This window comes from Haemaphysalis longicornis, unplaced genomic scaffold, assembly GCF_048455015.1.
Source record: "Haemaphysalis longicornis isolate Haplotype H1 unplaced genomic scaffold, Haemaphysalis longicornis Haplotype H1 scaffold_12, whole genome shotgun sequence".
Lineage (NCBI taxonomy): Eukaryota > Metazoa > Arthropoda > Arachnida > Ixodida > Ixodidae > Haemaphysalis > Haemaphysalis longicornis.
In genome coordinates, this window is record NW_027526225.1 from 89,943,542 (window position 1) to 90,070,798 (window position 127,257).

At 48.1% G+C, this 127,257-nt stretch overlaps 4 protein-coding genes and 3 pseudogenes across 5 annotated transcripts; 6 read left to right on the plus strand and 1 right to left on the minus strand.

Annotated features, from left to right (window-relative positions):
* The first annotated feature begins 4,888 nt into the window (after positions 1-4,888).
* Positions 4,889-8,234, plus strand: LOC144162979 (isocitrate dehydrogenase [NAD] subunit gamma, mitochondrial-like). Its single transcript, XM_077693737.1, has 2 exons — positions 4,889-5,425; positions 7,510-8,234. Exons 1-2 carry the CDS (start codon positions 5,071-5,073, stop codon positions 8,196-8,198), a joined length of 1,044 nt encoding a protein of 347 aa, XP_077549863.1. The 5' UTR covers positions 4,889-5,070; the 3' UTR covers positions 8,199-8,234.
* Positions 8,235-15,362: 7,128 nt separating this feature from the next.
* Positions 15,363-21,502, plus strand: Gip (hydroxypyruvate isomerase-like protein Gip). 2 transcript variants are annotated; one of them, XM_077693739.1, is made up of 9 exons: positions 15,363-15,776; positions 15,861-16,064; positions 16,125-16,236; positions 16,325-16,424; positions 16,495-16,570; positions 16,638-16,687; positions 16,751-16,820; positions 16,957-17,091; positions 19,689-21,502. In XM_077693739.1, exons 2-9 carry the CDS (start codon positions 15,872-15,874, stop codon positions 19,739-19,741), a joined length of 789 nt encoding a protein of 262 aa, XP_077549865.1. In that variant the 5' UTR covers positions 15,363-15,776; positions 15,861-15,871; the 3' UTR covers positions 19,742-21,502. The 2 variants fall into 2 exon arrangements, with proteins under 2 accessions (XP_077549865.1, XP_077549864.1); XM_077693738.1 differs by having other exon boundaries at positions 15,368-15,776; positions 15,847-16,064.
* A 3,392-nt stretch (positions 21,503-24,894) lies between these two features.
* On the plus strand, positions 24,895-44,348 carry Pif1 (Pif1 DNA helicase). The gene is made up of 6 exons (XM_077693740.1): positions 24,895-25,596; positions 27,909-28,134; positions 29,384-29,655; positions 33,426-33,591; positions 36,216-36,482; positions 40,760-44,348. The coding sequence occupies exons 1-6, from the start codon at positions 25,066-25,068 to the stop codon at positions 41,080-41,082; spliced, it is 1,785 nt and encodes a 594-aa protein (XP_077549866.1). The 5' UTR covers positions 24,895-25,065; the 3' UTR covers positions 41,083-44,348.
* Positions 44,349-53,591: 9,243 nt separating this feature from the next.
* On the plus strand, positions 53,592-54,875 carry LOC144162062 (septin-7 pseudogene; annotated as a pseudogene).
* Positions 54,876-69,110: 14,235 nt separating this feature from the next.
* LOC144162063 (uncharacterized) lies at positions 69,111-93,771 on the plus strand. The gene is made up of 3 exons (XM_077692573.1): positions 69,111-69,541; positions 80,080-80,255; positions 93,528-93,771. The coding sequence occupies exons 1-3, from the start codon at positions 69,445-69,447 to the stop codon at positions 93,669-93,671; spliced, it is 417 nt and encodes a 138-aa protein (XP_077548699.1). The 5' UTR covers positions 69,111-69,444; the 3' UTR covers positions 93,672-93,771.
* A 2,412-nt stretch (positions 93,772-96,183) lies between these two features.
* Positions 96,184-108,041, plus strand: LOC144161721 (septin-7-like; annotated as a pseudogene).
* A 417-nt stretch (positions 108,042-108,458) lies between these two features.
* LOC144161722 (septin-7 pseudogene) lies at positions 108,459-110,129 on the minus strand (annotated as a pseudogene).
* Positions 110,130-127,257: the final 17,128 nt, after the last annotated feature.

Below are 127,257 nucleotides of genomic sequence, written 5' to 3' on the forward strand. Positions count from 1 at the left end.
GGAGCGCAGCCGATTCAGCGGATGCTGCTGGCTTGACAACCTCTTGAAAATGAGGGGCAATTTTGTTTTGTATTTTCGCAAACTAAATTATTCTTGCTTCACATTTTACGCCACACGGTTTACGAACGGCAGCAATACCGTCAAATAAACAAACTGAGTGCAATTAAAGGACGCGAATCAAGCAGCGAATCGCAAGTCCGTTGCCTGCTTAAACGTGTAACATAACGCAGCCGCATACACAGTGCACGGCCCAAATATTTTCTTAAGATCGTCACTGATTGTGTTGGTTATCTTCTAGTGCAGGGGTCGTCGCTAACAATATGAACGCCGACACGCCAGGTTTATCCTCAAAATGGGGCTAGACGGCGAGACACACTTAGCCAGATTATTGTCAGTTGTCAGATATTCTTGGCGATTCTCTGAATTTTTTCTCTTTGCCTTCAGAGCCACCCCCTCCCCCTCCCACCCGATTCGCCGTCCAGCCCTCCGCCATGTCGGCTTCATGCAACTGGGCCCTTCACCTGAAAACGTTGCTGACCCTTATTCTAGTCTATAAAGTGCTAAATTGGAATATATAATGCAAGAGCGTGATTAAAGAAAGTGAGAGCACCAAGAAAACGCAACGGCCACTGCAGTTCGCCCAATTAGTTTGTTTTACAGCCACTACTTTCGGAATCACAAACATATTTTACGCATCTGACGCTCGCTGCATTTTGGGAATGAGCCACGGAAAAAACGGCAAGCTAGCGCTGCAATATGTATTCGTAACGATGACGCAATGTTTATTGAAAATGCACGCATAAGTCCGCAGGTGCGCAGAAGTACGGCTCACCGGAGCGGACGAGCCTGCGGTCCGTGAGAATCGCTGGCTTTACGCGCGATCATCGCCGATTGGGTTACTCTTCTTGTTTGATAGGCTGTAGTTGAAAAGTCCTTGTCACTAAGCGTATTAGTATAAACAAGAAGCTTTCACTTCAAATTTCACTTCATACGACCATCGATCGGTAAGAGTGGCAGAGCGCCGTCACCGTCCCAGCACTTTCGTCGACGCTGTAAACGTATTTAGCGCTGCAAAGCTTTTTCCCCTAAAGCCAAGTTGATCGCCTGACGAGATCGGACGCTTCGGGGTTGGGCTGGAGACCATGTAGCAAAACGTTTAATCGGGAGTATCGAGCTCATTTTGCTTTTGTCAACACGGGATCCTATGGGACCCCCGCAGCCTTGTCTACCCGGAAGTACTGACCGGAAGCCGGTTTCGCAGCGCCCCCTGGGCAGTGCAGGAGCCCTATTATGCGGCCCCAGCAGGTCGTCAGAATCCCCACGACGTCATAATACAGCCCTACGATTGTCACTAACAATCCGAACGCCGACACGGCGGTTTTGACTTCAAATGGGGTTAGACGGCGAGACAAGGACAGAGAATTGATCGCTTCCAGTCGCATTGTCTCACACTCAGCCAGATTATGGTCAAATATTATTGGCAATGCGCGGAATTTTTTCTCTTTGCCTTCAAAGATCCCTTTCCCTCCCACCCGATTTGCCGTCCAGCCCTCCCCACTGTCGACTTCATACAACTCGGCACTGTTGCCGGTGAGATCTTTGAGTGGCGCGCCCTGGCTCGCGCCGCTGTCGTCGGCTACACTCGCCCCACTGTCGTCCTGTTGTGAGGAGCAGCAGTGTCATTGCTAGAAATCGCACGATTTGATACTTTGGTGCATTAAAAAGCGTATTTCCAGCAATTCGGTTATTTTGCCAGCTTATGACACATCTGAATGATTTCAAGCTGTATCCCACACAAGTTTTGCAAAACACGAGGAGAAAGAAGACAACTTCCTGAGAGCATCGCTCAGAAGATTGTGTGTAACTCATCCTTTCTAGCTTATTTGCGAGGTTCAGTGCTCATAGTTCCTCGATAAGTATTTAAAATTAGAAGGCTTCCATAAAGTATTTTGAGCTGCTCTTATGAAGACTACATGTGCACAGTCTAATGCCACGCACCAAGCAGCGGGCCCCTACACGCGCATCGCACAGCAGGAAATAAAACGACTATTTCTTTCATTATTGTTGACTTGTATCAGATGAATGTTTTTTTGTTTTTTTCTGCGTCCAACGCATTATTTTTCTGCACCGTCACGAACGTCTTATTACGAGGTTTGGGGAGGTTTGAGAGGCTCAGAAAGTTCGTGTGGATATTTTCTCCGGGCTACGTTCTTCAGAAACTGGCTTTCGTTGTGGCTGCGTACAAGAAGGTGCATATCCGCAGCGTGCGTTGTTTATTCACATGCAAATGCAAGGAAAAGGTTTATGCTACGCAACCGCGAAATGGCTGGGGCAACGTTGTCCAGAGTACTCGAAGGCGGTTTTTGTGCCCCAAATTTCTATCGTAACCATCGTTGTCGTGACGAACTGAACCTAACCCTAAACAGTATGACATGATTACGGTGTTTAAGGCTTGATATACTCGCTACCGAACGCAAGAAGTAGTACACGCACCGGTTTGCAGTATAACAGAATCGAACCCGATGGATATGTCCAAGCAGCTCTTTACTGTTTTCCAACCCCTCCAGGCATAAAGAATATCTGGCCTACTCGGGATGACGTTCGATGAATTGAAGAAAATTACTCTTACTCTCTTGTCCTGGACTGAGAATCCCGCCCACTAACCAGCTCGATTTTACTTTTAAATAAAGTTTTCTCCTCCTCTTCTTGAGTGCGCTTTTACTATAACACATATCTGAATATTCGGAAGATATGACAGTAGGAAAGCCAACAAAATAATCCTCCAGGTCTGAACAAACTTAGTGTTACTGTAGTTTTACCATATATACACGTGACTCGCTTTGCTCAAGAAGCCTCCAGACTGGTTAGAAGCTTGGTATAAAACCAGAACGCGCCTATACACAGGGTAGGTTATTTGGAACTCAACAAACATTTTTTTGCGGTCCATAGTGCCTGTCGGCATACCTTCATGCCATGACAACGTAAAGCTATGTGATGCAATAGTTTGGCGTGTTCGGTAAGGTTGCAAAGATTACTGGTAATCGTTATGCCTTTTGCCAAACCCTACAGCACCGAAGGCCTGGAATTTGTCTTGTTCTTGCATTTTTCGCTGTTTTCGGTTAAACTCTGGTGGTTCCATTCGTTAAAAAGATTGCTGGATACAGAAGCTGGCGTCTAGCTCCGACTCTTCGCGCTCCGCACAGGACCGGATTCGCAGGAAGGGGGTGATGCCAGCAATGTCGTTTCTTCCGGAGCGGTATCAAAAACTATACTTTAAATCATGCGTTGAGCTAGTGTATACGATTTAAGTATTTTATTGTGATAAAATGTGGCGCATACGCAATATCTGGTGCGAACAAGCATCAAAAGTCAACCACGCGCAAAGAAACAGTAGGGAGGGCGAGCCCGAGTGAAGCAGACGACAAATGCGAGAATCCCTAAGCCGACGTCACGGAAGCACGCTTCGCAGCGCCGCCCGTGGTCGCGCTCACCGCCAATACCTCAAAACGTTGCCGTCTTTAATTTTAGCCTATTAAGTGTGAACTGGGAATATATGATGGAAGAGCGTAATTAAAGTGAGAGCAAACAAGAAAACACAACGGCCACTCAGTTCGCCCGACCACTTCGTTTTACGGTCACTACTTTCGGAATCACAAAACAGATGTTTCACGCTTCTGACGCTCGGTGCATTGTGTAACTGAGCCACACAATAAAACGGCAAGCTAGCGCTGCACCATGTATTCGTAACGGCGGCGCTAACCAGCGGTGTTTAATGAAAGTGCGCGCATAGTACGCAGGTATACGCATAAGCGCGGCGCACCGCAGCAGACGAGCCTGCGGTCCGTCGGACTCGCTGTCTTTTACACATGATCATCCCCGATAGCGTTACTTTTTTTTTTTTTTTTTGATCGGCTGTTGTTGAAAAGTTCTTGTCACCAAGTGTATTAGTTTAAACTAGAAGCTTTCACGCGAAATTTCACTTTATGCGACCATCGGTCGGTGAACCTGCGAGTAACAGAGCGCCGCCACCGTCCCAGCACTGTTGTCGACGCTGTAAACGTATTTAGCGTTGCAAAGCTTTTTCCCGTAATGCCAAGTTGATCGCCGGAAGAGATCGAACGCGTCGGAGATGGGCTGGAGACCATGTCGCAAAACAATCGAGAGTATCGAGCTCATTTTGCTTCTGTCAACACGGGATTTTATGGGGCCCCCGCAACTTTGTACTACACGGAAGTACTAACCGGAAGTCGGTTGCGCGGCGCGCTCTGGGCAGCGCAGGAGCCCTATAAACATCACGGGCCAAAAATGTTCTTTTTCAGGCCGCGCTGTCTCCTCAGTCGACGCTGTGCATCTACCGCCGCCCTCGTTGCACGGAACCCCCGTTTCAACAGCGGGCGGATTTAAGGGACAGCACTATGGTGTCTGTTTTAGCCAGGAACATTTGGTATACGTCAGCGCCAACAGCAGGGCCGCAAATCGAGCAGAAGCAATAAAATCTTGACTTGTTTTATTGTTTAAGCATCGTATGGCTAACCACTCAAGGCAACAAGCTAGCACTCTTACTTCCCATATCTTATAAATTTCTCACAGCGGCTGTTTCCGCACAACTCAAATTTTCTGCGGTAGCGGTAACTAGAAAGAAGGCATCGCACTCGCAGCGATTGCATCCGCTCCTGTCAAGCGGAAGGCGAGGGGGCGTCCGCACGGATTCCACCGCTCGCACCTGAGTCATGCGCGATACGCAGAAGTGCGTAAGGGCGAAGCAGACAACCGGCGGAGACAATACAAAAATAGAAAAAAAGTGGGGCAGTGGGAGAGTGAACGGCCTGCTCCCTTATCACAAATGCCGCGACGCGGCGGTAGCTGGCCAAGGCTGCCTCTCGCTAGCACGCCGCGTCGTGAAACACGCAGCTGCGTTGGCAACGCGCCGTACTCGCCGCGTAGTTATCCGCTCTTTTCCGCGCTTCTTCCATCATGGCCGGCTGCCGTCTGCTCCCGTCCGCGTGCGGTCGTCTGCTGCTGGCGTCGTCCAAGGCGGCGGAGGAGTCATAGCGGCGGGGCCTCAAGTCGATGTACGGCGGCCGCTACCTGGTCACGCTGCTGCCCGGCCACGGGATCGGGCCCGAGATGATGTCGCACGTGGAGGACGTCTTCCGCAAGGCCAAGGTTCCGGTCGACTTCGAGAAGGTCGAGGTCGACGACACGCCGGAGACGCTGGCCAACGCGCTGCTCTCCATACGGCGCAACGGCGTCGCCATCAAGGGAAACGTGGAGACGCAGAACCCGCTCACCGTGGAACCGCGCAACCTGGCTCTGCGCAACGGACTGCAGCTAGACGTGAACTTGGTGCACTGCCGAAACCACCCGGGAATTCGCACCCGGCACAAGGACGTTGACATCGTGGTCATCCGCCAGAACACGGAAGGTGCGTGCTGCCTGCCGTGGAGCCTGCCTTGCCGCGGCGAGCTCCGTTTTCGACGGTTGCTATGTTGCATGAACAGCTAGGGTTGGGGGTCAAGGGCCGTGGCCGGCGCCCGGAACCCCGATATTTTGAGTGGAGGGAGGGGAAAGGGAGAGGGGAGGGGGATGGATGTGGCGTCTTACTCAGCCTGTCATCAAATAACGCCAGTAATTCTATTTTGTCGCAAGCGATGCGCCGATCTTGTGTGGCTTGGACGTCCGCTTTCACTACGACGATCTGCCGCTTTGCACTACCTCTGTATACAGTTTTAAAAATTGGAAGGTTATGCAGAGTGTGCCTGTTGTACCCCCGAAGTGTTTTTATTTTTAATTTTCCTAGCTTTGTAATAGGTATATTATAAACTTTAAAGGTTTATAAACAATTTATAAGCCCCTATAACATTTTTTGCTTTCCTTTCTCATTGGTAGTTTCGCTCCTTTTTTTTTTTCAAAGCAAGTTATTGTCACAAAAGAAATACGTGGGCATTCCGAGGAACCTCGCTCGATGTGTCTTGGGGGTTAATTCTCTAAAGCGAGAGGCCGTCGTTTTGAAACGACGTGGTAGCGCCATACAAATGCATGTGTTATTATTAAGTTGGTGCGCCACTTTGAGAAATTGGGGAGCAAAAATGGCCCTGCAGAAAAGCACTGTGGCAAGGGCTATTCTGTACCCCCAGCACCTCACAGCGGCGCACCAACGCAAGGTACGTGCCTTTGCATCCCGTCGTTTCGAAACGGCGGCCAGGAGACTAAAAAAATCACGGTGGTAGCGTTAGGGCACAGAAAAGGTAACCATGGGCGCGATGTCCGCAAAATTCAGGCTGCAAACGCTGAAGAGAAGGACACGATAACGGTTTGCTGGACCTTTGCCTGGTCATTCTTGTAGGACCACTCACCGAGTCTTTAGACTTAGGACAGACGTATTTCCGTTTGCCACGTTTCCCCAACGTTTACGCCGAGGAGGCGGTCATATTTGTTCAGGAAATAAGCATGTTCCGCCCGACGAAAAACGCGGGAAACATTAATCAGTTCGAATCTTAAAGTGGCTAGCTGGGCAAGCTATTGGTACAGAGTTAAACGCAGCTAGAGGGGGGGGGGAATGAAGCAGCGCTCGTTCTGTGTTTTCGTCGTCTTGTATTTATTGCATGCACTTACACAGCGAGATCGAATCTTGCTCGCACCGAATGACGCTCCTCGTATACGATCTGCTATTGCAACTAAAGTTTAGAGATTATCTGTAGTTTCTTGTAGCGAACGCATATGATACTCCTTATCAGGTGTCACGTTTCGACCCACGCTATTTTCTGTGGCAAGTGTATGGTCCATCATTAATATTCAACTTCAAAAACCCGCCGCGGTGGCTCAGTGGCTAAGGTGAAGTTGTGGTGCTGAGCACGTGGACGCGGGTTCGATTCCCGGCCGCGGCGACCGCTTTCCTAATGGAGGCGAAAAGCAAAAACGGCCGTGTGTACGGGATTTCGGCGCACGTTAAAGATCCCCAGGTGGCCAAAACTAATTCGGAGACCTCCACTACGGCGCGCCTCATCGCCTGCGTTGTGTCGGCGCGCTAAACCCTGCAATCAATCAATATTCAACGTCAAGTGTCTCCTTTTTTTTTTTCACATTGTGGGTGGAAACTTGCGAACTTAACTATTTTTGCGAAGATTAGCTCCCCCCTTCCAACCCTGAAAGTAGGGCGGAGGAAGCAAAGTTAAAGGAAAAGCTACAACCCCGTGGATGGAGTCTGTATAGTACGCCTGCTGCGGCAGCGCCGAGATCTCCCTTTTTCCGGCATTTTCAGCGACTTGAACGTTTCGATTTTGGCGAGCAAAAATCGCTTTGACCCCAGCATTTTCTTTACTCCTTTTTTGAGTGTAAAACCAGGCAAAAGCACGGGTGCTCGTTTTTATAGAGCCCCGGTGCCATTTTCGAGTCTAGCTTCACATCGTACCACGCTTGAGGAGGTGTCGTTTCATATGTGCACTGGACGCGGCCATTCTCGCCGCCACGCGCTTTGATTAACAGTATACCCCGTCCCGCCGTCCGCAGGCGAGTACAGCCGGCTGGAGCACGAGAGCGCCCCGGGCGTCGTGGAAAGCCTGAAGATCATCACCCGGCAGAAGTCGACCGAGATCGCGCGGTACGCCTTCAGCTACGCGCGCTCGCACAAGCGCAAGAAGGTGACCGTGGTGCACAAGGCGAACATCATGAAGCTCTCGGACGGCCTCTTCCTGCAGACGTGCCGGGACGTGGCGCAGGAGTACCCGGACATCGTCCTCGACGACATGATCATCGACAACTGCTGCATGCAGCTTGTGCGCAGGCCGTCGCAGTTCGACGTCGTGGTCGTGCCCAACCTGTACGGCAACATTCTGGTGAACATGGCGTGCGGCCTGATCGGCGGCCCGGGCATCACCTCGGGGAGGAACTACGGCCGAGAGTACGCAGTCTTCGAGACGGCCACCCGCAACACGGGCAGCCACCTGGTCGGCAAGAACCTGGCCAACCCGGCCGCCACGCTGTTCGCCTCCGTGGACATGCTCAAGCACCTGGGCCTCCGCGACCACGCCTACCTGATCAAGGACGCCGTGGAGAAGACGCTCAACGAGGACCGGGTGCACACGCAGGACCTGGGAGGCATGGCCACCACCAGGGACTTTGTGGACAACGTGCTACGGGAGGTGGAGCGGCACACCACGGTGCCGCTCGACAACAGGCCGCACTTTGAGGAGTCCTAGCGCATTTTGCTAATAAATTTAGAAATATGCGACGAACGACGTCGATCGGGTCGCGTCCAGCCTTCGGCGTCGTGGACAGCTTTTGAAGCTGGATGCTTCTCAGCGTGGGCTTTGTGTGTGGTTGCCGGCAGGGCGTACCCAGAGGGGAGGTTTGGGGGTTCGAACCCCTCCCGAAATCTTTTCCAGGTAGCACGTAAGCAATACTACCCCATTACCAAAATTCATACCCCCCCCCCCCCCCGAAAAAAATTTCTGGGTACGGCCCTGGTTGCCGGTATACAGCAAACGTACCTGATGAAAATTGGCGGTGATGCCAAAACGCACCTCCTTCCCTTCTAGATGGGGGTCCATTAGACAGCTTACAATCCTTTTTTTTTTTTTGGGGGGGGGGGGGGGGGGCGATTTACGGGCATGTTCTGTTACCAGTTCTGCTGAGTTCGGCGGATGATAAAACTATTCGTGATAAATCCGGACCTTTATAATTAGCTTTTAAAGCAACGCGTTCTACCTCTACGAGCCAACAGTTCTTTCGTGGCGTGCAGGACAAGAAACTCCCACCGCGGATGGGGATTCGGAGGGCGCTTTTCACTCACGGAGCACAGTGTAGATGGCGCGGCGATAGGGCGCTATTACCCACCGTTACCCGTGTTCACATGGCGGGACCCTTCCGTCAGTTGTGTCGTCTGCTTTTGCGACGGTGTTGGGCCTGTTTTGGCGCATCTTCGCGTCTTACTTCGCACGGCTTGATTAACTTGTTAGACAGCACCTCCTGGGTAACCTGGACCCGACGGAATCAAGTGGTCGTACGGAAAAGATACGTTAAGGACAGGTTTGCAGGGCGGGGAAACAAAATGTAGAGACCACTTACAGACATCGGGCCGCTAGAGAAACGCCACCTTCTGCGCACTGGTTGTCACGAATGGGACTGCGTTTTCTAAATTGGTGGATACCAATTCGGTGGTGTTTTAATAGGTATTACAAAAGACGAATAGCGCAACTGGTTCTGATAAATAGCGATTATAAAAGTTCCGTCAGCTTTCGCGCAATTCTCAAACTTACGAAACTAACTAGTTTAAATCGGTATAAATGGGAATCATTAAGCTCACATGCCGAATTGTTTAGGTGTCTGCGCTTGTGTCGCGCGGTAGTGTAGCCCCGAGCTAGCACATCAGGATGGCTAGGAGTCCGCTGTCTCACCCTTCGAAACACGGTCCTCTCCGTTTTTCTTCCGACGCACGGCCGGGCTACAGCGGCGGCGTGCGCCGCTCGAGCCCGGTCGTGGCCGACGCTGCTGCGTTCGGGACGGCGCCCCCGCGAATCCCAGGTAACGGCTGGCAGAATCTCTGGTTTTATTCTTTCTAAAGCCAGGTGTGTGAATTTAAGAGACGTCGCATGTGGAATTGTCGTGGGGGTCGTTCACAGCTTTGCTTTCCAACCACCTTCACAGCGTGGATTGGAGCCAATTTTTGTTAAAGGGGCACTGACACAAAAATTTTGCATCTTGTTTTTTTTTTGTTGCGATAAGTAGCTAGTGACCTACTTATAACCTGTAGAAACCTCATTTGCTTCAGCGTGCGACGGTTGTTTAATTAGAGGCATTTTCAATGCGGCCAGTCGCAGTTTCGGTTTCAGCGAGTGCCGCGAAACGATGGATTTTGTGGATTTTGTGTGAACAAAGCTGACCACGTGACCGTCGGAGGGATATCACAGAGCAGAGCCGCCGTAGCACTATCGAATCCGCATCGACGGCAGTTTCTGCGAATGCCCCCACGTACTGATCTCGTGAGGCGCTTAATTAAAAAATCAAAACATCCCCCTCGCGAGGGGCACGATCAAATGCAGAGCATTTCCGCGGGGGGCGTGCCTGCAAGTCTTATGGATTACTTATTGGTTGTTGTTGTTGTAATTGTTGTCTTCCAGCGCAGACATTGTCGATGAAGTCGATGGTGAAACGTGAAACGTGCCGTGAACCCCCTGCCGCGGCTATTACGCAACGTGGAGAGGCTACGACGCAACGTGGCGCGGCTATGACGCAACACAATCCAACACAATCCACTTTAATCCAACCCAATCCAAATCCAAGCCAATCCAATCCAATCCAATGCCCTTCGCGAGAGAGTGTTATAGCGCCGTAATCGCGCCACAACATGAACGCGAACCGAACGCGGCGAGAGAGGGTGTTGCGAGCGGAGAGAAGGCGAGGAGGACGCGGGGGAGAGGGCGCACCTGTGGCCGACGGTTGAATGAGTCAAGGATATAAGGCGCGTGCGTAACCTTCCATTCTGTGTCGGCTCCGTGGAGCAGTCGGTAAAGTGCCGTGTACCTTGCGTTCCGCCCGCAGAGTCGTGGGATCGAAACCTGGCGCCGGAAGGTAATTATCTCTTTATATAGTGTAGGGTGCGGACTACGTAGTGATGCGGACTACGGACGCCAACGCGGGTGACATCGTGAGTTACTAAAATGCTCTGCATTTAAAAGCGACCGTGGATGTGACGCAGGCGCTGCGAGTGCAAATGCTACCGCGGCTAAAGAACGACGTGCGACGCTCGAGACGGTGGGTGGCAAGACGCGCGCTGGGAGCAGCCGGCCGGGCTAAGGTGGCTAGAATGAGACACCTTAGCCGGGCCGTCTGCCTACAGGTCCGCCTACAGATGTGTTCGGCTTAGCACTGCGGCGGATATTCGAGTGCCGCTCTCGTAAGCGGTGCAGATGACAATTTTTAATGCAACCCGCCATCGCATCATTAACTCCTTTCTCATGTAAGCCACCATGGTCGGGACTTGGGGACAATTTCGTGCAGCGGTAACAAGCTATCACTCGAGCTACCTGCGCCGGCCTGGGCCACTTCGCGGCCGTGGCCGCCGCCTGCACAGCGACCGTGCGGCTAGCTCAGTGGGCTTTTCGTGCCTCCGGCGCGTCTTCGCATCCAGTGGTAATAAACAGTAATAGAAACAGAGTGCCTGGAATCGCTGTAGAACTTTGGTCGCGGCCAGCTGCCCGATGAGCTGACGAAATCACGGCGCCTCCGCCACCGCCGCCAACGATCGGGTCGTTCGTTCTCGAGAGCAGAAGCTCCGCCCTCCGGCCCTCCGATTGGAGCGGCGAGCCGGGTGAGCCGGCAAAAAACGCTGGCAGTGCGGAAGCGGCAAACACAAACTCGTGACGTGTTTGGACGTTGTTTATTTACACAATATCCTCGGGATGTCGATTGCGCGTGGTCCTCTGCTGTCTGCTCGGTTGCGTTTCGCACACTTTAAAATTGATTTTAAATATGCTGTAGGCTGTATTCGCCGCTGATATTTTGCAGATGATGTATATGTGTTCCCACCAATCTATCTCCGAAGTTATCTCGCCTTCAAAATTTTGTGTCAGTGCCCCTTTAATGGCTTCGGGAAGCGTGGTCCAGTCCCGCAAAGCACTGGCAAAGTGCCAGGGGCAAGCTGTGGACGTGGTCAGGCTGGCCAGGCCGCCGCGACACGGAAAAACGCGCGTCCAAGTGGCAGGGAACCTGCAGGCAATGCATGGTGCGAGGGTGGAATTAAGTACTGTCTTGATCACAGTTAGGGTGAACACGGGAGCGCGTGTCATTCCGTGCCGGGAGCCACCTGTCGGCGCTCCGGGTAACTTCGCGCGCATGCGCAGTTCGTTTGCAACGAGGCTATGTGATGCGCGTGCAAAGTTACCCGGAACGCCGACAGGCGACAAGAAAAGTAGGGAAGAGAGTGGGCCGTAGGATGAAATTCACCGAAATCGAATCAGAAGAGGGGGGGTGGAGGGGGATAACCCATTAAGTTAGGGAAGGGAAGGGAAAACAAGTAGAATAACACAGGCAAGTCGGTTGGTGGCAACTGACGTCCCGATACAAAGAGAGGGCCTCTAATCACCATCATCAACACGCGCTCACGTGTCCACCCTAACTGTACGCGTCCCGCCATACGCGGAGTTACTTGTCAACTAAAGTGGCGGCTATTCTTTGTTATGGCTTTTTGTAGAGTCCGGCGTGCTCACGTACTATCGCATAATCATACGAAGAGACGATAAGGTAGTACCCACTAGACATATCATCCTGACACTTATTAGCTGGTCAGCTGGTTTTTGGCGAAATTCCTAACTGGGCGTTGCTCCGCACCCAGCTGGGAATTTGGCCATAAATTAACCAGCTGCCTTTTACACTCTAAACAGCATGTGCATCTGTGACAGTGAAAAAGTGAACGAGTTGGCAGTTCCAACATGAGAGTAGGAAACAACGAAATGACAAAACTAGCGCGCTTCTCTTAGCAGAGTGTTCGCTGCAGCTCTAGCGTACATTTAAAAATGCAACATGTCGCGTGTGCAGAGTATCTTCTTGCGCATATTTTTGGGCAGTGCGCCGTTCCTTTTCATGCACTGAATAGAGCCCTGGCTGGAACTCGAAGCAACACAGTTGGCACCAACGTTTAGATTAGGTCAGTTTGCAAACTGCGCCTCGAGAGGCGGTACCATTTTGTCGCCATTCCGACAGGTGGCGCTGGCGTTGCGTTGAGATCTAGTTTGAGGAGCGAGGCTCGCCCCGCCCATGTGTTTTCGCTGTGCTGTTGGCGCTCGCCTGCTCGTCACGTCTGTATTAACGTATTAGCTCTGTGCTGTTGGCAGGCGTGCAGACGCAGAAACTATCGCAACAAAAATCTGCACTTAAATAAACAGGAAGTAACTTAGGAAAGTACTGTCATCGTGCATACATATTTTAGTGGATCTCTGAAGTGTCGGTGCGGTTTGTTGACGTCCTGCGCGCCAGGCTGCCGTTCGGGGTATGCTTCGGAAGCGGCCAAGTCCGTGCAGCGGCATTTCTTCAAAGCGCCCAAGGGTCCTGACGGATTGAAGGCGTGGGAAATCGCGATTCCGCGGAAAAACTTCAAGGTTACGCCATAAACATACGTTTGTGACATTCATTGTGAGCCTTCAGACGTCGTCAACTGTTACGAACACGTCGTGAACCGTCAAACTGTAAGGATACCGTAAGGCAGGTGGACTCTGAGAGACCGCGCGGCGCCCCGTATTTTCCCTGACATACCTGAGCATCTTTCGCCACCAAAGACGTCAAAGTGATGCCGAAAACCATCCAAATGGATGACAGTTGTTCCCACCTATGTTGCGTCCTGCCAAAATGATGGGCTTTTGCGCGAGGAAACTGGCGTAAGTGGCGCGAGTGGTGTAGAAAGCTCCGATGTCAGCACGTACGTTGGGAACTGCATGAGTTGAGGTTCGCAGTTATGCAGGAATTCAGCAAATGTCCGACATTTCAATCGTAGAATGTGAAGGCTTCGTTTAGCCAGGTTATCTTCTACAAGCTCGAACATTCTGGGTGCAATTGTGCTGATTGAGAAGGGTGCAGTAGTCGGGCAAAACTTGTCGGATGAAGTTAATTCAAGAGGTTTACTTGTACCGCCGTGTAGCTACAGCGATAAAAATGGGAATATTCACCCTCAGCTGTCAAGGCAGGAGAATGTAGCAACATTTATTCGCTACATTGTTGCCTTAAAGATCAGCCCTTGGAACAAATGTTACCTGTTTCCAGACGTTTCATCCGCAACAACTGCCGTGAAAGGGCATGCAGTGTGTGTGGCACAACATATTCACGGTGCTGTCAGATCAGATCCCTACCCGGCGCGGTGGCTAAGGCGCCGTGCTGCTGGGCGCAAGGACTCGGGTTCGATTCCCGGCCACGGCGGCCGCTATTCTGATAGAGGCGGAAAGGGAAAACACCCGTGCGTTCGAGATTTCAGCGCATGTTAAAGATCCCCTACGTAGTCAAAATTAATCCGGAGCCTTCCACTATGGCACGCCTCATCACCTGTGAAGCGTCGGCGCGTTAAACCTCTTATAAATAAATTAATCTGACTAGTCAAGACTGAGAAGTGTTGCCTATCTGTAGATTGCAAAAAGAAACGAGCAGGAAAAATCAACGCAGAAGACAGCATAAGCGATGGCTCAGCGGAAAAACTACCAGGCTAAACGCTTTAAAAAATCGGCATAAGCAGGGCCACAAGAAGATAAGTGAAGGCTAACGCTTTAAAATATCGGCATATCAGGACTACAAGAAGATAAATGAAAGTGTCTGTGACCCTAACAGATAGTCCATCAGATTTACGAACCAACAAAAAAGAATAGCAGTACGACAAACATTCTCATCCGAGAAAAAACGTTTATTTCTTTTAAGAAACCACATTTATACCTGTCAGGGAAATAAAAAAAAAACATTGGTTTAATAATTGGTTCAGTTTTCATTGTTAACAGCGAAGCTGTTTAACAAATCATAATTTTTCGTGTCCGCAGTTAAAATACCAAGAATTTGCTGAGCGCGTGCACGTGAGCGCGCACGTCAGCACTTGGTTTCCAATCGGCTCACTTGATCAGTTTTGTTGGGGTTGTAAATATGTTCTTGTGAAAACGTACCTACTGCATTTGCTTCCACAGCATAAATAAAAATGTCGAGGCGCCTTTTCTTGATTCCAAGTAGATGGCTGACTATTGTAGGCTTTCCCGCAGTTTCAGAAGTGTAAGACGTGTTCGGGTGTGCTTTAAACATTATTGACCTATAAGGGATCCCGTACTGGGGAGAAATAAATGAAAAAATAAATAAATGGGACGGGAAGCAGCCGAAGACAAGCGGACTGTGCAGTGTTTGCCTTGTCTTTTTTTTTTTCTTAAGTACAGCTTGTTTCTCGTTATAATGTCGGTAAAATTGTAAACCCTCAGTCACTTAAGCGTTCGAGTAGAGCGAATTTTTATTTCGCATGTCAAAGAAGAACATTAACGGTGTGCGGTGGTCGTTCACCGGCGCCTTTCCAAGCAAGGAGTAGCAGACGACGCGCCGAGACCGATCTCAACTAGTGACGCTAATCTCAACGCTACCGCAGCGCCACCGCCTGGTCGGCGACAGCATAGAGTTTCTCATTAACTATTGAGAAACTCTATGGGCGACAGCACCGGCCCGCGCCGCGGTGCTTGGAAGGCCGCGCTCTTTGCCAACTGACCTAATCTAAAAACGTTGGTACCTAACCTAATCTAAAAACGTTGGTTGACACACAGAACAGGAAGGATGGGCTGTCACTGTTCCCTCTCCTAGTGAGAATAATGAAATTGTTCGCACACGTAGTAAAAATCAAGTTTGTGATTGTTCGCACTCCTAGTAAGAATAGCGTTAACAATTATTCGCACACCGCAAGCTATCGTTGAGTTTAGCGCCCAGTTGCTGTCGGACATTTAGAACCATAAAGCTAATTTTAGTCAAAATTTGCACGCTTTAGAGAAAGAATGCGTGGTTAGACCGAGACATCAATCGAAGAACCGCAGTATTGCTGTTGCAGTGGTGCCAGGTTGCACCGGTTGTGGTTGCACCGATGAAAATTTGTCCGCACTCTTCCTCCATGTGGGGCTGCGCCAGCCGCGCGAAAGTGAAGTGTTTCGTCGGTGTCGTTTCGTCTCTGACAGAAGCTGCCTACACAGGTATATTATGCGATTAAGCTGCATTTTCCCTTGGAAGCGTTATCTTTTATCTGCTGAGCCGTCCGGAGTGCGCGGGAGTCTGCGCTATACAAGGTGAGAGCTGATAATCATTAGGAATCTTCCGTTACTGCTTCTGTCGAATACGTATCGTCTGAATTCGCAGGTGTTTGTCTACAGACACGTCCAAGATGCCTCTTAAATTCGCCGCCAACATTTCGACGATGTTCACTAACACCCCGCTGCCGACGCGCTATCGCCTAGCCCAGTCGTGCGGCTTCAAAGCCGTCGAATGCCAGTTCCCCTACGATGTCGGCGTCGACGCCATTCGCAACGAGAAAGTGTCGAGTGGGCTCGAGCAAGTGCTCATAAACACGTTCCCAGGTAATATGGAGCGAATCGAGTTTATGCGCGTTGATCACTGCTGCGAATTCTGGCTCGTAGGTGACCTGCCCAAGGGTGAACTTGGTTTCGCAGCCAAGGCCGGCTGTGAGTTGCAATTCCTCCGAAGTTTGGAGACCACGATAAGATATGCCAAGGCTCTAGACTGCAGAAAGTGCGTATCCGCGTCGCATATGCCTACTAGCCCCCAGATTTCCTTTGTTTTGTAGTAACAAATGCGCATGCATTTTTTTCCTCCTTAGAGTACATGTTATGGCTGGAGTGACAGGACCCGAGCGTGATCATATCATGGAAGAGACCTACCTCACGAACTTGATGAAAGCGGCTGATCGGCTCGCAGAGGTGCTTGACAATTGTACCCTCCGCATTGCGCCTTTCGTTTTCGTTGAGTGACTTCATTGCTGCTTTTCAGGAAGGAATTGTAGGCGTCATAGAGCCCCTCTGCAAAGAGGCCAAGCCAGGGTACTTTCTCAATAGTTACGAACAAGGTAATCGGCAACGAATATTTGCTGTTGCGTCGTCCATCATAATTAATGGATGTCATGGCTTTTTCAGCGGCACGCTATGTCACCCAGCTAAACCACAAGAACATGAGGCTGCTCTTGGTAATACAGCGGAAATTCTGCCCTGTGGTAAAAGGAGTTGTCTAAAGGATTAATTTTTTTTAGGATGTCTTCCACCTTCAAATGACCTCGGGAAACCTGTCCAACACGATAAAAAACGTCTACCCTCTCATTGGTATGCCGTCATTTTATGCCCTCGGTGTATTTTACATCATAATATGAAAGCATGTCGTACATGACATGGCAGATGGAACTCTCAGTGCGCCCACAGAAGCCTGAATGTGCCCGAAACCTTTGCCTTCCTGTCCCAGGTCACGTGCAAATCTCCCAGGCACCACACCGAGATGAACCAAGCGCTCCAGGGGAAATAAACTACCGATATATTCTTCAGCTCATTGAGGAACTTGGTTACACTGACTGGATTGGCCTCGAGTACACACCAAGCGGTAAGGAGTCACTTGTTCTTTATGCACTGTAACTTGTATTTTGTAAGTGCAGAGCGCTGTAGGGGCTCGCCTTGTCGTCGTAGCTCGCTCGCTGGACCCAAGTAGAGCCACACGGCATTCCGTTGGAGCGGCTGTCGTCGCGGCGTAACCCAGAGGCTTCGAAAACCAAGCGGTTTGTATAGTCACAAGCGTTCGAATTTCGTGAACTGCTGCCGCTTGTCATACATCTCCCCGTTATTTAGCGCAAAGAAAACTGCAGGTACATTTGAGGCAAAATATACGTAATTAACCGACAGCGCCCGTGTTCGTTTAGCTAGGAACACTCGTTTGGTTGGTTTTTACGGTAGTAAGCGAAAAAAAAAAGTGGCAGTGCAATGCCGGCACGTGCGGGAGGAAAAGCAGGCACAAAAAGAACAGAACTCCCGTTGGCGCAGTTTCAGACGGGGCGCGCGAGCACTGTGAACGCAGGAAATTAAAATTGCATTGGGTCGTAGCAGTGAGTGGATAACGGCGCTGCAGTTCATTATGGCGAATCACTGCTCTACACTTCCGACAGCTTTCACATTGAGTGGAGCGGCTTTAATTTTTTTAACCAAGAACACTCGGGGATTTCTGAAATAATTTCTAAGCTGAAGGGAATAGACTAAAATTGGCATCGAAGCCATTCTCCCTCCTCCGTCTAGGAATATTTGCAAACAAATGTTGGGGTGAAATAGAAAAGGAAAGAGCATAACAGATAATTTCATGTTATAGTAGCTCCTGAGTCTTTGGTGTACTCTGTGAACAACTCACTAGGTTTATTTTGGCTTTCTGTTAGTCCATTGCTTGTGGCACATAGTACATACATTGTATGTAGAAACACGTATCGAAACCAACTGTTGAAATTTTTTTTTTGTGTGCACGTATGTCTTTCATGCCTTGCATGACATATAGTTTTCAACTGGTGGCAGAAGACTTGCCGGTAGCTGTTAGGCAGCAAGCAAGTGCTTGCCAGAATTGCCAGCTGGCCATCCTTTTAAATGATTGAGGAGTTTTTTTTTTTTTTTTGCAGCAGTTTCTTTGGTTACTGCGGCAGAGTGATTGGTTTTTCATCTGCGAAAATTGCTGCTTTGCAATTAAACACTTGAGGCCGTTAACAAACTTGCACGGGTTGCAGTTGCTTTACACCCCCCTGCAATAATTCCAGTTATTGAGTTCTGAGACTGGCACATCTCTAGGCTCTTGCACTAGCTGTATGGCCTTGCAAACTTTTGTTGTAGCGCCGCCTCTTGCACTTGTGTCTGGTTTCTTATGGTAACATTGGAATGTGGGCTCGTCATTGCATCAAGCTGCTGCTTTTCTGCTTTTGAAAGCGCAAAATGTAGTCGTCAAAGAGCCCCTGTGGCTGCGAGTGTGCAGTTGGCAGTGGTTATCCTGCCTTGTAATCCCTTCGGGGCCATTCCAGATTACATCCTGCGATATCAAGAAGGTCAACAAGTGCCGTAGCTAACCTTGAGGTGACTTGGTGCATTCTTGTGCTTTGGGGCAGGTGTGTGCCGTCGCAGGCTCTGTCAGCATGCTCAGAGCAATCGTCTAGTTCTGGGACCGAGGTAGCCCGGAATTTTCTTTCCCTTTCCCTTAGAAGGATCAGGGAGTGTCCAGTGTGAGGAATTATAAAGCTTGTCATGTTACAAATAGTTGATATGCACCTTGGGCGGGATTAACTGCTAATCAGAGTGCACTGAGTGGACAGAGCATGGTTTTGTGGCGATCTTGTGTCATTCGTGATTATCCGGGGTGTTTCGTTAAAAGGGCCGTGAAGACAAAATACAAGTTTGGTTCGTTAAAAAGGCTGTTTTGTCCTGATAACAACGATACCAATTTCACCGCCAACTCCTGAGAAATAATCAAGATGTTAAAGAAAGTGACAACTCCACGGCCACTTTCCAGTGTTTTTTCTGCGACGTTACAGGATCTTATTTGTGCGATTGGGGGCTGCCAACCTAAGCCACCGCCAATAAACTTGTCTGAGAGATTGTAGTGGGGCCTCTAGTTCTACCTGAATGCTAACGTGTAGTTAACAAACCGATAAAAATCTTTTTGGTGCCAGCCCATGACATGTTACTCTCGCTCGTTTTATGCCACCGTGGCGCGAAATTGGACAACTGTTTATTATTTCCTGGGTTTCTTTTTTTAAAGAACGTCTTTTGTGGCCAAAATGGATCTGAGTGAGCTACTAAAATCTAGTTTTATTGAACAGAACAAAAGTTAACTATTGTGTCGTCGTGGCCCCTTTAACCAACTTATTCAGTTGGATGCCGTACTGTGGCATGAACTGTCTTTTGTTGCACAGCACAAGAGTGCCTGGCTCTGAGCGAAAATTTCTCATTAACTCAAGGAATGAAAGCATGGTCAGTGATCCTCATAGGAGACGGGATAGGGATGAGTGGAACACCACTGATTCCTCTCACCACAAGCTGAACAGTGGCATGTAACTTGCCCCTAACAATTTTCAAGATTGTGTTGTAAAAGTTGCACCTGTGTGTACAGACACACCTGCCGTTATATGCACATTCCTTTGATGGAGTAACTAACCCCAAACTTTATTTTTCTTTCAGGACCAGGGGGAGATGGTATTTCCTGGATAAAGGACTATGGCTACACACTATGAGCCATTCTAGGAACATGATAGTTACTAAGCTCAGCTATTCATTTTATGTTGGTTTGTTCCGTGTTTCTCTAAACGAGAATGAGAAACACCTCTGCGTGATTTTTGTCTTTCTTATAGTTAGATGATTAACATACGCCTTGTAATGCACGGATATAAGCCAGATGATCTGCTCGCATAACAAGTGCTAGGCTGGGTAGCATGTTACATAAGAAGCTTCTTTTTTGTCTTGGCTTTGACTGGCATGATGAAAAATGAATGACCCTCATTTGATGCATTATCGCCTTCTTGCTCGTTCAGTTAACTGTTGCCAAGCTACTCAGTTATGATAATTTGTAGTAATTTTTTTTTTCAAAATTGTTTGGCCAGTCATTCAGTGTACAACGCTTATTCAGTGTAAAAATTTTCCATGACAGCTGCAAGTTTTTTCTTCAAGCTGTTTTGCATTTAACTTAGCGTTCTATGTTAAAAAAGAACATTATTTTGTTTAGTGATATTCAGATGAACACTATTCAATTAAAATTAGCAAAAGTGGCACAGTCTTCCTTGGTTTTGATTACTTCAAATGGGTTCCAGCCCTTGGCTGTGAATGCCTTGGTGCTTAGGAGTGAGGTACCGCATGCACTTAGAAAGTAAAAAATCAACCAGCTTGTGATACCCGTGCCACACGTACACGAAAAATGACATTAAGTGTTTAAGGCCTTAAGATGCCGAATTACATCATTTGGGCGGATCGTGCTAGATGCGAAAACGCGATGGCATTAAAAGTATGTTTGGCATGATGGTGATAATGACCGAAAAGAGAAATGCACTCATATTTTAGAAGTTTTTGACGCAGAGAAAAACGCCTTACAAGGGTTACAAATGTTTTTTTGTGAAATAAAACGTTATGACAAATAGTTTTTTCAAAAATGGTGCGAGCCATTTGCAAAAGTGGCTTCAGCTGCATGCCGTCGCCTGCCAGCAGTAGCTAAATCTGAAAAATTATAAACGAGTAACAGGATGTCTTGCCTTTTTCCGCTGTTTTAGTGAACTTCATCTTCTTCAGAACTTTGCCACCAAAAGTACACAAAAAATAGTTTATTTCGAAGGTCAGCTACATTTCCGCGTCGACACTCTGGTGCTGAGAATTTGGTTGGTTTAATTTGGTGCTCATCGTGTTGGAGAGTAGGCAGATTTATATGGCGTTCGTGAAGGCGAATGAGTTGTGTGGAACTCCTTAAACCAAAAATGACATTAGAGAGAATGGCATTGGATTTTTACTCGTAGCAGTGAATTAATGGCATTACAACCTAAGGCATTAAGCTCTTAATGTATTTTTAGTGTATGTGTGGCGCCAGCATAACTTGTGCCAGTGCTTTTGTTGGGGCAGAGCTTATTTTTTTGTGGCACGGAAAGTGTAAGCTGCGAGTCCTGTTGCTGCAGTTTGGGAAACCATCGCAGTGGAGGGCATGCTTTCTCATGGTAGCCGAAACTGCTGAATAAACAAAAAATTCAGCCACAATTCCTCTTCCCAGAAAGTCTTTATAAAATACGGGATGAGTGATGATTGGTTTTGTTCAAATAAGAATGCACATGCATACATATATAAGCATGCATGTTGTCACGGACAAGTGAAACGCAAACACGGAAATATGAACCAGAAGGCGCAAAATTGAAAAATACTGTTCGTGCAGGTCCGATAAAGTTGCGCTACCGGTATATACGGAAAGCCACATTTCCAAACTTTGTTACGGTAACTAAGCCACAAGTCACTTTGACTTGCATGGGAAGAAGTCGTGCTATTTGCGTGTTCTGGTTCATATTTTCGTGTTCGCATTCTCACTTGTCAATGACTGTACATATTATTATATTAGGGGCTTAGTGGTGATTGAGTCTAAACTGGAATAATTGTCAGGATTTAATGGGCTAGTTAATCAGTTGCAATATTGAAAACTAAGCTTAATGTTAGTTCACAATTTGGAAAAATTGAAGCCAACTAAAATGGCTTGGGCACAGCAGCGGAGTAGATGGAACAATGCTGAACAACGGCTCACTCTATTGCTGAATATGACCTTTCCCCACATGCAAGTCTCCTACCTCTCCCGACTACACAAACTTTTCCCAACCCAATACCTGAAGCCGCGCTTCAAGTGCAATCAACTAACCGCTTGTCCCGTGCTGCTGCTTCTGTGTCATTGTGTTTATCATGCTCTAATTTTTAAAACAAGTGTGCACCAACTTGTCCATTAATGTCTTCAACTAACCAGCCTCTACCGTAGAATATGGCAGCAGTGCGTGAAAAAATTCACGAACGCTTCCTAACAGAGGAGCAGTGGAGTGGGGCGCTGTTTAGTGCCGGCTACTATGCCGAACAATCACTAGAAAAGCCAACGATGCCCTAGGGACTGGAGCCCTGGACTACGGGCACCCACCGTGTCTAACAATCAATGAATAATGGAGGTATTTCTGTCTCTCTCCCAGGGAAGGAAAACGCTTTCCTACATGGCGCCTCAGTCTTGAAGCCCATTGATGATCAGATCTGGTAAAGAAAGGCAGAAAATTAACCTTGAACCTCTTGTCCAGAAACACGAAATGTGACCACTATCTGTAAGGTAGTAAAAGAACCCCCTGTTGATGTGAGAGGATGGTGTTTATCTGAGGTCATCAATGTGCTCGGGAACTTGCGATGGCTGCAGCCATTGCGACTTATTTCTTAGATCACAACCTAAGCCTGCCACAGCCCGACAAAGACGGTGGCATTGTTGTATTGCCACGAGGAAACTTCAATGAAAAGGTGAGCTGGGCTATGGACCAAAGACTTCAAATCTACTTTCGTGAAACCAAGAAAAAGTTGGTTGCCCTGAAGCTACATAAGGTTCAAGCACTCTCTCACCTGTTTTTTTGGCCAAGCGGTTGAACCAAGTTGCAGGCAGACTGACTGACAAAATTCTCGCAGCAGCCCAAGACAGACCATTGTCCTTAAAAAATTGCAGTACACTCATTTTTGACATGAATGGTCAGTATTTTTAATTTGATTGTAATGAACATGTGAATAACATCTTATTGTGTGCGTGTTCATATATGTTTATTAAACAAAGTTTCAAAATGAAAATGTAGTTTCGTTGGTCATTCATGTCATATCAAAGAGTTGGTGAACGGCAATTCATGTCATATCAAAGAGTTGGTGAACGGCAATATTTTTTCTTTGAATAAACACCAGTTATTAAACAAATTTTCAAAATGAAGATGTAGTTTCGTTGGTCATTCATGTCATATCAAAGAGTTGGTGAACGGCAATATTTTTCTTTGAATAAACACCAGTTTGACCTGAAATTTTTTATGAAGGTGCCAGCTTGTTGATAAGCTTGGTTAACAGAAACTTGTGAGCTAATTCCTGGTGTAAAAAAAAATTGTTTTCCCTTCGCACGCTGAAAAGGCACTTCTGGCAGACCAAGGAGAGGTTTCTGTTATTCAGAATCCTTCAAAGCACTAAATGACACTTTGTACTTATAAAGGAGGCCCAGCATCATGACTCGGATCAGCGCTCTAAGTGCTACTGGACACTGCCACATAATTTTTTTTAAATGCCTGTTTCTAACGTATGATATGTCACACTTTTGCAATATACGTAAACGCTAGCAATAAAAGGCCTTAAGTACATTGATATCGGACATCATTACATTTACCCTAGAAAAATGTTTTCCCGGCAGAACACCTGTGCATAAAAAGAGCTCGGTGCACTTGAAGAAATATTGAATAAAGGCTTCTAGATCTTGCAATTTTGTGTATCAGTACATTATTAAAAAAAAAAAGTCTTCCCAGCAATGCGTGCGTGTGCAGTAGTGAAGCCGACTTTAAAAGGCAATGCTTGCTGTTTCTGCGTTCCCCTTGCTCTCTACCTTGCGTACTTGTTTAGATAAAAAATTGATTTCCGAAGCCCCTGCTTCGTGTGCCCCTGCTTTGACGTTTAAACGAAGCTTCCACATGCAAGGCTAAAATGAGACGATGATCGGCCAGAAAGCATTCCGAGCACTACTGAAACGTGCGCGCTTACACAAACCGTCACTGTCACGGAGGTGACATTGTAGGCAAACGTATACTTCCCATAACCAGGGTTACTCTGATCATAACAACAACAATAATATACAGGGTGTTGCGACGATAATTGGAACACTTTAAAAATTTTTCCTGAGCGATCCGCCGCTCTGTTCGCGCTCAAACTTCACACAAAGGTCGCATTTTGTGGTCTATTTTGTTTGACACCGGGAACAACAACGGTACTTACCTGTTTATTCCTGTTTACCTGTTTAATAAAAACGATTTTCGCCTATGGGCAAATGGCCGCTGATTTGGACGTGCGAGCCAGCGCAAGTTGATGTTGGAACGACGGAACCACCTGCAGAGCGAAACGCATGTTTGGGATTCACGTACGGAGCCAAATGGTGCAGCAGACGATCAGAAAATGCACCTAGAAATGAGCTAACAGACTGTCAGAAAACCCGGTTTTCGGGCTCGTACGTCCAAATCGCCGCCATTTTCCCATAGGCGAAAATCGTTTTTATTTATTTTCAGAATAAACAGGTAAGTACCGTTGTTGTTCCCGGTGTCAAACAAAATAGACCACAAAATGCGACCTTTGTGTGAAGTTTGAGCGTGAACAGAGCGGCGGATCGCTCAGGAAAATTTTTTAAAGTGTTCCAGTTATCGTCGCAACACACTGTATACTAGCTAACGTGTTTACGAGCAAAATGCTCATTGAGGAACGCACGCAGCAAGTCGCGCTAGCAAACCGGGCAAACCGATTCGCACAACACGTGCGAAAAGTTCGCGCGCCGCGTGCAAGCAAACAACAACAAAAAATGTCGCACGTAAAGTAAACAAAAAATCTTGTTCACGTTACGCGCGACAAAAATTCACAAGCAAAGTGTTGTTCGCACGCCGCATGCATTTCACGTTAAAAATTGGTCGCACGTCGCGTACAAACAAAAACGCTAATTCGTACAAAATCGTGCAAAACGCGTGCTTAAGAAATGTTTGTTTGCCCAAGGCGTGCAAATAACTCTGCACCATACCTTTATGATGACTAAAAAAATGGTCAACTAGGGGCAAAACATTTATGCATAAAATTTAATTTAGGAACCTCTAGAGATCATGCATAAGAAACGAAATGGTTGAGCTAAGATTATACTGTGGCTGAACCAATGGTGTCATCATCATCACCGCAAACTGCGTGCTTTCAAATTTCTGGCGGTGGGTAGGCGCTGTGAAGCGTTGTGAATGACATTTCTTGTTCTTGTTGTTTTCTAGTTACGACTCGCTACTAAAGCTTTCGACATAGACGTCTAATGGAAAACCCTTGCGTGCGAATCTCTCCCGTCACAATTACCGGCACTGTGACGGTGGAGTACCTCTTGACCAACGGTGCTCCGTCCCGGAAGGTGACCCACCAAAACGCCGAGGCAGCGTTGTACCGCAACGAGTTCCGGGATATTTTGCTTCGGGCACATTTGGGACCTCGCGTTGTCGTTTACCCTTTGCAGAACGCCGTTGTGCACAAGAAATTCGCGAGAGAAGGCAAGATATCCATCGCACTCAAGGATGAGAAAATGCACCTCTACTTCTCCAACTGCCCCCCAAACAAGCTGTGCACGTTTGTCAGGTTTCTCGCCGCCAAAAAAGAAGTTCAGCAAGCGCCCGTGACAGTTCGGGAACGCTTGAAATCGGACAAGCCCAGAAAAATTGAAGAGATCAGTCCGTTGATGCTTCGGGATGCGAACGCAGCCCAATCGCAAGGTACGAAGAGACCGCTTCAGAGCGACCGCGACACGACGCCGAAAGGCAAGAGGAACAGGCCGATGGGCGTCAGCAACGTGCAGGTAGTACTGTAAATACGTTTGCTTTCTCTTCGTAGTCACCGTGCAGTAACCCTTAGATGGTGCGACGATGCAAGGAAACAACGAAAAACCCTCATCCTACAGTTTGTTACTTTGTAGTCCAGGGTTTGACGGCATACCGTCAAACCCTAGACGACACATCAAGTTACGCCAGAGTGTAAACAAGAGAGCAGAGGTGCTCCCGAAACGTCACTTGCATTTTTTTTACTTTAGTCAGTAACCAGTACACGACTTCAATTTATTCCTTTGATTGTCACTTGCACATTGGATGCTATTTCCGTAACTGCCTGCCTGTCGCTTACGCCGTAAGAGTAGCAAGAATAAATCTGCCCCAAAGAGTGTTTCTACACGTTTTGACAGCTACCTACCCCAGAACAGATCCTCCCAGCTCTTAGAAAATGGCCCCAGTATCGCTGGTGAAAGGAGCTTCCCACTGCGGAGGTTTGCGGCGGCCAGTGGCCAATCAGCCTAGAGTTCCATTAAACGATGCTCTGGTTATGTTGTTTTAAAACCAAATAAAGGGCAAAGCGAAATGCAAAGCTGTTTTACTGCTTGTTAGGCAAGCATTCTTTATTTAAGCACGATGTCTGAAAGTAGTTACACTAAAAAACATTTACAACCCATTATTTAGATGAATGTCATTGGCATGCTCTTACACTGACTGCTCTTAAATGTTTTTTCATGAAATTTGTACTTGAGCCATTAACTTTGTGTAACAGATGACATATTAATTCATTAATTTGGTTCTTAAGACAGCTTGTCCTTTAAATGCGCTTATTCTAACATTTACTTCAACTTCCAGGTTTAAATAAGTTGAAATCTTTTCTGGGAGGTCACGTTAACAGCTTTTCATGAGACCTCCTGTGCTATCGTATTTGTGCACTTCTAAGGCACACCGTTTTTCGCTGAATGTAGCGTTCAAATTTGCATGAGCATTACAATCGGACTGAAAACTGAAACTGGCTATCAATGTTCCCCGATTTAGTTTTAACACTAGCAAGAGCTGGACAGGCAAGTTTATGCAGCACAACTGATATTTGCTGCCACGGGGTTGGGTGTCAAATAATGTCTTCTGCCAAGTACGTGGTGTTAAGTCGTTTACATCTGTGTGGTGAAAGCGGCGTCAAGTTATTTTTCCCGCATTTTCTAGGTAAACTTACCTGTCAATTACAATCGGGGTTGCATTAGAATCGTGCAAATATGGTAATTCTAATGACTTGCTCCGCACTTAGATTGCTCTGTAGCCTGAAGCAGCCACCTGGTTCTTAGTGCTTCTGTGTCCCACTCTTGCATTGCATTCAACTTAGCACCCTGCCAGAGATGGGTCGAGGGAGCCTTGCGAACGCGATTTATTTTCCTGCTTTCTGAGTTGGCCTTTAAATACACGGCGGGGGATTAACACGGCTCTGGAAGCTTCGAAGTTAGAATTGCTATGCGGCGGGGCCAATGGCCCACTAAGAAAGAGTCCAATGGCTGTCGCCACTGCTGCCCTGTTTTGTTCTTGACGAAAATTTAATTTTAGAGTTACAGTGGCAAAAAAAGCAATTATTAGTGATCATGTTGATAACAATGTACAAGCACGCACAAAACATACACAAAACAGCCAATTTTTATTTCTTCTTCGCACCACCGGTGTTGAGGGTACCAAATTACGTTCTAATCGTAGAATGAGTGATAGAGAGCAAAATAACTGAAAAAGTATGAAGATTGTGCACTTTAAACACCTAGTTCTACTCATAAATAATTGTTTTTGTAATTACGGCATGCAGAAACTGCACCCGAGAGTACAAGCATTCACGTTTCAAAGATCCTTGAGAACCTCTAAGGTCGTTAGTAATGCGCCTCTGACTCAAAAGGCATTTCATCCAAAGGCATTTGAAAAGCGTCGTGTAGCAGCTCAAAGGTGTCATTTGAGTCAAATGAAATGCCTTCTAAACGCTCGTGTAGCATGGGTACACTCCAACCGGCAAGTTGAGAAGCGGGGAAACGTTGAGGGCAAGTTGAGAAGCGGGGATGGGGAAACGTGAGACTCCCTCCCTTGTAGCGATGGGATGATAGGCTGCTGCTAATTGGCAGTAGTGGGTGAATAAGTATGGCACTAGATAACAGAAGCACAGCCCTGGAAGCACAGCTTCAGCACGTAAAACCCAAAGAATTTTTATTTGAAATGTAAGAAATTCATGATTTTGCTATCAGATGTTTGAATGAATTCGGCCCCGCTTTGGGGGACGTCCAGAAGAGAGCAAGTGGCCTTCACTGAAGTGACTGTGCCTGTTCCGTTGCACTGCCCACAGCCTGGAAGGGCGCTCAACCCAGTGCAGCTGACCTTGGAGCAGAAGGCTGTCCTCAGCGCCGTCCTGGCTGGCCGCAGCATCTTTTTTACTGGAGGAGCGGGCACGGGGAAGTCGTACCTCTTGAGGCACATTCTGTCGTCACTGCCCCCTCAGGACGCATTTGCCACAGCAACGACAGGCATCGCAGCCGCCCACATTGGTGGAACTACTCTGCACGCCTTTGCAGGTGACTCGCTTAATGCAAAGAATATTGTTTATCTCCTTTTTGCAAAGCGGGGGATGGTGAGATGGGTGTACCAAAAGAAGCTTTTTACTCCTTTTGCGGTAATTTAGCATTTAGGAGTAATTTAGCAGTTGTCTACGTCATTCCTTGTGCAGATTGCCATTACGTGTATATTGGCGAATCATCAGAAAACTTTGCGAAGCGCCTGCAGCAACATCGAAATGATGTAAACAAGAACCACGTGTCGACAAGCGCCCTTGCTGAGCCCCGCAATACCACATCGCACACTATCAACTGGTCTGCTGCACGCGTCCTCGCAAAAGAAAGGAATGCTACCTCACGCCTGCTACTGGAATCACTTCACATACAGACGACGGAACACACGCTGGATACGAACACCGGAAATCTGCCGCCAGTCTACGCAAGTTGCCTGCGCAGCGTTGTGGAACGTACTTAAGGCGGTTATTTCCCTTCAAGATTTTATTGTGACCCAGGCTTCCGCGTGGAAGCCGAAACGTTAATTTCTTCTAAACTTGAAATAACTTGTGGTCGGCGTTCTGGCCTTTCTTCTTCAAAATGCATCCCGATCAGACGGGTTTCCGTCATACCCTTGACTTCAAGCTACAGAAAACGGCTGGTTATTTCAGCAGCAGCTGGCGAGCAGAAAAAGTCTGTTGGGATAACCACAATATGCATACTGTATTTTCGTGCATATAACCTGCCCCTGCATATTATGATCCACACCCCCACTTTCAGCCCGCCTAAAAAGAAAAAACATCCTCGCGTATTGCCCGCACATTTGATGCAAAAAAGGTTGCACCACAGCTATTCTCAAGTAACACGTCTCATACTATGTAGACACAAAAAGCGTATGTTTAGCAAGTAGACTACACTGACTGCAAGGCGAAAGTCACAATTCACTAATAAAATTCAATTGTTAGAGTGCGCTCGTCCTTGTTTTTTCTTCCTTGTCCTTGCATGTTTTGCGCAGTCGCTGCCATGGAAGGCTAGTCAGTGTTACTGCGTAGGAGCTTCACGGCACTACGCGCATTGGCGTGAAGCTTCACTAAAAAAAAAGCCCCGCGTGTTATTCGCACCCATACTTTGCCACTAAAATTTTCACCTTTTTGGTGCAGGTTATATGCGTAAAAATATGGTATTCATAATGTGCTGCCAGTGAAAGAGTGCTGGAGAGGTGGCACTTCTCACAATGTACGCACTCTCCCCCCTCCTCCCCACTCGTTTGCTGCAGGGGTGGGCACAGGCAAGGCCCCGGTGGAGGTGATGGTGGAGCGTGCGCAGCGGCAGCCCTGGCTGGGCCACTGGCGCCGCTGCAAGGTGCTCGTGGTGGATGAGGTGTCCATGCTGGATGGCCACCTCTTCCGCAAGCTGGAGCGGGTGGCCCGCCTGGTGCGCCGCTCCGACCGGCCCTTCGGCGGCATCCAGCTGGTCCTGTGTGGTGACTTCCTACAGCTGCCCCCCATCTCACGCAGGGACGAGCCAGCGGCCGTCTACTGCTTCCAGGTGGGGCCTTGTCTCATCTGCGTTTAACCAATTGTCGCCTCTCCAGTTGTCACCTACGCATTTGTTGCCTCTCAAATTGTCGGCACCAACCATCATCACACATCGGAGGCTGACATGTGGGACGGGGCAGTGTCTTCTGGGTTGTGCGTTCATCCTTGCAGATGGCACTGGAAGCAATTGACGTGGGGTGGAACTCTAAGTTTGTCAGTTTGAAAAATGTCCATTTCATGCCTATTTCAGCTGTGACGTAACTGCACTTGCGAGGCATCTGACTAATGACACGCACAGAAACCGACGCCTCGCCTAACTTGCGCTGTGTCGCACCTAATCACTACTTTCAGCCTATCCAGGCGCACTCAAAATGGGCGCTCTGAAACGAAGATGAAATGAACGAAACTGAGAGTTGTGCCCCTAGACACCCAAAAAGATGGCTCAGCAACAAGAGTGGAAACACAGCCTTTGGAGAAATAACGCGACACAAACATACAAAGGCAAGGGAGAGATAATACCACAGTGGTGGCATGTCTGGAGCTGGGGCAAGCGCTTATATTCAATGAATGCAACAGCTGTTACAAGTGGCCTTGCTCACACACCGTAAACTTTGCTTCATTATATGGTGGTACACATACTTATCTTATGTCGCGTCATGCACTAATCAAAGAACACTTTGTGAGATTTTTGCCAAGACTGAGCACCATTTCATGCAGGCCTTTTGCTTCGAGGGGGGATGGTTAGTATTTGTCGATAATGTTCCCCACTCTTAACCCTTTTTGGCCCGTTGTCAGGCCCTGCCTGAAAACGCAACACGGCCCTGGCGGTCCGCTGTCGCATTCCACCCGACTTGGGTTGTTGTTCAAGGTTAAATTTCCCGGTTTTTCTCACTGCGATGCGCTAACATTCTTTGTATACATGATGCGCCATCTTTTGAGGTATAAGTGAAGTTTGTTTGCTGAAGTTTACTCCTTTTTGCGCAAGAGTACAGCACAATGTTCGTCTGGGCCATCTGGAACCCAGAACGTTTTCAAGCGCGCGCGGTGTTCTCTGAGAAGCATGGTCGCTTTCTCATCGCGTGCGTTTTACGGTGGTGCACTTAGCGAAAGCAATGATGACTTCTTGGAGGAAGAGAATTGCATGCGTCTATCAGATGTGCTGTTTGTAGTGATAGAAGATCAAGAGGAGGCAGGAGGGAAACTGTTTTTCTGCAAAACCTGCCGTAACAACCCTGGCCTGCACCCAGGAAAATGCTTCGAGTGGTTTGTTACCCTGCTCAAATGCAGTTAACCTCGTTCCAACAGATCATGATAGTGATCATGATTTCAGCCTGCTATAAAATAAGTAGGAATAATCCAAATACTGTTACTGCAGACTTTGATGGAATCATTGATAAATTCTGTTACAAAAAGAGTTGGGACTTTTTAACTTTTTTAAAAACAAATCAAACACAAAAGTATGCTGGTCATTTCTCAAGATTCAGTTACAACTGAATCAGGTTGGTGTTTAAGGCCAACAAACCTTCAGGATGACTTGGGTTTTTCAATGTTTTCATCCTCTTGCAACGCTTTAAAGCACGTCACAAAATCACGCGCATAAGTTTTCTTACGTTTGCTGGGCTCCTGTTGTATCTTTTTATTCGCTCACACTGTTTTTACTGTTTCACGTCTTTAGTCTACACTTGCATTTCAATTGTCTCAACATGAATACAAGGAAAGTTCAAGTAAAGGTCTCCTTTTTGACCTACACTTGCATTTCCATTGTCTCCACATGAATATAAACAACGTGCAAGTAAAGTCTCGTTGCTGAGCTTAGAGATTTAGCCATCTATATATTGTATGGGGGCATACATCTTTTTGTTTTAATAATGGTAACTTTCTTGTATAAACGTTTGATCTGTTGCTCTATAACATAGCTGAATTTTAAGTCCTATTACTTGACTGCCAGAACATGACACTTATGCATACTGCAAGTGGACGTCAAAAGTTTCACTTCTGCTAATTCACAATTATCTTTAATTGTTTCAAATTGCTTTCGTTTGATCACTACTGTAAATTAGAAACACAATATGAAATGAGAGGTTGTCTGCACTCGAAAAGTTCAGTGTAGAGGTGCAAAGATGGACTTGCTAACCTTTTAAACTGGTCTGTTATATCCTAATGTATGTTTTAATAGAACCTGCAGTAAACAAAGTTTAACCAATGGCACAGATAGGAAGACCAACTGGACATCGCAAATCGGTATGTTGTATCCGAATATCTGTTGTAAGCATATCTGTTATAACGAGGTTACGCTGTGTCAGTAAAGGAGTTGCAAGCAGAATGCAAGTGGAAAAATAATTATCTCGGGAGTTCTTTTTGTCACAGTTTGTGTTTTCCTTCGCAGCGCCAGAAACTGGCAAAATATTTTCGGACCGAAGTGGCCAGAAAGCGGGTGAAGTTTCGAACCGTTAAGGGTTAGCAAAGCACTGTTGCTTTCCTGTTCTCCGATTGTGTTGTGTGTATACAGTTGAACCTCATTATAAGAGACACTGATGTAAGAGACAAATGGTTATAAGAGACACTATTCACCCACATGGTTGGCTGCCCTATCTTTCCCATTAAATCGACCTCTTTTATAACAGACATTGGATGTAGAAGATTGGTTATAAGGGACAAGTCATCCTTGAAGTTTAATCAATAATCTCGCTTGTAACAGACATTTTAACTTCAGATGCAGTGCCACCAGTCTCTAATTGCAGTTGCTTCCATTGTGAAACACAGGTGGACAACAGACACCTGCAGTCGCTATTTATGATAATTTCAGCAAACACAAAGTGGTTCAGCCAGCTATGAAATGACGATGAGAAGCCCTGCCAATGGAAATACAACTGACAGTAGTGGTTGAAGCTTACTGCCATCCATTGGATGCAGCGCGATCGCACGTGCGGGCTCTCCCACTCGCGTAGCTCCCAATCAAGAAGCACTGCAGATGTTGAGTCCTGCAAGCGTAATGAATGGCCTGAGCACACAGCGGAAGAAGCTGTGCGCTCTGGCTATTCATCAGGCTTGTGAACTCAACATCTACGATTCATCTTCCACAAACAAAGGAAAGTAAAAAAAAGCCTGCAGAATCGGTTGTAAAAAAACAGTGTAAATACAGTCATGAAGCAAACAAAGTTTCATAAATTCTGGGGCCAAATGTAAATTAGAATGAATCTTTTGCAACATGCTGTAGCGTCCTTTTGAGCTTATTTTAGTCATACGGTGTCCACATTGAACTAGGGTCAGATTAGTAAGTGAAAACATGGTTCCCTGCTTATAAGAGACATCTCGTATAAGAGACAGAAACTGCTCCCCGGTACATGTCTCTTATAAAGGGGTTCAACTGTATACGCAATCTGATATCTTATAGTCAGCCAGTGGAGATATCTGCCTAGCACTTACCGTAGGTCTAATGACAGGTTTGTTCCAACTTTCACAGCTCAGTATGTACAATGTCCGATAGCCGTCGCTGTTACTCATCGTCCTCTTCTACTAACAAGCACACTCGCTTCTTTCTCCTCTAGGGAATAACGCTTCAAACAGGTGCTTTAAATTATGGCTTGGCGTACACGTGTAACTAGGGTATGATTTCTTGCAGGTGTATGCAAAAGACAGATTACCTTTGCACCACAAGGCCGCACTTGCTGTTGCCACTGTCTTTTTATCCGTGTGACGTGACGTGTTGTCGGTTGCAAGGGCTGACAGTGGGGCCTGAGGCAGAGTAGTCAATGCCGTGTGCTTCGACACCTGTTGCAGACGTCGGCCTGGCGTCAGTGCGTGCACGCCACCTTGGAGCTGAAGCAGGTGCACAGGCAGAAGGACCCCCGCTTCATCACCCTATTGCAGCAGGTCAGGCTGGGCTCCTGCCCGGACTGGGTGGAGGAGGTGCTCAAGAAGACGGCCACCCGCCGCCTCGACACCGGTAGGTGCCGCAGCTACAGAGTGGAGCAGGGAAGCAGGGGTCATTTCCTCCCTGGGAGGAGTTTGGGTGGACACATGACTGGTGGTGGGCGTGCATACTCAGGCACACGTATGCAAACGCACGCACGCATGCACACCTCGCTAAGCTCCTCAGTGATATGAGGGACTCTCGATCCCTCCGCAGTAGGCATGGCTACCTGCATGACCACCTGCATTCTACCTGCATATCCTTTGCTGTCTCTCACTAAAAGCAAACTCACAATCGCACTCCTCATGTCCCTCCTCATATTGGTGATGAGAGCGGTCTGAGTTTGCCACTGTTGCTTACCACAAGGTGCATCACCATCCGCCCGCCGTGGGGGCCCAGTAATTAAAGGGGCCATGCAGACAAAACACAAGCGTGGTTCATTTGAAAGATTGCCTCGTTAGAATCATACTGACGCCACTTTTAATGTACACTTTGCTCAAATAAGCTATATAATGAGGAAAAAAGGAGTGGCCGTGCGACCCACTAGTTCAGTTCCCACAACAGAAGCTATAATGTCATATGTGCCCAGCTCTGCGATTGGCTGAGTCCGGCAAAAGCAAGTTAGTCAGGGCTTATAAGCTTGCAGAACGAGCTGTTTTCACTTAAAAGTAATGCATATTCGTTTTATAGCAGTGAAAACAGTGGGGTAAACAATGGAAGTTACGAAAGTACATGTAAGCATATAAGTACACTAGTGTATACTGTTGTTGGTACTGCATACCTGCCAACTCTTCCGAACTTTCCGTAAAATGTACGAATTTCGACCAGTCTTACGATTTTACGAATCTTGCCCGAAATTTTACGGAAAATATTTTGATTTACGAAAAAAAAGGAATATCCATTAAAACGACACTGTGCCACCTTGCGCCGCCACAAAAGGGCAATAGTACGTACTCTTGTTATCATCATCAGCAGAAGCTGCGACTTTGTCACCTTCTCGGGGTGGGCTACGCATCCATGTCCGGAATTCGCTTCCACCTCGAACAGCCTGTTTAGAGCGCATCGTTCGGGGGCCGGTTAGGACCTCCGTGTTCGCGTCGCTCTTCGTATGACTGCCGCGACCAAAGCACTACGACCTGTGGTATGACCGCAGTAGGTGCTTCGCAGTGCAATGACGTGAAGCCGCGACAATACTGTACCGAGCGTTTGTAAAATCTTACGCGACAGAATTTTCTCCTCCTGCCTTGTTGCTCATTACTCTTCAAGACTTGCGAATTTCACTTATGGTTGCGAAAACGTGAGAACGCTTGGCACAGAACGTTAATCCTTTTAAACTTGTAAAAAATTAGTGCACTGCCCCCCCCCCCCCCCCTTCCCCCCCGGACCGCTGGTTTTACGAATTTCCAAGTCACCAGGTTGGCAGGTATGTGGTACTGCACACTCGAGGCTTTTAATAACTGCACAGCAGTCCGGTGCTTTGCGGTTGTCTCACATGACAAATATTGGCGTAAGTGATATTGTCTTATGTGACCCTGTTTGTGTAGCATACCCCATGTTTCACGAAATGATTACTATTTACTGTAACAAAAACAAGCCAGGTGCAAATAACATCAAAAATAAAGCAAAGGTGGACAGTGGTCCTACGCAGTATGGTGGCACCATCTAGGAGGATGGATGGTAAACAAGGGGTTCCACTGTTTGCTGCGGACTAAGGAGTGCAACTGACGTTCATTTGAAGACGTGTCCTGGTTACATCATGGCAGACGTCACAAAACAAATGGTTTGGCGGGAGAGTCAAAATTTTGGCTTAAAATTGTTTAATTTCTTAGTGAATACGGCATCGTGCTGCCGGACAAGCACCAAATCTTTCGAATAAAACAAACTTGTATGTATTTTGTTTGCATGGCCTTTATAAGGCATTGTGCTGCTGAGCCTAAGGGTGCGGGTTCAATTCCCAGCCACATCGGCCACTTTTCAGATGGAGGCGAAACGCAAAACGCCCGTGTGTTTGAGATTCCGGTGCACGTTAAAGATCCCCAGTTGGTCAAAATTAATTCAGAGCCCTCTACTATGGCGTGTCTCTAAGCTCAGGTGTAGCTTCAACTGCGTTAAACCCCCGAATTTTAACAAAATCAGCATCCCAGTCATTCTCGGGGAAGTGAGGACTTAAAAACACGCAGTAGCATATCAACGTACAAGTTTCTTGAGAAGTGTGCAATTTGGCTGCTCTGCAGAGTGTGAAAACAATTGAGACAAAGTGGACTTGCACCCCAGATTACCAGAGCAAGTTAACAAGGTCGTTCAATATTCACCAGGTGTTTATGACCAGCTCTTGACTCGGTGGTTCGCTGCTACTGCCCTAAAAGGGATGCATGCCACCCCTAGTCTGCAATGTGCTAGGTGCCAGCTTTTCACTTTTGTCCTCTTGCATTGGGGCTCATGCAGTCGGCTGTCGTAAAGCATGTCAATGCACGGGCCATTCCCTTCTCTATCCTGTTTGGTTTTCTTTCATTCTGAAGAAATTGCTGTTTGAGTACGTAGTTGCTGTTTTCCAATTCAGCAGCGCCACAATGGAAACTTGAAGGGAATTCTGGTTCGGTGTTTTTCTTTTGGCCGTCAGAGTGACACCTGTTCTTTCCTCTGCCCCTGATGACCAGGGGACATTGTGGCGACCCGGCTGAGCACGCACACAGATGACGTCGACTTCATGAACCAGAGGTGCTTTGACGAGCTGCCTGGCTCGCCACGCACCTTCAAGGCGGTCGACGAGGAAGGCTCCTCTTCCGAGCTCCTCGACACCTGCGCCCCCGCTGTCCTCCAGCTCAAGATTGGCACACAGGTCATGCTCACCAAGAACACGCAGCTCAGGGCGGGCCTGGCCAACGGATCTCGCGGGGTCGTCGTGGGATTCGACCCCACTTCTGGTGAGCCACGCTTCAAAGTGTCAACTTAGAGTTTTTGCAAGCTTGCAGGTTTTCAAGTCTTTCAGCCAAGCCAAAAACAAAAATAGGGGAGAATCCCTGTATTCCCTGTGAGATACCTCCCGCATTATCCTTTCGTGCGTTGTGCATTATCCTTTTGTGCCATTTCGGCATAGGGGCATAAAATCCTGGAGGTTTCAGACATCTAATGCTAGTTTGCAGTGTTCATTTTGTGTGTACGGTGCTTGGGTGATAAAATTGAAAGACTACTGTAATTTTTAAGCATGAGACGCATTCGTTGGAGCTCCTCTTACAAATTTTGTACTTGCGTGGGTGCAGCGAGGAATGGGGAGAAAAAATTAAAGCCGTTCCGCTCAATGTGAAAGCTGTCTGAAGTGCAGAGCAGTGATTCGCCTTAATGGGGTGTAGCGCCGTTATCCACTCACTGCTACCACCCATCACGCTCTTTGCCACCCTATCTCCATCCTCTCTTGATGAATTCAACAGAAGTTTGTCCAACGCATTTCAAATTTCTCACCTTCACAGTACTCGCACGCCCCCCTGCCTGAAACTGCACCAGTGGGAGTTTCGTTCTTTTTGTGCTTGCTTTCCCTCCCAAAGGGGTGGTGTTGCACTGCCACTTTTTTTTTTCACTTTTTATCGTAGAAACCAACCCAATGAGCGTTCCTAACTAGATGAACACGGGAGCTGCCAGTTAATTATCCATGTTTTGCCTCAAATGCCCCTGCAGTTTTCTTTGTGCTAAATAATGAGGAGATGTATGACAAGTGCCAGCGGTTCACGAGGTTTGAACGCTTATGACTATATAAACAGCTTGGCTTTCGAACCCTCTGTGGGATGCTGCGATGACAGCCACTACGGCGGAACACCGTGTGGCTCTTCTTGGGTCCAGCGAGCGAGCTACGACGACAAGGCGAGCTCCTAAAGTACTCTGCACTTAAAACGAGATAGGTAAATTTCTGCCAGCAAAGCTTGGCCAAACTATGACAGCAGCGGTGAGGGTGCATAGCCGGGGGTCGCAATTGACACGCCCCACAGGCCCTGCACTTCCACTCGTCCCATCAAGTGGTGGTTTCTCCCTGCATATTGTGCCCGTGAAAACTGTCCAAGGAAAACTGTAACTGTATTGGTTCATCATTGAGAAGAGGACGCAGGCTGCAAGCAACAATTTGTCCGTGCATCATTGTCATCGTGACCAACTTGTCGCAGAGGTGAGAGGAATGACAAGCGCAGTCCCATCCCTCATAAAGGACCATGGGCAATGGAATAAAGCAGAGTGGGCCATCATTGTCTTCCTCCTTGTTTGTGATAGACAGGGGTGCAGGTAGAACGAGCACGACAGTCACTCTCCCTGAAGCGGGATAGTGGATTGGACTGGGGAGAGGGGTGAATCGGCAGCATGGAGCAAGAATATGTACAGGAGGTGAAACGGTCCATTGCAGCAAGCGAGGGCGAACGGCCAGATTATGTTGTGATGAAACAAGGACCACAAGGCTTTGTAGCTGTGACGGCGAAGAAGAGGGCAGCGGCACCTGATGGACAAAATGGTAGCGGCCACAATAAATTCTAAGGCGATGCAGCAAAACGTTGATCGCAGGGGCTGTGCAGTTTCTTCTCTCGTGACAGCTGCCTCTAGCGGCCACTAGCTTTTAGCTGAGTGCTTGTGATGTTATCTGGCCACCCTAGAAAGCACCATTTCCCTTCCTGTTTTGTTGCAGTGCGTAGCACTTAAGTGTCCGCTACTGTGGTTTGCCGGTGTTGCCGGCGTTGTAACCGAGCGAACGAGGGGGACACCAAAGACAGAAGGAAAACAGAGAAGGAAAGTGTGGTGAAAGTGTGAGGGGGAGGACGGTATGCCAAGGTGGTGCGAGGTGCTCCCCACTGGCGACATGCTACGAGATATCCAAGAGAACAAAGAGGCCACTGAACATGAGCCCACAGTAAAGCGGGGAACGAAAGCTTAACGAAAGTGCGAGGTGGAGGGCAGTATTCCGAGGCCGCGCCACAGAAGCTCAGCACGCGCTGCATGTTGCACGTACATCAGTCCTTACCATCACATCATAGAACCAAGAACAAACAGTCATGACTCCGCTGCAATTCTTACTCTGGCCTTAAGCAAAGCATTCGACAATGTCACCCATGGCGCTGTTCTCACAGGCCTACAATCAGTGAATTCAGGGGAATGAATGTATAACTATGTTAACGATTTCCTAACCGACAGAAAGGCCACGCTTCACACCCCCTCGATCGACGTAGGTGGCCGCTGAACGCCCCAGGGAGCAGTCATATCTCCACTTCTGTTTAATCTGGCTATCCTTACAATACCCCAAAAACTCTGCAAAATTCCAGGACTGTGCCACAGCCTATAGGAAGATAATATTACGCTCTGCAGTGACGCGCATATAGAAGAAATCCTCTAGAAAGGCATCCAGATAGTGATAGAAGAAGCTGCCAAAGCAGGACTCTCATGCTCGCCCACTAAATCGGAGTTACTTTCGCTACCACCACAAACCCATAAACCAGACAAGCCAAACATCAAGCTTCATATTCAAGAACACCCTATCCCAGAGGTCTTGTGCATCCGAGTACTTGGGTTACATATTCGAATGATAGAAAAAATGGATAATTCCTAGATCGCATGGAAAGAAACGCAACACAAACTGCCAATTTAATACGGGGAATAACAAACCGTCATAAAGGCTTGAGAGAAGATGAAAAGGTCCGCATTCTGCAGGCTTTTTTTCTCACTCGTTTGCTATACTCGCTGCCTTACCTTCGCTTAACCACACAAGAACTAGAGCAGGTCAATGTACTCATCATGTGAACATACAAACTCGCACTTCGCCTTATCCCCGACACATCCACTGCCTGCTTTGATGGGTTAGGCCTAGATAATACAGTCCGCGAGCTCATAAAGGCCCACCTAACCAGCCAGTATGAAAGACTCGCACGATCAGCCGCAGGGAGACACATACTCCAAAAGCTAGCTATTGGACACCACACCAAGTATACACACCTTACCCTCTATACCAACACACATCCACGCAAGGCTAACTATCAAACCTCTGCCACGCAACATGCACCCTGAACATCACACAGCCAGGAGAAAGAAACGGGCAGAAGCACTCCATAAATTACACAGGAATAACCCAAACACCATCTTCGTGGACGCAGCAGAGTGCAGACACCACGATGCATACACGGTTGCCATGACAGACTTCTACAAAAAAACTTCTAAACTTGGCGACTGTACGAGCCATCCGCCCAGAAATGGTGGAATAGGGGGCCATAGCCTTAGCCATCACACAAAATCCAACCCCCCAGACAATATTCAAAGACTGCAATCCAAAATTTTGCCACAGGCAGATTATCACGAGTGGCACTCAGAATTCTAGAAAAATTTCAATCGGTGTCCCCAAATGAGAAAATTTGCCTAATCTGGGCACCCTTGCACTCCGGCCTCGAGGAGAATGAGACGGCCCACGATCTCGCCCGAGGGCTCACGATCTGGGGAGGGCCTAATCTGTATCCCTATCACGGGGCGCGGTCTGCGAGGGATTGCCTGGTCACATTTCATGACATCACAACACACTACTGCCTCTCCCACCGGATATACCCATCGGCAAACCAGTAATTGGATAACAACAAAGCGCACATTTGGCGTTTACTACAAACAAACCCCTTCCCCAACCCAGCTCACCTGACACACATACACCCAAGTCTCTACCCAACCGCGGCCTGTCGCCTGTGCAGAGATCACGCCACCCTTTCTCGCATCATATGGGCATGCCCACAAAATACGTTCCCACTAATCACCTCTGAGGAGTAATGGGAAGCCGCACTCCCCAGCACTGATCTGGACCTTCAGGTCCGGTTAATTGATAGGGCTGTGGCAGTCGCCGGTGAGTGGTGGATGCCACCGGCTACAAGTGCCACCTGAATGGCATGGACCCAATTAAGTTATATCTCTCTTTCTCTCTCGGTGTCCTCCTCCTTCCATGGCTCATCTAAACCATGTGACATTTGTGCGGGAGGTTCAAACACGATTTACAACAACACGCTTGGCGGCGGTGATGCGCTGAAAGGTAACGGCAGACCAGTGCACGCCGTTGTGCGTTCACTGATCATGTGACCTCCTGAGATGCAGTAGCTATTCGCCGTGACTGAAAAGACTGCAGTTTGCGCGGCGCACAAATTTCGCATTAGGGAGCACAGCCACTTTTTGCTCTGTCACCCAACTTGTGGCTCTGGCCGTGCAGGGGACCCCTTGGTGCAGTTCCTGAACTCGGGCAAACACAGGGTCTCGCGCGAGCGCTGGTCCATCCGAACGGGGGAGGGGGCCCACGTGCGCCGGCAGCTGCCCCTGCGCCAGGCCTGGGCCATGTCCGTCCACAAGTCCCAGGGGCTGACCCTGGACTGCGCCGAGCTGTCGCTGGGGCGTGTCTTCGAGGCGGGTCAGGCGTACGTTGCCCTCTCCCGGGTGGGCACCCTCGACGGCCTCCGGGTGCTTGACTTTCGCCGCGACTGCGTCCGTGCCGACCCCAACGTGCTCGCCTTCTACAAGAACCTGGCCGCCAGCTGAAGAAGGGGACACCTGTTGGCCGTACGGAAGAACACACACGAAGGAACAGTTTCCAGGGCTGGCTGCACATCAGCCTGTGGATGTCCTCTGCTGGACGATGGCCTCTTCCATTGACTTCAATTGCTCCTATCCTACACCATTGCGTCGATATATGTGCAGTAGCCGACCGATTTTTCGGATGTGGAGGGGAACGAAAAATAGTCCGAAAAATCCGTGAGTCATTAGTCCTATAGACGGTATTCGTTGAAAAGTTTAGCGGTCAATTTCTTCGCTTGGCCACACTGGAAACGGCCACAGACATGGCCGATGCGCCACGGACACGGCGCAGCCTGGGCCACTGCGGCCGCACGCCGAAGAAAAAAAATGCACCGGCGTGCATCATTAGCTCTGTTCCAATCCGATTCTAAACTGTTGTGCCAACAGAGATGTTATTAATCGCACTCACAGTGAACTCGACGCAATACTTTGTGTTCGGCGAAGAGTTCGTAACGTGAAACACAGTCATGTGTTTCACAGTCGTGCTTAGCACGGACAAGTGCCACCATCCCGCGGAGCCCGACGTAACGAGTGACGGCGCACTCACACGTTTGCATGGAGGAGAAGAGGGGTGCCTGATCTGCGGGCCGTGCGCACAACGTTGCCTAGCAACAGACGCTTGGCCACAGATATGGCGGCGCACACTTGGTTGCCTGCATGCATTCCACGCCATTGAATACCGAGGTAGGACAACTGGAAGTTCCTCGGGAAAGTCCGAAATATTCAGCGAGTTCAAATTTTCGCAGTCCGAAAAAACTGGTCGGCTACTATATATAGAGACGTTTTCACCTCATCCCACAACCAATTTGTCTTGTCCTCCTTCTCATATTGTCTGTCGCTCCAGCATTGCATTGCCAGTCATTTACCTTGGTGGTCAACCAGTCCAGAGTCTTCCAGATTGCATGGAAGGCTGAATGTCACTTTTTGCCTGTGATTTGAGCCACACGAGTTTATTGCAACTGTCTCAGAACAAATTTATGCATTTTGTAGGCGCAGGGCAGGGGCCTTGACGTTTTCTCTGAGGTGGAGGCCACGGAGATTGCTTGGCTTTACAGCAGCCTCCTCATGTATGCACTTTGTAAAACCCTCAGAGCCGGTGATGGGTGGAGCTTTACAGGAGTGAAAGGGTCACTCAGTATTAAATGAAAAGGATCGGTAAGAAGGAGGGTGTGAGTGAATAGGTAGACTTGCACAAGATTAGGTGCAAAAGGGGGGTCATAATGCTCGGAAATGTTTTTTGCACACGGTGCAGCAGTGTGCCATGGTTGTCACGGCTATGTAAAGTGTATAAGTAGCTAAACAGTCTGGTGTGCTTCCTTACCTCCGTCTTTCATTTTTGTTTTGTATGTTGCCTGTCTCAACTGGTACTTAAACCACCGTGTTTAACTTTTTGTCCACTTGGAAGCTTCAGTTGTGACGTAAGCCTCGACAACATTGTGACGTGATGTAAGCCTGTTGTGACGTAAGCCAGTTGTGACGTAAGCCTCCAGCAGCAAAACAACCAACCCAAGACTTAACACTTGGGTTGGTTGTTTGGTTTGCTGCTGGAGGCTGACTGGTGGGAAAATGGTTTTACAGGAAAGCCCAACGTAACTAGGAGAAATATTTGTGATCAGAGCTGTGAGCAAGCTTCGAGTTTGCTGTCTCTCACTGAGACAGTATTAGGGGAATTGAAAGAGGGCAAGGGGTTGGGCATTGTGTCCGAAGCTGCTGGCTTGTGTACTACAGTGCCTAACGTGTTTCTACATGGGAGAAGGGTCAACCGTCTCGTTTGAAAGAGAATTGATGACCACCAGTACTGGCATGCAAGGTGTGCAAAATGAATGTCGTTCGTGCACCATTGGTCAGAAGTTGCTACAACAAGAAGCAGCACAGAGTCAAAATGCAAAAAGCAGTCAAGCTAGCTAGGGTGAAAAATTTGAGAAAGTTATCTAATCGGTTAGTAACATGTTCTGGTAAAGTTCAGTTTGATTGCGGCCTGTCAATTTGCTCGGATTTTTCATCCAGAGGCAGGAAGCATCCTAGGCTGGGAACTTTTGATGCAGATGGTGCTTGGTCAACTCTGAACAAGCGATATCAATGTTTAGTTTTCCTTCGAAGCTTCTTTGTCTTCCCCGTCTCTTGAGCACTTTTTTTGGTGTTGGAGGTGGATTGTGAAAAAATCTCCCGGTAATAAGCAGAGTCCACCCTGCCCTAGAGCAAACCCCTGCAATTATGGGTGAAAGTTTGTGACTTTCTCCAGGACTTCCCCCTGACAGATAATCAACTCTATGAGAGCCATCCCTTTTTGAATGTCATTATATTCATAGCTATATGGCTTAATGGGTGTGATTAATGGGCCGCTCTATTGCTGAAGTTTCATGTTATTTTTTTTCACTGAATAGTCTGTAGCGCGTTGCAAAAATGGAATTCCTGGCAGCTAAACAAAGCTGCGGAGGGCTGGGGGTATGCTTGAGATTCAATATCATGGACTAAAGTATCTGCATTGATTTATTTCCTTTTCGGAAGAGCATTGGAAAGCTCCAATTACTGAAAGTTAGGGAAGACAAGTTTGTTTTTGTGATTGTGTCTTAGTGGTGTGTGTGTACCGGCTTAAGCTTATTCTTTGGCCTATATTTGGCGTCAACATATGTGTGTTGCTTATTTGTTAATCTGACTCCGAAACAAGGAAGCTCTCTGATTGTTCAATAATGATGCTGATGAGTGTGCAGAGTTTTTATTTGTGCCACATTTCGACCTGGTTTCATTGCGTGATGCAATTTGTCATAGGCTGAGTTACGACAGTTTTTAAAGTGAAATCTCATTAAAACAAAACGGCCTGTAACAAAGCAATGGAGATTAAAAAGTACGTACAAGAGAAATAACGGTTTACTTTTTTCGGTTTACTTTTAATAACGGTTTACGGTTTTTCACCACCGCTTTTTTATAGGCCATTTTGTTTTAAAGAGGTTTCACTTTAAAAACTGTCGTAACTCTGCCTATGAAAAATCACGATAATTTTTAACATATAAACAATGGTTCTAATGAAGCGGTGGCTATAACAAAGTAATTTCTGTTTTCATTTTAATGCATTAAATAACCAGATTTCTGTGTGTGTGTTTGAAAGTGTTGAGGTTGACCCTTTTTGGTTCACAATACTGTCATATGTGCTCATTTGTAATTTCATTGCATAACTGGCTACTGCATTGTGTATAACAGAGGGGACATGGGTAATAAAAGCTTTGATGATTTGCATGGAGTAATGTAAATTAAGGAAGAAACTTGGAGGCATTAAGGTCATTAGACGTAAACCATTGCTTGGTGCTACAGAATCTTCTGCTTTGCCAGATTATGCGCGTAAGTGAACGAGAAAGGTTTATCCCTTTCAGTGTTGTGTGCTTTTCTGAATGCTTCACGAACATTGATGATATTGTCTTTAAACATGCTAGGTTTCAAACCATTGGTGACATTATGGCTGAATGGTATTTATTGCATGCATGATCGTGGATGGAACAGCATCTTGCGGATCTTACTTTTTCTATTGTTGGCATTTTTATGTGGTTTTTTCGGGATGTTGGGGATGACTTGAAGATCTGATAAACACAATTACGCCATGCTCGGGGCTGTTTCTTTTCTTGTGTGATTTAGGACACCCAGCAGGTGTGCATGAATAATAAATAAATAACTAGGTGTCTGTGAACTTTCAAATACGAACCATAAAAAGAATTGGAAGTGCTTCATCTGGGTCCCTAACATCTTCAGTTTGTTTGAAGTTGTGATTAAGTTGGAATCTTAGCCATTGGGACAAAGTCAGTTTTTTTTTGTGAACTGATCTTGTATGTTGTCGTTATGGCCCCATCTGAACACATTCCTCGGAACTTACTAATTTACGATCCATGGGCTTAAAAACCACCGTGTACCAATGCGGAAAGTTTTGCAAATACATAGAAATGTTCATAACGGCCTACTTTGCCTATTTTAGAAAAATGTCATTCCTGTACTGAAATAATAAAATTAAACTCCCGATTGTTCCACAGCTAGCGTCACCTAATGCAAACTAAGGCACGTTTTTGTTTACCTTTTATATCAGTACAGAAGTGATATATTTCCAAAAGAAGCAAACTCGGCCGTTAGGAACATTTCTATGAATCTGTAAAAATTTTGGCTTTGGTGCAGGATGGTTTTTGAACCAGTGGGTCATGAATTGGTAAGCTCCATAGGAATGTGATGAGAAAGCGCCTTAGCGATTTATGGCAAGTGCGCTTCGTCCCGCCCGGTGTCACTTGTTCTCGTCGGACTAAGGCGTGCGCCTGGCGTCGCTGGTATACCGTCGAGAGGAGAGCGCCTACTGGTTCGTACCCTGCCACCTTAACTAGACCGTCCCAAAGCGGTGCGGGTCCGTGGCTGTCTGCATGACGCCCTGGTCCGAGGAGCGAATGCACGCGGGCGGAGGACGCGTCCTTGCAGAGCTCCTGACCTACTACGCGACCCTGGGCGCGAGGCACTTCCTCGTCTACGTTAACGTCACCGACCAGGACACTGTGGACTTCCTGAGCATGCTTAAGAACCGCAGCCGTGGGAATAGATAGGAACCGACCAGGACACTGTGGACTTCCTGAGCACGCTTAAGAACCGCAGCCGTGGGAATAGATAGGAAGCATTCAATGCGCTAATTCAAGGGTTCTTAAATGGGGGCCCATGGGTTCTTGGGTCCCCTTCCCGAAATTTTTACCCCATTATTTCCTCATTTTTGCCAAAATGTGCCTTGGTATGCAAAAAAAAAAAAAAAAAAATCTCGCCCTTCCACTCTGTCAAGAAGATGACCTGCGAAGCTGGAAGCAGTACACGAAATGTACGAAACAAAACACGTTTGTTTGTAATTTTCGATCGAGGAATTCGCACTTAACCAATGGAACTTTGAAGGATTCGAGATCTATTTTAACGGACAAACATGGAGCTGTACGTTTCCCTCCCGCGTCGTAGCCATCTTACTGTCTGCGTAACACACCAACCCAATCCATGAGGACCACTGAGGGCACCGGAAAGTTCGCATTAGAGTGGCGCGGACGTACACGTTCACACCTCCCGCCAGCACAACGGACATGTCAGAAGTGAGGGCCGTTGCCGCGCGAGGATGTCCATCACCTGCCGGACCGTGTCTCCACCGAGACGCGCAGTGAGTAGGCGGCCGTAGCGGGGAGGTCCACCACACACCTCGCCGCCCCATCCCTTCTTTCCCCACCCCACTACTGCTGGACATGATAATAAATGTTTTATCTCTCTCTCAGAAGTGAGGGCATGAAACCTACATCTGCGCGTGCACGCCCCTCTCCCCCTTCCGTGCTTCCACACCCTACTCGTGCCTGATAAAAACCGGCAACCAGTTATGTGCGCGAGCTTAGAAGTGAAAGGCACCACCAAAATTGTCGTTCTGAAAGCCCTTCAAGCTAAACAAGAAATATTTGCTTACGTCGACGTTGCTATTCATCCGGCAGAGATCCCCAGCGACCCGGCAAGCTGAAACTGGCGGTGGAAACAGGCGGCGGCAGTGGCTTTCTGCGGTTTTCGCACCCATTCACGTTTCTGTTCCGGCAGACGCTCCTTCGATCCCCACTGTTGTTCCTTCGAGCAAACGACACGCGTCTGTCCATAGGGTGTCACAAAATTGAGGGGCTCGAAATTTATTCAAGTGGACAAACATGTGGCTGTTCGTTTCCGTCCTGCCTCGTAGGCATATCGCTGTTTGTGTAACATACCAACCCAAACGCAAATCGCTCGACCATTTAGGACAGCTGACCGGTCGCATTGAGCCGTGAGACTTTCATGTTTAAATTTCCCGCCAGGACAACGCGCGTGTCATCGGTGTCATCGGTAGCGGCATAGCTGTGCTTTTTTTTATATAGCTGTGCATGCACGCCCCCTTGCTGCTTCCACCCCAAACCAGTGCATGCATAAACTGGCAACCGACGATGGATGCGTGAAGGCGTGAAATGCACCGGCGAAAATGTCCCGCGCAATGACTTTCATACTGAAAAATAATTACGGGCTCACGTCGGGGTTCAAAGAGGGCAGGTTACTCTGGTAACGCCTGATACGGGCGCTACCGCAGCTATCAGCCGGATGCGCAGCTTGTGAAAGAGGCATCGGTGGTTGCGAGGGAAATAACAGTTGTAAAAGCGGTGGTGACGTGCAGCGCCGCAGCCGCGCCGAGTAAATCAGCTTCACCGGAATGAAAACTGGGGCGGGTGAAACATATACTGCTTCGCAGTAAAAAAGTGGCTTCGCTACATGACTTGTTTGTTTAAATTCCCCGAGAAGCACATGTTCTAAGGTTGGCTTTTTGCACAACACGCCAGCTATGCAAAAAAAGCCAGGCACGCAAAGGGGCTGCATCTATAGGTTTGGAGACTCAAATTGCTTGAGGATATGACGCGCATCAAAATAAAAGTGACACACATACGGCGGGCATTGAATAAGTATGTGGGCGACTTCAGCTGAAATTGCAAATTGTTTGACATTTTAAAACGAATCAGCATCGTTTATCTCAGGTTCCCCCTCCCTTCTGCCAGCACGAGAGGGGCCCATGCTGATGGTTGAGAACAACTTCACTAGCTCCCTCCCTAAAAAAGGATAAGCACAGTACCGTGACTTAAGCTTTGAAATATAACTTAACCTGTGGGTTCGAGCTAGTTGGTAATCCACTGTACGAATTTCAAGCGCGAAAATTCAGACGGGACGAACGGGACAGAGACAAGCGCTACTTCCAAATGAAAGTTTCTTTACAAAACGACATATTGCTGAGCACGAGGACGAGGGTTCGATTCCAGGCCGCAGCGTCCGCTTTTCTGATGAAGGGGAAATGCAAAAACGCCCGTGTATACGAGATTTCGGCGCACGTTAAAGATCGACCGTGGTCAAAATCAATCCGGAGCCCTGCACTACGGCGCGCCTCATCGTCTGCGTTGCGTCGGCGCGTTAAACCCTACAAACAATCAAATCAACCAAACGACATATATAAATGCAACAGTGCTAACAAAAACAAAAAATAGCGCCACCACACGAACGCGTGGTGTTGACGTCACGATCACGCCACAAATGTTACCGACCGGAGCGCGCGCGAACGACAAATTGGGCCCATCTCCCCGCAAGGGGGACTCGAGTAAATACGTCGCATAGGGGGTGGGTGTATTGCGTTAACGTTTAGTGTTTGGGGAGTTGGTGGTAGTGAATGGGTTGTATCAGCAGCTTCTTGACGTAGTTTGAATGAGTCACGGAAATTTCGTCATTCTTGCGTGTTTCGCTTTGTTTACAAAGCAAGAAACGCAAGTGCTTGCGGAGTTGTTAACTAACTAACTGACTGACTGACTGACTGCAACGGCTTACTTGCACGAATGCTTTGCTCTGTGGACAGCCAATGCACTATGCATTTGTACAAGTGCGGCACGCACACACACAGCTGGCTGGCGCCGCATCTTTTCAAAGTGCTACGAGTTGTGCCGCGCCTCCGCCAGATGGCGCCACGGGTCCCGCGACCGAGAGAAGACGCAGTGAAACATCCCCCTCGCGAGGGGCACGATCAAATGCAGAGCATTTCCGGGGACGCACGACGTTAAGTAGTTTGCGTTACGTTAATGTTGTTGCACTTGTGGCAACTGCTGACGAGAGAGCGCTCGTCAGCAGTAATTTGAATGAGTCAACGATATAAGGCGCGTTCGTAGCGTCCCATTCTGTGTCGTCTTTGTGGCGCAGTGGGTAGAGCATCATGTACATTGCGTTCCGCCCGCAGGGTCGAGGGATCGAAACCGGGTGCCGGATAGTATTTTTTTAAATGCAGAGCATTTCAGTAACTCACGATGTCACCCGCGTTGACGTCTGTAGTCCGCACCGTCGTTGTCCCTACTATATAAAAGAAAATACTATCTGGCGCCCGGTTTCGATCCCTCGACCCTGCGGGCGGAACGCAATGTACATGGTGCTTTACCCACTGCGCCACAAAGCCGACACAGAAAGAGACGCTACGAACGCACCTTATATCGTTGACTCATTCAAATTACTGCTGACGAGCGCTCTCTCGTCAGCAGTTGCCACAAGTGCAACAACATTAACGTAACGCAAACTACTTAACGTCGTGCGCCCCCGGAAATGCTCTGCATTTGATCGTGCCCCTCGCGAGGTGGATGTTTCACTGCGTCTTCTCTCGGTCGCGGGACCCGTGGCGCCATCCGGCGGAGGCGTGGCACAACTTGTAGCACTTTGAAAAGATGCGGCGCCAGCCAGCTGTGTGTGTGCGTGCCGCACTTGTACAAATGGCGAGTGCATTGGCTGTCCACAGAGCAAAGCATTCGTGCAAGTAAGCCGTTGCAGTCAGTCAGTCAGACCGTCAGTTAGTCAGTCAGTCAGTCAGTCAGTCAGTCAGTCAGTTAGTTAGTTAGTTAACAACTCCGCAAGCATTTGCGTTTCTTGCTTTGTAAACAAAGCGAAACACGCAAGAATGACGAAATTTCCGTGACTCATTCAAACTACGTCAAGAAGCTGCTGATACAACCCATTCACTACCACCAACTCCCCAAACACTAAACGTTAATGCAATACACCCACCCCCTATGCGACGCATTTACTCGAGTACCCCTCGCGGGGAGATGGGCCCAATTTGTCGTTCGCGCGCGCTCCGGTCGCTAACATCTGTGGCGTGATCGTGACGTCAACATCACGCGTTCTTGTGGTGGCGCGATTTTTTTATATAGTAGGGACAACGACGGTGCGGACTACGGACGTCAACGCGGGTGACATCGTGAGTTACTGAAATGCTCTGCATTTAAAAAACTAAAACAGAGTATGTGTGCCGTGCACAGGCGCGCACACTTTCCTCATCCCTTAAGCCATGCGCGCACCCAGGAAGGCCGGCTCTTCAGCTGTCAAAGATACCCTCAAACGTGATCGTGGCAGTGGCCGACGTTTCTCAAGCTCTTACCACAATAAAGTGCTCGTCTTTCTTCGAATACCTTTTAATTTTTTTTTTACTAATGTGTATGGATGGCGCGGTGATGGTACAGGGGGGATTAAAAGAAATGCGAACGCCTCCGACGCATACTGCACCGTCTGGCTGCAAAGTCAGTAAACTGCGCGCATGCGCACTCATTCGAGACCGTTTGAGAGTGGGTCCTACATTATTGGGAAATGCTTGATCAAGAAGCGACGCCGGTGGTTTATTTTGAGGCGCCTTTTCACGCTGCGTCACCACTGAGCAGGATGATCGTTGAAGAGCATCGTGCTAGCGGCAAGCCGCCCGCTGCGCGCTTGGTTCTCGAATGTAGTAGATAACAGGATGCTCAGTGGCGACAAAGCATAACCAGACGCTTTAAAATAAATGACCGGCTTCGCTTATTTATCAACCATTTCCCCTAACAGTAGGCCACACTCTCAAACGCTCTGACAGAACTACGCATGCGCGCAGTTTACTGACAGTGTAGCCAGACGGTGCGGCATGCGGCGGAGGCTGTGTGCTCCGTTGTTCGTATTTCTTTTAATCCCCCCCTGTACTTGTATGAGAACTAGTTGTGATCGTGTTTTTTCGCGCCCGAAAGTGGGTTGCTTAAAACGCTGGCATCGATTAAATAAAATTCCATTCGACATCTTCGACTCGCGGCAAACGACCAATAACATTTTTTTCTATTTTTCCATCGGTGCAATTAGGCGATATTTCAACCCACAGACGAATTACAAACGTGAATCTGCAGTGATATCGTGTGGCTCTTTGCTTGGAAGTATTTTTTTATTGTCGCATTTTAATCTCGCAAATGCAGGCGAATGCTGTGACAGCGGACAGCGACGAGGCGACCGTCTTTCGCTACGTGAAGTTCCCTAAGGGCGAATACAACAGCACGGATGGGTCGCCTTATGCTCGCCTCGTTGACAACATGCCCGATAGCTCGAGCCTGGCCCGGTGGTGGGCTCAGTCGGCGGTGTCACGAATTAGGCATCACAAAATGCCTATCCAGTGACGACAAGACTAATACCAGAGTCTTTCAATGCTTTCTGCTAATACCTTCTCAGCAACCAATGCCATCTTATAGCCCCATGATTCATAGCCCGTGGCGGCAATTATGCCAGTTTACGTTTTCGCGATCTTATTCAAAAAGCAACAGCTTTCCGTACACCCTTCCCTAGAACATTTATCAGGGCTATTTTTAATACTAAATGTTTCTTTCCGGTATCATTTTTAGCGATTGTTTATTAAGGGCGCGGATATCGGTGCGCTTACTGTGTCCCTCTGCTCTGTAGGACTGTTCAATAAGTTTTTGCTCTCGAAACAATTTCAATTATTATCGCCGCTAACATAATCCTTGACCTCAAAAATTCAATTTTGGTATTTTATATTTAGGATGCACAAAAAGACTTGACGGCTCAAACCTGGTGAATCAATTGTTGCCGCCGAAAACGAGAACCAACGAAATATTTGCTCATAATATTCATTTTAAATGCGAATGCATTTCTTAGTCGAGCCATGTCAGGCGCCGTGCGGCGTCCGCGCGCCCGCAGGTGTTATCTCTCCGCTCTCACCCCCTCTTCCATAGCAACAGCTGCGAGCGCGCGCGCTCCTCCTCTCCCCTAGCAACCGGAGCAGGTGGTGCGGGCGGATCAGCGGCGAGTGAGTGGAGAGGAGGAGCGCGCTCGGGCGTGTGAGGGCGCTCGCATCGCGGGAGCTCGCCGGAGCTCCCGCGTGTGGGAGAGTGTAGGCGAGGGTAGGCGCGGTGCTTCGGTGCTTCTCCTCTCGACGCTCGCCCCACTCTCCCACGCCCGCATGCTTCCCAAAGACCCTTTGACTGTGCACTTTACCGACCACAAGGCAGTGATCGTGGCCGTCAAGTACAACGACAACACAAACAGGTGTTAAATAAATGGTTACGTTACAAATCACCGTCTCCTCATTAATTATAAATTCCGCGCACTCTCGCGCAAAAGAAATGCATTCGCATTTCCTCACGATTCCCTTCGGGGAGGTGGGGTGAATTTTTTTTTAACTTTGTTGTTTTGCCGGTCTATACACAGTCGCTGTTCCCAGAAGTGTCTCGTAGATCAGAGTCAAGACAGCATGCATTTGGAAACTATGCCGATGTTTTCGCTTAACTGTGAGTGCACCCTCGCATTCAGCCTGACTTAGACACGATTGTAACACCAATTGCCCGTGTGGTGGTGTTTTGTTTACGCTCAAGGGTGCATCGTCTGCTCTTGCCACTTCCGGTTCGAGATCTCGCCTGACCTCCCGTACGCTGACGGCTTTTACGCGCGCGTGTGCGTGTCGTTTATTCGTCACAGAGTGCTAACCTCTCAGAGGAGCCCCTAGTAGGATTCATCGTTGTTATTCATTGAATGCGCGATGCATGGGCGCTTTTTTTTTTCGCTGGAAAAAGATAAACAACAAGTACACGCTCGCGTGAAAGCCGCCGGCCAACGGGAGGCCAGGAGAGCTTTCGAACCGGAAGTGGCGGGACTCCGCGGGAGCAGACAATGCACCCATGAGCCTTAGCGCTTTTCACCCGTCACCTATATTGCTAGCATTCGCAAAGGTTCAGTGTAGGCAGTGCGAAGGTTAGGATGTTGCGAGGATGTTGTCATATTTGCGAAGATCTCAGATAGATATGAGGCCCTGATGCGAAATGTTATGCGAAATTTAGGCTGTACGATTGGTCAGCGTTCGAGGACTGACAGCTCTCTTTATACCTTTCTCTCCCTCTCTCTCTCTTTCTACTTTATCCTATCACTCCCCCTCTACTTCCCTTCCCCTGCACTGGGTTGTATGCAGGTGAGCTCCCTGCCGAGCTCAAAATATCCCCAGTGAATTTCCTTTCATTTTCCCGTCGCAAACCACAACCACCACCACCACCGACATGCATGGCTCCCCGTCATGAAAAAAAACAAAAACAAAAAAAAACTACTTTGGCCTAACAAAACTTTAACCTTAGTCGAAATTAAGCTGTTGCAACTGAACTATTTTGGCTTGAAGTCACGTTAGTACAGGGGATGTAAGGTAAGAATATTTTTTCTAGTTTTCACTTCAATCACCATCATTTTTCTGAATGGGTGTTACCCCTAAGCTTGACTATCCACTTGAGAGGGTCCGTGCCGCGTTAAAGATGGAAAGCAAGCAAGCATTTTGGAGTAAGTTTCCAGTAGAGCATTGGAGCTAAAATTCCCGAGAAAAGTACAAAATACGCGTGCCAATCTGGTTCATTCGATCATTTTGCTTATTCTTTGCGCTTCCTTTAATAGAGTATCATCATCACCCTGGTGGATGGTCATCTGATGCACGCGCGTGCGCTTCCAGAGGTGGTGGTGGAACCTTGCCTCAACAAAAACACGGTCCCGTCTTCCGAGCACAACCTCGTTGGTGAACGCCAGAAGGTACCCCGGGTGATGCGAAACAGCGGCAGCGCGTATTCGACATGAGCGGCGACACCACCTCACTGGGCAGCTTCGGTTCTTCGGGCAGCTCAGGCTCGGCCGGGAGCCGTGGACCCGGCGAGGGCTACGCGGGATTCTCCGACCTGCCCAACAGGGTTTACCGCAATGCAGTCAGGAGGGGCTTCGACTTCACTCTCATGGTGGTCGGTGAAGCGGGACTGGGGAAGTCGACCCTCGTTAACTCGATGTTCGCGGCGGACGTCTACTCCAGCGAGTACCCGGGGCCATCTCACCGGGTGAAGAAAACGGTACAAGTTGAAACACTTAAAGTTCTTCTGAGAGAAGGCTTTGTAAGCCTACGCCTGACCATCGTTGATACCCCGGGCTTTGGCGATGCCATCGATAACACCCGCTGTTGGCAGCCCATAATAGACTACATCGAAGCTAGGTATGCGGAGTACTTCGAGGCTGAGTCAAGAGTGATTCGCAGAACATTTCCTGACAATATGGTTCACTGCTGTCTTTATTTTATCGCTCCCTCTGGACATGGACTGAAACCTCTGGACATCGAATTTATGAAGCGGCTGCACGATAAGGTAAACATCGTTCCAGTGATTGCCAAGGCGGACACCATGACACCCGAAGACTGCATCCTATTCAAGCGTACAGTTGCGAATGAGTTGAAACAGAACAACATTCGCGTCTACGAATTTCCGGACTGTTGTGAGGATGGCGAGGACAGTGACGGGGAACAGTCTAAGCAGTGGCTGCCGTTCGCTGTTGCGGGAAGCAACACGGTAGTAGAAGTGAACGGACGGAGGGTCAGGGGTCGCAAGTACCCCTGGGGCGTTGTAGAGATCGAGAACATGGAGCATTGCGACTTCCTTGCCCTGCGGAACATGCTCATTCGCAGTGCCACGCAAGACCTGAAGGACACAACAATCCACGTCCACTACGAAAACTATCGCTACCAAAGGCTGATTGGGCTTGGGGGTAGCGGGGAGCCCAGTCGCCCCAAATTAATCGAGAACCCAGTCGAGCGAATGGAAGAGAAAAAGGACCCCGACGCTAAGATTCAGCACTTGGAAGCTAGAAAATAGGAGACGCTTGAGACGAAAATCCGCGAGAAAATGCTCAAGCTTTGGGAGGATCAAGCTAATTTGCAGCGATAGAACGAACAGATGAAGGGGAGCCTCGAGCAACAGAGGCTGGAAGTGGAACAAAAGCACCGAATATTTGAACGGAAGAAGATGTCCTTCGAACTCGCCTACGTAAACATCAGTGATGGTTTTTGGGAGACAGCAGTGGACAGTTGCTTGAAAGAACAGCTGGACACAAAAGAGAAGCGGAAGCAAGAGAAGAAAGAATCTTTCTAGGAACCACTGCGTTACTCTTCGAAAGCCTTCAATATGGTCGAACAATTTTCATGTTCCAGCCGTCTTACGGCCCTTGTTACCTCACAGGTGCTCCTCCTTCGCTCTGCATTTGCGGCCACGCTGCAGCTGCCGCTCGCAAACGTCAAATAAAAAATTGTGCGTCAGCTTTAAGCTGTGCTGCGCTGCTCATATATCAACGCGCTGATGTGTTTTCAGAGATGGTCCGCTCCATTGTCATCCTTTTCTAACGAGCTCCCGCAAGGAACCCGACACCATGCATTCAACAACTGGGGTTATAGATCGTATGATTCAGTAGTATTTTAGACGCCTAAATAAATCGCTCTAAAACAAAGTATTTACATGTTTTCAACGTCAAGCGTGTCGCTAAAGTCGGATTCTGTCATTCTCATTGGCAGCGACGTCAACACACCCGCCGATCATATGCTTTCACAACGGAACGAGAGGTGATGCGCACGCTTTCTTACCCCATATGAGTAAGCTTAGGTGCCCCGTAAATTTTTTTCATCCAAGTTCATCCTCAATGGATTCCCCAACTGTTGCTCTAACTTCTTTCCTCCCCGTTCGTGAACGGAAATAAAAACCATTCTCCAAACGTCCTTATGGTCCGGTACATCGATAAGGCGTGCGCCTTCTGATGATGATGATGATGATGATGATGATGTCCTCAAACATTTTGGCACGTACCCACCTATTAACGGTGCGATCATTGGTATCGCCGTCTTCATCGTCGTCCTCGTCATCATTTAAATGATCATCACCGCGGCTTTCAGAAGAAGAGGGGGAGACAAGACCTCTCTGGTCACACAAAACGAAGCTGAATGTGCAACAGGTCTTTGTTCCACCCTTTCCACTTCAACTCAGTCGTCAATATTTGAAGTCATGTCGAAGACGTCAGTATCGCCTAGTCCCTGGTGGGACGAAGAATGTTCGCGCAGCTTTAGGCGTAGAAAGGCGGCCTGGAAGAAACTTTGCCATAACCTATCCCCGCTTAACTGGTGCACATAGAAATATTTTTCAGCGGCATTCAAACGCGCCGTATCCAATGCTAAACAGAATTATGACACAGATCGATCTTCGTGTCTCTCCAAGCCTAACAGTAAGCGCGCGCTTTTTCGATTTCTTCGGTCGCGGAAAGCAGTACCCTCTCGAGATAATACAGACTCTGTGGTGCTATTTCCAGGTGAACTCTCAGAGTCCCTAGAGTCGATTGCTGATGGGCTTCAAGCTCGTTTTTCATCTTCTTTAGCGATGTCCTTTACTCCGCCAGACGTGGTAGACGACTTCATAGAGGTATACCGCTCTCAGAGCTCGCTGACGTCATGACTAAATTGACTGCTGCAGCTCCTGGCCCAGATGGCATCACTACTGGAATGCTGTAACTATAATTTGATGAGGCTCCCAATCATTTACTTAACATGATCAATTATTCTATTAGACATGCATGGATCCCCGATGTCTGGCGTCTCGCCAAAATACTTCCTGTATTTAAGAGTGCTGTTCAAGGCCTCTAAATTGAAAATTTCAGGCCTATCGCGTTGGCATCGAACGTGGTTAAATAAATCAAACGGATCTTGCAGCAGCGCATAATGCAATTGGTGTCCAGTTCTAGAATCTTTAGCCCGAGCCAAATTGGTTTCTGCCCTGTGTGTTCGATTTGGAGTGCGCATATGGGCCTTGAAAGACGGATTAAACTAGCCCGTCGCACTAACCAGTTTGCGGCTTTAGTGACCCTAGATGTAGCAAAAGCTTTTGATAGCGTGGAATACCCTCCGTTGTTGTCCCGGTTACAAGTCTTAAACTTCCCGAGGTACATTATAGCTTGGATTTGCGAATTTCTGAGAGACAGGCAGTTCAGTTGTGAAAAATTTAATGTTACTTCCTCACAGCGGCCACAGTCTAGGGGTGTACCTTAAAGGGACACTGAAGGGATATGTAAACATTGCGGGATTACTAGCGCAAATTGTAGTCCGGAGTCCCCAGGCCATGTTTCGACCACTCTGGGCGCGTTTACGCGATTTTATTTAGTAGAAAAATTAATTAGAAAATGCTGTCCTCCTCTCTTTACGCTCGCCCATTTTCTGTGGCGTTTTCGTGTGACGTCGGGAGGAGCCGAGCTCGCAATTGGCTGCGCTACTGCACGGCTCCCCGGCCTTCAGACAGAGTCAGTGGGCTCAGCGTTTCGTCCGCCGGCCGCCGACGGGTCGTCGCAATTCGTTCGCTCAGTTGAAACGAAGCCAGGACACGTTTGTGAATGGAAGAATGTGCCTTTCCTTACTTGGTTAGTTTGTACACTGTATCTAGCTCCAAGTCAAGGTCGCTTCACACAAGCGCTGCACAAGCGCACATGCGACGCTTCGCTGACTGGCATAGGCGTGCGCACAGGGGGGGCAGGGGGGGGCGGCCGCCCCCCCTAATTATCTGAAGGGGGGCGCCAAATTGGCCCATATTTTGCCAATGTAACACATTAAAGTAAAAATTTCTGCTCAGAAATATTTTGTATGTGTTGCAAGTCCATCGCATTGAATAAAAATTTTATAACCATCCCTCTTTGCACTGCGTTCGGACCGCTAGGCCTTCAGTGGGAAGAGGTCTGGAGTTGCTGTAAAGGAGGAGGAGGAGGAGGAGGAGGGAGGGGGGGGGGGCGCAACGGTAAGACTTTGCTCCCCCTAATCGAGAACTCTGCGCACGCCAATGCTGACTGGTACGCCAGTAGGAAAATATGAGGCCTCTTGAAGGCGGGAGAAGAGTCAGCGAAGTCAATATAGGTACTAAGGAAATAAAATCAACTGATATTTTTCCCGTACAGCGTAACACTAGGGTGCGGGAAGCACTTTTTTGCGCTGGGCGAACATGCACAGCGGCCAGCAGCACGACTACGCATCTGCGAACGCTTTTCTGTCTAAGAAATGCAATTGCTAAACGTGAGATATTGTGGAAACTTGGTGGATGCTTACTGCACGAGCGCAAAACAACAAATAGTCACCTAACCTGCTTGGAATGCTAAAACTAAATAAAAGTGTAAACTGGTTATACATTATATACCTTATATTTCCAACGTCGACAGCGCTCGCCCGTGGCAAAAGAAACTCGCGCGAAAGCGGACAAATGGAAAGGGGCTTATTTGTCCACGTTTGCTAGGGCGACCGTGTGTAATTTGTTCTTAGTATGCAAACTGTGGTACGTGATGCAGGTGTTGCACTGCTCACGCACGAACGTGCAAAAGTTGCATAGTGTTCGCTGTTTTTGTTTGGGCCTCGAATTGGAAGAGGTGCAGTCGTAACAACCTTTTTAGGCGTGTGAAAGATGGAGGAGTGGGGCTAGCGCATTTATTTATATTAGTAAATAGATTTCTTTTTTTGAGAGAAGTAAGGGACCCTTTTCTTCGTACAGTGTGTCAATTAAGGCTAGGGAGGGTTCTCCCCGATTTTGTGATTACGACTGAATACATGACGGGAGGTATCTTTGGATATTTTAAGGAGGTCGTGGCCAGCGTAAAGTTTTTAAAGGCAAGATTTTCAAAAAGAGTATTTAAGTACGGTTGCGCGTAAGAAATTATACCATGATATTGTCGATGTTGTGTTCCCTGTTCCCATGTACAGGGCTATGTACTTTGGAAGGCCCGGTAGCGATGTGCTTAAGAGGGTTAAAAGAATGCAGATTCAACCAGGGGTCAAATCCTTTATGTTTAGGTTACATACAGGAACATTATTAGTACGAACATTTATGGAAGAAAGGGGGTTATTCGTACCATGGGGGACAGATTGTTTTAGTTGTAAATCATAGATCATGTATTTTTGCATTGTTGGGAGGGAGCATATTTTTGGGATGTGCTACGGAGGACATTACACAAAGATTTTCCTCTAGATCCTCACGGTATACGTTTCCTTGCAATAGACAATGAGGATGGAGTGCCTTACGATTTAGTCATGGCACTGGGTCTCCATAGTATATGGCGCTCTCGTACAGCAAGGTTGTACAATGATGTTGATGCGCAATGTGCAAGGGGGTTTTCAAAGAGAGCATTGGGCGATTTGTTGATTAAGTTCCACCAGGAACTACCTGATTGGCTGCCGCTAATAGAGCAACTAATCAATATGAGGGCATTTTAAATGGACAAAGTCAGCCCTGTAGTGGCTGGCAACTCCACCTCTTGTATGTGTACATATTTGCAGTGTTGAGATGTAATCTGTTGTGAATTGTCAAAGACAGGCAATAAATACAAAAAAAAAAAAGCCCGTGGCCGAGTCGTTTGGAGCGGTCGGTATGTCATCGCAAGTGTTTTGCAAGTCACAAGTTCGAATCCCCGCGGGTACGTGCCTTTTTTTTTTATAAGTTAACTTTTTCGTTTTCCGCCGATGTTTTCTATATTGAGTTCACCTTTTTTTGGGCCGCAACGTTCATTGCTCCACGAACTAGTTCACAGAACGCGCGCTGGCTGGCACTGGCGCGCTAGCGAGTTCTCGTTGGCGTGCTGTTGCCATACGCACCGACTGCTTGCGGGCAGTGGGCACAGGCCAGAATCAACAGACCCTTGGCCTGGTGCGAACACGCTTTTTACGATACAGGCATGAGTGAGGCAAGCTCCAAATATGGGGGAAAAGCGCATGGCATTTGAGCGTCTGCAGGGACGCGGAGGGCGTTCATGCACTGCGTAGGCCTCGGCTAGTGAATGCTACGATTCCAAGCCGTCCAAGCAGTTTACAGCCGACAACATGGCAGAAGCGCGGTACGATGATTATTGAAATATTGAGAATGCCCATCCAACAGCGTCATCGGTTGTGTTTTACAGAACCGAAACCGAAACCGAAACTTGTTTGATTGCTAACCTGGGGTATCGTCCAATCACGGTGCCCCCTCCTCCCAACGTCACAGCCTTAGTTGGTGCGGCCGCCGCAAACCGCGCATGGTAGTTTTTCTTCTTTCGCGTTTTGTAAAATAATTACCGATTTGTCAATCGGATAAACGATGAAAAGTGTGCTAATTTGAGCCAGTCTACGCAGTGCAAGCAAGAACGGGAGCTTGACAAATTCACTTCAGTGTCCCTTTAAAGTGTCCGCGTATGCGGACGACGTGTCCCTGTTCATTCGGGACGAGGACAGCTACCGTGCGTTTATGCGGCTATTTCAGGAGTACGGTGAGCTGTCTGGAGCTCGACTGAACAGGGGAAAAAGTATGGCGGTGCGCTTCGGCACATTTGCGTCTGGCTTGGCGGGCGACGTAGAATGGGTGACGGGTGTTCGAGTACTAGGTGTGGTTTTTCATTCCTCGGGTGAAGTGGCGCGTAGTACGTGGAAGCGCCTCCTTGAGACAGCGGAGCAGCGTCTTGCGGTTGCGTCAAAGTTCGGACTTTCCCTCGCAGAGCGCAGCTACATAATTAAGTCGTCCGTCTCGGCGGCGCTTTTTTATGTAGCACACGTAGCGAAACCGCCGCGCCATTTCACCCGTCAGCTCGCCACGAAGTTTGGGTCGTTCTTTTGGGCGGGCAAGACAGAAACCGTGTCGCGTGAGCTGTTCAGACTGCCCAAGTCAATGGGTGGTTTCAGTCTGCCTTGCTTGCAAACCGTGTGTAGCGTGCTTGCCGTACGCGCAGTGTTCGACCTTGTGGACTCAACTGAGTACCCAGGGAGGGCGCTGCTGCAGTACTTTCTGGGAACTCACCGCTCAAGGTTTTATGACGAACGCATTGCCGGTCCCTCTGCTGAGCAGTCACCGCAATTTTATGCCTATGTTGTCAAAACACTGAGAAACGTTCAGTCTACCTTGCCAAGCCTAAATTTTAGGGAAATTACAGCAAGCGAATTGTGCGAAAAATTGGCAATAAACCAATTAGATAATCAGCAGACAGCAAGATCACGCGGTGTCCGTTGGCATCAGCTGACTTCGACGGAGCTTCCTTCTGATGTTAGGGATTTCGGATGGTTGCGTGGCTGGCAAGTTCTTCCGACGTGTGACCGTCTGGCGAGATTCGGCATTGTGCGTTCCTCACGGTGCCCGCACTGCGGGCACACTGAAACATTGGAACATGGAACAATTTATGTTGAGCAAGGCCAGAGTGAGCTCGTCGTTTTGGTCGCCGTTCTCGTACGCCACTCTGCAAGCGCCACTTATAGTCTCTAGCGGATGCTTTGCACGCCGAGCCTCTCGAAGCAGAGCGGCCTCTTCCCTCACGGTCGTGCAAACTACCCGCTTAGGCCGGGCCGTGTGGAGTCATGATCACCTACAGCAGCTTGGACATTCAAGTCGAGGCTTTTCTACGGTACAGAGCGCATGCGCAAGACGACACGAGGACGAACGAATGAGGAGCGTACGCTATAACGTGTCTTTCTTGTTGCGAGCAAGTGCTGCCACGATACGACAAACGCTGGGGTTTGTTTTGTAGCGTAAGCTACACTGGCCGAGGTTGAGCGGTTTCGCGTGTGCCGTGAAGGGCGTTCTGCGCAAGCGCGAGGAGCATTGGATTGGTTTGGATCGGATCGGATTGGCTTGGATTGGCTTGGATTGTATTTTGATTGGATTGGACTAAATTGGATTGTGTTGGATTGAAATACAATCCAATTGGAGTACGGGTGTGTAGAGAACATTCGCCGGTCGGCGCATTCCAGAGGAGTGACGTCATAGCCGCGGCAGACGCATTGGCGCCGGCGCGTGCCTAGCTCTGCGCCTCCGTTGCGCAGTAGCCAAGTCTGACGCTGCGCCGGAGCCGCGTGATAGTCGTTTCGCGTGGCTCCTGGAGAGCTGTGCTGCGCATGCTCGAGGAGCAGTTACTGGACCGGGCTGGACTGGACTGGATTGCATTGTATTGTATTGTATTGTATTGTATTAGAAATCGTTTTAGCAGCAGTAAGCATGATAATCTGCTAATCCTAAACAACCAGGAAACCCAAGAATAACCAGCTGAACCTTAGCTCACGCTACGTATATCTGGCATAGCCGAGCTAAGCCACTGCTATTTTTTTTTATGGCCAATGTTGGCCAGTCTCCCTGTGTGGGCAGCTTAGCTTGACGAACGTGTGTTCGCTCGAGGCACGTGTGCACGAGCGCTCGGCATTTTCTTGGTATTTTAGATGCGACGCTGAGAGCATCTCTTGTCGGCGACCCTGTCCTTCCTGCGTGCGTCCGTCGTCGTCGTCGGCGTCCGCACTCTCCTCCGCTCACCCCCCCTCCTCTCCTCCGCTCACCCCCTTTCCTCTCCGATAGAGAACACTCTCTCGCGAGGGGCATTGGATTGGATTCGATTAGACTGGCTTGGATTGGATTGGATTGTGTTGCGTCATAGCCGCGGCAGACGCACCAGCGCCGGCGCGTGCCTAGGTGAGAGTGAACACTCTCTCTCAACATCTGCGGGTGTGCGGCCCAGCGCGCTCTCACTCCGCCGGTGGGCGGCGCTGCGCGCGGTGCTGCGCATGTGCAGTACTCTCTCTCTCTCTCCGCGGTCTCCTCTCCTTCGGGCGCGCTGCGCATATAACCGGTGTGCCGCTCTCCGGCGGCCTTTCGGTCGACGGTTGCTCTCCGATTGCGCTTGAACCCCCCCCCCCCCCCTCAGCGTCGCATCACACCAGGGTTCCCGCGAGGGGAGGTGGTCGTAATTTTTTTAACTGCGGACACCACACACAAACGATTTGTTCAAGAGCTTCGTTGTTAAAAGACACCAGTGATCGTTGTAAATAAAAACGGTCCTTGAAAGAACAATGGAAATACGTATAAAAACAGCGTGAATGTGCCAACTCTGCAGTCCCCATTGCTTCTTTGGAAAAAAATTATAATTAACAAAGTAAAGACGCTTCGTCGCTATAATCGTATATACAGTCAAACCCGGCTATAACAAACCCGGATAGAGCGAATTATGCTATATATCGAACAAAAATAATTCAGTTACGGAAATACGTGGGAAACATATTCCTTATAACGAAGTTCACATCCGATATATCGAACTCTGCGCCGCGCCTAGAATGGCCGCCGAAATGCATGGTCTCGGAGCGGCGATTGAGATGTGGATTGGCCGCGACCACGGAGCAAGAGTTGCGACTTGGACATTGCGCCTCGCACGGAGCGACATGACGCCCGACACTTTCCGTAACTGTTTCCGACGCGCGGGACTCACGACGGAACCCGCGCAGTCAGCGAGTCCGGACCAAGACAGCAGCATCGGTGAACTGTGGGAAGAGCTCCCCCACATTCCCGATGATGTCGCGAGTGAAAGCCGTCCGACGCTTATAATGAAGCGCTTTCGGCAGTCAATGTGCTCCGCCAATGCTTCTTATATTTTGGAGTACGCGGACTCGAACTGGTGCAAATAATGTTTCGTTTAGAGACTGATATGCTAGTTCAAGCCGCCAAAACGAAAGTGAAAACAAAAATCACCGCTTTTTTCTTTGCAAAGTAGGCAGTTCAGGCGGAAAGTAGCTTTAATACTTGCAACAAATGGATTATTTTGGGTATGGTAACGGCTACTTTTCTGTGTTCGTTTTTGCATGCGGGGATGGTGGAGTTGAGGAGGCGGAGGGGGGGTTCCCGCGGATTGCGAACTTGTAACGATAAGTTCGTTATAAGCGGGTTCGGCTATATCGAACTATTGGATATATCGAACTAATCGCGGTGCATATTGCAATTCGCTATAAACGGGTTTTACTATTGAGAGACCAAGGCTCGGAGCGACGTTTATTCGGTTGGCCGCTCCGGTCCTCTGGCTCGGAGTCGCCAGATGCCAAGGCGGCTCGCAATCGGAGTGCGAGAGGGAGCGTACCAACCGAATGCATCGGCGACCTCGGAGCAGCGCGCCTGTAGGGCCACCGTGCAGCTAGCTAGCGCGGGAAGCCGCCGGTTCAACCGCGGCGTTTTGTGTCACGTGACCCGCCCTCCCGGCCAGATCCCGGCACGCTCTCACTTCGAAGTCAGAGCGGTCTGGAGCGCTCCGAGTCGGAGGATGACGCTCCAAAAGAACCAACCGAAGGTAGTTCGAGCGCTCGAACTGTACCAACCGAACGCGCGGCCGCTTTTCAGAGCACTCCAGAGCGCTCGTAAACGCCCAACCGAATACACCATAAAAAACTGAAGTCGCTAGAATGGCCAACCCACCCTGATGATGAGTATGTACAGGAATGAAGATGATGAAGAACAGGCGTACGAGCTAGTGCTGATTCTTATGTACAGATGAAGACGAGGCGCATCTGTCCACAGTCCACTCGCTGGTCACCACTTGTAGTATTGGATACCAGGGGTAGTAATTCACATCATTAGCGAAAAAAAAAACAAAATAAAACTTTAAACGAATGAAATAATCCAGCCTCTTTCGCTACTTATAGCCATATTTCACTGTAAAGAACTCACTCTAGACACGCGGCATAAGAATGCTACGCATTACTAGACAATTCTCTGAATTTCTGTTGATTTTTTTATACACCTGGAGCTATCTATGTTTAACTGTTTGTTTACTAATTGGTATAGCATTTTCCGCCGCACGAGTGTTGCTCTCTGTTTGAGGGTTAAAATTCCTGCTTTTGATCAGTTGTCATGTATTTGTTATAGATAAACCTAATAGTTTTACTCTGTCTTCTTTAAAGTCTATCTATAAGTGGGTTAGAACAAAGAAACCAGGTGAGGTGTCCCTATTCCAAAGTTGGCTTTATTGTATAAGCAAGTAGTTTTGTTTGTAGTGGTGCCTGTGTTAGTCGTCCTCTCAGAAAAAAAAAATTCGGCGTAAGGCGCCTGATGTGACGTTGGCGACATGAGAATCCCATCTAAGGTCATGTGTTAAAATTATGCCAAGATGTTTGTGTTCATTCACAACTGTCAAGGGAGCATTATTTACGGTGTAGCAAAAATTTTATATCTGTTGTTTTCTGGTTATTTTTAAAAGTGCTGATTTTGTTGTGTTCAGGGGCATCTTTCAGTCGGCGCATGAATTGAACACTGGTTGTAAAGCCCGGTTGAGTACTAATAGATTATCTTCAGGGGAATTAATTTCTTGGTAAATGATACAACCGTACGTAAATAGTCTTAGGTTAACTCAGATATTTGCAGGTAAATCATTGATGAATATTAAATATAAAATAGGTGCCACCAAAACGCTGCCTTGGGGTACACCCGATGCGACTTCCACTATAGAGGATCTTTCTTAATGGATTTGAACGTATTGTGATAGGTAAGGCAAGTAGCCTCCGATCCAGTCCCTGATTGGAGCTTTTCCTATAGTTGCTTCTAGTTTTTTTAACAGTTTTATGTGGGGTACCCGATCGAAGGCTTTCGAAAAATCAAGCATGATTTTTCTGTTTGTTTCTGATGGTCAACGCTTCATGAGAGGTTATTAAACAATTCAAAAAGTTGGGTGACGAGTGACATACCTTGACGAATATCGTGCTGAAATGGTGAGAAAATGCGCTCATTGGCGAGAAACGTTGTATGTTTAAGGATGATGAGCTCAAGTAGTTTGCACGTGGCGCTTGTTAGGAAAATCGGTTTGAAGTTGGAAGTATCCGCTTCGCTGCCCCTTTTGTGTACGGGGATTACTTTTTCCATTTCCCACTTTGCCGGCATTGAAATAATTGACAGCGATTTGTTAAAAATTATGCATAAATATTTGGCTCTCCATTCAGGGTAACCTTTGAGAAATGCATTGGGCATGTCGTCGGGTCCCGCCCCCTTAACCCCCCCCCCTTTTTTTTTTGTAATCTACGTTTGACATAAATTTGAGTACACAGGTTTCGGCTATTATAAGCGATTTAAACTTCCGGCTAAATGGAATGCCGGTGTCAGGTCAAATTCCTTTATCTTCAGGAAAGACCTGAAAATAGTCGTTAAACAGGTTGGCTCTGCTTTTATTATCGTCGGGGGATAAGCGTCATTAGAGTCACGTTTTGGGGGGTTAAAAAATTCCGAAATTTTTCGGGAGAGGTTTTCAGAAAGGCTGTGTCTAGCGTTCCGTCCAGACGGAACGATATACAAGTGCTAAAGTTCCGTCCAGACGGAACGGAGCTCTGAGGGTTATCCTTCCGTCCAGACGGAATACAAATGAGACCTTAGCGTTCCGTCCAGACGGAGCCGGCGTGAAATTTGTACAGTTCCGTCCAGACGAAAGCAAAACCGGCTGATTAGACGGCATGCTCACTCTTCAGATTTGGTGTGGAGGGTGCGCCTCCGACAATGGCACTCATGTAGCGGGTTCGATTCCCCTGGACATGCTTTATTTATTTTTTTTTTTGCGCGGTTGTGCCAGCGTTTAGTAACAGCTAACTTCGAGAGCAGTTGGTCTTGATTCTGCACTCAACCGGCCGCTCCGCTACATATAGAGCAAGGGACGACGTATCCATCGCCAGATTTCCGGTCATCTGTAGTTCGTAATGGTGATCACTAATTAACGGTTATTCTGGCTAGTCAATGAACGGAAGGGGGTCGTTCGGCTGGGTAAATATCAAGAAAGACTGGTCGCGCTGCTTGTTGTGAAGCGGGCGTGGTCGAGGTAGCGGCTTGGAGTTCCATTTGACAGAGTTAAAGTTTGTATGGAGACTCGGCGGAAGTAACCCCAGTTAAGTCTAACCGTGGTTACTAAACCTTAACCGCGCTTATCGCAAACTGCGGTTTTGGCTGTTACAAGCGATATTTTAAGTGTGGTGACAGCGGTCACTTGGTTGTGAGCGTAACAAAATAAATTAACACACTTTTACTTCACAATAAAAAACAAAATCTGAGCAGTGTAGACAAAAGGAAATATCGTTAAAACACTCGCTTCAGACCCAAACGCAACACACTCGCGCGCGCGGCGAGATTTAAGAGAGGGGCTTCCACAACAGCTCGCAACCGGCTTGGTTTTCTCGCGTTTGCTCGGTGTTGGGAACTTTAGGCTTAGCATCGCGGTGGATATTTGACCGCCGGTCCGCCGCTATCTCTACAACTGCGAATTACAATAGATAGCACAATTTTTCACCACACTAACACCCACTTTTTCGCATGTGGAAGTTCTTTTCCGCGATCAGATTGATTTCGAAGAGCGGCGACAAGCTGTTGCTGCCGTGGTCTGTGCCAATTCGAGCCGGTTTCAGTTCCGTGCGGGAAGGCACGCCGGCATGTTTGCAGGCACGGCCGACGTGCACGCCGATCGTTTCCGAGCTCTGAAAACGCACCCTGACTGCCTGCTTTGGCGAACGACGCGCAGAATTGACAAATTTAGCACGACTTTTGTCGTAGTTGATCGGGTGGACCGGGAAACGAGCCGCTGCTGGCTGGCAGTCGCGCTGACTGCGAGCGCGACGCAAAGAACGCAAGCGCCCCTTGAGGGCAGGCAGCTTTGGGGCGCCCGCTATTTGAGAACCTTCGTCTCCTCCGAACGCCAGGTGCTTTTTTATTTTTTTACCTCCGCTGATGCGCCGCAACTTGCGTCCCAACTGACTCGTGCGATTTTGAGCACTGCGGCTGCGGGAACTGCGGTTAGCGTGACCGAACTGAGGTGGCCGAGCTCAGTGTTCATTAACCACGGTTAGCCGGGTAACCGCAGTTTCGTTTGTCGTGTAACGCAGCAAACTGCGGTTCGCTTCACCGTGGTGAACTGTGCCCGTGTAACTAGGGTATTAGTCCGATCGCCTTTGTTAATTTTTACCCAACCCGTAAAACCGCTTCCGCTCATTGACTAGCCAGAGTCACATTTGATTTATAATCACTCTCAATTAGATGATCGGCCGTCAAACAAACCGCCAAGCTCGACCACGCCCGCTTCACAACAAGCAGCGCGAGCAGTCTTTCGTGTTATTTACCCAGCCGAACGACCCCCTTCCGTTGACTAGCCAGAATAACCGTTAATTAGGGATCACCATTACGAACTACAGATGATCGGAACTCTGGCGATCGATACGTCGGCCTTGGCTCTATATGTAGCGGAGCGGCCGGTTGAGTGCAAAATCAAGACCGTCTGCTTTCGAAGTTCGCTGTTACTGAACGCTCCGCGCAAAAAAAAAAAAAATGCATGTCCGGGGGGAATCGAACCCGCTACATGAGTGCCATTGTCGGAGGCGCACCCTCCACACCAAATCTGAATTTTTTTTTTCTTTATTGCCATACGAAGCATAACAACAACAACTGTACCCACACCAAATCTGAAGAGTGAGCATGGCGTCTAATCCGCCGGTTTTGCTTTCGTCTGGACGGAACTGTACAAATTTCACGCCGGCTCCGTCTGGACGGAACGCTAAGCTCTCATTTGTATTCCGTCTGGACGGAAGGATAACCCGCAGAGCTCCGTTCCGTCTGGACGGAACTTTAGCACTTGTATATCGTTCCGTCTGGGCGGAACGCTAGACACAGCCTTTCAGAAACCTCGGAAGAGTATGGGTATAAAACGCAGCCTATAAGTTGACAGCCTATACGGTTGATTCTTTGCCCAATTGTGTTTCACCTTTTAAATGCCATGCATAGAGCCTCACCGAGCACTGTACAATTAACATGCGCGATTAACAGGCATGGGCAAACGGCACTGTATAGCCTGCAGTTACGGGAGATATTCCGAGTAACCGCGAAACAACGGCGCGCTAACGCCCACTCAATCGCACAGGCTTCGTTGAAGCAACCAGGGAAAAAGCTTTGAAAAAAACGCAGACTGGGGATTTCAAACGGTGGCGCAATGAGCGAATCATCCGCCGAACAAATTCGCTGTACCCGTACATGGGTACATTCTGCAGCCAGCAGCACTTACCGCCGTTGTACATGCGCTGCGTATGCAGCTCTACTTCCGTTTCAGTAACACCGACACATGCTGTTCGACGGAGCTCGTAAAAAAAAAAAAAGGCGTAGAAGTGCAGGCGTGACAAAAGCGGAGCTTAATTTATGCCTACTTGTACACTCGACCACTCATATCCCTCTCCAGACTATCCGTGATCTTTGTACCCTCTTCCCTTCTTTAAACCTTATCTTAGTACTCGCCTGGCAAGAACACGTAGCGGAAAAAAAAATTAATAGCATCCTCGATACTTACTAAAGCTAATCCGGCCGCAGGCTCGTGTTTCCTGCCGTGCTTTTACAGAGAACACAGCCGTCGCTCTAATAAGCCTCGCTATCAAAGCCCGCTTTTACTCAATCAGAAGGTAGCACTGCTGTTCTACCTGCATTCATTTACTGGCTGACGCCGGTGATGCACGAAAGGCGCCCTTTTTGTTTTGTTTTTTCGAGCAATCCCCTCCTCCTCTCCCCTCCCACTCACCAAGCCCAACTTGCACTAGGCGAACGCCTGAAGGCAGTTGTGTTCGCATCCAGTTATTGAGTCTACTGAGATCGACCAGCATTAATTTGTTTATGTTCTCTTACCCTCCCTCCCCATTCCTTTCCCCCATCGTGACCAGTGGTCATCCTTTTCTATTAAAGGTTGTCTCTCTCTCTCTCTCTCTCTCGCATCGGACCATACCTGGAGGCTCGCGTACGATCCCTCCCCTCCCCCCTCCCTCCCTCGTGGCGTAAGCGACGCGGACTACTGCAATATTAGCGCGCCCAGATCCCACTCAGCGCCTCATTCAGAGCGACGCAAAGGGCAAGCAGACAGATTTAGTTGGGCGCGGGAGATTTAGTTGGGATGGGGAGCGCTGCGAAGACATCACCGGCTTTCCTGCTACTCCTCGTAGCAGCATGTGCCACCGGCCAGAAGGAGCTCTCTATGGAAGCGTGCCAAGGTGAGAGAATCGCTGTGTTACTATACCTGGTTACAAGTTAAGAACGGCAATAGCTTATTTGTGTATCACTCCACTGAAGTGATGAACGAGGATGCCAACGCGCCCGCGCGTTCTGAATAGGCGATTGTGCCAATGCGTGACATCGTCTGCTTTTACTCACGTAGCTGTCGTTTTTTAAGCAGCGAAACTGTTTAGCAAATGATAATTTTTTGTGTACGCTGTTCAAAATAGCAAAAAATTGCAGAGCGCGCGCACGTAAGCGCGGGCCTCGCTGCGACCGCTTAGCAGTTAACAAAACCAAGAAAATGACTAGCGCTCGCGTATGCGTGCCTCGCGACAATCGGCCAGCGTCCCATGCAACCATTCGTCAAGCCAGGCATGCCAATTTCGGGAGATGGGCCAAGACTGGACGAAACAAAGAACTCCAGCGTTCGCCGTAATCGTGGCGACACTTGCTCGGAACGAGAAAGACGCGTCATAGCGTACGACAATCCAAGATGATGTTCAATGATTACCACTTCCAAAGGAGCTCACACTTATAGCAACAATGATGAGTAAAGGTCGTTGCGGCAGCGAAGAAGAACCAAATCGGCTGCAATCGTGGACTTAAAGGAGCCCTGCAGACATGATACAAGTTTCTTTTACTCGAAAGATTTAGCGCTTTATAATGCCCTAAGCGCTTGTTCGGCAGCAAACGATGCTCTATTCACTGAGGAATCAAATATTTTAGGTCAACATTTCAATTCTCCCACCAAATCGTGTGTTTTCGTGACGTCGACAATGACGTATTAAGAGCCGGTCATTAAAACTAAATATCGTCTGCTGACCAGGGCTTCTCTCAGCTCACAGGCGCCCGTTTGATTATCTTGTTTGTCGCCCACTTTCATAGATGACGCTGCAATACTGCTGAAGTTGATGTGCCAGCGTTTGGTTATCTTGTTTATTTCCCACTTTCACAGATGGCGCTGCAATACTGCTGAAGTACTTTGCTTCTGGCCGGACTTTTACACCTGCCATACTATACTTTTATAAAGGTTCATGATACTAATCATTCCGTGCCACTTGTGTCAGTTCGTCAGTATTTTTCATGCAAGTCCACCGCGTCCGACGGCTGTGTTATCGGTGTCATCTGACAAAGTGCCACACTAACTGCTTCACTGTTTACGTTGTAACTTCAATTGTTCCCCCCACAATTGTCACTGGTATAAGAAGAATATGCCTTGCATTTAAGCGCAAATAGCTCGTACGGCAAGCTTATAAGCCCTGCCTAATTTGCGTTTGCCTTTGCCGGCCTCAGCCAATCAGACAGCTGGGTTTTTGACGTCATAGATTCTGTGGCGGGAAATGAGCTAATGGGTCGCATGGTCATTTCCTTTTTTTCCTAAGTATGTAGCTTATTTGCGTGAAATTTGCATTAAAACTGGTGTTAGTACGATTATAACGACAATCTTTTGAATGAACCAAACTTGTGTTTTGTCTGCATGGGCACTTTAAACACTCGTGATGGTCGTGAAGGTTGCGTACAGCTTCGCTACCTTCAAGTTTAGGGCGTTGGTGTGAGCTTCCTTCGTTTTGTTATCGTCGCTGCTGTAATTTATGAGCAGAACAAGCCCGGAAAATTATGGAAATGGCGCATGTTGGCTTCAAAATACTCGCAGTAACACACTCTTTGTGCCGCGCAGAGGAGCAGCTGGTTGCGGTGATGAAGCGCAGGGGCAATTTCCGTTAGAGAGAAAAAGATAAATGGAGATAAAAAAATGGAAGCTAAAACGTCGTTAGAGATGTACAGGGCTGAGAAATTGGACATCAGAAAGGAAAATTTCTACGATAATTCCGAGGGCAGTGCTTTGCTTTTTGAGGCTATAGAGCAGGTTGCTTGCGAACTAAGAGCTTTGTGGGGAAGTATTCACAAAATGATGGGGTATGCGTGGTCTGCGGAAAAGAAACAGAAACTATGCGGTACATAGTGTTAGAATGCGAGGGTATCCATCCAAATCTACATGAGGGAAATATTCGGCTTCCAGAAGCTCTAGGACTTAAGGGTAGCACGGAGGAAGTTCACTTCAAGGCTGTCGAGGCCACGAAACGAAGATTGGAATGCTGGTGGACGAAAAGCAGATAGGGGAATATTGCCTAGGACAGCTACCACCTGTAATAGAAAAAATTAGTATTTTGTGCGTAATAAGTTTTTTGTGCCTACCCTAAGAGAAGCGCGCTAGTACTAAACGAAGAGTATGAAACATAGGTATATTAGTTTCTTTTTTTTTTTTTTTTGGTAAGATGGCACGTCATCAACCCGCTACAAAGGGGATACTCCTATCAATCATCAATCATCATCGTTGCCGTTCTTAAATGAACGCGTCTGACGCGGTGATTTTCTGCAGAAAATCGGTGGAAAATGCGTTGACAGCTTGGGGAACCCATTTTGGTCATTACTAGAGACCCGAGTCACGAATATACTGCGCTGAGTACAACAGGTAATGCGGACAGACACCTGCGCAGCCGAACACGTTAGGGTTTTCCTTACTGTAATACTATCTGCATTTTCTTGACGCAAGGGAAACTATGTCCAAAGAGCGCCAAAAACATTGTTTGGTCACTGGATAACTAAAAAGCTTTATTAAAATGTTTATGATATGCTGGTGATGTGTTTAAAGTGGATCAGCATGTGGATGCACAGGACCCTCGATCTAAAACATCAAGATGGTCATAAATGGTGATAAAAAATTCAGACCCCTTCCACCCCGTGAAGAGGGATGGCCAGGAAAGCTGCGGTGCCGAGCCTCAACGTGAGGTTTGACTGGGTCGTAGTCCAAGGGGTGCACGAAGCAAAACACGTTTGTTTGTAATTTGCGATTGAGCATAGTTCTTGGTTATTAACTGAAAGTCCAGTCCTGTCCAGTCACTGCTCCTCGCGCATGCTCAGCACGGCTCTTCACGAGCCACGTGAAACGGCTATCAAGCGGCTCCGACGCATGTCAGACTTAGCTACAGCGCAATTGAGGCGCACACCTGGGCCCGCGCCGGCGCCAGTGCGTCTGCCGCGGCTGTGACACAACACAATCCAACACAATCCACTTTAATCCAATCAAATCCAAATCCAATCTAATCCAAGCCAAGCCAAGCCAGTCGAATTCAATCCAATGCCCCTCGCGCTTGCGCAGTACGGCCCTTCACGGCACACGCGAAACTGCTCAACCTCGGCCAGTGTAGCTTACGCTACAAAACATACAGGAATCGTGGGTAGAAATTTATTATAGCGCGGGTATGGTAATCACGGCGCATACTCTATGGAGACCCTAGGACCTTTTTAATTTTGTATGATTTTTTTCCATGCCCCGGGGGTGTGGAGCGCAGTTTTACGATTCCGGGGATTTGAGTGGGCTCCGCAAAGGGGCGCTACGCTAGCTAGCGATTCCTGTCTACATCGCTCTACAGTGCCTAGAATATACCAGGCACTATAATCGCTCTGGGACCGGAGACGATCTGCTGGATCCTAGCCATTTACAGCTTTGCTGTGAAATGACATTGCGTGAAAGAACCAGGCAACTCATATATATGAACCCTTGCCCGTGGAATGGTAGTAAGACTACCGGTTTACAACGGTTTCTTTAACTAGTATCCCCAGTTGCGACCACAATTACGATGACGTCACCTCTAAAAAATTACGCCAGTGCCGAACCACCCCCGTTTCCACGGTGCAGGTTGCTTGCGGACACCGAAAGAAGTAAAAATAACAACAATAATTGCGTATTTATCTTCATTTTCGCTTGCCTCTTCAAAGCTGGTCTCACGTGAAAAAAGTGGAAAAGAATAAACAGCAAGGCCACCGCCTATCATTGGCTTTTCTAATGACGTTAGAGGGGTTAAACAACTACAAAACCATGTCATAGTCACTTCGACAAGCGAGCTTACATGTTCTCCAATTTTAGCAGACGGAGCTCGCGTGACTGACACTTACGCACGCTTGAGCGCATCTTGTCTGACCTAAGGTTGATTTGCCGCGCGCACACGCCGCGGAATCGATTCGGGAGCGCTGTATAACCGAATCGCATAGACCACGGTTGACGAGATGTTCTACAGAGCGGCCCTGCGTACTGCTATTTGGAAGCGGGACTGAGAGGCAGGCTGTTTTGAGTTGACCTTCCGCGGATGTGTCCTCATTTTTAAGTTTGTGCGGCGCAAAGAAGAGCGCAGAGGCGCCTGCTATTTTCCCCAGGCGCTTTTAGATTGTGCGAAGCGCTTTGGACGTGTACTAATGCCCCAAGGCTGTCAGAAAGGTGTATAGCCTTCCGCGCCGGCGCTCTTAGGTTACGCGGCACCCGAACATTGCCAAACGAATGCGCTGCAATCATATAGTCTTTACGTAATAGATAAGCTTAGAAGTGGAAAGCTAACAAATTATTTTTGGCTTCTACTTCTAAAATGACACTTAGAGTCTGCAAAAAAAAAAGCGCGCTAAAAAATTACAAGCGAAAGACCCGCATAATAAATTCCGCTTAACTGTTTTTCTCAGTGGCTTCCACACATTGAAAAAATATCGGTAAAATATCGCGCGTGCACGTTTTTGTATGTCCTCACTTGAAATACCGCCGTTCACCTCTCGCATCCCCCAAATCCTCTTCAAGACGAAGACGGATATGCAGCTTCTAACAAATGGCATAGTGTCTTGACCACACGCTTGCAAAATCCAGAAGAGGGGGCCGACGAAGAGTGGTGCATAAAGCTATAGCACGCATGCAGGTCACCCACCTTCCACCGACACGTACCGTTGCGTACAACAATGTGTCTTACTTATCCTCCATGGCGCCATAATGCCACGTATATATCTACACCCCTTTAACTAAATATCCTGACGAAAGGGAGCAAAAGCAAGTTAACCGAGAAACAAAAAACGCGCCAATCCACCCCGTGAATGAGGTTGGAAAGCAAAGCTCTAAACGGCACCCATAACGATTACCCATGGGACGTCACTTAAATTCACTCACACCGCTCTACAAATAGCAAAACAAGAGAGAAGTGAAATGCACTTAACCACACCATTTGTTACTTCAAAGAGATATTCTTGTTAAGGTTAAATCAATGCTTGAAGCATGAACGGTGTTTGGTTGAGTTGTATTGGTGTAGCACAAGAGTGGAAACTTTTTTTATAAAATAAAGTAAGCTCCAACCCGGTGTTAGACGATCTGTCTTCTCCGTCTCTGCCCCGCGGATGGAGGCGACGAGATTTGCGGCAGAGGAGGAGGAGGAAGAAATACTGCTGTTCAGATTTCTGAACGGCTCAGAGTGCAGCCCTGGGGAGTGATTGCTTCTTCTGTGGGGCCCATATGCAGTCCGTGCGGCCTGTGTTCTGTCCACCCGCTGAAGCTGGGTAGGTAGAGAGGGCCTGGACAGCAGCATCTCCCATTGCTCTTGTTGGGTAGTTGACGGAAAGAGAGGAGGGTGCTCAGAGCTAAAGTCGCACACCCCGATGACGGGCGGAATGTTCCTACTTCTGAGCAAAATTTACATTCAGCGTCGTAGCGATTCGGATACATTGAGTGAAGACGCGTAGGCTGTGGGAAGGAGCCCGGATTGTATGAGCCGTAGGGTAGTTTGTTGTTCTCTAAAAATGTCCGGGTAAGGCGAAGGTACGGTCTGTCTCAGAAGGCGATAATGCTGGGTTATCTCCCTGAACGTGACAAGCGGGTGACTGTCCTCGTGCAGCTCCATAGCACGGGAGGTAAAAGCGCAGGCTTGTTGGGTGGACGTATTTGTTGCCCTCCATTGAAGCGTGAGGGGGTGTCCAGATGAGCTGAATGGAACCGTTTGGGGAGTGGTTTTTTAGCACGCGCGGTGCAGGTCAGGACACCCAACCCTACTGGTAATTCCAGTAGGCTTGCTGGGAATCGATGACTACCCTCCGAACCCCTGGTTGAGCGAGAGCCAAGGTGGTGGCTGCCTCTTCTGCTGCCGTCATTTCTTGGGTCCTAAGTGAGGTACACGCAAGGAGGTTGGTTCTGGAGGTAGCCACGATGATGGCGTATTGCTGCCCTCGATTTTTGGAGGCGTCTGTGCAGATAACTGCATGATTCCCACCGAGGGTGGTGTTTAGCGCTTGAGCGCGTGCTTTTCGGTGACCCTCGTCATGTGAGGCGTTCATATTTTTAAGCAAAGGGAGCATCTTTAGTTTTAGTCGCCAAGAGCTTGGGAGTACGTCAAGCGGAGCGACATTCTGGGCTGCCCAGCCAATCTGGTGAAGCATGCGGTTACCCACCACAGTTCTGAGTCGGACCTTCTGGTTAGAAAGATGGCCTTCTATCAGCTCTTCCTCCGTGTTGTGGAGCCCCGTGCTAAGCAGCCTCTGTGTGGACGCACTCATGAGAAGGCCAATGGCCTGCTCGACCGCCTTTCTAATCATTATATAAAGCATCTCTATGTCTTCCTTGTCGAGAAGAAGACAGGGGGTTGACGTGAGTGACTCTCGAGAGGACAAAAGCTTCAATTAATCGAAAGGTACCGGATTCCTTCATGCCTCGCTTCTTGGTGGCAACTCGCCTGATCATGTGTATGATTTGATTAATGCTGTTTTTGAGGCGCTGCAAGGAGACGTCACTCTTGGTGTTAGCCTCGAGATGCAGGCCCAGGATCTTGATGCTGGGGCTTGGAGTGATGGCCTGGCCCACGGGCCTGGCCATCAAAAAGTATTTGAATGTATTCCTTGATTTGGCGTGAGGGCGGACGACAAGGAGCTGTGATTTTTTACGTGAACACTGGAGGCCACAGGCTTTAGCACATTGGCGTACTAGAAGTGAGATGTCATGCATTGGTGTGAGCTTCCTTTAATTTTTGTAACTATTAGCACGTGAGCAAGGCGCGCACAGGGCCGCTAGACGGGCATGAGTGGTCGCGTGACGCTTTCACGTGGCATTCAGCGAGAACGCGCGGGGTAAACCCGTAAATGTGCTTGGTGAGCACACCACCTGTCTTCCCGTCTTCGCGTGGGCTCGCAGCTAAATCGGTGAGACAACGGGCTCTCGCTTTGTTAGTCTATTAGTTCCAGACTCGATTACCGCAGTGGCAGTAAATTATTTTATTTGTTCGCTGGAGTTTTCTGGTGACACCAACGGTCGCGAAAGAACCCTTGGGCGGTAGAGGTAAAAAGCTTTGCTTTAAAAATTAGCAGTGGCTTAGCTCGGCTATGCCAGGATATACGTAGCGTCAGCTAAGGTTGAGCTGGTCATTCTTAGGGTTTTTGGTTGTCTAGGATTAGCTGATTATCATGGTTACTGCTGCTAAGACGATTTCCAATTCAATCCAATCCAATCCGACCCAATTCAGCCGCGGCTGCGGCGGCTCCGGCGCTCCTTATGTGCGTGGTGAGACGTCACTGCTCCTCGCGCATGCGCAGCACGGCTCTCCAGGAGCCACGCAAAACTGCTCAACCTCACCCAGTGTAGCTCACGCTACAAAAATCAATTCAAGACGATGTGCTTTTCAGCAACTCAATCACGGCACCTCTCTCCAAAAAAGCGAAAACAGAATTAAGTGGCGGGCTCCGTTATCTTGCAGGCAGCTCAAGAGGCATTTCGAGGTTACATGACGAGTCAGAACATGCGCGAGCCTCAAGTTCGTCATTTTACAATTGCGCAGACCCCTGTGTTTTGGCAAAAGACGCGCCAACTTGCCAATCTCTAAGTTCTTATCAAGTCGTGACACTTTGCGGGGAGGAGAATCGACCTCGAAAGACGTTTGGTGCCCCTTGTCGACCTAACACAACCGAAACAGGCTACAATGCGTGAGGCGCGTATTGGTCAGTGATGACGACAGGGATTGTTAGTAGCAGTAGATGTATAAAGACGAAAACAGGACTTGCTGATAAAGTTTAAGAGCGCGTGCCATTGCATGAGCCCCCATAGCTTTTTCATGCGAAAGCATTGAATGGCCCATTGAGCGAGAAAGCCAGCTTCGGCGTCGGAATCCGACAAACGGCTCACACGACTGCAATAGCCCGAGTTTTGCAGTGATAAGCGAATATATCTACTTAGGCCAAGTTGTGAGCCCAGATCCCAACCATGAGGCAGAGATAATTAGAAGGATCAGAATGGGGTGGGGTGCATATGACAGACATTCTCAGATAATGAATGGCAGCCTACCATTGTCCCAGAAGAAGAAAGTGTATGACAGCTGCATCTTACCAGTACTCACCTACGGGGCAGAAACTTGGAGGCTCACTAAGAGGGTTCAACTTAAATTGAGAACGACTCAGCGGGCAATGGAGCGGAAAATGATAGGTGTAACATTAAGGGACAAGAAGAGAGCGGAGTGGGTCAGGGAACAAACGCGTGTTAAGGACATATTAGTTGAGATTAAGAAGAAGAAATGGACGTGGGCAGGCCATGTAATGCGAAGTCAAGATAACCGCTGGTCGTTAAGGGTAACAGAGTGGATCCCTACAAAAGGCAAGCGTTGCAGGGGGCGGCAGAAAGTTAGATGGGCAGATGAGATCAAGAAGTTTGCTGGGATAAATTGGTCACAGTTGGCACAGGACCGAGGCAATTGGAGAATAATGGGAGAGGCCTTTGCCCTGCAGTGGGCGTGGATAGGCTGCTGCTGATGAAAACTAGAAGTAAAAAAAAAACCCAGTGTCATTCAGTGGGGCATGTGCTGAAACAGCGGAGGTGTGTTCTCTTGTGCCCTCTCGGACGTCAATGTGCGTTCGCCGTGCAAAGGAATGGGAAGCTCAACGTCATGTGCGGGAGGCGGAAAGGAGGGGAACCCGCCCCCACAAGACTACTGCACCCTCTATCCATGTATCTGGGAATTGGTTTCCGCGGGGCCACCGGCGGGTCCGGGAACCTGCGTCGACTCCTGTGTGACGCACCAACTTCAGCAGACGGACGAAAGGCTCGACCTACAACAGATCCGCTGTTGTTTTGGCAAAAACCGCGCTGCTAAAACTCGATGCCGGAAACCCTGCATGGGTTCGCCAATATGCTTCGCGTATAAAATGATCTTTAGGCGGCCCTTTTAGTTGTGATTTGTCTTTTTGTTGTTCTCTACCTGGTCTCTCTTTAGAGCTAGTTATCCATGAGTGGTGCACAACGCATACACTCATACATATATATTTACACAAGAAATGCCGTGACGCTCAGTTTTCCTTTTTTGAGGGATAGTTTGGGAGAACTGCCCACAATATTTTTCTAGCAATTGCCCGCTTGAGTATCCTACACAAAAGGACAATTTGCTCGGTTGCGTGCTTTATATCATGCTCTGAAAGCAATTCACTCAAGGTTACCTGCTTCTTTCTTTGTGCGTGCGATCGCTACGACACCGAGGTCTACGAGAGCGCTATAGCTACACGCAGCTGCGAGATCGCTACGATAAGACCCAGCAACAACAGCTTCTAAATCATATAAAGCATTTAGATGAATGTAGAAGCGTAAAATGTAGTAGTATAGTACGGAGCAGTTGTTGAAAAGCTTCATTTTGAGCCTGGCGATGTGGGAGTTGTCCCTCATTGCAGGAGACCACGGGACGACTGTGCTGTCTGTCACAAAAAAATGGACACGGGGACGTGCGATGGACACGACAAATTTATAATTCTGAAGAAAACCTTGAAGCAAACATGATCGCACTCAAACCCTTAAAAAATCAAACTAATACCTATAAGGTCATAAAAGAAGTCTAGCAACCCAATCCAAACTAATATTTACAGTTTAAACACATCTAATACCAAAATAACTAAAGTCCTCAGGACATAGTCTTTATACCTAAGCCTACTCCGTGCTGCCGCCTCGGTGATGACGTCTCATCGTGGCCGTCAAGTTCCGCTGCGCTGCCTTAGTCGGCTGCGCTGTGCTCGTGCTCGTCGTAGTGCTGAGTATGCTGACAGACCACTGGTGCTGTTCTTTCTTGACGTCGGACCTGGCTGGCTGAGTCCACGCAGCCGTGCACTCGAGGAGGCAGCGCGTGGTCCCGGTAGAGTCGCCAAAGAGGCGAGGAACATCGCTAGCGGCAATGGCGCCGCCAACGGTGGCCCGCGACTGCAGCGACAGATTTCCCTCTAGTATTTATTAGTATGAAACTCTATGATGTATGGACGTAAAAACAAACGGCGTTTCACGCAGTTTGGCTGGCTGAGACGTGAAATGACGTCATCGTTTAAAGTTATTACGACAGTTGTGGCAATAGTCTGAATATTGCCTAAGGCCGCGTTCAGACTGTTGTCGGAACTGTCGTAATATCTTTAAATAGTGTCGTCATTTGACGCCTCAACCAACCGAACTGCGTGAAACGCCGTTTTTATCCGTCCACTCCGCACCATATGGCTGTTACGTTGGCAGTCTGAACATAACATAATTCCTAATAGTTTTGCACCGTGCAAGATAAACGTATTCCGCCCTCATTCAAGGCGTCCTCGGCCTTGGAAGAAAAGTCTGGAGAGCTACGCAACGTACTGTCTTTCAGTTAAAGCAAAGATTTCTACACCGTTTTGGGCATTTGTTTGCCTTTACCGGCGCATTTTCTTATGAGCCTCACTGCTCATGCTCCCGCAGGCAGCGACGTGGGAGCATTTGTGATGGTCAGCTGGACTCTGAAGCAGATCCCGACCACGGATCTCGTAACAACCACCTCGACGACCTGCCAATTCGCAAATACCCCCTGCGAACTGACCAAGGGCGAGACCTTCCAGGGCTCGTTTCAGCTGATACCCCTCCTCATACGTGACCGTGTGAGTCTCCGCTCACACTGCCTCACAATGGCGCTGCGTCACATCTAGCTGCCTTCTTCACGCGTGCGACCGCAGTGACTCCAAAAAATCCCGTGCCACCTCCACTGACGCGAAACCTGTGGAGGGGCGAAGCATGCACTGTATAAGTGTATTCTTGGCGCCTCGGCGTTTTTGGCAACGGAGATGAAACCATTGGAGGGTACAGGTATACAGCTTTGCTGTAAAAGTCTCGTGTCTTTTGAAACATGACGCGTTCTAGCACGAGGCGTAAACGAGTGTCCCGGTGTTTTAGTCCCGTGACTATATGAGACGATGAGTACGACGACGACGACAGGAGACGCCAACAGCCCCAGCCCCTAAGGCGCTTCGCCCCTAAAACCCTTTGAGGGGCAGAATTGGTCCATGAGGCCAAGCCCGTGACATTGTAAGAATGCCAGTACCCTAGACAGGCGCTCATTAGCATGAAAGATTTTGTAGTCCACGGAGAGTCTTCCATAAGGGAACGTGGCGTATCAACTGCGATTAAAAGCCTGCACCTCTTTCCCACGATTTGAAATCCCAGAATGTAACAATTCGCAACGAATGCGATTGGCAATGCATTCTTCGGTGTGCTCTGGTTGGATCGTCATGACTCCTTCGTGGGTGACTTCAGTAGGCTGAGTTGCGTCCACAATCTCAACAGGGACCTTACGCACCTCACCTTCCGATGCCGGTGGCAGTGTGAGTTGTCGCTGGTTGATAAATTTTCTAAGTGCTGTTCATCCCCAATGGAAAATCGCACTGTATTTGCTTCAGCTATGTGCCGAAAGGCTGAATGTTTGGCTGCAAAGCTGTTGGAGGCAGTCTATTCAGCGCGGCGGGTAATGGTTGACTCGGGGATCACTTGTATGGAGAAAGTGATTCTATACTCACCCGTTCTGATCTAAGTCCGCCCTTGAGTCGTTTCGTCGCGTAGGTGACCGTGCTCCAGCCCAACGGTCCTCGTTTTCGTCCCCATACTCTCATCTGTGCTGGTCGTCGGGAATGGAGCTGTCGGGGGCAGCCGGCACGGCTATCCCGCTTCTGTGGCTGCCATGGATGTCGAGCTCTGGCACGGCCAAGCTGAGTTGGCATTTCGATGTACCGCGGTCATTTCATTCACTCGAGAAGACACGATTGCTGCAAGAAAAAAATTGCTGACGGTTACGATACTCTTTAAGGCGATATTTAAGCTCAGCAGCAGTGCACTGAGGCAGCAATCACTCACGGGTTCCCTCGACGGCAGCGATGATGAGCCTCTGCCTCGGCGGTGCGAAATGCGATCCAGGAAGGGACTGCGACCCCCGTCTTATAAACGCACACTGTTACGTGCACGCCCCCCCCTCACGTTTTCGCCAGCGTCGCGCAGGCGGGCGTCTCGTGCGGGCACAGCATACTGCCTAACCCCCCCCCCCCCGCACACTTTTGGAGAGCGGCTCGCGCCGCCACTGCAAACCGCCCCCCCTCACAATTTAGCGGTAATCTCCTCCTTTGCTTTCTTTCACTCGTCGGTCTTGTTATCGTTCACTCGCTCACGATGGCGACGCGGCTCAGGGCTGCGCCCTAAAAAAATGGTCCAGGTTTAACACTTCCAACCCAGTTATAGCGAGCGAAAGGTCTGTTTGACTTGGTTTGTCGAAGACTACACACATAGTGCTTCATGAAAGTAGGGGCGCCCTTTGCTCCGGTGTTTCAGCAGGCGGCTTGAGATTTAGCAGCCTGCCGGCTAACTAGATCTACTGGATGATCGGATTCATCTCTTCGCTTGCACTGAAGTGCACGCTCAGACGGCGCAACCAGGGCGCCGTCCTAGGCGAGACTGAGCGACCATGCAAGCACAGGCGAAGCAGCCGTTGAACCCTCGCCAGGTCAAGTGGTACCGCAGCGGCGAGGCTTCGAGAGAGCGCAGCTGCGGCGCCTCTCCGCGTCGGATCTCGCGACGTGACGTCACACCTGCCACACTTACTCTCTAGAGTTCACACTAAAAAACAGCGCCGGGACGAGGACGGAAGAAGTGACAAAGTAGAGCGCTGACGAACAACTAAAGTACGATTTATTACCCGACATTAAATACACGAAAAAACCAGTGGCTGCAAGCATGCGCCCGTTAAAGGATGAGATATCACTCCAAGTATGCAATGGAAGGTTACATCAAGGATAAAACAATCAGCCTTGAAGTGTCAAGCTTGCCATCTGGTACAAGGGAGGTTCAACTGGCTAGGTATGCCACCTCTCTTTCCAAAAGGGCAGTCGATGGCGTGCTCACACATTGTTCCCCTTGAATGCCAATCAGTGAGGCCTCCAATATTTCCCCGGAGCGAGCGTCTCGATAGCGTTTCAAAACGAGCGTTTCTTTCAACTTTGAGGGGCAATCGCTTTTCTCGCATTTCTTGCAATGTATTGCAACATTGCTGCCCGTTCCTGTGGGCATGGTGTAAGCGTGTTCTCTAAGGCAATCATTCAGGCATCTACCAGTCTGACCTACGTAAAGTCGTCCGCATGAAAGTGGGACCTCGTACACCACGTTGTTCTCACATTTCACATTTCATGCTTCTTCTCACATACGACTCTTGGACTGTCGTTGCAGTTTACCTTGGCGCACAAAGACGCCAGTTTCTTGAGCGCTGAAAAAACCGTCCCTACTCCTGCCTTATCCCAGAGGCTCTCCACAGGCTCAAGTTCATTTAGACGAAATGAATAACTTTGCGAGACATGGCTTGTGGAGCTCTCGAAATGAGCCAATCCAGGTTCTGATTTCGACATTTAATCGAGTTTCATTCACTGGGTTAGTGCGCTTGTGTCCGCATTATTCAGCCAACGTAAATAACTCGAAGTATTTCCAATTGAGCTAATCTACATTTACGTACAGCCACGATCAAAAGTTTACGGACCAGGAAAATGGCGATTTTAGGTTATTTCTCTTCCGGTAGCTGCCCGCCAAACTGCCGTGCGCATGCGCGATGCCGTATAGTTATTGCAGTAATGAAAAATACGGCACAAAGTACCCCGGGCTGCTGTGCGGCAAAGAAATCACCCAAATTTGCCGTTTTCGTGGTCCGTAATTTTTTGCTCTTGGGTACACATCGATCAACCCCCCGTACGCGAGCCTTTCTAGAAAAAGATTTTCTGACTAATGCTCGCATTTTTTTTCGGTTTATTGCTATTATATGCCAGCCGGTTTTGAACTAAATCAGTTACGAGTAGCGCCTGCCCACTCTTTTTCGCCGTCCTTGTACTCGCGTCACTAAATCTTCATTTACAGTAATGAGCCAATTCGCCCAAAAACACTCTTAATTTCAATCGACCAGATTTTAGGGGAAATCCCCAAGGCGGAGTAAGTTTGTGCGAAGGAAAGTCCTTTGTAGCCGTATGGCTGCATTTAGGTGGATGTCAAACTTTCCTTCACTCTTAATTTCAGTTACGATCTACTTTAGCGCGCCTGATAGGCCAGGTGTACCAACTGTGCGCCACGCGGCATTTTTAATTCGGTTCGATCGCCGTTATTCCTGCAGCGGTTGTCACGTGTTGTACGATTAATCATATTGGTAGCAAAATTTGCATTCCCTTCAAAGGTAAAAGAACATGACACGCGAGCACGTGTTAACTTTCATGCCATTATTTAACTGCTAACCCCTATGATGACGCCGGGCCCTCGTCACTGCGCAGAAAAACGCCGATCTGCAGGCACAAATAAAGTTTGCCCAAATTCAATCCGATTTCACCCATGAAATGAAGAAAACTCAGCCTTCCTTGCGTTAGTAAACGTATCTGCACAAAGACACGCCGTTGTTTTCGGAAGCTGTAAATGCTAACGAAACAGCTCCTCGGCGGACACATATTTATTTTTCTTGCTTTTCAATAAAGCGTTTGCTTTTGTAGAGTGTCTGAATTAGTTTCCGCGTACGAAAAACGTTATATTAAACACTTATAGTGAACATTTTCCAGGAGTTGAAAGTCGTCAGCAAACAGCGGTAGATAGGATAATACATTCGCGTGCCCCATCTGAGCTTTCTGCGCTGAGGCACGAGCCGAGGTCGAGAAAGTCGTGCGCACGTAAAAGAACAGTAATAGAAGTCTGGGGTTCACTGACATTTGTGCGAGCTAGACTCCCCGCCAAAAGTGAACTGAAAGCCCAGGTACCGTGTAAGCACAAACTGCTTTGACCACATCGTGCGAGCAAAGAGCTTTTGTGAATACGGCACCCGCGTGTTAACTCGCAACGCCAAATGCCGCTACTCCAGCCCGCATTCGATGCTTGTATACGACTCCTTGCCGTGCGTTCTGTTTGGTATCGGCCGTTAGCGAAGCCGTCTCGCGCTTTTCACTGCAGCGCAACTTCAGTGGCCGCGGTGAGATACCTGGGGATACCGGTGAGATACCTGAAACCATGACGCAAAACTCGCCGTCTACGAGGGACGTTTGAAAGCTGTGCCATAGAAACACAAGGGTTTTCATTGTGCACGCCGCGAGCGGCCGACAATCACGGCACACCCGGTTGCGTTTCCTTGCAGTTGGTAGTCCATTCGTTCTACCATGTATACGTCGTCTAGCCGCTGGTATTATCCGCCTTTTTTTCCGGCAAAGCTGTTCTGTTTTTTTTTTTTTTTTGAGCCCGTAGGACGAGAAGCCGCTCCCTCCTTACTTTGGCACCCCCTGTCCCGTCGGCCACCTGTTCGGCTTTGGCTCTTCATATTTTAATATAAGATGTACAAGATGACGTATATTGCCCATAAAACATCTTCGCAGCAATGCATTTTTGATTAGAAGTGGAGCCGACTTTAAGGGTAGCGGTATACACCTCGGTTTTTATGAGGTGGCTTACCCACAGAAAGAGCTGCACAGTGAAGCCTTGCAAGATGCCAAGGTGAAGCCTGAGGCGTTGCTCAGTGAAGTGAGTAGTTGCGCAGGAAAAAAAATAGAAAATGAGTGTCAATGGGCGCGACTGCCGTGGTAGGAAACGACCGACGACGATCAGGTCGCTCCCGCCAAGTGTAAGCACGATGCCCGTCGGGGCGCCGAATAGGGCAAGGCGGATAGCTCAAGCCTGGCTACAGTTCTACTAAACAGTTCCTCGGCGTGACGGCGCGGTTTAGGAGAGAGTTTGTGGTACACCGATAACCCACAAACAGCTGCGCTAGTAATCCACCTTCGCTAAGTGGAGTGGCGTTGAATTTGTTCTTAACACGAAAGTGTTTTATTCCGGGATTCACGAAGATTTCCCTACGTCATATCTGTCACGGAAATGGCACCAGTACAACGAAACCAGCGGCCTGTAAAGGGTGCAACCCTGCACACAGCGTCTTCTTGCAAGGAAGCAACTTTTAGTACTAAGGAGTACATTATGCTTAGGGTTGTTCGTTTTCAGGTTTTATATTTTAGCGCGAAAATGTTTTATGCCGCGATACCCTAAGATCTCACTGACATCATATGCGTCACGGAAATGACGCCAGTACACCTTTGCCGAAGCAACCCGGCAGCAGGACGTCGATCGCCAAGCACACCCACAAGACAGCTGCCGACCCTCAAATCATGCTCAGCTGCAGACTTCGCTGCACATGTCCCTTTCGTGTTTTACCAATTCCTATGACGGAGTAATCAACCACAGTATTTTTTTTTTCAATTTCTGTTCCGGAAATCAAACCTCGAACGAGAAATTCGCGTTCAGTAGTGGTAGTATGAAACTTTAGTGAGCCATAATGTAGGAGTGGTTCCCTAGTCACCCGCCGCGGTGGCTCAGTGGCTAAGGTGTTGCGCTGCTGAGCACAAGGTCGCGGGTTCGATTCCCGGCCGCGGCGGCCGCTTTTCTGATGGAGGCGAAAAGCAAAAACGCCCGTGTGTACGAGATTTCGGCGCACGATAAAGATCCCCAGGTGGTCAAAATTAATCCGGAGCCCTCCACTACGGCGCGCCTCATCGTCTGCGTTGCGTCGGCGCGTTAAACCCTACAATCAATCAATCAATTCCCTAGTCCGGGAATCCATGTGTTGACCGAGCGACAGATGGCCTACGCTTCTATTTCGAATGTAGCGTTTTGCAGTTAACCGTTCTGTTTATCAGCACTGATAAATGTCAGTGTTTTAAGTGCAGAGCACTTTAGGGGCCCTGCTTGTCGCCGTAGCTCGTCCGCGGTCACTCGATCTAGCCACCGCAGTCACGCCGCGTCGCGGACCCGAACAGTCACGCGACGTCAAACAGATGCTTCGAAAATACACACGCTCGTCCCTTTATTCCTCCTTCCTGCCGACAGTTGAGAAGATACTTGAACAAGATGTTTATATACGCAGAAACATTCGAAACTCCTGGAACCACTGGCGCTTCTCATACATGTCCCCATTATTTAACGCAAAAAAAAAAAAAACTGCAGGGTACATTTGAGGCAAAATATGTGTACTTAACCGGAAGACCCCGCATCCATTCACTTAGGAATGCTCATTGGGCTGGTTTTTACGACAGTAAACGCAAAAAAAAATGGTCGCCGAATAAAAAAATGACGCGTTAAAAATGGCGCAGAAAGGCTGCAGCACGTGCGAGATGAAAGCAAGCACAAAAAGAACCGAACTCCCGCTCGTGCTGTACCAGACAGAACAGGAAACAAAAGATGAACAAAATATAAAGCTAAAGAAGGATACGAGCTGTCCCAGGAGAAGGCGCGCGAGCACTTTGAAGGCGGAAAAATTGAATTGCGTTGAACAAACATCTGTTCAATTCATCGAGAGAAGAGTGAGACAGAGAGTGGACGAGCGTGAGGGGTGGTGGCATAGAGCGGGGAACGGCGCCACAGCCCGTATGGCGAATCACTGCTCTGCACTTCCGACGGCCTTCACGTTGAGTGGAACTGTTTAGTACAGCATGTTGTTGGGCTAGTTGGTGCAGCATCATGAAAGTAGAAAAAACTGCGCGTAAAAGACAGGACCGTAACAAGTAGACAGGACAAGCGCAGACTCACAACTAACTTTATTGAAACAATGAAGAAGAATATATGTCATTTCTGCGCTTGTCCTGTCTACTTGTCATGGTCCTGTCTTTTACGCGCAGTTTTTTCTACTTTCATGGAACTGTTTAGTTTTGACGTTGTCGAGAACCTAAACGTTCCTTCATGGGCTGCAGCAAGGCACAAGTTTTGCCCCATATATCGTCACTGGCAGTACGCAGAAGTACTATACTTTTCTTTTCAGCGGTAGAAGAAGAGAACTGTGCTTTCCGAATAATGAACACTACGCTTCCTCTATCATTCGCTGTTTTGCAACACACTATTGCTTGTAGTCACTGGCGAGGCGCGCATGCAAGCAACTGTGTGAGTGGTCCGTCAGTCGTCACTTCGGGCTCCGCGGGATGGCGACAGTTGTCCGTGCTAAGCACATGATTGTATTGCGCGTTAGCAAACTCTACCTCAACGAACAAAAAGTATTGCGTCGAGTCCAATGTGAGTGCGATTAAAGGGACAGACAACCGATTTTTGTCGCGTATATGTTATCTAGCTCATATGAAAGCCAGTGTTTTATATATCCCGGTAACCCCAAACAATTTCTAAACAAATTGGGGGAAATAATTTTAATTTGGCAGCAAACTTCCTGAAATCGGAAGGGTGGCGGTTCGTAGTGTCGAAACTTGACACTACAATATGTGTCCCTGTCACGTGACCTGCAAACCTAGCAGCTACTGTAACGGCTGAAACGTGTATTTAGGTATTGAAAACCTTTTAATACAAATATTTGTACAATGTTAAATTGCATATGTATTTCTAAACATTATTTTGAAAATTTTAAAAACACGCCGCCCACCGTCGCTGGGGTGCTCTCAGTGTGGCTAACTGAGCCTCCATGCCCAGAATCAACGGCAGCGTTCAGTAAGCAGACCCAGTGAAGGAGCTTTGACGATTCTGCCTGAGTGAGGGGCGTTTGTTCTTCCAAAATATTTGATTTCAGTTTCCAAATACGCCAACGGCAGCGTTTAAAAAAAAAAAAGAAAAAAAAAAAAACGTCGCGCCCGGGGAGAATCGAACTTCCCACCTCCACAACGTGAAGCCAGATTCTGCCTATCGTCTATCCCAACAGATGGCGCATTCGTCCAAAATAGACCATTGCATTAAAAACACACATAAAGGAACAAGAAAGCCTGCGATTCAAACATTTTTAGCACGGGACAAGTTTTTAAATATCGTTTTCCATTTCGCATATATACAAAAAGTATGTTGCCGAGCTACTCTATGTCATGGTTGCCAGCATTATTTTTTGAGAGGGACACATACGGCTCGTAAATCTAAAAATTACGATTTAAAAAGTTCTAGGGCGTTATCAGCAAAACCGTTTCTCGCCAAGGTGCTTTAAGTGATGCCCTTTCATTTGGGATAGAGAATATATACTCGACAAAAATCGGTTGTCTCTCCCTTTAATATCGTCTATGTTGACACCACCGTTGAGAATCGTGTTTAAACCAAGAAACGGAGCAGACGACGCACGCCGGTGTTGTTTTTCTTCGGCGTGCGGGCACAGTGGCCCAAGCCGCGCCATCTACGTGGCGCATCGGCCATGTCTTTACCGTTTCCAGTGTCGTCAAGCGAAGAAATTGACAGCTAAACATTTCAACGAATACCACGTATTCACTCCACTATGAGGAGGGAAACTAAGGGGTATTGAAATTTGGTTTAAATGCTTTATTAGGGTAAGAAAAGGTGCCGCTGCTTATCACTAGAAGAAAATGCATGATGGGAAAGCTTTGGGCGTCTACAGGCAGGTATAGAATTATAGGGCGGAAACCGCCCTACAATTCTATAGCTGCAGGACTTTAATGAAAAATAGACAATTCTGAAAAATGCCAAAAAACTTAAAGGAACTAACATCTTTATATCAAATAACTACTCTCAGCGCACACTTCGAAGGCGTAAGTTGCTGTGAGAAAGCGCAAAAACTGATAAAGCCAATGGGAAGAACGTCTACCTAATCCACGATAAACTTACACATTGATGACGACACGTTTGTATGGGATGAAGATAACAACGAGAGGGTAAAAGTTTCTCCCACCCGAAAAGTGCATGACGTCGTAACCCTTCCAACGTAAAGCACCACGGAAAGCGCATGACGGGTTCCGTGCTTTACACCACGGCAACTACGCCTTTTAAATATAAACGCCAGAAGCGTATTGAACAAAAGTGTTGAATTAGAAAGCGTTTTGTTGTGCCATAACCCCCCGTGTAGTTGTACTAACTGAAACGTGGCTTAGGGAAGGCATTAGTGATGGCGATATAGTTCCCCCTCTCTACAAGGTTTATAGACGAGACAGAGCCTCTCGTGGTGGTGGCGTAGCCGTTATTGTAGACAGAAACCTGTCTGTCACTTTGCTTGAACGGATACCTGACCACGAAAGCTTGTGCCTCAGAGTACATTGCTACGGATGTGCGTTTAATCTTATTGCAGTTTATCGTTCACCGTCCGCTGACACGGACATTCTGAAAAAGCTTCAGGATCACACAGTCAGGCTGTCTAAAAACTGCACAATCATTGCCGGTGATTTTAACCTTCCACATATTGACTGGTCTAAGTTATCATCTCCCTCTCCATCTGACGAAATTATCTTCGATATAATGCTCGCCTCCGACCTTTGCCAAGCGGTCAACGTTCCGACGCGCGATCAGGGAACTTCGTCCACTACACTTGATCTTGTATTTCACAGCCGGTCATTATCTCATGTTCAGGTTAGTGTCGAAGAAGGCATCTCTGACCACAAGCTAGTATATTTTTCATGTAATTTGGGTAATTCTCACCCCCGCGTTTCAGAAAAAACGAAAATTGATTAAAAAATTGCGCCCACCTCCCAGCGAGGGGAACCCTGCAGTGTGTAGATGCGACGCATCGTGGGGTTCACTTGGTGTTTCCGTTGGGTAGATTCTGAAATCGCGTGAAACGTGTCGAGGACGCGTATGATTATTATGTTTTATGAATATTATTATTATGTTTTATTGGCCAATCTTGGTCAATCTCTCTAAGTGGTATGCTTGGGGCTTCGCTGTCGCAACGACTTTTACTCCATCATTGTTGCTGTAAGTGGGAGCTTCTTTTCTTTTATTGCAAGTGTTAAGCATTGCCCCATCATGCGTTGTATCAGTAGCATCTTAACGTAGTTTAAATGATTCAAGGATATAAGGCGCGTTCGCAGCGTTCGATTCTGTCTCGGTTTTGTGGCGCAGTGGGAAGAGCACCATGTACCTCGCGTTCCGCCCACAGGGTCGTGGGATCGAAATCGGGCGCCGCTAACTATTATTTTTTTTTATAATGTAGGGGGAGGGGTGTGGACGAACAACAACGCCGTATGGAGGGACAAGGCGAGTGAATGAGATGCAGTCGCATCTAAAATTACTCCAGAGCAAACGATGAGTCTGTTCTCGACTACCTTGAATTGGCATTGGATGGTTTCACTCATACCGATGTTAATATCCTTTGGGACAAATTTAAATCAGTCTGTCATTTCTGTCTCGATAACTTTATTCCAAACCGCACCAAGGTAGTACACCGCAGAAATCTCTGGATAAACCGCGACATAATTCACCAAATACGCAAAATAAAGCGACATAGAAAACACAAAAGTAATAACAAAGTAAACTTGCAAACCTTGCGACGAAGGTGGACAGCAAGTATACGTGCCAATAAACAATTCTATTATTCTGAAACGGTTACAAAATTCTTAAAGCCTGACCCTGCAAAGTTTTGGCACCATCTTGAAGAAAATGGTAAAACATCGATTGATCACGTTTCGATCTACGGAGAAAAAAATTGACGACCACAAAGAACTTGCGTCGCATTTTAACCGTTGCTTTCATTCCGTCTTTTCAAAAACCAGCCTATGTGACACATATAACAATAAAACGGACGACCTTAGCTCTGATTTCATAACCTATGAGGGTATCTTTTCGATTCTGTTGAATCTAAAGCCGAATTCGTCATGCGGCCCTGACTGCATTCCAAACACATTTCTTCGCCGCTATGATGAATCACTTGCACGTTACACGTTGCCGCTATGCTGAATCACTTTTACTGTGCCCCTGGACTGGCTAATCGCTCGTGTTGTCGCTGTATTTAAAAAAGGTGATCGGACAAAAATCGAAAACTATCGTCCGATATCACTCACGTGTACATCCTACAAGCTGCTGAAGCACTGTATTGCAAATTTTATTATTACATTTCTAGAAGACAATAATCTTTTAACTCCGTTTCAACACGGCTTTCGTAAAGGCTTCTCGACCACCACCCAACTCATTTCTACCGTTCGTACAGTCGCGTCCACTCTCGATAAATCTGGTCAAACGGATATAATATTTATGGACTTCAGCAAAGCATTTGATCAGGTTTCTCATTCTGGTCTGATATTGAAACTTAACCGATTACAATTCCCTTCCAACCTAGTTAAATGGATATCGTCCTACTTAAACACGCGCCGTCAGTTCGTCGATGTAGATGGCCACTACTCTGACTTCCTTCCCGTGCATTCTGGCGTCCCGCAAGGAAGCGTGCTAGGCCCGTTGCTTTTTTTAAATTTACATAATGATCTAACAGCCTGTATTTATGAGAGCGTTACTATTAGATTATTTGCTGACGATTGCTTAGTTTACAAGGAAATTAAAAATAACAATGACCAGGTTGTTTTAAATGGTAGTATAAGGGCTATTTCTTACTGGTGCGATAAGTGGCACATGGCACCTAATCTCGAGAAAGCAGTGTTCATGCGCGTTACCAACAAAAAATGTCCCGCTGAATTCCAATACCGCATTAATGACGTTGTAATTGCTCAAACTGAAAGCTTTAAGTACCTGGGCGTAACACTCACTAGTCACCTAACATGGTCCAAACATATCGATGCTGTCTGCGCATCTGCTCGTCGCAAACTTGATCTCGTCAGACACAGGCTCAAATACTTGGCCCCGCATATTAAACTGTTGGCTTACAACTCGTTAATTAGGTCTAGACTAGAATATGCATGTATTGTTTGGGACCCCTTCTATAAGAAAGATATTACCAACTTGAGCAGATTAACAGACTTGCAGTTTGTTTTACGTATAATCGTTATAAAAGGTCTGATTCTCCTACAGAACTAATCAACGCAAATGGAATTAGCTCCTTAGAATCTCGGAGAAAGCTTGCTAGGCTAAAATTTCTTTTTCATCTGTGGCATCAGGACCTAAAGCTCGACTCCTCTACCTACCTTCAGCCTCCATCCACTAGACCCACACGACATCACAATTCCTGTAGATTAACTCCCATTTTTGCTCGTACAGAGAAGTTTAAACATTCCTTCTTTCCAAGAACCATAATAGATTGGAATGCCCTCCCCAGCCACATATTTCTATCAAATGATGTACCCCGATCAATTGAAAATGTCCTTAACATGTAAAATTTCAGCTGTCCTGTGTTCTCCCCATTTCAGTTGCTTGTTGTATGGCGTTATAAATGGTCTTCTTTTTTTCCAGTTCTTCATGTTTTTCATGCATGCCTTGTATGCCAAACCTCGGCTTTACTATACCCTTGCTTTTTTCCTTTTCGCTGCTTTTATTAGTTATCTTTACTTTTTTGCTTGCAATGTTAACGTGTATCATAATATTGTATCTGTACCCAACTCCTGCTTGGGCCCCAAAAAGGCCTGCAGTATTTTGTAAATAAATAAAAAATAAACATCCAAAAGTAATGGGAGTGCGTGCTCGTGTATCAATAAAGAAAAGCCACAACGGGGCTGCTTGCAAATACTGCTAATATCAGTTCGAAAGAATTCGGTTAAAATTCAATCAAAGGCTGGGGACGGACCACATGGGGCAAAATTTACCCAAATTCAGGTGAACTGCTCTGCACTTCCGACAGCTTTCGCGTTGAGTGGAACTGCTTTAATTTTGACGTTGTCGAGAACATGAGTGTATTTAGCCTTCACGAGAGCTTTCATTAGTAGGAGTACTTTGTGATGCGTCCGCTGATCACCTGGCTAGCATGTCATCAGATATCAGGCTGCACCTGAGCCCACGGGCTTTGGAAAGCACGCCACATAATACTGGTGGTTAGAGACATCGTTTCGTAGCAAGAACCTCCTGACTTTGCAGAATGAAAATCTGAACCATTGTATTACACTCTCGTGCTACTCCTGAAATGTCGGTAAGCGAAATAAACAACTTTTTCTGGGTCACTTCCTGGTGACCGTGAAAGTTTCTAGGTTATTCTGACAATTAGTGCTCTGAAAGTGGCTGCGAACGTTTTTTTTTTGTTTTTTCATTTTACGCAGGGTGAGGCGTCTTTCCAGCTGGAAGTGAACAACCATCAGAATCCGATGATCTGCGGCCACACCAAGCTACAGGTGGTCGGTGGAACCACACAAGCGGTGAATACTACTGAAGCAAGTACTGATAACTCCCGGAGCGACCACTGATAGAGGCGTTCCGGGATTGCTGTGGCTGGCGTCATTGAGCTTCACAGTCGGGATTCCTGTGACCTGACGTGCAATAAAGACCCAATATCGTTCTTCCTCATCGCGCACATATAATCTGATGATTTCCAATTCGAGTGGAGTTGAAGCAGTTTTTTTCTTTTATTTTTGATTTATTGATTTTTTTTGTAACACACATTGGGGAGAGAGCAAAGGGCATAACCTGACGAAGGCTCTTGCTCCATCTTGCACAACTAAAAAAGACACACAGACATAAAAGTCTCAAACAAATATAAAACTTCACAGATCCTTCTGCACTCGAAAATCGTAAATTATTAGGTTTAAGGCATCAGATCAAGAAATTTGCTTCGACACTGCACCCTCTCTGACTATTGTGTTTTGATTCGGGAACAATCCACCTACATTTACTTCTATCTTTAGGTTCGTTGCTGGATTGGTAGCTTCGTACCTGGCCCAGTCATGCTGGTTTTGAGAAGAAAGTAACTTTCTTCAACAACAATCTATGCTCCCTCTATGGCGTTGTAGACATAGGCAGAATATTGAATTACTTGGGCCTAGATCAAACCGAAATTGCGCCAGCAGTGCCGTCTTCTTTGTTCAGCCACCGAAATTAACAGAAAATGAAGGTCGACTGAGCACATATACGATGCAGTGAATGCGAAAGCATCAGTGTCCGATTGCTGAACCTGTTCTCCCACCACCACCACCACTAGCAGCATGAGTGTTAGATTGCTGAACCTCCTGTTCTCCCACCACCACCACCACCAGCAGCATGAGTGTTCGATTGCTGAACTCGTTCTTCCACCACCCCCAGCATGAGTGTTCGATTGCTGAACCTGTTCTCCCACCACCACCACCAGCAGCAGCAGGAGTGTTCGATGGCTGAACCTGTCCTCCCACCACCACCTCCACCAGCATGAGTGTTCGATTGCTGAACCTGTTCTCCCACCACCACCACCAGCATGAGTGTTCGATTGCTGAACCTGTTCTCCCACCACTACCACCCCTAGCAGCAGCATGAGTGTTCGATTACTGAACCTGTTCTCCCACCACCACCACCAGCAGCATGAGTGTTCGATTGCTGAACCTGTTCTCCCACCAGCAACAGCACGAGTGTTCGATTGCTGAACCTGTTCTCCCACCATCACCACCATCTGCTCATATAGCCACCCTTTCATCCCACTCTCCCTCTCAACGACTTTCTCACCGGCCATTCTTTTTGTGATCAATTTTATTGAGTTCAATTTCCCCGCGTTCGCACCACCTGCCGAGACCGCACACGTCGTTTTCTTTATCCTTTGTTGTTGTTGTTGTTGTTGTTGTTGTTGTCGTCCTTGTTTTGTTGCCCGAGCCAACACTCTTTGCTTTTGTGTCTGCTCCTACCTCGCCTTTCTTCAACACCAACTTTGACGCCTTATTTTAAAGCAAAGTTTTCTAGCTCTGCCAGGCAACGATTATTTCGTAGCGTGCGGTACAACAGACTCTTAACGCGTCGGAGGAGGCGGCAGGGTTTGGATTCAGCGTCTAAAGGTCCAACAAGACGAAAGATCTAACAAGACGAAAGGTCCAACAGTGGATATTCCGTCTCGTTGGATCTTTCGTCTCGTTGGACATTCTGGCTCGACTGGACCTTCAGACTTGGTGGATCATTCGTCTCGTTGGACATTCAGGCTCGATTGGACCTTCCGTCTCGGTGGATCTTTCGTCTCGTTGAACATTCAGGCTCCTCCGTATTATATGAACGTCTGAAGCACTCTACAATCACCTTCGCTACCCAATTCACCAAATTAACAGCGGGAACGTCTGCGTTTCAGGTGCGAGTATATAATTTCGCTTAAGTAGACGATAATTAAAATTTTAATATGCTCCAGGCGTTGGCCTTTCCACGTGGTCAGGAACATAGCGTTCCTGACCACGTGCCGAACAACAGCTTCACGAAGATGAAATGACTACAGGATTTCCCGCTCATTATAATCCAAACGCCAGTGAATATAATCCAGGCGCCAACCAATACAATCCAGGACCCACGCAGTGCACAACACATGACAGCGCTTTGTAATTTAGTTGGCAACCAATACCATCCGGGCGCAGTGCATTTTCATCCAAGTTAGATGAACTAGGTTACGTGACCAGTTTAACCAGACGACCTGAGAAATGCGCAATGAAACAGTCACGTGGCTATCCAGCACTCTCGCCTAATTTCTGTAGTGAATACGAGGGTGGTGGTGACAAGATCGGCTCCCAAGTGTTTGAACGACTTCGGTCGGATAATCTACTTTTATCGCTGTGTTTTTGGCCTCAACCAACGCCGGAAGTTGCAGCGCTTCTGTGGATACCAGGTTTTCGCCGGTGGGTGATCTTTTCACCGAAGTACTGAACTTTTTCCCCGAGCGCCACGATGGCGACCGCTAGGCCTAACGCTCGGCAGGCCTAGCGCGGCGACGCGCCGGTGGCTGCCCTCGCTGCTGGCACGGCGAACTCTGCGACAGCTGTCATGGCGGCGGCTTCGATGCAAGTGGAAGGCGATTTCATCGCCGAAGACGATATTGACAAGGAATCGGGCTGGAAGAAGGTCACCAGCCGAAGAGAAAAAAAAGTCAGCCGAGCGCAGCACGATAGTCACGCTGGCGAAGAGAAAGTGAGTGCACGCCGGCCGTTTTTCAGCGTCGTGAATCGGGTGGTAAAGGCCTCACGCATGCCTTCCATGCCTCAGGAGCACATCAAGATTGTGATACGCCCCAGAGGGGGATCGAATTTGGAGAAAGTGGGCCCCACCGTGGGTAAGGCGATTACCGAAGCGGCAAGCTCGAGCTCGGAGCAAACGCTGCATGCCGTAATCTGCCCAAACATTAGGCAAAACATTATGGTGGCCAGCACCCCTCTAAGAGAAAATGCGGACAAGTACGCTCGCATCAAGTTCACAATGGTGGCCGGGAAGGTCTTCGAAGTCAACGCTAACGAGACCGCCCCCAGCGGTACGTGCAAGGGGATTATTAGAAACGTGGACATCACAGACGGGCCTGCAACCCTTGAAAGGAACATTTTGGACGACCGTAACCCGTTGGCGCTCGGCGTCAAGAGAATCAAGAACTCCGGATCTGCTATTATTGTATTCGACGGACTTCGTGTACCGAACTTTGTGAGATATGGACCTACTCTAGTGCGCTGCTACTTATATCGGAAACAAGTGGAAGTGTGCTACGTTTGCGGAAAGATCGGACACCGGAAGGACGTTTGCCCGACACCCGGTGTTTCAGAATGTAGGGGCTGCGGCGTGCGCAACCCAAGTGACCCACATGTCTGCAACCCGAAATGCAAGCTGTGCGGGGGCTTGCATGTGACAGCGGATAAATCGTGCAAGAAACGCTACTTGATTCCATACATGGTGCGTGTTAGACGTCAAGAGCGCGCGAAGGCACAGATGGTCAAGGAAGAGACGCAGACGGTGAGCGACAGGTCCGAATCCAGGGGGCGAGCTAGCTCGCGATGCCGCTCTCGGCCCCGACGTCGTGCGTCATCAAAAAAGCGAGACGCAAGCAGGAGCAGATGTCGCTCCCGCTCCAGGGGGCCGCAGACGCGTTTCGCGGCTGGTGGGGGCGCAGACTCGTGGGCCGACAAGGTTAAGGGCAAAGAAAAAGGCGCGGATCAGCCAATGGCCCAAGCGAATCGTAGTCTAGAAAGAGATAGGATTCTATCGCTGGAAAAGGAGAACAACAGCCTTAGGGCGGCGGTAGAGAGGCTCACTCTCGAATTGATAGAGCTCCGCAGAGAGATTACTCGTAACAAGTGCGAGTCCTCTGAGAGTCCCTCAGATAGCGAGGTTCTGGGGTCCATGGGGGTTGCTCCGTCAGAGGGCGAGCGTCCCTCAGATAGCGAAGTTCCAAGGTCCATGGAGGTTGCTCCGTCAGAGGGCGAGGCCGCAGAGTGCCCAGCTCCCAAGAAGCGGGCCCTTACTCCGCCCAGTTAGTTGCAGTTTAAGGCAAAGTCGGAAATCAAGGAGGTTCTATCTGCGATTAATGATAGTATCAAGCAGATAAACGACCGACTCACCCGCATTGAGCACAATAAGGAGAGCGTCGGGGCTAGGCTGCAAAAGATCGAGGTATACTTGAATGTTACGGCAGTTCCAGCTATGGTGAAGATCTATCCCAACCCTTTGGCAGAGCAGGGTAGATCCCATAGTAATACTAACCTAAATAACACAATCCAACACGGTCAAGATGGCCTCGATAACTAAAGCCTTTAGAGCCTGGCAATGGAACTGCCGAGGATTCAACCCAAAAAAGGCAGCCCTCCAGCAGTTTATTAGATCACAAGCTGAGAAACCACATCTTATTTTGCTTCAGGAGACTCCTGCGGCTGACCTCCCTTTCACGGGATACAAGGCGGAGAGCCTCCGGGAGGATAAAGGCAGGGGTGTGGCTATTTTGATAAATAAGAAGATCCCTTATATCCGACACAAGCTCCGTACGTCGCATTGTAAGGTAGAATTTATCGCTGTGGAGATAATTCCTAATTATATAGGCAACAGCAGCAGTATATTTCTCCTCAATTTGTATAGTATCCCAAAAGAATCGAGGCAGAGCTTTAAGGCCATCCTAACTAAAGTGACACGGCTAGCCGGTAACGCTCCTCTGATCGTTGGTGGGGATTTCAATGCCCCTCACCAAGCGTGGAAATACCCTTACTCCACCGGCCAGGGTGAAAGGTTATGGACGCACGCCTCGGACCTTAGTCTCACTCTCATTACAGACCCGGATCACCCCACTAGATGCGGCCCTTCTACGTGCAGGGACTCGACTCCGGACCTAACGTTTGTCCGGGGAATCGAGAAACCTAGCTGGGTGAATACTGATATTGACCTCGGCAGCGATCACTATATTGTAGTCATCAGCTTCGAGGTAGTCTGTAAGAAGCTGAGGGAGTTTAAACTGATTGAGATAAGTTCCGCAAATTGAGGGCTAATCCCGATGCCTCTCCCGATGAAGCAAATCCTCCAATCGAGAGCTGGATAGAGCAACATGGGCTGGACATTCACGCGTCAGAAAGAACCATCCTCACGGATGTTGGAACTGAGAAGATGGACCACAGATTAGCTAATCTCCTTGAGGCTAAGCAATCAATACTAGCACGGTGGACAGGCCAACGACTGAACACGCGACTTAGGAAAAAGATCGCGCTGCTGAACAGAGAGATTGAGGAGTACTGTAAAGTTCTATGTAAACAACAATGGGAGGAGATATGCAATTCCTTAGACGGCCAACTTCGCAAAGGGAGAGGTTGGGGTCTCCTCAGACATCTACTAGATGAGAGAGGTTCCAGATCCAAGCCAACCCAGCGGTCGCTACTGAGCAAAATAGTTCACAAGGCGCGGAAGGAAGCTAAGGATGACGCGCTCTCGGAAGATCTAGCCGGTCAGTATTTGCCACTTATAAAAATGCAGACTTTCGTCCCTCCGCCAGTAGTGTATACGGGATCTCCCAACCGCGCGCTTGACGGAGATTTTTCGGAGGGAGAAGTTTGTTTTGCTATTCAGGAGCTTAACAGTAAATCTGCTGCTGGCCCTGATGGTATTTCGAACAGAGTTCTTCGCAATCTTGAGGATAATTCCATCAGCTATCTAACCAGACAAATCAATAATATCTGGAGAGAGGGCTACGTCCCAGATACTTGGAAACACGCTAATACGATACTCATTCCTAAGCCGGGCAAGCCTCTCGGACTTAAAAACCTCAGACCGATCTCTCTGACGTCCTCCTCGGCAAGGTTGCGGAGCTTGTTGTGCTTAACAGGCTCTCCGCTTATGCGGAGGATAACCAGCTTTTCCCGTATACCATGATCGGCTTCAGGCCGGGTCTTTCGACCCAGGAAGCTATGCTCCGGATCAAAAAGAAGCTGCTAGATCGGGCCACTCATGACACAAGGGCCATTCTGGGCCTTGGTGTAGAAAAAAGCCTTCGATAATATACGCCACACGGCTATACTTCAGACCATATCGGACCTTAGAATCGGCGAGCGTTTCTTTTCTTACGTTCGATCTATTCTCAGCGGCAGAACCGCCTCCCTACGCATTGGAGATATTATATCAGAACCCCTCGAGCTTGGAGACAGGGGAACTCCTCAAGGCTCGGTACTGTCTCCCTTTTTGTTCAATATAGTCGTGTCCAAATTAGCTAGAACACTTCTCGATATTGAGGGGGTTGAACACACCATCTACACTGATGATGTTACCCTGTGGGGTGCAGGGGGCAGTGACGGTGAATTGGAGGCTCGATTGCAAGAAGCTGTCAGGGCCACAGAGCTATACCTCGCCCCTGCGGGTCTTAAATGCTCCTCAAAGAAGTCGGAGTTGCTTTTCCATAGCCCATCTAGACCGGGGCGCAAGCCAGGGGTTGGGAGCAGGACAGGAGGCCCAACGTTGCGCTTTTTGACATGCACGGTAATCGCATTCCGGAGGTCAATTCCATCAGAGTTCTGGGCTTAATTATCGAAGGAAACGGTTCCAATAACTTAATGTTACAGAAGATTACCGGGGAAGTTGAAAACGCGTTACGAATGTTTCGACGCATTCTCAACAGGAATAGGGGTATAAGCGAGGAGTAATGATGATGATGATGTTTTGATTTTATTGGCGCAAGGCCGACACGGGCAAAGAGCGCCAAACACAAAGTTATTTGATGAGGAGAGAACACGAAATATAATCAGTTAAAAACTATGAGTACGGCTGGTGTAAAGTGCCAGGGTGAAGAACAAGAGTGGTTAAAAAATAAATAAGGTGGCTGGTGTATAGGACCAGGGGTAAAACTATGGGTGGTATGAGATGAGTTGTAAAAAGTGAACTTCTGATAGGAACTCAAAGGTGCGCTGAACAGAAAACATGGCATCGTCTCCTAAGAAGTATGACGGGTGTGGTGGAATATGTCGTGTGTTTAGTTGTGGAAAGTGTTTGCGTCGTGTAATGTCGAGTGCCTTACATTGTATGAGGATGTGGATCACGGATAGGGCCTCTCCGAACCTGCTGCACAGAGGTCTTGGAGATCCAGTGAGCAGGTGCGAGTGCGTTGCGTGCGTATGCCCTATCCGCAATCTAGCCAAGGCGACTTCTATGTATCTGTTGCGTGTATCGGAGGTGTACGGTCCCAAGTGTGGTTTTATTACGTGTAACATGTTGTCTGTTTGTTCACTCCAATGTGTTTGCCATGTTTTGCGAAGTTGCTGTTTGATGTGTGGCTTCACGTCGGTGTAGGGTAATGTGGTGATGTCTACTGCATTCGAGAGTGTAGCAGCAGCGGCCATTCGATCCGCGGCTTCGTTCCCGGCTATACCACAGTGGCCAGGGACCCAGCAAAGGACGAGTTCAAATTTGTGGACATACACCGACATAATACATTTGATGATAAGATTTACAACGTGATTTTTTGAAAACTTTGTTGATGACAATGCCCGCACAACACTGAGGGAATCTGTATAGGTAATGGATTGTGGGGTGTGGCTTTGGAGTATAAGATTAACAACAAGAAGTACACCATAAGCCTCTGCCGTAAAGATACTTGTATTACTGTTAAGAGTTCTAGTGACACTAAGGCCGGGCCCATGCGCCACGCAGGACACAGAGGTGGCAGTTCTAGAGGCGTCCGTATAAAATTCAGAACACTGATGCTTCTGCTGCAAATACAAGAAGTGCTGCAGGATTGCACATGTGGGAGCTCGGTTTTTATATATGTGTGAAAGATGTGTCGCATGATACAGGGCGGAGATGCCATGGTGCTATAAAATCTGTTAGCGAACTTTGGATTGTATCTAAAAAGGAGACAGCAAGCTCTGACGCTTCCTCTCTAACTCTGTAAGAGAAGGGCGCAGAGAACGATGGTCGATTTAAAAGGAGTTCATTCATGGATGCATCATGAAAAACTGATTTAAAAGGATGGTGTGGCATGGATGAAATTTTAAAGGCATAAAGGAGATCTGTGTATGCTCGCTGACGTTGTAGGTTCCATTTGTTGCACTCCACATAGAGGCTTTCGACCGGGCTAATGAGGAAGGCGCCACACGCCAGGCGGAGTCCGAGATGGAGCACTGGGTTCAGCATTTTGAGGGATGTTTTACTTGCTGACCCATAAACAACGCTACCATAGTCAAATCGTGAACCTATCAAGCTGGTAAAAACACGTAAAAGAAGTTGTTTGTCAGCGCCAAAAGAAATGTGCGAGAGAACCTTCAGGATAGTCATTGTCTTTAAGCATTTATGTTTTAGTTGTTTTATGTGTGGGATAAATGTGAGCTTTTCGTCGAAGATTATAGCTAAAAACTTTTGTTCCTTTTTGACAGGAATCGAGACACCATTGAGTTGAATGTCTGGATCCGGCCGGATGCCACGCCTCTTGGAAAAAGAAAACACAAGTGCACTTCCCGGGATTAAATTTAAAACCATTGCTATCTGCCCAGCCAGCTAGCTTGTTAACACCAAGCTGGACCTGGCGCTCACAGACAGACAAGTTACAGGATTTAAAGGAGAGTTGAATGTAGTCTACATAGATTAAACAGGAAATCGACGGTGGCAGCGCCTTCCTACGGGAATTCATTTTCACAATAAAAAGGGTGCAACTTAAAACTCCACCTTGCGGCACTCCATTTTCCTGCACATGAACCCTAGAGAGTGCAGTTCCAACTCGCACACGAAAGGTTCTTTGAGACAAGTAGCTGGCAAGTGTGTTCATCATGTTACCTGACATGGCGAAGGACTTGAGGTCGCTTAGGATACCATACCGCCACGCGGTATCGTACGCTTTTTCCAGATCAAAGAATACCGTCATACAATATTGTTTGTGGAGGAAAGCATCCTTTAAATAGGACTCGAGCGCGACGAGTTGGTCGTTGGTGGACCGCCCCGCCCTGAAGCCTGCCTGGCAGCTCTCGAGAAGACCATTGTACTAAAGAAAGTACACGAGTCTCCTGTTTATCATCTTCTCGAGGAGCTTGCACAGGCAGCTTGTGAGGGCGATGGGCCGATAGCTAGCGGCAGAGCAAGGGTCCTTTCCTTCCTTCAGGAAAGCCAGTACTATGGCCTCCCTCCAAGAGCGAGGAATGTGCCCCGAAAGCCATATTTTGTTGTATAGATGTAGGAGTGTTTCAAGAGTGTCTGGGTGTAGGTGTTGTATCATGGTGTCTGTGATTTTGTCTGCACCTGGAGCTGAAGGCTTACATGTGCTCAGAGCAACCTTCAGCTCATGAATTGAAGAAGAAGAATTGTAAGAAGTGTGCGACTTGTTATCACGCAAGGACTTCTTTTCTACAGATGTTTTGTGTTTCATGAAAGTGTTTGTGTAGTGTGCTGAACTGGACGCGTGTTTGAAGTGTTGTGCAAGTGTGTTAGCCTGGTCTTCCAGTGTGTCCCCTGTTGTACTAACGAGGGGCAGGCTGTGTGTCTGTTGTCCTTTTAGTTTTCGTATTCACGTCCAGACTTTGTGTGTGTCAGTGTATGAGTTGATGGAAGTGAGGAAGGTGCGCCAACTCTCCCTTTTCGCCTCACGACGCACTCGCTTCCCAAAAGCCTTTGCCCTTTTAAAAGAAATGAGGTTATCTGACGTGGGGTACCGACGAAGGACACCCCACGCCTTGTTCTGGGCCTCTCGCGCCCGCCTGCAGTCCTCGTTCCACCAGTGCCTCCTTGGGCTGCGGGCCCCACTGGAGGCCTGGGGAATGGACTTTTCGGCGGAGTCGAGGATGTGCGCCGTGATGAGTTGGGCTGCTTCCTCCACGTGTAGGTGTTTTATGGATGTGTGGTGTAGTCGAGATGTTTGTGTGAATGTGCTCCAGTTTGCTTTTGATTCATTAAACCTTTTATGGGAAGATGGACTGCTCGGGCCTATACCTATATACGTTAATGAAATGGGGAAATGGTCACTACCATATGGGTCTGTGCCCACACCCCACTGAAGACATGGAAAGAGAACTGCGGAACCAATAGCCAAGTCAAGATGCGAGTATGTATTGTGTCCTAAGTTATGGTATGTAGGCTGTTTTTTTTTTGTTGAAAAGACATGCTCCGGAGGATGTAAGAAACTTCTCTATCAGGCGACCTCGGGTGTCCGTTCTGGAGGAGCCCCAAAGAGAGTTGTGCGCATTAAGGTCGCCTGTTAGTATGTATGGTTCGTGCAGCTGGTCAACCAGTGCCTCTAAATCAGAGCTCAGAAGTGCGAAATCAGGAGAGATGTAAATGGAGCATACCGTTATCAACCTATTAAATATTATTGTACGGATCGCTACAGCCTCGAGGACAGTGTTTAAAGAGAGAGTGTGGCATGCTAATGATTTCCGGGCGATAATGGCCACACCTCCTGAAGAGTGGGTGCAGCCAACCCTGTCCTTTCTGAATACCATGTACCTATTTAAGAAATTTGTTTGTTTAGAATTGAGGTGGGATTCCTGGAGACACATGATACTTGGCTGACTGGCATGCAGAATCTCATACACATCGTCAAGATTTTTAAGGAGGCCTCTACAGTTCCATTGAATGATGTTTTCTGTTCCCATTATTTAAATTTAAGAATGACTAGTGTGTGTGTGTTCGTGTGTGTTCGTGTGTGTTCATGTGTCGTCTTTCGGGGCTGTTACTCTTGGATTGGGCTTTTTAGGCCTTTATACTGGCTTGGCCGTCGGAGGCCGCTCCTAGCGCTGCGTTGCAGGCAGGAACGGCCCGACATCGATCTCGTCGTCGGATGTCCGAGGGGTGCCCGACGGACCGGGCCCCCCGGACTTGACCCCCCTTCGGGAGCCCTTCGTTTGAGCCGCCACCGCCGCGGGCGTCGGGGACGCCAAAAGTGGCACGGGCGGTGCGGTGGCGGTGGGAGCCGATGCGGGGCCCGTGGTGTCCATCACCTCGGTACCCTCCAACGCACTGGAGGACGGGGAGGTGGAGGCGGGAGCGGCACCGGTCCCAACAGAAGTGTTTTGCACCACAACCTCTGCTGCCTCAGCAAGCGGCATGGTGCCGGGTTGGGCTGCGTGAGGCAACCCAGCGGGGGGCGTGGGCGGAACCAGGTCAGACTTGAACTGGGTCCCTGTGGACACCAGACGCCGCTCCGCCCCCCGGCGAGCCGCGTCAGAGTACCTCCCCAGGGCGAAAGAGGCGAACCTCTTTCGCGCCTCCGGGAAGGTGATGTTCTCGGTTACCTTGATGTTGATTATCTTTTTTTCAAGTTGGAACTTTTCACACTTGCGGGAGTACGCTGCATGCGGCCCGCTGCAGTTCACACAAGACAGGGTATCGGATGGACAATTGTCGCTTGGATGATCATGCGCCGCGCATTTCGCACACGTCGTTCGGCCACGGCAAGAGTTTGTGCCATGCCCGAACATTGAAGCTAGGTATGCGGAGTACTTCGAGGCTGAATCAAGAGTGATTCGCACAACATTGCCTGACAATATGGTTCACTGCTGTCTTTATTTTATCGCTCCCTCTGGACATGGACTGAAACCTCTGGACATCGAATTTATGAAGCAGCTACACGATAAGGTAAACATCGTTCCAGTGATTGCCAAGGCGGACACCATGACACCCGAAGACTGCATCCTATTCAAGCAGACAATTGCGAGTGAGTTGAAACAGAACAACATCCGCGTCTACGAATTTCCGGACTGTTGTGAGGATGGCGAGGACAGTGACGGGGAACAGTTTAAGCAGTGGCTGCCGTTCGCTGTTGCGGGAAGCAACACTGTAGTAGAAGTGAACTGACGGAGGGTCAGGGGTCGCAAGTACCCCTGGGGCGTTGTAGAGATCGAGAACATGGAGCATTGCGACTTCCTTGCCCTGCGGAACATGCTCATTCGCAGTGCCACGCAAGACCTGAAGGACACAACCATCCACGTCCACTACGAAAACTACCGCTACCAAAGGCTGATTGGGCTTGGGGGTAGCGGGGAGCCCAGTGCCCCAAATTAATATAGAACACAGTCGATCGAATGGAAGAGTAAAAGACCATGACGCTAAGATACAGCACTTGGAAGCTAGAAAAAAAAAGAGACGCTTGAGACGAAAATCCGCGAGAAAATGCTCAAGCTTTGGGAGGATCAAGCTAATTTGCAGCGATGGCACGAGCATATGGAGCGAATCCTCGAGCAACAACAACAAAGGCGCCGCATATTTGAACGGGGGGAGATTTCCTTTGAACTCGCCTACGTAAACATCAATCATGGTTCTTGTGAGACAGCAGTGGACGGCTGCTCGAAGAAGAGCTGGACGCAAAAAAGAACAAGAAAAAGAAGAAAACATTTTTTTAGCGGCCGCCGCGCTACTCTTCGAAAGCCTTCAAGGTTGTCGAAAACTTCCCATGTTGCAACCGCCTTCGCCTTACTGTGGCCACTGGAACCCATACTGTGTGACCCCACAGGTTCTCCCTCACTCTGCCTTTCCTACCACGCTACAGCTCCTGCTCCTAAACGTCAAATAAAAAAAAATATGCGGAAGCTTTAAACTGGGCTGCTTTTGTATAATAACGCATTGATGTATTTTCAGAGATCGTCTGCTCAATTGTCATCATGCCGTTCGAGATTTCGCAGGGAACACGACCCCATGTGCGGCAACTACTGGGGATAAGGAATCGTCTGCTTTAGTGGGAATGTAAACACCTGAATAATTGGCTTTGAAACAAAGTTTCAGACGTTTTTAACGTTAGGCGTTAGGCTGGATCCGATGCCCCAATTCTCATTGGCAGCACCGTCAGCACACCCACCAATAATATGTTTTCACAACTCAACAAGAGCTGATGCCCACGCATTTTTACACCATATGAGTAAGCTAAGGGGCCCCGTAACTTTTTGCATCCACGTTCGTCCACAATGAATTTCCAAACTGTTGCTCCACCTTCTTTCCCCCGCCTTTGCGAACGCAAATAAAAACCGTTCTCCAAACGTCCCTATTGTCCGATTAGACGTGCGCCTTGTTTTAACGGCGCGATCATCGGTATCGTCGTCTTCCTCCTCGTCTTCCTCGTCATTGCAATGATCATCACGGTCATCCAGCCGGTTTACCGCGTGCAGCTTTCAAAAGAAGAGGGGGAGACAAGACCGCGGGGTGCACACTCGCCAGTCACTCGCCAGTCACATAAATGGTGTTCGTTTTTACTTTTTTTTTATTTATTTCTCTAATCTCCTCACTTTTATTTATCTAGTCATCTACTGCTAATCAACTCTAATATTTAAATATCTTTTTCTTTCCCTACAAAAATTGCATAATTTCTTTCTGTAAGGCGCCCGTTTCCTGGCCAATCCCCCTGAGTGGGTAAGCGCCATTTCACTGGTACCACCACCACCACCGCCTTCCTGGAAGGTGCTTCGCGAAGTAGCCGAGCCCTCTTCTGTAAGCGGTAGCGTGTAGGCGTTTCCTAGGCAGCACAGCCAAGCGACGCATGGCGCCATGTAGGGGCATGTTTGAAGTTATGTCCACGCGCATGTGGCCCTGAATATGCGTTCCCTAGTCAGTACAGCCAGCCACCACCTGAGCTTGCTTATGGGGCTTATATCACAGCATAAACGTACCTAAAGCATACAAAAACACCCGAACCGAAATAAATAACAGACAACACGGACCTGCAATGGTTGAAAACAAAGACTATTCAAAAGAAATAGTCAAAACCGACCTAATAGGGTAAAACCCGCAAAAACGTACAAGAAGCAGTAGCTGAAACTGACCAAAAGGTAACGAAAATTCCCAAAGTCCCATTTATAATGCACAAAGATGCCATAAATAGATTATATGCGTGATAACAAATGTTAATATTCAGATATGGCAAACCCTTGAAAATGGGAAAAAAAAGCGGTAACGGGATTTGAATCAGAATTAGCATGTCTGCTTCGCAGGCGCGGAGCTACTATACTACTAGGCCAAGCGGTTCTGAGCGATTAAATTCAGGGCCACATGCGCGTGGACATAGCTTCAAACATGCCCCTACATGGCGCCATGCGTCGCTTGGCTGTGCTGCCTAGGAAACGCCTACACGCTACCGCTTACAGAAGAGGGCTCGGCTACTTCGCGAAGCACCTTCCAGGAAGGCGGTGGTGGTGGTGGTACCAGTGAAATGGCGCGTACCCACTCAGGGGGATTGGCCATTAAACGGGCGCCTTACAGAAAGAAATTACGCAATTTTTGTAGGGAAAGAAAAAGATATTTAAATATTAGAGTTGATTAGCAGTAGATGACTAGATAAATAAAAGTGAGGAGATTAGAGAAAGAAATAAAAAAAAGTAAAAACGAACACCATTTATGTGACTGGCGAGTGACTGGCGAGTGTGCACCCCGCGGTCTTGTCTCCCCCTCTTCTTTTGAAAGCTGCACGCGGTAAACCGGCTGGATGACCGTGATGATCATTGCAATGACGAGGAAGACGAGGAGGAAGACGACGATACCGATGATCGCGCCGTTAAAACAAGGCGCACGTCTAATCGGACAATAGGGACGTTTGGAGAACGGTTTTTATTTGCGTTCGCAAAGGCGGGGGAAAGAAGGTGGAGCTACAGTTTGGAAATTCATTGTGGACGAACGTGGATGCAAAAAGTTACGGGGCCCCTTAGCTTACTCATATGGTGTAAAAATGCGTGGGCATCAGCTCTTGTTGAGTTGTGAAAACATATTATTGGTGGGTGTGCTGACGGTGCTGCCAATGAGAATTGGGGCATCGGATCCAGCCTAACGCCTAACGTTAAAAACGTCTGAAACTTTGTTTCAAAGCCAATTATTCAGGTGTTTACATTCCCACTAAAGCAGACGATTCCTTATCCCCAGTAGTTGCCGCACATGGGGTCGTGTTCCCTGCGAAATCTCGAACGGCATGATGACAATTGAGCAGACGATCTCTGAAAATACATCAATGCGTTATTATACAAAAGCAGCCCAGTTTAAAGCTTCCGCATATTTTTTTTTATTTGACGTTTAGGAGCAGGAGCTGTAGCGTGGTAGGAAAGGCAGAGTGAGGGAGAACCTGTGGGGTCACACAGTATGGGTTCCAGTGGCCACAGTAAGGCGAAGGCGGTTGCAACATGGGAAGTTTTCGACAACCTTGAAGGCTTTCGAAGAGTAGCGCGGCGGCCGCTAAAAAAATGTTTTCTTCTTTTTCTTGTTCTTTTTTGCGTCCAGCTCTTCTTCGAGCAGCCGTCCACTGCTGTCTCACAAGAACCATGATTGATGTTTACGTAGGCGAGTTCAAAGGAAATCTCCCCCCGTTCAAATATGCGGCGCCTTTGTTGTTGTTGCTCGAGGATTCGCTCCATATGCTCGTGCCATCGCTGCAAATTAGCTTGATCCTCCCAAAGCTTGAGCATTTTCTCGCGGATTTTCGTCTCAAGCGTCTCTTTTTTTTTCTAGCTTCCAAGTGCTGTATCTTAGCGTCATGGTCTTTTACTCTTCCATTCGATCGACTGTGTTCTATATTAATTTGGGGCACTGGGCTCCCCGCTACCCCCAAGCCCAATCAGCCTTTGGTAGCGGTAGTTTTCGTAGTGGACGTGGATGGTTGTGTCCTTCAGGTCTTGCGTGGCACTGCGAATGAGCATGTTCCGCAGGGCAAGGAAGTCGCAATGCTCCATGTTCTCGATCTCTACAACGCCCCAGGGGTACCTGCGACCCCTGACCCTCCGTCCGTTCACTTCTACTACAGTGTTGCTTCCCGCAACAGCGAACGGCAACCGCTGCTTAGACTGTTCCCCGTCACTGTCCTCGCCATCCTCACAACAGTCCGGAAATTCGTAGACGCGGATGTTGTTCTGTTTCAACTCACTCGCAATTGTCCGCTTGAATAGGATGCAGTCTTCGGGTGTCATGGTGTCCGCCTTGGCAATCACTGGAACGATGTTTACCTTATCGTGTAGCCGCTTCATAAATTCGATGTCCAGAGGTTTCAGTCCATGTCCAGAGGGAGCGATGAAATAAAGACAGCAGTGAATCATGTTGTCAGGCAATGTTGTGCGAATCACTCTTGATTCAGCCTCGAAGTACTCGGCATACCTAGCTTCGATGAAGTCTATTATGGGCTGCCAACAGCCGGTGTTATCGATGGCATCGCCAAAGCCCGGAGTATCGACGATGGTCAGGCGTAGGCTTACAAAGCCTTCCCTCAGAAGAACTTTACGTGTTTCAACTTGTACCGTTTTCTTCACCCGGTGAGATGGCCCCGGGTACTCGCTGGAGTAGACGTCCGCCGCGAACATCGAGTTAACGAGGGTCGACTTCCCCAGTCCCGCTTCACCGACCACCATGAGAGTGAAGTCGAAGCCCCTCTTGACTGCATTGCGGTAAACCCTGTTGGGCAGATCAGAGAATCCCGCGTAGCCCTCGCCTGGTCCACGGCTCCCGGCCGAGCCTGAGCTGCACGAAGAACCGAAGCTGCCGAGTAAGGAGGCGTCGCTGCTCATGTCTAGTACGCGCTCCCGCTGTTTCGCATCACCCATGGTGCCTACTGGTGTTCACCAACGGGGTTGTGCTCGGAACACTGGACCGGGTTGTTGTTGTTCTTGTTGTTGTTCCCAGTGACTTGGCACATACCCACGTGGGGATTGGCCAGGAATCGGGCGTGAGGAGGGCTAATGCGCCCGCTTAAAACAAGGGAAAATTATGAACCCAGCGATTTATACGCAGAAAGAGAGAAAATAGAATTGGTTGAAAGTTGAAAGTAGAGTTTGGGATAGAACAAATGATCTTTTTGTTTGTTGAGGCAAGGTTCCACCACCACCTCTGGAAGCGCACGCGCGTGCATCAGATGACCATCCACCAGGGTGAGGATGATAGTCTATTAAAGCAAGCGCAAAGAATAGCAAAATTATCGAATGAACCAAATTGGCACGTGTCTTTTGTACTTTTCTCCGGGGATTTTAGCTCCGATGCTCTACTGGAAACTTTCTCCAAAATGGTTGCTTGCTTTCTATCTTTAACGCGGCACGGACCATCTCAAGTGGATAGTCAAGCTTAGGGGTAACACCCATTCAGAAAAATGATGTTGACTGAAGTGAGAAAACTAAAAAAAAAAATTCTTACCTTAAATACCCTGTGCTAACGTGACTTCAAGCCAAAATCGTCCAGTTGCAACAGCTTAATTTCGACTAAGGTTAAAGTTTTGTTGGGCCAAAGTAGTCTTTTTTTTCTCGAGCCTTGCATGTCGGTTGAAAACGTACTAGATCACTTCCATCCCCGTCGGGCATGTTGCTCTTCCGTAAGGCATTGTGAACCTGCACTCCGACCAATAGTACACCCTAAATTTCGCATAACAAGCTATTTATCAGGGCCTCATATCTGTCTGAAATCTTCGCAAATGAGACAACAGCCTCGCAACATCCTAACCTTTTCACTGCCTACACTGAACATTTGCGAATGCTAACAATATTATCAAGGGACAGTCATCCAGTGTCGGCGTGGTACACGATAACAATAACGTCGTTTCAACCTCGCAGCTGCGAGGTTGAATTCCTGTGCTCGTATACAGCTAGGGCACGGGCCATAACTGCTTCAGCCATGAAGTAAACGCAGTTTCAACCTCGTCTGATATTTGTAGGTGTGAACAAATCAGAGACTTATAAATGACACACCCATTTTCATTACTGTTTTTCTGTCCTCGTAAAAAGTCAGTATACGGAGGGGAGTTAGTGCAAGTCGGTTTCCATCGTCTCTGCAGATGCTCCTCCATAACATGTTTCCTCCGCATATCACGCACGCACACACACACACAAGCAGACACGTGCACGTGCACGCACACGCACACGCACACGCACACGCAAGCATGCTAGTCCCGTGTACGGTAAAAATACAATAACGCTGTGTTTGTTCAGACCTGCAGGGATATTTACGTTACATTTCCCGCAGCCTTATCTTCCCAATATGCAGATATGCGTTATAGTAACACTGCACTCAACAGGAGGAGGAAGAGAAAACTTTAGTTAATAGTAAAATCGAGCTAGTTAGTGGGCAGGGTCCTCCGTCCAGGTCAAGAGAGCAAAAGTAATTTTCTTCAATTCATGGAAGAGCATCCCGAGTAAGCCAGGATTTGTTCTTTACGCCTTAAAGGGTTGGAAAGCAATAAAGAGCTTCTGGGACATATTCATCGGTTTAAATTTTTGTTAAACCGGCGCGTAAACTATTTATTGCGTTCGTTAGAGTATATATAAAGCCTTCAACATCGTAATCATGTCATAACCGTTCGGGTTGAGAGTCAGTTCGTTATGGTAACGATGGTTACGATAGAAATTCGGGGTCACAAGAGCCTCCTTCGGGTACTCTGGACAACGTTGCCTCGGCCGTTTCGCAGTTGCGTGGTACAAAACTTCTGACAGTATTTGCATGTGAATAAATAAAGCACGCTGCAGATATGCACCTTCTTGCACGCAGCCATAACGTAAGACAACATGTGAAGAAGGGAATGGATACCATAGAGCCTCAAGAAAATATCCACGTGAACTTTGTGAGCCTCCCGAATTTCCCTACACCTTCTAATGAGATGTTTGTGACGTCTCACAAAAATGGATGCGTTGGGCACAGGAAAAACATTAATCTGATAAATGTCAGCAAGAACGAAGGACATACAATATAGCCCTTTCATTTCCTGCTGTGTGATGCACTTGTATACGGGCCCGCTGCTTGGTGCGTTGCATTAGACTGTTGAGGAGCAGCGGGAGTGGAGCTTTATTTGATGATAATAATAAAAGAGAGGTAGGGTCTGTGGCCCGGTTGAGTCTTCATAAGAGCATCTCAACAATACTTTAGGGAAACCTACGCGTTTTGAATACCTATCGAGGAGCTCTGAGCACTGAACCTCCCAAACAATCTAGAAAGGACGAGTTACGCATTGTCTTCTGACCGATGCTCTGCAGAAAGTTGTTCTCTCTCTCCTAGTTTGCTGCAAACTTGGAAGAGATACAGCTTGAAATTATTCGTAGGGGTCGAAGCTGGCAAAATAACTGAATTACTGGAAATACGCTTTTTAAAACACTAAAACATCAAAACGGGCGATTTCTATAGCAGAGGCACTGCTGCCCCTCAAAACGGAGTGTAGCAGACGACAGCGGCGCAAGTCCCTAAGCTGACGCCAAGATACAGGGGGGTGCCACTCAAACATCTCATCGCCAATGGAGATGTTGCAGCCCTGGAGCTTTAAGTGTATTGTGGTAGGATCCTGTGGCCTGCGGCGCCGCTTGCGTCTGGGAAAGATGAGCACGGACTTCTCCGGTGCACTGAAGACCGCGCAATAGGCGTACTGTTCATTGATTGATTGATTGATTGATTGATTGATTGATTGATTGATTGATTGATTGATTGATTGATTGATTGATTGATTGATTGATTGATTGATTGATTGATTGATTGATAGTAGGGGTTTAACACGCCGACGCTACACAGGCGATGAGGCGCGCCATAGCGGAGGGATCTGGATCTCGAATGCATGGGCGTTTTCGCTTTTCGCCTGCATCGGAAAAGCGACCGCCGCGGCCGGGCGTACTGTTGGATCGCGTGCGCAACTTGCTAGATCGCGTCCTGCATGCCGCCTTCTGAGCCGCCTGTAGCCTCAATTGTGACGGCATTTTCGTAGAGCGCGTCTCATACCCGGGATGTTGCGGGAGCTTCATCGTAACTATTATAAATAATGTTGGAGAAAGAACCGCCCCTTGAGGCGTGCCGTGGTTGGGCGCATGGTTTGAAGGGATGTTCGCAGGGGCCCGATTCCTACAGTGCCGTGCGATCCGTATAATGCTTGGATGTATTGGAACATTCGTTCGACACAGTTAATTTCATTTAGGTTTTCGAGTTTGGCGTGGTGGCTCACATTGTCAAACGCTAATTTCCAATCTAGAGCGAGGATGGCCCTGGCGGAGTGACGGGAAATGTGCGCTAAGACGTCTTTCTTTAGTTTATTGAGGATCTTCTCACGTGACAAATGGGGCAGGGAGCCGAAGATTGTGTGCGGGTAAAAGTGTTGGCATCACATTCTGAAAAGGCCTCCTATACGCACGGTGTTCGTGATGTCGGGTGCAATGAGTCCAGCTTCGTAGCTTTGCCTGGATCCTGAATCGGCATTTCTGCGGGTTTCCCTTGGGCCGGTACTGCGCCCCGTTACGAATGCTCTTTGTGTCGTCAAGGTTCCTGAGAAGCTTGTTTACGGCTCCGTCTTTGCGCGGAGTTGTGTTGCGGGTCATGGCTTGAAGTGCCAGACCGACGGCTCCCAAATCTTTTAGGGATCTATATATACACTAATGAATAAATGTGTTAACCGCGTCGTTCATAAGGCATTTTTACGCAAAAATAAAACATCCCTTCCTCGAAAAAAATATGGTTGAAACACGAAACTTTCTCCAATGCACAACAAAGTCCACAATCCAATCAGCCAAATCTACGCCAACGCTGAGCTAACGGAATGTGATATGATTTTGTATCTGTTAGTTTGTGATTTGTCACCTGAATGTGCCGACGGTATACTCTAGCGTTGCCGTTCATTTTTGCTTGCGATTTTTTTAAGCATGCGGCATGATCAACCTTCCATCTGTGCGCCTGTTAATCGACCAGATTTAGGGGAAATCCCCAAGGTGGGGTAGCCGTGTGCTACTATTCCGTGTGTGATTGATGTTCCCTTTGTGGAAACCCATTGTGCGTAAGTTGGCTTTCCTGCAGTACGCTTGGCTTCCTTTTTGCACTGCGTTTTTCTCCAACACCGCAACAAGTGAGACGTAGAAAGCTTCGCTTTAATAGAAGGCACGACACGGTTCACATTTGCGTGTACTTAGCAAAGAATTTTTGGAGTGGGAACCAGTTTTAAGATGCTACACAAGGAAAGAAGAGAGACACGGGTGGTTCACTGGTTCCCACTTCAAAAAAATTCGCCGCGTATCTGCTCCTTTCGTTGCAAATGTCGAAGAAAGACGATATAGTCGACGTGCGCCCCTGGCAAGTAAATGCCTACCTTCTCTATCTCCGGTGGGAATTTAACTGACTGACGTGAACAAGCTTTTTATAATTTTCGTGTTTTTCGTATGTATATATCTGTGTTTTCTTCAGTAAAATTCCAGTTGATAGTCAGCAGTGTGTCGTGTTACTCCCTCTTTCTTTTGTGTTCGTTGTATTCAAGCTGATTCCCACCGAACATGTACCAACTAGCACAGACCAGAGCCATTCTCTATCTCGCTCACCTCTCATGCTGTCCCTCGCCCGTCTCGTTCCTCCCGAGATAATACGCTAGAGGTTTGCTCAAGTCAATTTATATTTACCGTGTTCCACTGTTCCAAGTCGGGTGCCTTGATGCCAGCGCTGCCGTACGGCGGAGACGCGCATGAATCGAGGCACCCTACTACAACGTTTACAGAACCACGTTGCCATGCTCCACGTGCGTTTTAAGCGGAACGTGGAACCTATCTAGTGGAACCTCTCGATGCTGTTGCCGTTGATTTTTTAAACGCAGCCAGGAGATATAGTAGCGCGGGCAACAGCAGGTGACGGTTTTCTGTAGTTGATGTAGTATTTCATTTGCTATCGCAAAAACCAAGCACCCTTGAATTTTCATTAAAGAAACACTGCAAATATTTTTTATGTATTGATTTTTATGTTTGATGTATTGATATTTATGTTGACAAATACGGACGTTAACACCGGACTTCGACGTTTAGATTTGGTTGTGGGTATATAAGACTATTGCGCTGCAACTGTTTCACTTTGGCCTGGTGGCTGAATCGAGTAACAGACAGACAGACAGACAGACAGACAGACAGACAGACAGACAGGCAGACAGACAGACAGACATGGATATTGTGAGGCAAGTTAAAAGAACATAAAATAATAAGTGCCTCAGCCTGCGCCACTAGGTATCAGACAGACAGCCAGACAGACAGACAGACAAACAGACAGACAGACAGACAGACAGACAGACAGACATGGATATTGTGAGGCAAGTTAAAAGAACATAAAATAATAAGGGCCTCAGCCTGCGCCACTAGGTATCAGATAGACAGACAGACAGACAGACAGACAGACAGACAGACAGACCATAATTTCCGCGTTTAAGTAGCCCAAGAAATACTATCGCCTTCAAACTATGAACCAACTGGCTCAGCTTCCTACCGTAGTCAGCAAAGAGTGCTCGCTCATTAAAAGGTGAAATAAAGTGGGAAGGCTCACTGGCCTTCGTATACATCCACGTGGGGTTCAACCTGGACAGTGTAACGATATCGGAAAGAGATTGAGGCTAGGGGAACGGCGCGTGGCATCTGTGTCCAGGCTGGGCTTGTCTGAACAAACAGGTCACCGGAAGGGCAGTCTGCAACCTGCCGCCGAGCATGAGTCACAGCGACGGAGTCGGAGTGTAGGTAAGTACAAAACAGCATGACATGCGCAGGCACAGATGGTGCGGCCAGAGGGGACGGCGTTTTGTGCAATTCACAGGAAGCATCAGTCACGCACAGCTTTGACGGCAGCGGGAAAGTTGAGGGGCAGCTGGATGGCGGGTGATGAAAAATTTCCGCGGTGCCGTTCGGCTTGTGGCTTTTTCGCTTGCTACTTGTAATCCACGTTAACACTTTGTAAACGGCTGTGGCGAAATTCGACTGCCGTTCCGCAAACGAGGCTGAGACTACAGCGTCTCGTTTTTTTCGTTCATGCGCTTTTTTCCGGTTTTTGTATGTATAAACGTCGTTTTTTGTATGTCTAAACACGCGGAGGCCACGCGGCGGGGCTTCAGTGACTAACCGACTGCTATAGGGTTGCGGGTTTGATTCCTGGTCATGAAGCCGAGCTGTGTTGGCGGTGTCTGTGCTTCCTCGTGTCCTGAGCGTTGTCTTCCTTTTCTTGTAGAATTTCTCACGCAGAAATATAGAGAATTGCCCAGTGACAATAAAAGCCGCCGTTCGAAGCTCATGGCTGACACGTGTGGACGTACTCATAGCGTGAAATAATGATGATTGTTGGATTTTTTTTTGGCGCAATGCCAGCTAGGGCAAAAAGCGCCAAACAAGAATGATTGCAGCAAAAAAGTAGATATTAAAACGTGTAAGTCAGACAAATAGTAAAACCATTTAAAGGTGATGGTGATGGCTGGTGTTTAGGACCGGTTTTGATTATGCAAGATAGGAAATGATGTTTAAAAAACTTAACATCTGAGAAATACCCGAAAACCCGTTTCACAGAAACCATGGCATCGTCACCCCAAAACAACGACGGGTTTAGTGAAATGTGTTGTCTGTAGAGTTCCCTGAAGCGTTTGTGTCGTGTTCTGTTAAGCGCCTTGCATGTGATTAGGATGTGAACTACCGATTGTCTCTCCCCACACCAGCTACACACGGGTCTTGGAGACCCTGTGAGAAGGTGCGAGTGCGTCGCATGCCTGTGGCCTATCCGTAGCCTGGCTAAGGCGACTTCCGTGTGTCTGTTGCGTGAGTCCGTAGTGTATGGTCTCAAGTGAAGCTTTATTAAGGGTAACTTGTTGTCTGCCCCTGTATTACAGTCTTATTGCCATGTATTGCGAAGGGGCTTTCTGATGCGTGGCTTGAGGTCAGTGTAGGGTACTGTTGCTATGTGCAGTGTATTTGTAAGTACACCAGCAGCGGCCATCTGATCCGCGCTCTCATTACCGGCTATCCCAGAGTGGCCAGGCACCCAACACAGACTCAGTTCAAGATTCGAGGAATATGCAGAGATAATGTTCTATAGGACGAGATTGATGACGTAGTTTTTGGATGACTTTGTGGGTGGCAATGCTTGCACACACTCAACGAGTCGGGATAAATTACAGATTTATGGACATTATGTTCAAGGATATGATCTGCAACAAGAAAAATGGCATAAGCTTCCCCCGTAACGGGGCGGGTGTTTATATTCATAGTTCTACTTGCAGTAAAATTAGGACCGTGCGCAGCACAGGAAACTGTGGAGGATGTTTTGAACGCATCGCTGTAAAATTCTGCCCAGTGATATTTATCCTGTAAAAACAAGAAGTTCTGCGGAATTGCACTTCTTGGAACTCGATTTTTTTCAATTTTTACGAATGACAAGTCGCATAGCACGGGGCAAACTTGCCAGGGGGGTAAAAGCGTGCTACACGATGTTTTACATGTATCTAAAAAGGAGACAGCTAGTTCAGACACTTGCTCTTTGACTCCGAGTGAGAAAGGATCAGAAATGGTTGGGTGATTTATAAAGATCTGGGATTTGCATGTATCATTAAAAACAGCTTTAAAAGGATGGCTATTCATTGATGAAATTTTAAAGGCGTATAACAAGTCAACATACGTTTGTTGGTGTGCTGAGCACCATTTGTCACACTCCGCATAAAGAGCCCTAAGTGCAGCACTGGGTCAAGCATTTTTAATTGCTGATTTTGTTGCTGACCCATATACCACACTCCCATAGTTCATACGAGATCCCACTATGCTGCCGAACCATAGGATTGGTGTGAGAGGACATTTGAAATGTTTATCGTTTTGAGGCATTTATGCTTGAGTTGTTTGATGTGTGGAATGAATGTGAGTATTTCGTCTAAGACTAAAAACTTCTGTTCCTTTTTTACGGGAATTGAGTTGCCATGGAGATTAATGTCAGGGTCCGCTTGCATCCCGCGTCTCTTTGAAAATACAACGCAGGTACTTTTAGCAGGATTAAGTTTAAACCCATTTTCGTCTGCCCAGCGAGCAAGTTTGTTTATCCCAAGCTGAACCTGACGTTCACATATAGACATGTTATATGATTTAAAAGATATTTGAACGTCATCTACATACATCAGGCAGGAAATGGATTTCAGGGAGAGTTCATCTTAACTATAATCAAGGTGGAGCTCAAAACGCCACCTTTGAGGCACGCCATTCTCTGCACGTGAACGTTTGATAGGGCCGAACCGACTCCAACACAAAATATTCGTTTAGACAGGTAACTGGAAAGAGTGTTCAGCATGTTACCTGATATACCAAGTAATTTGAGGTCTCTAATGATGCCGTAGCGCCATGTGGTATCATATGCCTTTTCAATATCAAAAAATACCGTCATGCAATATTGTTCATGTACGTAGGCAACTTTAACGTAGGCTTCCAATGCAACCAGTCGATCATTGATGAATCGCCCCATCCTGAAGCCTGCCTGGCAGCGCTCAAGAAGACCGTTGTACTCTAAGAAGTATATAAGTCTCCTGTGTATATTCTTCTCGAGAAGCTTGCACGGGCAGCTTGTGAGGGCGATCGGTCGACAGCTGGCAGGAAAGGATGGGTCCTTCCCCTCCTTCAGAAAAGCCATTACAATGGCCTCCCTCCAAGACCTTGGAAGCTGCCCCGAAAGCCATATTTTGTTGCATAGGTGTAGAAGTGTCTCAAGAGTGTCTGGGTGTAAGTGTTGTGTCAGGATGTATGTAATCTTATCTGCGCCTGGAGCTGAAAGTTTACATGTGCTCAGGACAGTCCCCAATCATAAAGTGTAAATTAAGAGTTGTAAGCAGTTTTTGACTTGTCTTTGTATGGCTCGTTTTCTGCAGAAGTGTTGTGTTGCATGAAAGTATTTGTGTAGTGTGCTGAACTGGACACGTGTTGGAAGTGTTGAGCGAGTGCGTAAGCCTGGTCTTCCAGTGTGTCCTCTGTTGTACTAATCAGGGGTAGGCTGTGTGTTCGATGTCCATTGAGTTTCCGTGTTCTTGTCCATACCTTGTGTGCGTCTGCGTACGAGTTTATGAATGTGAGGAAGGCGCGCCAACTCTCCCTTTTCGCATAACGCCGCACGCGCTTTCCAAGTGCTTTTGCCAGTTTAAAGTAGATGACCTTCTGCGACGTGGGGTACCGACGAAGAATACCCCACGCCTTGCTATGGGCCTCTCGCGCTCTCATACAGTCCTCATTCGGCCTGGGGATGGACTTTTCGGCGGCGGCGAGGGTGTGCGCCGTGATGAGTTGGGCCAGGCTGCCCAGAAAGCTCTCTATGAACATGTGCACCGGATTCACACTGGAATTCTGCAGTACTACTTGGGCCTGTCGAATTGAACACTCAGATTAGGACCTGGGCTTAGGTCCTGCAGAGAATAAAAGTTTTTCTCTCTCTCTCTCTCTCTCTCTCTCTCTCTCTCTCTCTCTCTCTCTCTCTCTCTCTCTCTCTCTCTCTCTCCACGTGTAGGTGTGTTATGGATGTGTGGTGTAGTTTGGATGTTTCTGTAAATGTACCCCAGTTCGCTCTTGCTTCATTGAACCTTTTAGGGAAAGTGGAAATGTTTGGACCTTTACCTATGTATGTTAGTCAGGTAGGGAAGTAGTCACTGCCACATGGGTATGTGCCCACGCCCCACTCCAGTGAAGGAAAGAGAACTGCAGACCCAATGACCAAGTCAAGATGTGAGTATGTGTTGTGTCCGAAGTTATGGTATGCAGACTGTTTTTTGTTGAAAAAACATGCTCCAGAGGATGTTATAAACTTCTCTATCAGGCGACCGCGGGAATCCGTGCAAGAAGATTCCCAAAGAGAATTTACACGTTCAGGTCACATGTGAGGGTGTATGGTGCGGGCAGCTGGTCAACCAGCACCTCGAAATGAGAGCTCGAAAGTGAAAAATCAGTAGGAGTGTAAATGGAGCCTACCATTATCAAGCTAATAAATATTATTGTGCGTATTGCTACAGCCCCAAGGACAGTGTTAAAGTTGATAGGGCGGTATGTTAACGATTTGCGGGCGATTAAGGCCACACCGCCTGAAGTGTGTGTGCAGCCATTCCTGTCCGTTTTGAATACCATATAATTATTCAAGAAATTTGTTTGTTTGGAATTTAAATGTGTTTATTGGACACACATTACACTTGGCTGATTAACATTCAGGATCTCGTACATACACATAGTCAAGATTATTAGGAAGGCCTCTGCAGTTCCATTGAACAATATTTTTTCTTCCCATGAGCTACTGGAGTGTGATTATTTATGTAAGGTCTTTAGGGGCTTGGACTCTTGGAGAGTTTTTTTTTTTACCTTCTGACGTTTGGATAAAGGTACCCGCTCCTTCCGCTGCGAAGCAGACAGGAAAGGTCCCACATCCATCTCCTCATCAGATGCCCGAGGGGTGCCCGGCGGACCGGACCCCCCGGACTTGGCACCCTTTGCGGCCACCTTCGTTCGATCCGTCACCGCTGAGGACGTCAGGGCGCCACAGGTGGCACGGGTGGTGCGGCGGGGTGGGAGCCGTTGCGAGGCCCCACGTGTCCATCCCCTCGGCAGCCTACACTGTGCTGGAGGCCAGGGAAGCCGGGGCAGCAGCGGCATCGGTCTCGATACCTACTGTTGCCACCACAACCACTTCTGGCTCAGCAAGCGCTGTGGTGACGGATTGGGCTGCGTGAGGCAACCCAGGGGTGGGGAGGTACAAAGTGGTACTCGCGGTACTGAGTCCCTGCCGAAACCATACGCCTCTCCGTCCCCGGCGAGCTGCGTCGGCGTACTTCTCCAGAGGGAAAGAGGCGAACCTCTTTCGCGCCTCTGGGAAGGTGATGTTCTCAGTTACCTTGACATTGATTATTTTATTTTCCTGCTGGAATTTGTCGCATTTCCTGGAGTAGGCCGCGTGTGGGCCTCGGCCGTTAGCACAAGTGAGGGTAGTAGAGTTGCAGTTGTCTGTCGGGTGGTCCTGCGTGGCGCATTTGGAGCAGGTTGTTTTGCCGCGGCAGGAGTTCGTACCGTGCCCAAACAGCACCACGGGTTCGGGATGTACGGATGAATGGAACACCGTATGAAGCCTGCATTTACACATTGTGGAAGTGCCGAGCGGTCAAAGGTCGGGATGATGTGGTGCGTGCAAATTTCCTTATCGTCTCTGCGGATTTTGTTACGCCTCATGGCCGTGACTCCGTGATCCTTCAAGCCCTCAAGGAGGTCCGCATCCGTTTCGTTCAGGAGATCTGGCCGAGAGATCACACCCTGCGAGCTGTTGAGGCTCCGGTGGGGTGTGACCCTGCTGTCCAGATCACCCATTCGAGTCTGGGCTAGAAGCGTCGTGGCCTGCTGCTTGTGGTTTACCTCTACAAGGACCTCACCAGGCGTTTGTTTTTAGCCTTGTAAGATGTTCCTATTATACCTTTAAGATATTCTGCGGTCAAGAAGACTGATTTTGTTGCAAGAGAGTTGGTTGTACCGCGGGATTCCATAACAAGAAATCGATAGTAATTTTCCGGTCCAGGAAAACCTAGGGTTGGCAATGGAGGAAAAGATACTTTGGTTCAGTGCGGCTTCTTTTCAGGGACCAATCACGTTTGGAGGGGGGGGGGGGGGGAGGTGTTGAAAATGTCATATGCCATAGTATAAAGCAGGGTACGGGGGTACTTTCTTCACTCGGGTTGCCCTGTTACCGACAGAGGTCCCGGAGCTCCCTGCCTGTAAACAGGCAGGGAGCCCATTGGCCGGAGCGTGACCACGACTCCGACTGCCACCGTTCGTGGTTTCTCATTCTCCACCTATAAACACATCGCCACGGTCGGCTACAGCTTATGTTTGGGGGCTGGGGGGTCCGCGGTGTCATCAATACGTCATGATGAATACTCAAGGTGTTCCGTGCGGGACATAGAGGGAAATAAACATATAAGGCCCTTCGCTATACCACGCCTGATGAGTATTAGGTGTCCGCCTGAATTTTTACCGGCAATGCGGAAGATTGGGCGGCTTGCTGTACTTTGAAAGAATAAACAGCGGGAAAACGACGTAACACAAGAAAGAACGAATGGACACATCGCTGTGTCTGTTCGTTCTCTCATGTCTTTCGTCATTTTCGCGTAGCTTATTCTACTACTATAGTTTCCGCACAGTGGCCAACCCACTTGGATGTCCGAAAATGGCAGTAACTATTTGGCACAGGCTCACTCACTAGCTTTTCTGTATAACTAGCCATATACTTCTGTTGAGTTTATCCTTGCTAGCACCTTGTCTTGTCATGACGAATTTGCTTGCCCGTTGACCTGCATTCAGTGAAACTGTTACGAGACTTGATAAGACAGGAATGCTAGTGTAGGCACCTGAAGCGCCTATCACGCAAAACCCACTTTTGTTGACCACGCGAAAGCGTCGACTTCAATTCAACTGCATCATCTATTTCTTGCCCACGTTTCTTAAGCATTCATTGCGACAAAACGCACTAGACCTGCTCTCTCCAAAGATCAGCAAGACCAACAGGAATGAACAATGTTGGTTCCAAGTAATTATATAGCAAGGTCTGTCCGAAGCAGACACCCATGACACCAATGTCAAGCAGCCTTCTGTTTTACATGCGAATGCATTTTTTAGTCGGGGGTTGTCGTGCTCCGTCGGCGTGCGCCTGCATTCCTCCAGCGCGAGCGCACGTGAGCGCGCGCCTCGTAGTTCTGCCTTCGTCGTCGTCGTCGTCGTAAATGCGAATGCATTTCTTAGTCGGGGGTTGTCGTGCTCCGTTGGCGTGCGCCCGCAGGTGTTATCTCTCCGCGCTCCTACTCGCCCCTAGCAACAGCTGTGGCGCGCCTAGCAACCGGAGCAGGTGGTAGCTCGGGCGGGAGTAGCGGAGGGCAAGGGGAGAGGAGGAGCGCGCTCGGGCGTGTGAGGGCGCTCGCATCGCGAAGCTCGGGCGGAGTAGCGGAGAGTGAGTGAAGAGGAGGAGCGCGCTCGGGCGTGTGAGGGCGCTCGCATCGCGGAGCTCGGCGGGAGAGAGCTCGCGCGCGGGGCGGGCGTGTTGCGCGGGTCTCTCTCTCCTCTCCGCGTACCCTCTCTCCGCTCGCTGCGCTCGGAAAATGTATATAAATGCAGTGGAGCGCACTCCTCTCTCCGTTACTGCTTGCCGCAGCGCACTCATAGGTGCACCCAATGCATTCGCATTTCCGCACGATCCCCTTCGGGGAGGTGGGGGGAGTTTTTCTTTAATCTGCAAGCTTTGGACTAACTGGTATCTGCGTCTGCGTTTAAGGAACATAGCCCGGAATTCACGTAAATTAAGCGCTGATTTATTGCAATTTTTTGAAAGGTGCACTATCCTTAAATAATCAGGTACAATCGCTGTCACCTTAAAATTGTGCTTAACTACGTTAAAATTGTGCTGAACTATGTTATAATTGTGCTGAACCCTGCATGAGTCGGGACCTGAGAGGAATAAGTTACGGAATTGGAAATGTTTTTAACCAGCCTGGTCCCCCTTCGGAAGCGCACCCAAAAAAACGTTGCTTGCTGGAGTCAAGTTTGGATCGTAATGGTGGTGACGGGGTCATTCAAGACGCGGGAGGTCGTACTTAAAACCCGTGAACATATATGAATTTTGCGTGTTAGGCAGGCTTTGCATTGCGCCTTCAAACGGTGCAAGTGCCGTCACGCAAAGTTAGAAACGAGCTAGTAAAAGGGAAGGACAAGCTCTGAAAACAAGTACCCCTGCATTGTCTACGCCATTCCTTCTGTCGGCTGTCTGTACGTATACATTGCGAGACTGCGAGCTTCAAAAAACGCCCGCGGCAGCACCAGAAGGATGTAAACAAGAAGCACGTGCCATCAAGCGCACTCGCCGAGCACTGCAGCTTCACATGGCACACGATTGACTGAAGCAATACACGTGTGCTTGCAAAAGAGTAGAATCATTGCGTCACGCCTCTACCTGGAATCGCTGTAGAGTCATCCACAGTCCGATACCCGTGTCACAGGTGCACGAAAAATGACATTATGTGTTGAAGGTCTTAAGATACCGAATGGCATTATTTGGGCGGGCCGTGCTACACGTGAGAACGCAAAGGCATTAAATGTGTTTGCCATGATGGTGATAATGAACAAAAAGAGAAATACACTCATACTTTAGAAGTTCTCAACGCAAAGAAAAATGTCTTACATAGTTTAAAATGTGTTTTTGTGAAAAAAAAACTTATGAGAATTGTGTTTTCTAAAAAATGGTGCGAGCTGTTTCTACAAGTGGCTTAAGCAGCGGCCGTCGCCTGCCAGCGGCAGCCAAATCCGAAAAATTCAAAACGACGAGTAACACGATGTTTTGCCTTTTGCTGTTGTTGTAATCAACTTCGTCTTCATCAGAACTTCGCCACCATGAGTGCCCAAAAATCGTCTTATTTCGAAGTTCAGCTACGCTTCCGCATCAACACTCTGGTGCTGAAAGTCTCGTGGGTTTCATTTGGTGCTCATCGCGTTCGAGAGTAGGCAGATTTAAGGCGTTCATGACGGCTAATGAGTTTCGCGGAACTCGTTAAAACAAAAATGAAATCAGAGCGAATGCCATTAGACTTTTGCGTGTTACAGCGAATTAATGGCATTAAAACTTAGGGCATTAGGCCCTTAATGTCATTTTTTTGTGCACGTGTGGCACAGGTATAAGGTGAAGCAAAAATGTTACTGCTTTACGCACTTATCGTCTTCTCCTGCCTTATTGTAAGGAACATTAGCCACAACGGCTGCATTGCTCTCAATTTTAAGGGCTAACTTAAGTCTTACACACTCGCTTAAACAGTGTTCCGTGAGAATTTTTGAGATATTCCACGTTAGAGTTAAATCTGCGGCTGCAGCTAAGCCTGTGGACGTCTGTACATGCAGACGACGAATGACTGAATCACAACGTCGTAACTCTGCCACCGGTCTAAAGGTGCCTGGGCAGTGTCGTAAGCCGTACATAAAGCGAACATTTCTGCGATTTCTTGCGATGAGTTTCAGGCTCCCGAGTGGGCATCAAAACGTTATACATTTTTAGATATTGACCTTCTGGTTGTCATCCTGGCCTTTTATTCGTGAGGACTCTCCCTGTTAAAGGGGCCGTGGAACCAAAATACAGGTTTGGTTCATTAAAAAGGCTGTGTTGTACCTATAGCAACAATACCAGTTTTATCGCCAACTTCAAACAAATAATGCGGATATTAAATAAAACGTATTTAACAGCAACCAATTAATGATGATCTCTCTATGACGCCACAGAATCTTGTTTGTGCGATCGGCGGCAGCCGACATAAGCCGACACCAAGAAATATTACTCGGAAATTGTAGTGGGGCCTCGACTTGCGTTTGATCGTATCACTTGTATGATAACGCGCATTTAACACCCTGATAAAAATGTTTTAGTGCCGGCCCATATCACGCCACTCCGGCCCATATTAACTCACCATACCACAAAACTTGAAAGTTTTTCTATATTTCTCGTGTTTTATGGGCTCGGGCCGTCGTCGTCTCATGTTGTCATCTCATGTAGTCACGGTACTAAAACACCGGGACACTCGTTCACGCCTCGCGCTCGAACGTAACGCGTACTAAAAAACACACACACACCGGGACACTCGTTTTCCAACGCCTCGCGCTAGAACGCTTCGTGCTTCAAGCAAAGCTGTATACCTCTACCCCGCAACGGCTTCGTCTCCGTGGGAAAAAACGCCAAGGCGCCAAGAATACACTTATACACTGCATGATTCACCCCTCCCCTGGTTTTACGTTAGTGTAGATGGCCCCTAAATTTCTTGTTTTTTTTTAAACGTCTTTAATGGCTATAATGGAGCTGAGTGAGCTACCAAGCTCTACAACTTTCAAACGGGACAAAGTTGTCTTCATGACCCTTTTAATTGTCGATTCGATGCCCCAGAATAATTTTTTTTATTTATTTGTTTATTCATACTACCAATCCAATGAGGTAATGTTGCAGTACGGGCAAAATAATACTGCCTTCAACATTATACATCATACAACATTTCACAACGTACAGCATTCTACAAACTTTGGTGAGGACAGTGCAGGTTTGTGCAAGTAAGCGTGCAAGCGTATACAGTTTTAGCACACCACAACAATCATGCAGCTGTAAAATACCGTAAGAGGAGGAGGAATAAACATTTAATTGAGCAGTCAATGTTGTTGGGCTGACCGCCAGGTGGGGGACCTCCTTAGTCCAGGAAGCCCCTGGTCTTGGCGGCCTGTCTCGCACGGTCTACCAGATGTTGAGGATCCGGGTTGGAACTGGTCAACCGACCCTCCCACTGCTCAAAGGAGGGATTTGGATTCGGGGCAAATGATGGTGTGTGGCGGCACTCCCATATCATATGATAGAGAGTGCCTGGCTCTATGCAGAATTTACAAGTGTATGTGTACAATGTCGGATACGTTGAGTGTAGTAATGTACCATATGGAAATGTGTTAGTTTGGAGCTAGCTGTGTGTAGATGACTGCGCCTTCGCAAGACATGTTGAGATGTGAAGGCGGAAAGGTTCTTCGCTCCAAGCGGTAGTGGGCCAGGATGTCGCTATACCTTATAGGGATTATTTCTCGCGTTGGGCTTATGGAAGGACTGGCTGACATTCCAGAAGGAGGCGACCGGTGAGTACGAGCTCAGGCTGCGGCACGAGCCGCCTCATTCCCTTCCAGTGATGAATAAGCCGGTATCCATATGATGAAAATTTCGGGTAAATCAGGGTGGACCGATAGAATATTTGCTGCTGTTGATGAAATGCGTCCAATTTGGAAGTTTCGACTCGCTTTCTGTGAGTCTGATATGATGCTTACATGTTCTTTGCCAGTGGTAGCTGCAAGGGCAATGGCTGCTTCTTCGGCGGTGTCGATGTCCTTGGTAGGTATAGAAGCAAAGCTAGCTCCAGTCCCTGATTGTGTGTGTGTGTGTGTGTGTGTGTGT

What these genes read in the sequence shown, in the direction of transcription:
- LOC144162979 (XM_077693737.1), top strand. Translation starts at nt 5,071, where the DNA reads ATGTACGGCGGCCGCTACCTGGTCACGCTGCTGCCCGGCCACGGGATC. An exon ending in CATCCGCCAGAACACGGAAG is followed by an intron (nt 5,426 to 7,509) that starts GTGCGTGCTGCC and finishes CGCCGTCCGCAG; the next exon opens with GCGAGTACAGCCGGCTGGAG.
- Gip (XM_077693738.1), top strand. Translation starts at nt 15,691, where the DNA reads ATGCGATTAAGCTGCATTTTCCCTTGGAAGCGTTATCTTTTATCTGCT. An exon ending in AAGGCTCTAGACTGCAGAAA is followed by an intron (nt 16,237 to 16,324) that starts GTGCGTATCCGC and finishes TTTCCTCCTTAG; the next exon opens with AGTACATGTTATGGCTGGAG. An exon ending in TCTCAATAGTTACGAACAAG is followed by an intron (nt 16,571 to 16,637) that starts GTAATCGGCAAC and finishes TGGCTTTTTCAG; the next exon opens with CGGCACGCTATGTCACCCAG.
- Pif1 (XM_077693740.1), top strand. Translation starts at nt 25,066, where the DNA reads ATGGAAAACCCTTGCGTGCGAATCTCTCCCGTCACAATTACCGGCACT. An exon ending in TGGGCGTCAGCAACGTGCAG is followed by an intron (nt 25,597 to 27,908) that starts GTAGTACTGTAA and finishes CACTGCCCACAG; the next exon opens with CCTGGAAGGGCGCTCAACCC. An exon ending in CACCCGCCGCCTCGACACCG is followed by an intron (nt 33,592 to 36,215) that starts GTAGGTGCCGCA and finishes CCTGATGACCAG; the next exon opens with GGGACATTGTGGCGACCCGG.
- LOC144162063 (XM_077692573.1), top strand. Translation starts at nt 69,445, where the DNA reads ATGGGGAGCGCTGCGAAGACATCACCGGCTTTCCTGCTACTCCTCGTA. An exon ending in CTCTATGGAAGCGTGCCAAG is followed by an intron (nt 69,542 to 80,079) that starts GTGAGAGAATCG and finishes ATGCTCCCGCAG; the next exon opens with GCAGCGACGTGGGAGCATTT. An exon ending in CCCTCCTCATACGTGACCGT is followed by an intron (nt 80,256 to 93,527) that starts GTGAGTCTCCGC and finishes CATTTTACGCAG; the next exon opens with GGTGAGGCGTCTTTCCAGCT.